The sequence below is a fragment of the Rattus norvegicus genome, chromosome 14, assembly GCF_021556685.1.
Source record: "Rattus norvegicus strain SHRSP/BbbUtx chromosome 14, alternate assembly SHRSP_T2T, whole genome shotgun sequence".
NCBI lineage: Eukaryota > Metazoa > Chordata > Mammalia > Rodentia > Muridae > Rattus > Rattus norvegicus.
Genome location: NC_141547.1, coordinates 42735497 through 42879675, shown reverse-complemented (window position 1 = coordinate 42879675; position 144179 = coordinate 42735497). Strand labels below are relative to the sequence as shown.

The 144179-nt window shown below is 42.6% G+C and overlaps 2 protein-coding genes and 1 long non-coding RNA gene across 4 annotated transcripts in view; 1 reads left to right on the top strand and 2 right to left on the bottom strand.

Annotated features, from left to right (window-relative positions):
• Positions 1 to 31603, bottom strand: part of LOC148001332 (uncharacterized) — a 59438-nt gene extending 27835 nt beyond the window's left edge. Inside the window, exon 1 of the mRNA XM_087584510.1 lies at positions 31532 to 31603. Coding sequence (XP_087440636.1) covers positions 31532 to 31603 — 72 coding nt within the window. The remainder of the gene's footprint in view (positions 1 to 31531) is intronic.
• A 6790-nt stretch (positions 31604 to 38393) lies between these two features.
• LOC148001331 (uncharacterized) lies at positions 38394 to 44988 on the bottom strand. Its single transcript, XR_015637432.1, has 2 exons — positions 44819 to 44988; positions 38394 to 38781 (listed from the first exon to the last, which is right to left on the bottom strand). It is a non-coding gene; the product is annotated as an uncharacterized LOC148001331 (long non-coding RNA).
• A 608-nt stretch (positions 44989 to 45596) lies between these two features.
• On the top strand, positions 45597 to 117305 carry N4bp2 (NEDD4 binding protein 2). 2 transcript variants are annotated; one of them, NM_001446970.1, is given in 20 exon segments: positions 45597 to 45769; positions 52202 to 52255; positions 56370 to 56448; positions 65693 to 65759; positions 67616 to 67966; positions 71404 to 72565; positions 74651 to 74775; positions 77571 to 77659; positions 80597 to 80673; positions 85866 to 86021; positions 88006 to 90341; positions 90974 to 91059; positions 91528 to 91573; positions 93776 to 93963; positions 96861 to 96979; positions 99355 to 99493; positions 106731 to 106919; positions 108323 to 108491; positions 112746 to 112869; positions 113945 to 117305. In NM_001446970.1, coding segments are annotated over 16 exon segments (5280 nt in total). In that variant the 5' UTR covers positions 45597 to 45769; positions 52202 to 52255; positions 56370 to 56448; positions 65693 to 65759; positions 67616 to 67737; the 3' UTR covers positions 113991 to 117305.
• Positions 117306 to 144179: the final 26874 nt, after the last annotated feature.

Sequence of the window (144179 nt, the reverse complement as noted above, 5' to 3'; positions counted from 1 at the left end):
CCTGACCATGCCTGACGTTGGCCAGCACTGGAAAGAAAAAGAGAAAGAGAAAACGGCAGTCCCAGACTTAGCTGAGAAACAGCATAATAGTAAGAATTAAGACTCCGCCACAATGGAACTTTTAGTGAAGGCCTGCTGGTGCCAAGCTGTTATTGCCCCTACAGAGAAGCTGAGGCAGGGGGATCACAAGTCCAAGGCCAGCCTGAGCTACAAAGTGAATTAGTTCAAACCCAGCTTAGGGGAAACTCTATCTCAAAATAGTGAAAAGAGTACACCAGGCCTGTTGTGGCCCTCGCTCAGACCCTGGGATGTAGCGATGGGAGGACCTGGGGATCAGGATCAGCCTCAGCTACATAGAGAGCTGAAGGCCAGGCTGGGCTAAACGAGACCCTATCTCAAGACCTTGGGTCATGCTAACAAGGAGAGTAACTTATACATACACCTAACTTCTGGATGCTTTTCTGCAGGCATGACTAAAACGAAGCAGAGAAAAATAAAAAGGGTGCTGGTCATGTAGCTCAGCAGTTTGGCTCAAGGCGTTCGATTCCACTCAGCCCCCTTTATGACAAGCAAGCACAGGCTACTGTCAGTTGGGCTGCCGCCATGCCAATCAGCCAGGCTCTGCAGCTTACGTTGTACCTACAGCTTATGGAGCCCAAGGCCCTTAATTTTTGTTTGTTCCGTTCTCCTTAGATTCTATAGAAGCTGTTTCCTTCTTTTTTATTTGCTTACTTAACTATTTAGATAAGGTCGCACTGTGGTGCCGTAGTGCTCCTCAAGTTTTCTCCCTTTCAGCCTCTTTTGTAGCTGGGACTGCAGTAAGTACTTCCATGACTAGCCTGAGCTAACAGGTAGAGTCTGATTTTTTTTTTCTCTTTCTTTTTGATCAGTCATGCGTCCTTCCTTGTGTGTCTTGGTTTGAATATGCTTGTCCCAGGGAGTGGCACTATTTAGAGGTGTGGTCTTGTTGGAATAGGTGTGTCACTGTGGGCATGGGCTTTTACACCCTAATCCTAGCTGCCTGGGAGTCACTCTTCCACTACCAGTCTTCTGATGGAGATGTAGAACTCTCAGCTCTGCCTGTATCATGCCTGCCTAGATGCTGCCTTGCTCCCACCTTGATGATAATGGACTGAACCTCAACCTGCAAGCCAGCCCCAATTAAATGTTGCTATTTATAAGACTTGCCTTGGTCATGGTGTCTGTTCATAGCAGTAAAGCCCTAAGACATTGTGTGTTATTTTTTTTTAAGATTAACTAGTTACTTAAGTTTTGTTTATTTTTATGTGTATACCTGTTTTGTCTGCATGTATGTATGTGAACCACTTGTGTATCTGAAGCTCCCGGAAGCCAGAAGAGCACACCCTGGACCAGGAGTTCTAATCAGTAAGTCACACTGACAAGTTCTTCCTCTGCGAGAGCAGGAAGTGTTCTTAACCACCAAGCCACCAAGCCAGCTCTCCAGCCTCCTGTGGGTTTTGGTGTTGTTTTGTTTTGTTTTAAAAGGAAGAGTTTATTTTGACTTGTGAAGTTTCTCATCTTTTTTTTTAATCTATTCAATGTTTTATGTATGTACACACAAATAGTTATGTGAAAAAGTTCACTTTCCTCAGGTCAGAAGACAACTTTGTCGGGTCGGTCTTTTCTAACTCTGTGGGGGTTGTGGAACTCAAACTCATGTCTCTCAGCTAGCCCAGTGTCTTAGTTAGGGTTTGCATTGCCATGAAGAGACATGACCAAGGAAGTTCTTATAAAGGACAACATTTAATTGGGGCTGGCTTACAGGTTCTGAGGTTCAGTCCATTTTCATTATGGCGGGAAGCATGGCAGCGTCCAGGCAGGCATGGTGCAGGAGGAGCTGAGAGTTCTACCTCTTGTTCCAAAAGCAAACAAAAGAAACACTATCTTCCAGGTAGCCTGAAGGAGGGTCTCAAAGCCCACCCCCACAGTGACACATTTCCTCCAACAAGGCCACACCTCCTAATAGTGCCACTCCCTGGGCCAAGCATATAGAAACCACCACACCCAGCAAGCGTCTTCCCCTGCTTTTCCAACTCTCTGGACTTTATTATTATTTTTTTTGAGAGAGGGTCTCATGTAGCTCAGACTGCTCTCACACTTACACAGTTGACAATGGTGATTCGCCAGGAGGTCCACCTGAGCGCTGACATTGCAGGCATACAGCAGCACAAAGCCTCTGCTTTCCAAGGAGGCTTACAGAATACCTAAATCACAGTCTCAGGAAAACAGGAAACAGCGAAACAAAACAAAAATTCAAAAGGTAGACTTATAAATAAACAAACAAACAAACAAACAAACAAACAATAATTTGCCATTAAATGATCATTAGCACAAAGGAAGTACAGAAACAGAACTATTGGTTGGCAGAGAGCCTCCAGCAAAGCTTGGCTCAAAGTACTTGTCAAGTGATGGGCAAAAGTCTAACGTAGGATTTTTAAAGCAATAACAACAAAAGTGGGTGAAATATATGCTGTGGGGCCTGGAGAGATGGCTCAGTGGTTAAGAGCACCGACTCTTCTTCCAGAGATCCTGAGTTCTATTCCAAGCACCCACATGGTGGCTCACAAACATCTGTAATTATAACTCGATGGATCCAATGCCCTCTTCTGGCTTCCAGGCCAGAAGTACACAGTACACAGATGTGGATGCATGCAAAATACCTTTACACATAAAATAATACAGTAGTTTTAACTGTATTGTCTGAGCAGTGGTGGATCCTGCCTTTAATCCCTTAGGAGACAGAAGCAGGAGGATTTCTGAGGCCAAGGCTTCAGAATTCATTTATTGCAGATTTGTCTAGAGGCCAAAGAAATTAAATAGAGCAGGAAACTTGCAAGGACTATTGAGCTTTTTTTTTTTTTTTAAAGATTTATTTATTTATTATATATAAGTACACTGTAGCTGTCTTCAGATACACCAGAAGAGGGCATCAGATCTCTTTACAGATGGTTGTGAGCCACCATGTGGTTGCTGGGAATTGAACTCATGACCTCTGGAAGAGCAGTCGGGTGCTCTTAACCGCTGAGCCATCTCTCCAGCCCGACTATTGAGCTTTTTAATTCTTTTTTTCCCCCTTATTATTTTGATGTGTTGAGTGCTCTGATCTATAAATATTAATTAGAGCATGTTGGCTGATGATGTGGTGGGATTCTTTTGTTTTCAAGACAGGGTCTCTCTGAGTGGCTATGGCTGTCCTGGAACTCTGTGGACCATGCTGGCCTTAGGCTCAGAGTTCTGCTTGCCCCAACCTCTTGAGTACTGGGATTAAAGGTGTAGACCACCACTGTTGATGTGTTTATAAAAAGATAAAAAGAGAGGTTATGTCCTGGCTTTCAGCACCAACGCTGTGTTTACAAAAAGATAAAAAGAGTGGGGTTGTGTTCTATGGAGGTGTGGTGAAGTATGGGGGAGAAGAGAGAGAGAGAGTAGAGGAGTAGAGTAGAGGCCAGCCATGAGCTGTGGAGAGAGGGAATGGGGAGAGAAGGGACAAAGGGCAAAGAGAGCAAAAGGAAGCAAGAGCAAGAGAGGGAGGAGGGGCAAGCAGCCCCTTTTATAATGTCAGACACACCTGGCTGTTGCCAGGTAACTGTGGAGGTGGAGCTTAGATGGAATGCTAACAACCACCACCATCACCACCACTACTATCACTACCAACAACAACAACAACCAACTATTGGTATTGAAGTCTTTAGCATTCTTCTCTTCTTTAATTACATTTAGCAATTGATTGATTGGGGGTGGAGGTGTATCACAGCAGGGATGTGGAGACCAGAGGACAACTTTGGGAAGCTGATTCTTTCCACAACATGGGTCCCAGGGACGGAACTCAGGTTGTCAACCTCAACAGCAATTGTTTTTACTTTCTGATCTTTTTTACTGGCTGTGTAGTGGATTCTAGAATAAATAGGTTCTCCATTTTATTTATTTTTGCATATTATTTTGACAAATGTCCTGTATCCAGCTGGCCCTGAATTTATTATGTAGTGGAAGATAGCCTTGATCTTCTGATCCTTCCACCTCTGCCTCTCCTGTGCTAGATTTTATGCTGTGCGCAGTAGGCAAGCTCTCTGCCAGCTGAGCTACATCCCCAGCCCTCTGTTCTTGTTTTTGATAAAAGATCTTTCTATGTAGCCATGGCTAACCTGAAACACACTCTATCGATCAGTCCGACTTCCAGTCTAAGGCAATCCTGCGTCTGCCTCAGCGCTAAGGGGATTAGAGGTATGTGCATGCTGCCCACCCAAGAGATTTAGGATTATTTTTAAGAAGTGACAGACTAGCTGGGTGGACTCTGATCCCAGCATTCAGGAGGCAGAGCCAAGCAGAGCTCTGTGAAGTTTGAGTTCAGCCTGGACTGGAGTTCTAGGACAGCCAGAGCTATATAGAACTATAGAAAGACACTGTAGGGGGTGAGGGTAGGGGAGGGAGAGGTGACAGAAGCTGGGTGTGGTTGATAAGGCCTGTAATCCCAGTATTAGGAAGGAGGACTGCTTACTGCAAGTTCATGAGGACCCAGGTCTTCATAGGCTGTTTTCAGGCTTGCCTATGAAGTGGGACTCTGTCTTAAAATAAATATACAAAACTAAAATAAAATTAAGAAGGGGTAGGCTGGAGAGATGGCTCAGTGGTCAAGAGCACTGACTGCTCTTTCAGAGGTCCTGAGTTCAATTCCCAGCAACCACATGTGGCTCACAACCATCTGTAATGGGATCTGATGCCGTCTTCTGGTGGGTCTGAAGACAGCTACAGTGTACTCATATATAATAAATAAATACATCTTTAAAAAATAAGAAGTGGCTAGGGAGATGGCACAGTGGTTAAGAGCACTGGATATTCTTCTTCCAAAGGCCCCGGGTTCAATTCCCCATACCCATATAGCAGCTTACAATTTATGTAACTCTAGCTACAAGGATTCGGGCACCCTGATACAGACATACATGCAGGCAAAACACAAATGCACATAAAATAAAAATATAACTTATAAAAATAAAAATAAGTAAATAAAACATAACAGCCAGATGTCACAGAACTGGTCTAAGAAGATAGAAAGATTGTAAGTTAGAGGCCATCTAGCCTGAACTACATAGCAAAATCAGTCAGTCTCTCTCTCTCTCTCTCTCTCTCTGGTTCATTTATCTATATGAGTACACTGTTACTTTCTTCAGACACACCAAAAGAGGGCAGCAGATTCTGTTCTGTTATAGATGGTTGTGAGCCACCATGTGGTTGCTGGGAATTGAACTCAGGGCCTCTGGAAGAGCAGTCAGTGCTTTTAACAGCTGAGCCATCTCATCAGCTTGCAAAACCTCTCTTTAAAAGAGAAAGAAAGAAACAAAGAAAGGAAGAAAGGAAGGAAGGAAGGAAGGAAGGAAGGAAGGAAGGAAGAAAGAAAGAAAGAAGCTGGATAAAAATTAACTGGGTACTGGTAACTCACACTTTTTTTAAAAAAGTTTTTATTTGTTTTGTTTATATGAGTTCACTGTCACTGTCTTCAGACATGCCAGAAGCGGGCATCAGATCCTATTACAGATTGTGAGTCACCATGTGGTTGCTGGGATTTGAACTCAGGACTTCGGGAAGAGCAGTCAGTGTTCTTAACCACTAGATTCATCTCTCCAGCCCCAGTAGCCAACAACTTTAATTCTGGCACTCAAGAGGCAGATACAAGGGAATCTCTGAGTTTGAGGCCCACCTGGTCTACAGAGTGAATTTCAGGTCAGCTAAGGCTACACAGAGAAACCCTGTCTTGAAAACACAGAAAAGTGACAGACAATGGACCAAGGATGTGGCTCAGTGGTAGATGATTTACCTAGCATCTCTGTGGTCCTGAGTTAAATTTCTAACACCACAAAAACAGACTTAAGAAAACTGATAACCAAAATCTACATCTAATGAGATAAAGTACCTCGTCACTAGTGTGTGCACACAGCTGAGATACACGGGTAGACAGCAAAAGAGGCAGACTCCCTGGCACCTCATAGACACCCCCGCCCCCCAGGGTAAAATTATAGCTCAACAGGAAACCAAGAAAGAACTGAGACCATCAGGAAGACAGCCCAGTTCTCCTGAAGCTGCTTCCTCCTTTTTAAAGAGACCTCCAGAAACTCTGTGGTTCCCTCCTCACCTCCACCTCTATCTCCATCCCCAGCCACCCACCCCCTGCACAAAATAGGGATGAGACTGGGTGGGAAGACCCTGGGGATGCTCAGGGCTTAGGTTTTCCCATTCTGCTGAGTCTCCTTTGCCAGTGAGAGACCCCCCATCCTCCATGGAGTTCCCTCCCACCCCCACCCTGCAACACACACAACACACATTCACACAGCCACCTCCCAGCCCCCAGCAGGCCTCAAAAATGAGGTACCAACTGAACCCTGTGAAGAGGTATACTGGCTTGGAAAGAGTCTTTTGAATAGACACATTTATATAATTGGAGATCCAGGGAATGTGTGTGAGAAAGGCTGTTAGCAGTGTTGGATAACGGTGAAAAGAACACAAACCTGAGTCTGGTTAGTTTAAATAAAACCCACTAAGAGATTCTGAGTTGAATGTTGTCACCAAGTTCCAAAAGTCCTTACAGATGGCAAACAGAAGCACATGCCTCTAATTCCTGTCCTCAGGAATCTGAAGTAGAGAATCTGAGAGTTTGAAGCCAGCCTGGGTATTGGGAGTCTGTTACGTTCAAACCATGGACGGCTATGTTTGGGTCTTTCCACAATGTCAGGATTTATTGAGTAACAATCAATCTACAAGCTACAGTGATTTTGCTGCCTGAAAATTTCCAAGTTGTCCCTATTTCCCTTGATAGATGATTAACAAGCAGAAGTTCTTTTATCCCAATCTATTTGTAGTTTTAATTTTGTGTGTGGTATTATATATGTTGGGGTAGAAATCTCGGCTCGTGTCCGGACAGACCACACCAAGCCAACATGGTTCTACATGGAGAGGTTTAGTGAGAGAAGAGTAGAAGAGGAGAGGAATAAAGACTGGCCATGAGCACGTGGAGGGAAGGGGGGGAGGGGAATGGGGAGAGAAGGGACCGAGGGGAAGAGGCCAAGAGCAAGGAGCAAGAGCAAGAGAAGAGAACAAGAGTGAGGAGGGAGCAAGCAGCCCCCTTTATAGTGCCAGGCACAGCTGACTGTTGCCAGGTAACTGTGGGGTGGAGCATACCTGGCTGTTGCCAGGTAACTGTAGGGGTGGAGCTTAGACAGAGTACCAGCAATATATGTTTGTGGTATGCACACATACACACATGTGTAGAGGCCCAAAGTTGATTAGTTACTTTCTACCTTTAAATTTTTGGGGGGTGGGGCTGGATAGATGGTTCAGTGATTAAAAGAACTTGTTGCTCTTGCAGAGGATCTGTGTTCAATTAGAGCACCTACTTGTTGACTCACAGCCATCTGTAACTTCAAATCCAGGGGATCTAATGGCCCCGCTGGGCACCAGACATGCACTTGGTACACATACATATGTTCAGGCAAAACACATACACATGAAATAAATTTTAAAGAATTAAAATATGTATTATTTTTAATTAGGTATATGTTTGTGTATCTATGCATAGGTATGTGCATAAGTGTGGGGGTCAGAGGTATCAGATCTCATATAGATAGAATTACAGGTGATTGTGAGCTGTCTGATGTGGAGGCTGAGAACTGAATTCAGGCCCGCTGATTCGGGTTATAAGCAATATTCCCTTTAGCTACTGAGCCATCTATTCAAATCCTCCTTATTTATTTGTCTACTTCTTTTTGAGACAGGGTCTCATTATATAGCCCTGGCTGGCCTAGAACTTGATATGTAGACCAGACTGGCCTTGAACTCACAGAGATCTGACTGCCTCTGTTTGTCCAGTGTTAGCTTTGAAGGCATATTCTCTCGGGCCTGGCAGCCACATTTATTTTCTGAGATAAGGTCTTAGGGTTTCTATTGCTGTGTTAGAACACGATAGCCAAAATCAACGTGAGGAAATGATTTATGCGGCTTATACTTCCCTCACGGTCCGTTATCTAGGAAAGTCAGGACAGGATTAAACAGGGCAGGAACCTGGAGGCAGGAGCTGATGCAAAGGCATGGAGGATGCTGCTTAATGATCTGCTTCTTGTGGCTCATTTGGCCTGCTTTTTGTATCACCCAGGACCACCAGCCCAGGGTGGCACTATCCATGGTGTGGTAGGCCCTCCCACATCAATAATCAATACGGAAATGTACCACAGATTTGCCCACGTGATAATTTTCTTTTTTCTTTTCTTTCTTACTTTCTTTTTTGAGGGTTTGAGGGAGTTGAGACAGGGTTTCTCTGTACAGTCCTGACTGTCCTAGAACTTGCTCTGTAGATCAAGCTGGCTCTAACTCATAGATCTGTCTCTGCTTTCTAAGTGCTGGATTAAAGGTGTTAGACACTGCCCAGTTTGGTGAGTGCATTTTCTGAATTGAGTTCTCTCTTCTCAAATGACTTTAGCTTGTGTCAAGATAGCATAAAACTAGTCAACACATGGTCCCTGACTAAATCTGAAGCTTAATTTTTCAGCAAGGTGGGTAGGCCGATGAGGTTCTTGTCTCCACACTGGAGGGCTGCGGTTACAGGAACACACTGGGACACTTGTCTTTTTACGTGTGTTCCAGAGACCCAAACTCAGGTCCTTTTGTTTATGTAGCAAGTACTTTTCACACTGAGCCATCTCTCAATCCCTTTTCTCTCACTCTTAACTGCTAATATCAACTCTCATCTCACACATTACATACCACACAGTAATTACATTTGTATGTATTACGTTGGTTACCAGGGTTAAAGAGGCCACAGGAAACTTCAAGGAGTTCAAAGTGGCTTTACTCTAGGCAAAGGCTGATGGAGATGAGAGGCATTTCATGAATAGGAGGCTACTAGATAACAAAGTTCACTGGGGAACTGCAGAAGGTCTCACCACAGAGTACAGGCAGAGTCACAGGTTGAAGCCAAGACTCAATTTTGAGCTGGGTGTGGTAATGCACATCTTTGATCCCAGCACTTAGGAGACAGAGGCAGGCAGATCTCTCAGTTCCAGACCAACTACACAGTAAGTTTCAGGACGGCCAAGACAACATCATGAGACCTCGGAGCTGCTCAAGTGACATGTAGGACTGAGTTCAGGTGAACAAAGAACAGACATAGGTATGTCAGTTTGAATACGCCATGTCCGCAGTGGAGATCGAGCTGAGCTGAAAATATTGGACAGTCAGATCTTGTCCAATAGTCTTCTACCTATTAGTTCCTTGACAAGACATATAAAGCTAAGTAGGAGCTGTCACTATCACAGTGCTAGGTCCCCCCCACCCCCGTGTGTGTGTGTGTGTGTGTGTGTGTGTGTGTGTGTGTGTTCAGGCACATGTGAGTATATAGGATAGAAGTGGATATCAGGTGTTTCCCTCAGTTGCTTTCCTCCTCTTCTCCTCTTCCTTCTCCTCCCCTTCCCTGTCGTGGTCATCATCATCATCTTAAAGCAGGGGCTCTCACTAAACCTGGAGCTGGCCAGTTCAGCTATTGGCCAAAAAGCTCCTGTCTTTGCTTCTCCAGCACTGGGATTACAGCTGTGAAGCACTAGGCCCAGATTTTTTTTACATGTTTGCTAGGAATTGAATTCATGCTTGCATGGCAAACACTTTACCTACTGACTCATCTCCACAGCTCCCTGGTGCCTACTCTATATAGAGTTTAGGTGTTTCTGTGTCTTCAGTCTTGCTGGCTTTGTCTTCCTGATATTTTAATATGCCCATGTGATCCTATGGGTTCAATGCATTTTTATTTATTTACCTATTTTTGGAGAGGGTCTCACTATGTAGCTCTAGCTATCCTGGATCTCACTCTGTAGACCAGGCTGGCCACTATGGCCAGCCAAGGATTTTCTTCTCTTTTCTCTTTTAGGCTTATTTATTTTTATGTGGATAAGCCTATGTGTATGTATGTACATCACATGTGTACCTGGTGCCCAGGGAGTCCAGAAGAGTGTCAGATCCCTTGGAATTGGGGTTACAGACAGTTGTGGGTACCAGGAACCAAACTTGGGTCTTCTACAGGAACAGCAAGTCTTCTTAAATACAGAGCCACCTCTCTAGTCCAAGGAACGAAGATATTCTGAAGAGACACTGTACATTTCCCTTTGGCTAATAGACTGTTAAAAGAACACTCCCCACATAATTGGAATTTCTCCAGGGATCTCACGCTGGGAGAAGGAAAAGTCCCTGAAGCCTGGTAACAGTCATGGAGACATTTGTCTCCAGGAAGATCTCATTCAGTCTGATGACTTGTCAGGTCACTTTGCAGGAGAGACTGGAGCTGGCAGGTGATGATCATTGAGGCCACACCTTGAGGCCACTACTAAATTACACTTCTTGCCCTCCATTTAAACCTAAGCCTGGGCTACAGAGAGATCTCAGTGACTAAGGCCACCTGCCAAGCCTGACAACCTGGGTCAATCACCAGGATGCCAATGGTAGAAGGGATGACCCAGCCCACTAACCAACTCCATATGCACACGTGCTCCCTCTCAAAGTAAACAAATGTAGCAGCAGCAGCTGAAAGGAGGGAATTGGCCTGACACAGGCTGACTCCATGACAGGCTGCAAACTAGCAGTTCAGGAGACCAGGCCTGAGTTTCTACTTCCCAGAGCTAGGCAAGTCAGTTACTGGAACAACCGAAGGCTTATATAAAAGGGACGTGTAAAAGGACAGTTAGCCAAGCTTGCAGCCAAAAGGTCAAGAGCTGCCCCTCCTTGGCATGAAGCAAGAAAAGTTAGTCTGAACCATAGCACCACCCAGACCCCCAGAGACAGAACCCACCAATCCAGATATATATCACTCTCTAATGTCCCTCTTTTTGGCTTTAAAACTGAAACTGTAAATTCAGCCGAAGCACTTCCATCCAGGGGCAGCAGGAATAAACACTCTTTGCTTTTGGATACTACCTGAATCCAGGGGTATCACTCTTCTGCAATTCATGGACCCTAACACAGCAACAACAATAAGAAGCCTGCCACGATTAGACAACAACAGTCACAACAATAGTAAACCTGTCATGATTGACTCAGTGGGTAGGACATTTGCCTTGTAAGTACACGTCACTGGGCTCCATTCCCAGCACTGCATAAACGGGTATGGTGGTGCTTGCTTCTAACACCATCACTGGAATTGGAGAATTGGAAGCCAAAGGTCATTTATAGCCACATATCCAGTTGAGGCCAGCTTATGCTACATGAGATCCTGTCTCCAAAATTATTAATTAAAATAAAACAAACCTAAGTCTCATGTCAGGATCCCAAAGATGGACTTACTATAGTGTTTGTGTGTGCTTGCTTGTGCCGTGTGTGTGCGTGTGTGTGTGTGTGTGTGTGTGTGCGCGCACGCGCACGCATGCAGGTATGTATGAGAAAACCTCTTTGTTGATTTTTTACAGTGTGTTCACATTGAATAGATCTCCTTTCTCTGCTTTTCACTATTTTTTAAAATCCACTTAATTGACCTATTCGGGGTGAACAGCTATCTTAGAATTACCACTGTTATGATCATACAGAATGACCAAAGCCAGGTGTAATGGCACACACCTTTAATGCTAGCACTCGGGACACAGAGGCAGGTGGATCTTTGGGATCTCCGTGAGTTTGAGGTCAGATATTCCAGGTTTGCAAAATAGTTTTAGGATACCCGAAACTATGTAGTGAGACACTGTCTCAAAACAAACAAACAAAACCCAAACCAAAACAGCATGACCAAAAGCAGCTTGTGGAGGAAAGGATTTATTTCTTCTGACATCTTATAGTCTACCTAATCCAAGAAATTTAAGGCAAAAACTCAAGCCAGAAACTGAAAGAGAAGCCACAGAGGAAGTCGGTTTATAGGCCTGTTCCCCAGGGATGCTTAGTCTGCTTTCTTCTACACCTCAGGACAACCAGCCCAGGAATGGCTCCACCCACCGTCGCCAGGGGTAGCTCCACCCACCGCCGGCTGGAGCTTCCCACATCAATCATTTATTAGGAAAATGCACTGCGGGATAATTTGGTGGGGCATTTCCTTAACCGAGGTTCCCTCTTCCCAAATGAATCTAGCTTGTGTCAAGTCGATATAAAAGTAGCCAGCATAGGGGCCAAGCCTAGCTACGCCTAACATTTACTCTGAAAAGACCTAATATGGGTATAAGTTCCAAAATGGCCCCCCCACCCCCATCCCCGTCCCGAGGAATGGAAAAGTACTGAGTTCACCCAGCGACATCTGTCTGCTGAGCCAGATAAGAGACAAAGGAGGGAAATCCTACCACCCTGCAGGCAGCTTCTTGGGACCAGCCCAGCAACTGCACTGCGGATGACTTCTAGGAAGCAGCTACTAACTTCACTCAACCTTATACAGACTCTGGCCCTTAGCAATTGAGAGCCAATGTTTTTCCTTAGCGTCTCTGGTGAGGAAAGTGAACACGTGTCTTTGCTTATGATGATATCTTGGTGCAAATCTTTGTTCCATGTAGTCTCAGCCTAAGTTTCCCCAAAACAATACGTTTTTGAAAAATGAAATTCTTTGAAAATTACATTTGCGTGGGAGGAGCCCCAACATCTGTGACGAGGTCTGTGATCACTCTTCATGCAGGCTAGACCTTATTTCAGGAACGGTGATCACACAATTTAATTAGAAAAACCAAATACAGTGGGAAGGACTGGCTGCTGGGATGCAGGGGCCAAGCAGAGGCATTGGAGCACCAAAGGTGAGATAGGTTGAGCTACTTATATAAACAGGAGCGGCAAATCAGCACTCAAGATAGTTGTCTCCCCACAACCCCAGCAAGATGGCTAGTATCAAAACATAAAAAATAAAAACCCAGAAAAACCAGAAAACACTAAATACTGGTGAGGATATGGATATGTAAGAGCACTATTGGTGGGAATGTAAATTAAATCCGTATAGCCATACGGAAAACAGTATGGGAGCTCTTCGAAAAATTAAAAATGAAATTGCTATCTAATCCAACAACCCCACTACTGAATGTATATAAAATCACTATATTGAGGCATCTGCACACCAGTGTTCAATGCAGCACTATTCAGGATAGCCCTAGCTGATGAATGGAGAGGGGAAAATGCAGTTCTCAGAATAGATTACTATGTAGCTGTAGAAAAGATGCTGTCCAGTTATTTGTAACAATTCAGGTAATAGTGTGGGGTTTTTTGTTTGATTTGATTTGATTTTTTGAGACAGGGTTTCTCTGTGTAACTGTAACCCCGGATGTCCTGGATCTCACTTGTAGACCAGGCTGGCCCAATTTAGAGATCCTTCTGCCTCTGCTTCCTGAGAACTAGGATTAAAGGTGTACATCACCACTTCACAGTTTTCTGCTGCTGCTACTTCTGTTGCTGCTTCTCCTCCTCCTCCTCCTTTTTTAAAAAAAACATTTATTTATTTTATTTATATGAGCACACTGTAGCTGTCTTCAGACACACCAGACTAGGGCATTTCATCCCATTACAGATGGCTGTGAGCCACTATGTGGTTGCTGGGAATTGAACTTAGGACCTCTGAAAGAGTAGTCAGTGCTCTTAACCACTGAGCCATCTCTCCAGCCCCTCCTCCTTCTTTGTATAAGAATTTTTAAAGTTTTTATTTATTTTGTTTCTTGAAACAGAGTCTCATTGTATAGCTCAGGCTACCCCCAAATTGTGATCATCCTGCCTCTGCTTCCCAAGTGCTGGGATTACAAGCATGTGCCACCACTAATGATAACTTCATGTTTTTACTATGAAGAAAGGACAACTGGGCCCATTTATTAAGTGACTTAAAGAACTATACACTTAGAACACCTCCCCAGCCCCTGCAGAGACTCTGCAACAGGATTCTATTTAGCCTTGCCCTCAAGACATGGGCAACACAATAAAGCCCTTAGACATTTGGGAATTTATCTGTACATGAGTGGAATTTAGTGTACTTTTATTTGTGACTTAATGGAGTATATTTCTGTAGCTTACATTTACTTTTATTCACTCTTATGACAATATACTTTATAGCGAAGCATAGGAGGGACTTAGTTATGACAAACTACCTGGCTTAGCATACACAGGACCTTGGATTTGCTCACTCCAGCATCACAAATACAAAACAGTACTTACTATTTAAGCTTTGTTACTACTCAAGAGATTTTAAAACATACACATTTTCCTTTAGGCTTTATTGTCATCATAGTCATCGTTACTATTATTATTATTTTGAGACAGGGTCCCTTGTGGTCCTGGCTGTCTCGGAACTCTATGTAGACCAAGGTGGTCTCAAACCCACAGAGCTCTGAACATGGTAGAGGTGACCAGATTTTTTAAATAGTATAGAAATATACAGTGGTCATGCATGGTGTTCTCGGAATACATGGAAGACCCCTAAGACAAATTCTCTGTGCTAACAGCTACTTTTCTTTTCTTTTCTTTTTTCTTTTTTCTTTTTTTTTTTTTTTTTTTTGGTTCTTTTTTTTCGGAGCTGGGGACCGAACCCAGGGCCTTGCGCTTCCCAGGCAAGCGCTCTACCACTGAGCTAAATCCCCAACCCCAACAGCTACTTTTCTTAATGTGTTTTATAAAATATTGGACAAAAGCAATCAGAAGAAGGAAGGGTTTCTTTTAGCTCTTGCTCCGCAGGTACAATCTACCATGTTGCGGAAATGTGGTGAGGGGAGTGTGAGGCAGCTGGTCACAGCTCTTCTATAGTCAAGAGTTATGGATACTGATGCTTGCTAAGGACCAGCCTCAGCTTGGAGAGGGATTCCAAGGACTGGCAAGAATAACTTGAAGTCAAATCATGGGTACAAGCTGATGGCCTGTGTTCTGCTTGAGACAGCTTTCAGAAGATCAATAGACAGCTCACCCAGATAGCTCAGCTCTCACAGACCAAGTCTTTTATTTACATATCAATCCAGTTTTCCACCCTAGGTTCCTCTTTCATTATCTCATTGATCAGAACTTTTTTCCACTTATCCCTTAACTTCTAGGAAAAGACAGCAAGCACATTTTTCTTAACAATTGCAAATGAATTCAGAGATCTGTCCACTTTTGTAAGCACAGGCAAACTTTGTAAGTTAGCTGGGTGGGATCTGAGATCACTGCTCGCACCACACCTGGTCCTAAATTTGCTCTGCTCCAAGCTGACTGCCTGCCTTTGTTTCTGTCTGCCTTTGTATCTTTCTGACAAGCTGGCTCATAGTGTAGCTGCCTCTGTTCCTTTAGATCTGTAAAAATCCTTATACAATTCATATTGCAGCCTTCTATTTTGCACGTTGAGAAATTAAAGTATTTTTGAACTCATGTTTTCAGTGTTCTTTCCTACAGTCCCAAGGGCTATCCTGGAGGTCTCTGTGTTTACTGTTTGCTGAGACATAGACAGGTTCTTGATTCCTAGACTTGTGCTGTCTCTGATTAACATGGAGTCATTGGCCTTGGCAGAGAGGACATGGAAGGAGGGACATGAAAATATGTACATTATTATACAAACAAGATTGACTCCCACACCAACCATAAACACTTGTGGAGGCCCACACCCTGCTGGCCTTCTGTTCCAGGGGAAGGAAACCATGTCATACTGTCCCTTACATGCCAGACATGGCATTGACTCATGTCTTTTGTTATGTTTGTTGGCCCTTTTTTTGTTGTTTTCTTTTTTTAACAAGGTCTTGCTATATAGCTTCCACTGGCCTCTAACTCAGCAAGATCCATGTGCTTCTGCCTCCTGTGTACTGGAATTAAGGGCTTGTGTCATTATGCCTGACAGTCACATTGTAAGATCTTATAGTAAAGTGGTATTAGTAGAAATGGTAAGTAGAAAGATTACAGATTTATTTAGAAAACAGGATTTCAAGGAGAGAGAGGGCAAGAAGCCATGGCAGGTGCCATTAAGATTCCACTCTGTGTACTTACAGGTTGTTATTAATGTTCTTAAGGCATGGACGGTACTGGGCTTTGTATGTTTAGGTGGGCAATTATATCTTATCAATTGGATCTAAGGTTATTGTGTTGTGTGTTCATTTATGTGATGGTTTGAGTATAGGAAAGTGTGCGACCGCAGGAGACACTGGGCCGCCTTGGAGTTGGGATGTGTTTCTGCCAAAATATCTAGCAGATATCTTGGGGCACTGAGGTGTTGGACCTAGTGGGGATAAAAGACAACCATACTATTTTTATTTTTTTATATTTTACAATAGATGGTGAACCAACCTGTGAGCAAGAATCCACTAGTAATCTTGAGTTGAGAGAAGGTTTTTATTTTCTAAGTAAGAGGAGGCCAGCGCCATGTTAAGTCATGTGATCTCACGGGGGCAGGGGGTGAGAAACAGGGAAGCAGCCTGGGCTGGCAGGCTGTTGGTCCCCTGCTGTATGATAAGTAATGGCAGATCAGAGAGTTAGAGATTAAAAGCTGCTTTTTAAAGAAAGTTGTTTAGAAAGTCTTTTGGGATACTCATATTCCTTCTAAATTCCTTTGGGAATTTTGGGTTGAAATCCTAGTTAGACAAGCTGCTTCTTAATTACAGTTATTATTAAAAGGTGATTAAGTTTGTTTTTAAGGAGAGAGTACAGAGATTACCTGAATCACGTGGGGATTTTCACCCACGGTTCAGAACTTAGATAGGTTCAGAAATTAGTCACTAACTCCAAGTAGAGAGTTGTGATAAATGTCTGTAACACCAGGCAGAGTGAATGCAGACATATATTATAGAAATTATTAAGTTAAATAAAAATCTGTGGCTCCAGGTAGAGAGCTTAACAGATGGATGGACATATTTTGGGCTAAAGTCCTGGTTTGATATGTTGCATATTGACATTGGAATTGATAGAAGGTATTTGGTTTGTTTTATGAATTACATAACCCGCTAAAGGCCATATGGCTCCTTGATGCCAGCTAGCGAGGGTTTGTGATTATTTTTGATATTTACCACAACACGAAGCTCGGATTCTCTTAATGTGGCTCCATGAGTATTTTGGGTTAATTTCCTAATATCAAAGAGTACAAAAGTCTATCAGGCTCATTGTTTAGCTTACTTCCTTTTTTTAAAAAATTGTTTAATCTTGATAATGGGTGTAACTTTGAGTTTTATGGTTATATTATTACTCTGGGAGGGAGTGAAAGATGCAAGCTTTTCTGGTTACAGACTAAGGAACACAGTATTTAGGGAGAAAGATTTTGTCTTTTTTTTTTTTTTGGTTCTTTTTTTCGGAGCTGGGGACCGAACCCAGGTCCTTGCGCTTCCTAGGTAAGCGCTCTACCACTGAGCTAAATCCCCAACCCGTGAGAGTACTTTCAAGATATTATTAAGATATAAAGACGGGGGTTGGATATAAAGGGGGAAATGTTGTGGTTTGCCCTGGAGTTATCTGTATTTTTTTTTTAACATGTATTTATTTATTATGTATACATCATACAGCTTTCTGCCTGCATGTATGCCTGCAGGCCAGAAGAGGGCACCAGACCTGATTATAGATGGTTGTGAGCCACCATGTGGTTGCTGGGAATTGAACTCAGGACCTCTGGAAGAGCAGACAGTGCTCTTAACCTCTGAGCCATCTCTCCAGCCCCAAGTTATCTGTATTTTGATGCTAGGACAGCTGCCTAGTCACTATCAGGACCCAGGTGACTTCACCAGAACCTTCTCTCCATTGAATTTGTAAAACACAGGTGAAGGGCAGGTACAGGATAGAAGGAGGCCTGTCATTGGAGGAGAAGGAAGGATGGGAGGGATAGAAGTTTGAAGGAAGAGGAGGAGACTGGAACGGAAAGAAGGAAGACAGGATAGAGAGGGGAGAAGCCATGGCAGGTGCCATTAAGATTCTGCTCTGTATATTTACAGGTTGTTATTAATGTTCTTAAGGTATGGATGGTACTGGGCTTTGTATGTTTAGGTGGGCAATTATATCTTATCAATTGGGAAAAAGAAAAAGAAAACAGGATTTCAGGTAGGTGAGTCAGCTCAGCAGTCAGTAAAGGGCATTTGCTTCATATCCTAGTGGCCTGAGTTCAATTCCTGGATCCCACCTAAAGATGGAAGGAGAAAACTGACCCGATAAAGTTGTCCAGTAGAATGTTCATACACATGTACACACCATAATACACATACAGTACTAATAAATGAAAAAGATAGAAGTTAATAATAATAATAAGTTAATAAGTTAATAAGCTGATAACATAGCTTAGTTTGTAGAGTATTTACTTAGCACACATGAAAGCCTGGATTGGATTCTAGCACCAGACCAACCAAGCATGATGGCATAAACCTATAATCCAGCGCTCAAGAGATGGAGGCAAGAGTATCAGAAGTCTGAGGCCATTCCCGTCTGCCACTTACCACTCTAAGGCCAGTTGGAGCTACATAAGATGGCCCCATCTCAAAAAGAAGTAAATAACCAAAACCAAGCAAGACTTACAAGATGGACATAGAAGAAAGCATTATGAAGTAAAATCCCAGATTCTAGCACAAACAGTAACGTTGTGAGGTTGTAGGCCAAAGAGCAGAACACAGCACAGAAGGCAGCCTAGTTTTGCAAGGCTCCTCAGTAGTACATGTTTGATAATACTACATTTTGAGATATCCAAATGTGTGGCATTGGAGTGGAGGTGTTGAGATTAGAAGTAAAGATCTGGAAAGCTGAAGACAAATCTTGTATGTAGTACATTTGACACCTGAAGTCGGGCAATGAAGAATAGAAAACTAGGCATACCTGCGATCCAAGCCCAGCACTTGGATGCAAAACCAGGAGGATTAGGAGTTAAAGTCCATCATCAGCTCTCTAGCAAGTTCAAGGCCAAGCTGGGATGTGTGGGACCCTGTCATAGAAACCTAATACAAATAAATCAAAAGCAAATGGAGCAGACCAGCTGCAGGGACTGGAATATGACAATACTGAAAGGCTGGAAAGAAAAGTGCAGGAGAGGAATTCAAAAGAGTGACCAGAAGTATGTGTTGTAATGGAAGTCCATGAGGAAAAAAAGTCCCCCTGGAAACCTGCCCCTGAGTCAAAAGTTCCTGGGTGATCAAGTAATGGAAAAATGAAAAGCAATGATTCAGGTTGATAAGAGCGGGTCAGGGAATGACTTGAGAAGAATGGTGTGCACAAAATGGCATCTCATTAAGTGAAATGAGCAGAGTGGACTATCAAAGCATTGTTTATGGAAATCATCCAGCTATTTCTCTGAGACAGCAAAAGATAAACACACTATGGCCAATCATAGAAGGGGATACTAGCAAGTACCCAGATACCAAGGATTAATTCAAGGTAGATCATATGCGCCCCGTGTCCAAATGAAGATCACATTAGGGGAGGGGGAATATGGGAGCAAATCTTGCTATTTTACTGAAGTCTTTGAGCCCTAAGAAATTGTATTAAACTGAGCATAGTGGATTTTATTTTATCTCATTTTTAAGACTAAGTTTCTTCTTGAGGTCTAAGCTGACCTGGAACCCAATATGTAAACTGGCTTGGAACTCACTGTGTAAGCTGGCTTTGAATGCCTAACAGTTCTCCTGCTTCAGACTCTTGAATGCTTGGGATTACAGGTATGATAGTTTGACATCACGAGTTTGACTTTTTGTTTGCTTGTTTGTTTGTTTGTTTTTTAAATCTAATCATCTAGCCAGTTGTAGAGGTGAATGCCTTTTTTTTTTTTTTTTTTTTGGTTCTTTTTTTTCGGAGCTGGGGACCAAACCCAGGGCCTTGCGCTTCCTAGGCAAGCGCTCTACCACTGAGCTAAATCCCCAGCCCTAGAAGTGAATGCCTTTAATCCTGCCACTTTGGGAGGCAGAGGCAGGCAGATCCCGGAGTTGAAGGCCAACCTGGTCTACAGAGGGAGCTCCAGGACAGTCAGAGTTACACAGAGTAATCCTGTCTTGAAATTCAAAGCAATTCAAAAGAAAACAAACAAACAAACAAACAAACAAAAGAATCCAAGCACTTAGGATTAGAGGCCAAGGATTAGTTCAAGTCATCCTTGACTCCATAGAGAATTTAAAGCCAGCATGGGCTACATAAGACTCTGTCTAAAAAAAGATGAGAGAAAGAAAATTTATATTCACATATTAGCTACATAGAAATGTTTGTAATGATTTTATTTGATTTTTTTTAAATTTTTTTTTATTAACTTGAGTATTTCTTATATACATTTCGAGTGTTATTCCCTTTCCCGGTATCCGGGCAAACATCCCCCCCCCTCCCCTAATGATTTTATTTGAAATAGCTATAATCAGAAAACCACCTGGGTTCGATCCCCAACTCCGAAAAAAAGAATAGAAAAAAAAAAAAAAAGAAAACCATCAAAAATGACCCTAATAGGTGACATGGAAATCCATAATACTAATGCTCAATATTAAACAGAACTGCCCCTATCCCCAAGGTTAAGGCTGGCTGTGAGCTGGCTGTGAACTGACTATTTAGCCTAGGCTAGTCTCAAACTCACATCTATCTTCCTGACTCCGTTTTGAGCCACATCTCCTGGATGGAACAATTATTACTACTTACAATGATTAGCATATATGATTATAACACTGTATTAGTGTATACATATGTGTACACACATAGCCACAATGCGCATGGGAGACAATGAATGTGTGGTGGTTTCTTTCCGTCCACCTTTATGTAACTTGCAGGGACAAACTCACGTCACTAGGCTTGCTCAGAACCTGCAGAGCTGTTTCGCCAGCCCTGGAAGAATTATGGATACATGCAATGCCTTAGAAGCCTCTCAAGATATTGTGTAGAAGGAAAGCCAATTTCAAAAAGATACACACAGAATTCTTTGATTTATAAAACGTCCTCAAAGTGACAGGTTTTCAATTACGTTTTGTTTATTTTGTGTGCTGAGGGAACATGAGCGGGTCAGAGAAGCAGCAGGCAGAATTTGCTTCTCTCCTTTCACAGTGTGGGTCCTGGAGACTGAACTCTCCTAGGCAGAATTGGTGGCAAGCACCTTTATCTGCCGAGTCATCTCTATGTCCCCTCAAAAAACGAATTTTAGGGACGGAGAATGGATCTATTATCTAATTGTTAGGTATATTTACATTAAGTAAATTAAGAACAAGTGGGCTTGTTCTTAGTTCCAGATGATTAAATATTAGAATACAGTATCGTTAAATCTACTAGTAAAGCTGAAATCCATTTGAGGATGGGGTAACAGTTGCTTTCTCCTTGCTGTGATCTGATGCCTGACCAGAAGCAACTCTAGGGAGACAGGGCTTATTGAGACTAGACATTAAGATGTCAGTCTACCGGGGTTGGGAATTTGGCTCAGTGGTAGAGCGCTTGCCTAGCAAGCACAAGACCCTGGGTTTGGTTCCCAGCTCCGGAAAAAAAAAGAACCAAAAAAAAAAAAAAAAAAAAAAGAAAAAGAAAAAGATGTCAGTCTACCACGACAGGAAGGCATGGTGGTGGTCAGACATGAGGTGGCTGCTTACATTGTGTCTATAGACAGAAAACAGATATGAAGGCCCGCACTCCATTTGCTTGCTTTACATATACTCAGCGTAGGACCTCAGCTGGCAAGATGGTGCCGGCCACATGGAAAAAGCTATGCATCGAGTTTAAAACAGTGACTGCCTCCGAGGAGAAAGCGAGAGAGTAATCAGATGTCTGGGACATCCACAACTGAAAATGTGTATAGACAAATCAAGATTTATGAGAAAGGTTACATCCTATTTGCACATTGAAGAAAAAAATCTAATAAAGATGAGGCCTGCTATAGATCTAATGAGGAGAAGGTAAGACTGGACATGGAGAAGTAGAAAAATCATTAAAAGAGATGGGAAGTAGTCTATGGTAAGGAATCACTCAGTGGGAATAATTACACAAGCAAAGTGAAAACACTCACATTCATGGCCAATAAAGAGTAAAACATTGAATATGCATTGGCCAAAGCTAATACAGTGATAGAATACGGAATGAACCATCTCTGTAGCCATTGGTCTGAGTGGGCCAGGGTTTCTGCCAGTAACTTCTAGTCTTCCTCTCTCTATATTCAAATTCAAGACAAGACCAAACTAAATAATCTCTCTGAGGTGGTTTGATAGGAACGGCTCCCATAGACTCATGTGTTTGCATGCTTGGCCATAGGGAGTTGGCACTATTAGGAGGTGTGGCTTGCTGGAGGAAGTGTGTCACTGTGGAGGTGGGCTTCGAGGTCCTCCTTCAGACCAAGATATGCTCAAAGTACTTCCAATGTGGCACGCAGTCTCCTACTGCCTGCATATCAAGATGTAGAATTACAGCTTCTTCTCCAGCACCATGTCCACCTGCATGCCGCCATGTTCCCTACCCTGACAATAATGGACTCAACCTCTGAACTGTAAACCAGCCCCATTTCAATGTTTTCCTTTATGAGAGTAGCCATGGTCATGGTGTCTCTTTGTGGCAATGAAACCCTAACTACGACACTCTCTATGCCAACCATATAAGATGTTGCCCCAACTCCAGCTTCTTCGTGTGTCTCATGTTCTCTGAGTCTGATTTTTACTTTGACCGCATTGATGCCTTCTCATGCTTGCAGTAGATAACTTCCTGCACACCTCTCAGCCTCTCATGCTTGGCAGGCACTGTGTGTAGTAAATGGCTTCTGTTCTCATTCAAACAAGCTTCATTTACTTCCAAATGAGAATGGTTGAGTTCATGGAGATCTGGGGATGACCCTCTGAGGAGATGCAGAGGTGAATTCTGGCGGTCTGTTTGAAGATGGAGAAATCAAGAACCAGGAGCCAGAAGTTGTGGGGTAGGAGGTAAAAAGAATCAGGAGATTATAAAGGAAAGTATCTTTGAAAGGTTTCTGGGTGGTAACTTTGATGCCAGCATCCCAAAGGCCACCCCAACCTTCACAGACTGTACTTTTACAAGGTCATCTGTCCAGCAACTGCTTGTTCAACCTGGGACTACTACCACTTCTAAGAACCATTGTGAAGCTGGGTTTTTGTAGCACACACCTGTAACCCCAGTACTCAGGAAGCTGAAGGGAAGGATCTTAAGTTTGAAGTCAGCCTGGAATATATAGTGAATTCCAGGGCAACGTGGGATACTTAATGGGCTCTGTTTAAAAACAAAATTAAGAAGGTGGCCCTTGGGTTGGGGATTTAGCTCAGTGGTAGAGCACTTGCTTAGCAAGGGCAAGGCCCTGTGTTCGGTCCTCAGCTCCAAAAAAAAAACAAAGAAAAAAAGAAGGTGGCCCTTATTATTCAGATGATGGCTCACAATTCTCCATAACTCCAGCCCAACACCCTCTCCTGACCTCTGTGGAATACATATGGTAAACATATATGCAGGCAAAACACTCATAACATAAAATAAAAATAAACATAAATATTAAAAACAAATAAAATGACCCCCCCCAAATGATGATTACCTCAGGCATTTAAAAATTAACACTTGGATATTTGTGATTTATTTTGCATACTTTTTATTTATTTCTAGATAGGAGGGCCCAAGTGGGGATGACCTGAACTTCTGAACCTCCTACTTGTACCTCTTGTGAGCAGACATCTGGTTTTATACGGTGCTGGGGTTAAACCCAAGGCTAAACCAACTGAGCCACACCACCAGCCCTTACTTACTTATTCAGTGCTGTATGTCATACAGCCCACTCTAGTCTCAAATCTTCATTCTGACCCTCTCTCTTTTACCTCCTAAACAGTAGGGTATTCACCACCATGCCTGGTGTATGTGATATTGGAGATCAAACTCAGGGTTTTCTTCATGTCAGGCAATCATTTTATTGATTAGGTTATATCATCAGCTTCCTTAATTTTTTTTATATCATCTTGATATGTAGCCCTTTCTGGTCCATAATTTCCTAAGTAGTACCAGCATGTCCTCGAATTTGTGGTGATCCTCTTGCCTCTGACTCCTACATAAATATGGGCTGCCATGCTTGATCTTCCTACCCACTTTTACCTTTGAAACCTTTCCCTTGGTGGCTGAGAAGAGGCACACTGAATAAAGGCAGTGGGTCCCAACTCTAAGGATCTGAGTTTGGTCCTTAGGACTCACAAGGTCGAAGGAGAATACTTACTTTCAAAGTTGTTCTCTGATCTCAACACAGGTATACGCTCAACAAACAAACAAATGTAAGTCAGAAGTGGCGGCCCAGCCTTTAATCCCAGCACTAGGCAGAGGCAAGTGGATCTCTGTGAGTTTGAGTCCAATCTGGTTTACATAGTAAGTTCCAGGCCATCCAGGGCTACTTAGTGAATCTGTGTCTCAAAAACAAGCAAAGAAAAACAAAGATGAATGTAATACTATTAGAATAAAAAAAAAAAGTCTGGGCTGGAGAGATGGCTCAGCTGTTAAGAGCACTGACTGTTCTTCCAGAGGTCCTGAGTTCAAATCCCAGCAACCACATGGTGTCTCACAATCATCTGTAATGGGATCTGATGCCCCTTTCTGGTGTGTCTGAAGACAGCTACAGTGTATATAATAAATACATCTTTTTTAAAAAGAAAAGAAAAGCTGTCCTTGCCTTGATCACTTTGAATATGCCTACAGATTACGGTGACATGAATTGTCACAGACATTGTGAGCTCTACTGTTCCAAACGGCGGGTAATATCTCTGGACTTTCTTGGCTGCCAGTAATTTATTTGTCTTTCACTTTACATATATGAGTGTTTTGCCTACATGTATGTATTGCAGGTGATGGAACCCTGGTCCTCTGGGTGCTCTTAACCACTGGGCCATCTTTCCAGCCTCTTGCTGACAGGGCTATCTATACAGGGGAAGTAGGAGTGTATGGAAGCCCTGTAGGAAGAAACGGAGAAGACCCTTGGAGCTGGCTGATGTTTCCTCTCGGCAGTGATAGTCACGCTGTGTGCTGAACAGGGATGAGTGTGTGGGATGAGTGGGATGGAGCTCATCCCACTGCTTTAGGTTGATGTCTGTAGCCGAGAGCACTACTGGCTTGCTGTCCGAGAGAAACGGGGGTGGGGATGAATTTAGCTTGGCTCGGTCCTGGAGCTGCAAGGTTGAGGATGTGCATCTGGTGGTGATCGTCCTGCTGGCGGTCTTGAGCAGAGGACATTGCATGACCAGAGACAGGAGGTGAACATGTGTGCTGTGAGCATATTAGCTAGTGCTGGGGTGTGACTCCGGAGTAGCATGTGTGCCTAGGATACAGGAGGCCTGGGTTTAATTCTCAACACCAAAAATTTTACTATGGTTTTATATAATAGGTCCTTTGTTTGCTTATTTGTTTTTTGTTTTGTTTTTCACCTACACAGGGTTTCTCTGTGTAGGCGTGTAGGCCTGGCTGACCTGGAACTCACTCTGTAGGTAGACCAGGCTGGCCTTGAACTTAGAGATCTGCCTGCCTGCTGCTGCTGCCGCCGCCGCCACCACCACCACCAAGCATTAGATTTTTTTTTTTTTATTAAAGTTCTTTTTTTTCCTTCTGTCTCTCTCTCTGAAAGACAAGGTCTCACTATGTAGCTCTAGCCGGATCTTTGGGCATAGTGGCCATAGGTCCAGGAAAAGGCGAGCAGACCTTTGAGTTCAAGGCCAGCCTAGGGCAGAGCTAGTTCCAGGTAAAGAGCAGCTAAGGTCCTGGCGTCATGGTCCACACCTTTAGTCTGGGCCACACCTTCTGCTGGAGCCCTACATAAGGACAATGGAAGAAGGAAGGCTCACTCTTCTTCGCCTCACTCACCTGCCAGCACATCTGTTGGAACCTACTTCTTCAGGATTCCAGCTTATACAGAAGGTCAGTTGAAACACCCAGCCTTGTGGGACTGAGCAGTTTACAGATTCTGGCTTCCTATTCATGGCTGCCCATTGTTGGGTTAGTTGGACTGCAGACTCTAGGTCCTTCCAATAATTTCCCTTAATATATAGAGACATTCCAGAAGTTCTGTGACTTCAGAGAAGCCTGACTAAGATCCCGAGCCACACAGTGAATTCCAGGTCAGCCTGGGCTACACAGAGAGACCTTGTCTCAGTGCACTGTTGGTCAAAGGGAAATAGGGAAAACCACATAATTTTATTCAGCGGAATTGGAGAAGGGGTTTGCTTTTAAAGAAAGGCCAACTGAACAGCAGATATATATTTTTAGGGCTTACTAATAGTTAAGAGAAGAAAAATGATATTGTCAAAAAGAGTAAGGGAGGGCTGGGGACATGACAGAGGGTTACCTAGTGGTAGCAATCCTGAAAACAACAACCAAGGGTAGCATAGAAAGGGGAGTCTGTGAGGGACAAGGCAGGGAGAGGAAGGGGGATCCACGCTGAAAGGGACTAGTGGGTAGTGTGACAGCTGTCCTCTATAGGGTTGTAGGGTCTTGCATCCACTCCGCACAGGGTTTGGCCGCTTGGGGGCGTGGACACGTGTTGACTGCGCAAATCCTACGTCATGTGTTGTGCCGTAGGGAAGCCCAGAGACTCTGCTCCGGGGATGGGAAAGTAAAGTCTGAGGCGTGAGACAGCTGGAGATGGCTTTGAGGCCTCTGGGCCTGTGAAGAAGCCGGCGGTGGGATTCCCAGGCTCTTGGAAACGCAGGCTGGAAGTCACGGAAGAGCTGAGAACGGAATCTGGGGCCTCGGACTGGATCTAGTTCGGGGCGGGGGAGGGGGTGAAGCGGGGAGCTCTGGCTGGTCCCTGGAGAGAGAGTCCTTGGTTTGACTTCAGGTTTGGCTTGGGCTTGGTGGCGGCCCTGGCAGGGAGCGCAGAGAGGCCTTCCTTCTACGGGAGACTAGGCAGTGGCTCTATAGGTTTGAAGGCCTTCTCCACGGCTCTTCACTGCGGATCCCAATGAAAAGAGACAGTCCATGGTTTAAGACATTTACTATCATGGTGAAATAAATACATAAAACCATTACCCACTACTTCAGGATGGGCTGAGATTAAATACCTTTTGCAGGAAGGAGTGTCTGGGAAGGAAAGTTTACTGGCTAAGCCTCCAGGCCTCTATGTACCTCATTAGCATGAAGATCTGTATTGAGACTACATGACCACAGGTCTCCTTTTCTATCTGTGGGAGGGTTGGGGTGTTGCCTATAAGTGACTGATGGCCACAAGTCTATGTGGGGCTGCAGCTAGTGACAGGGGCCTGGTGCCTGGGAACAGGCAAAGCTCCTACTGTCCCTTCAGAGCTTCTAATCTTTGCTCAACCAGGAGCCAGGCTACCTTTCATGGTCCCACAGTCCTCTGCTGGGATGGAGAATTCCCCTTATCCTTATAGTGATTTCCTGAGAAGGCCAATGGGAATTGGAGCTGCTTGTGTGTGTGTGTGTGTGTGTGTGTGTGTGTGTGTGTGTGTGTGTGTGTGTGTTTTCTTTTGGAGCTGAGGACCAAACCCAGGGCCTTGTGCTTGCTAGGCAAGTGCTCTACCACTGAGCTAAATCCCCAACCCCTTGTGTTTCTAATAGTTGTAACTAAGGACAGGAAATTAGATATGGGGGCTAGGGCTATGGTTTGGTTCCTAGAGTACTTGACTAGCACACACAAAACCCTGGTTTCAATTCCCTGCATAGCATAAACCAGGTGAGATGATACCCACCTGTAATCCCAGCACTCAGGAGGTACAGGGAGTAGGATTAGAAGTGAAGGCTATTCTCATCTACAGAGCAAAGGCCAGCCTGGGCTACAGGAGACCCTGTCTCAAGAATTAAAAAAAAAAAAAAAAAAAAAAGCAAAACAAACAAAAAAACCGCTGGGCATGGTGACACACACCTTTAATCTCAGCTATGGGGAGGTAAAGGCAGGCAGATCTCTGTGAGTTCGAGGGGCCAGCCTGATTTACATATTGAGTTTCAGGGCAGCCAGGGCTACATAATGAGACCCTAACACACACACACACACACACACACACACACACACACACACACACGAGAGAGAGAGAGAGAGAGAGAGAGAGAGAGAGAGAGAGAGAGAGAGAGAGAGAGAGAGGGAGAGGAAAGAAGTGAGGATGTTGGCTTTTATGTTTGTCTTGTGTTTGGTTTGTCTTCTTTGGGATGGGGTAAGTTAGACCCAAAGTTGACCATTTCTTTTAGCACTGAGACACAGTTATGCAAGCATCTGACAGACCTGTTGATCAGGTTTAACTTGTTGGCTTATGGCTTTAGAGCCTCTGGGCTCAGGGGCTATTAGCAGTCCTCCCCTGGGTTCCTGCCTCTCACCTCACTGGCTTCAGAAGCCTTCAGGGCTTCATGCTTGCAGCTGCTGGGAATAGCAAGGTACTGTCGCTGATTGGCTGATGCTCCTGGGCTATGAAAGGTGTTACCTTGAATACTGCCTACGTGACAGCTGAATTTTTACCCTACCCGACTGTTATCTTTGGGGCCAGGATGCCTGTAGGCCAGAAGTTGCTATTCAGGTGAGCAGCCAAAGAGGGTGGGAGCCAAGATGGCTGCCAGAGTATCTGCCAAGCAATCTCGAGCTTCACCATTTCACCTACAGGCTAATGACGCATCATCTAGTGCTAGGCCAGTTGCCATAGTTACCACCAGGGTCATAAAGACAGGGGAAGGATACAAAGTTCAAATTCCCAGAGAATTCCCCACTCTTTCCCACAGCAGAGGTGACTATTCCTTTCGGTAATTGGCACATTCCTCCCCAAATTACTGTAGTCTGCATTTGTTACCTCAAAGCATTAAGAGCTGAGAAGTTGATTTGTGAGCGGGAAAGACTCTGGTTGCTCTGGAGGCTTGTCACCATGGACTGTCCTAGTCACCCTGTTTCCAGGCTAGACCAGTTATGCTTCCAACTCACAGGCTCACGGATGAAAACAATTTAGGCTATAGATTGTTCTCGACTTTCTTTGTCATTGTAGAATAAGGTGACACAAGATGAGTGAGTGAGGTCTGCTGTTGTAGGCCTGTAATAATCACAGCCTCTGCAGAAGGCTAGGTGAAAAGTTCAAGGCTGCCCAGACTAGGGCGGTAAACTGAGCTGGAGACACAAATACTAAGGATGGGAAGAAAGAGGCTCCCTATTGTTTTGTAGACAAAGATTTAAAGAGAAACACCACGTAGATCATCATTTCAAAGTTCACAATGGTTTGTGTCTTGCCAGTGATAACTGGCCTGTTTGGAAAACATGACCATTACCTCTCCAATCTAGACTTCTCAGAGGGCCTAATGAATGGCGGTTTTGATTAATAATCCAGGTTAATGGATTTCTTCCTCCTTTCTTTTCCTTGAGATAGGATCTTGTTATATAGCTCAGGCTGCTATGAACTCACTATGCAACCCAGGCTGGCCTAAAACTGGAGGCAGTCTTCCTGCTTTAGGCTCCCCAGAAGTAAGCAAGGGAATTTGCGTTTTGGTTTTGTTTGTTTGTTTTTGTCTGGTCTGTCAAGAAGTTTGCTCTAAAATAATAACCTTCCCACCAGCCAGGTCTCAGTACCCCTCCTCAGGCCTCCTCGCCTTCCTGCCAGCACCTCCATAGTACTGAGATTGTTAGCACCTTAACATTTCTTCTAGGCTCTGCCCAACAGTCAGATAAAGAGAGCTTGGCTTACTGTAAAAGGACTGTTTTGCCTCTCATGCTCTCTGATCTCTCTCTCTCTCTCCCTCTCCCCTCTCCCTCTTTTTACCACCCCTCCCCATGTTCCTGGCCAGCCTCCTCTCTCTCTCTCTCTCTCTCTCTCTCTCTCTCTCTCTCTCTCTCTCTCTCTCTCTCCTGGCCACCAGCCTCTTTTCTTCTCTCTCTCTCTCTCTCTCTCTCTCTCTCTCTCTCTCTCTTTTCTTTCTCTTTCTCTGCCTCTACTTCCTTCTCAACTCCCCTTCCCATGCCTCAGATAAACTTCATTTTATCCTAGATTTGTCGTATGGCTGATGCCTGGGGCGGGGTGGGGGGTTGGATTCCTCAGCATGGGCTGGCTAAGGCACGCCTCCCACCACACCATACTGCATTTTATAAAACAGGGATGGCAGGTGTGAGTCACCATATGTGGGGTTTAAATGAAATTGGCCCCAAAGGCCCACAGAAAGTGGCACTATTAGGAGGGGTGGCCTTATTGGAGGAGGTGTGGTCTTGTTAGAGAAAGTGTGTCACTGGGGATGGATTTTGAGGTCTCAGAAGCTCAAACCAGACCCAGCGTGTCACTTCACTTTCTCCCTCCACGACCATACTGGAGTAAACCTCTGCAACTGTAAAGCAGCCCCCATTAAATGTTAGCCTTGATTAGAGACGCAGCTATGGTGTCTCTTCACAGCAGTAGAAACCCTAACAAAATGACGCACCTGGCTCTTCTGACTTAATTTAAAAACATTATTTCTGGTCTTGAGTTGTTCTTCATAAAGTCATCAGACACTGACTTTCTGAACACCAGCCTCTCACGGACGCCACTCGCTAGAGAGGTAGAGCTTGGAGGTTGTCTGTTTTAGAGTGTCTTAATGGACATTTCTATAAAGCATCCAGTTTGTTTCCAAAACAGTAGGTAAGTGTAACTTTCATTCTCCCTTCTGACGTCCAGTTGATTTTACAAGTTGCTTTGAAGGTGGGACCTAAAATGCATCCTTGGTGTACACGGATCTACTGTATGTTATTCATTTAAATCTAGAGTCATAACTTCTAGTGATTCCAGCTATGGAAGACTGAGGTAGAATAATGTGAGCTAGAGGTCGGCCTGGATTACCCAGGAAGAAGCTGTCTCAGGGGGCTTACAACTACCTGTAACTCCAGCTCTGGAACATGCTACCCCCTCTGCGGGCCTTTGTAAATCACCTATGCACATGTATGCAAACACACAGGCACATGTAAAAGTAAACTAAATAAACAACAACAAAAAAAACTATTTCACAAAATTGGGGAGAGTGGCGTTACCTTTGACCTGCCCATTCCACTCCAAGACTTCGCCCCAGATAGATGCAGAAACTACACATAACATATATATAAATAAGAAAGAGGGAGGAAGCTGGGCACGGTATCCCAGCACTTAGAAAGTAGACACACGAGGATCAGGAGTGTATGGTCATCCTCTGGTACACAGTGAGTTCTAGGACATTCTGGGCTACATGAGACTGATTTTTTTTTTTTAAGATTTATTTATTTTATTTATATGAGTACACTGTAACTGTCTTCAAACATACCAGAAGAGGGCATCGGGTCCCATTACAGGTGGTTGTGAGCCACCATGTGGTTGCTGGGATTTGAACTCAGGTCCTCTGGAAGAACAGTCAGTGCTCTTAACCACTAAGCCATCTCTCCAGCCCGAGACACTGATTTTTATAATTCAGTATAAGATATTTTAATCTATAGATCCCCCCCCCCCAATTTGAAAAATGGGCTACCTACCTCTTTGAACTTCAGGAGCATAAACCAATTTAAAAAAAAAAATCCTAACTATTGTTTGTCCCCGAGTCTCAAATTATAGAATGATAGCAGCCGTCTCCCTTGTTTGCACTGACCTGTTGACCAGATTTAGATGTCTTCTCCATCTCGTAATACCTAAGATCTCCATTTTCTTTTCTTCCCCGAGCTGGGGACCGAACCCAGGGCCTTGCGCTTCCTAGGCAAGCACTCTACCACTGAGCTAAATCCCCAACCTCAAGATCTCCATTTTCACACCGTTCGGTACACTTTCACGTGGCTCAGCTCTCGGAGGCTCCCGTCCCACCCGGCTTGTTGACGGTTTTGCATGTTTATGCGTCTACATTTTTGTGTCTTGTTTTGCGTGCAAGCATGGAGGTTGGAGCCTGCAGGAGTCAGGCCTCTCCTTTTACCCACATAAGCTGGTTTGCTGGCCCTTAGCTTCAGCTAGGACTGGTGCATGGATGGCCTTCGGCTCTCCTGTCCTGGTTTGATGACCTTCCTCTTCCTCTCTTACTTTGCTCCGTTGTATCCTTCAGTATCATCTTGAAAGTGGGACACAGAAGTGAGACCTCGGGATGTTACCTATCCTAATTTTAAATTATTGTTATTGTTATAGTTGTTGTTGTTGTTATTATTATTATTATTATTATTATTATTATTATTATTATTATTTTGGCAGGGTTTCTCTGTGTAGCCTTAGCTGTCCTGGGACTCATTCCGTAGACCAGGCTGGCCTCAAACTCAGACATCTGACTGCCTCTGCCTCCCAAGTGCTGCGTTTAAAAGCACACACCACCACTGCTTAGTGTTAAAAATCATCCTTACTTCTGAAGTTTATGCGCAATAAACCATTCATTATCCTTCGTCATGGGAAACTCAATTGTGTTCTAGTTGAACATGCACAATCTTCTGTATGAGGTCGCTCCCCTCTCCCCCTTTGAAAGATTTAAAATTGTCTCTCCCCCTACACCTCTCCTTTTACCCAGTGTCTAGAAAGTTTGAACTGGGTAATACCAGGAAGGGAGAATCAGGATTACTTGAGAGTTTAAGACCACCTTGGCCTACATAGTGACTTTATGTCAATCTGGCCTATAGAGTGAGACCCTGCTTAAAACTGAGAGGAGCAAGAAGAGTAAGAGGAGGAGGGGAGAAAGAGGAAGAAGAAATAACCTCTACTCTTCAAGTAAAATTTCAAGATATCTTTTGCTTTTGTTTTTGTTTTTGTTTTGTTTTTTTCTCTAAGACTATTTTCTTCCTGACATAGGGTTTCATGTAGCCTAGGCTGGCCTCCATCTCTGAGGATGACCCGAGTAGTACTTCTGACCCTCCTCCCTGAACTTCCCTGAAAGCTGGGAATGCCAGTGTGCACCTCCAATCCTAGTTTATGTTGCTGGGCTCTGCTCAGTCCCCCACCTACCAACGGATCTACCAATCCCAGCCCACTCCCTCCTTCTCCCCCTTTCCTCATCCGCTCTCTCGCTCTCTCTTCGTCCTTGTCCTTCGTCCCCAGGGCATTCCCCCTCCTTACAGGGTTTGGGCCCTCTGCTATACAATCTTACCTCCCGGAGGATGTGTACTTTTCAAAATTTCCTCCTCTGCCGGGATTTTCTTTGTTATCTCTACGATTTTTTCCTCCTCCTCCAGTTTGTTTCTTTTGGTGCCAGTCTTTACTCTCGGAAGCCTTTTTCTAAGCCCTAGAGCTCTGCTGATCTGAATGTTTGTTCTGGTTAGTAGTGGAAGCTGGGTGTGAATAGCCGGTCCTGTTGCTCTTGGGTGTAAATTTAGATTGACGAGCTTGGGTGGAGGTGTTTTCCCAAGTGCCTGTTTATATAGGTATTTCCTCTGTAGCAATTTAGATTCTGGAGAGAGAGTCTCTAATTTCCTGCCAGAAAGAATAAACCTGACTTCTGGTGCTGTAGTCCAGGGAATGAAAAGGAGGATTTAGTGATCTGCCCACTGCCTCAGGCCACACATTTGGTTCTCCATGGATTTGTGGGGAGGAGAGATTGTTTAACTGATGTAGGTCTACAGCATTTTCTCACCTACCCTCTCACCTTCGATTCTTATCTCTCTCTCCTTCTCCCTTCTCCCTGCACCCTCTCTCCCAGACTTCCTTTTTTCCCTTTCCCCCTTAGTGGCCAGTACTGGAATTTACTATACATCCCAGGCTCAATCTCTCAGTCCTTGTGCCTCAGTCTCCCCAGTGTTGGTTTACAGATGTACCCACCATGCTCAGCTCACCCCTTAATGTTTGCAGGGTCCCAGTGTTTGTGTCCTGGCTCTACTTCCCAGCCATCTCTATGCTTTTTTTTTTCCTTCCTGAGACAGGGTTTCTCTGTGTAGCTCTTGATCTCACTCTGTAGACCACGATGGCCTCACTGAGACCACTCGCTGAGACCTACTTGCCTCTGCCTCCCAAGTGCTGGGATTAAAAGCGTGTGCCTACCTCCCCTTCCCACACCAAGCTAAAGAGAAGTTTTTAGCCTAAAATGAAGCAAGGTGTGCTAGCAAAGGCCTTTAATGCCAGTACTTCAGAGGCAGAGGTCATGGGACCTCTGAGTGGAGGCCAGTCTGGTGTACAGAGCATATCCCAGTACACACACACACACAGTTCTACAGTTTTCCTTTTGTTATTGCTGTGTTGTTGACTGGCTTTAGTGCTAGGGTATTGCTGCCTTGATAGTCTTATTTCCCAGTCTACTTTGTGGAACAGTTTGAGACGCATTGGTATGAACTCTTCTTTAGAGTCTGGTAGGTTGGCCTGGAACTCACTGCAGATCAAACTGCTCTTGAGTTTGGGGCAGTGTTCTTATCTCAGTCTTACCAGTGTTGGTATTAAAGTGTGAGCCACAACATCCAACATGACTGAAATATAAATGTATGTGTGGGACATACAGGCATATAACTCACCATTTCTGTTCACTAGGAGGGCGTAGGAATGGTGAACCCTTGAAGCAATGAGCACAGGATCCTGGAGCTTGGCTCCTCAGTACTAGTTTTTGATAAAAGGAACCAGGAGTGCCTTAGAGAAGTACTTGACTCTAAGGCTGGGACATGTTGAACCTAGAACGTCCTGAGGTACAGACAGGAAAGAAAGAAGTGTTTAAAAGAGAAGTAGAAATATCATAAGGACTTGTGAACTAATGAACTACCAAACCTGGAAGGATTTGAGAGAGTAGAATAATTAAAATGTGCAGACTAAAATCAATGCCCATGAACCCGTACTGACATCAATATAATTAAATGGATAAATGGCAGTAAGGAAAAACTATTTATCACCGAAGATTCCAGTTAATAGATGCAAAATGAATGAGGGATGCAGAGATTATCAGTGTTCTGCCTTAGACAAGCACAGCAGGAGTTATACTCGCAGGCAAGAGCTGGTGATACATGCTAACATCAGGGGCTGCGACACTGGAGAAAAATAACATGTTTGCTATCAAGGCATCCCATAGCCTGCCACAATGAAATGTACTATTAAATGAAATATAAATTTACAAATTAATATGTGCTAATAAAAGAAACAATATGCCTTACCCAAGATACTATCAATGCAAATGAGAAAACAGTAACTTTATTGTCTGGCATATACCAGTTTAATGCTTCTATCAAGGTCAATACCACCAATAGGAAGATATTGATAGCATGAATTGAGAAGACAGGATCTCTTAGACGGTATTTTTGCCAAAGATCCATGACTCTAGTCAAACGATGAGAAAAATATAAGAGCAACTAAATTCAGAGACATTCTACAAAGTGACTATAGATGACCTTCAACTTATAAGGGATTACATTTGAATTAAAGTCATCTGTGATGGTTCATTTAGGGTGTCATGTTTCCAGAGAACACTGGTACATGGGTTAGCCCTCTGGCCAGACCCTCAATGTGAGAGGCATGATCCAGTCGGCTAGGGCCCACATGGAAGAAATGAGTACATGGTCTCTGACTCTTCTAGGTAGAGTGGGCCAAGCCTTCTGAGCACCATTGCTCCCAGACATCAGACTTCAAACTTTAGTTTGCACTAGCTTTTCCCTTAGGTCCCTTTGGCCTTTGGTCTCAAGAGTCAGGGCTCCAGGACTTGCCTTACTGGTTCTGAGACATCCTGTTTTCTGGGCTAATCAATTTCTCTGACATTCCACCTTGCAGATGGCCATTGTGAAAAATATTCAACTTCTCTGTGTGAACCAGTCTCCCAATAAACCACACATACACACACACACACACACACACACCACCACCACCACCACCACATCACACACACACTGGAGATAGAGAACCTTAGAACCTTATATACATCATTATAAGTTGAAAATATAATAACATAGAACACTTATTATTTTTTGGTATGTATGTTGTATATTTGTTATGTGGAGATAAGAATGTGACTTGTGGGAGTTGATTCTGTTTTTCTTTCCTTCCACCATGTCCAGTGACTCAGGTCAGGTGTGGTAACAAGCACCTTTACCTGCTAAACCATCCTGTCTGCCCTGGAAAAACAAACAAACAAACAAAAAAACCCCAAACAAACAAACAAACAAAAAAACCACTGTATCTACGCTCACTGTTTTGTGTGACTTTGTTACCCCCTGGCTGTCCAGAGCTGCAGTTTCTGCTGCTGCTTTGCTGCTTAGCATCACAGAAGGGATTCTCACACTCACCACCACTCCAAGTTCAACATTCCCAGTAAAATGTCTTCTGAATGCTTGCTTTTATATCTTCTTAAACACTGGATATTAAGCTCTTATAAGTTGGGCACTATTCAAATTCTGATCAAATGTACCAAGGTCAGAGGATGGGAGGGAGACCAAGGGCACAGGGCCAGTCTTAATGTGGAATTCTGGATTGGATCCTAGGACAGAAAAAGTACATTAGGAGAGAAGGTGGTTAAGCATGGGTAAAGTGTAGTTGTTTTGCCAGATATGAAATTTCTCCCTCAAGTTCATGTGCTGAAGATGGGGTCACCAGCTGTGGCACTATTTTGGGAAGGGTGTTTTGGAACAGGGGTGGGGTAGGGTGGAAGTGAGGTGAGGAGTGGGAGGAGAGGAGGGATGGGTGATGAGATTGAGATGTAAAGTGAATTAATAAATTAATGAAAAAAACTTTTGAAGGTAGGCCTAGTTGGAGCAAGTAGCCACCTGAGACATGACCTTGACATTTCCCCTCCCGGACCTCTCTCTGTGTCTCTTCTCAACTTCTTGGCTGCCATGAGGTACATAGTCTCTTCCCCACACCCCCAACGTCCTGATGTCTTTACCTCAGGTGCCAAGTGAAGGATCTGTGTACCTTGAAACTTGTGAAAGAAGGCTAGAGAGATGGCTCAGCAGTTAAGAGCACTGGCTGCTCATCCAAAGGACCTGGGTTCAATTCCCGCACCAAAATGGCAGCTTACAACTTGTGTAACTCTAGTCCCATGAGATCTGATACCCTCTTCTGGGGTACAGGCAAAACACCCATACACATAAGATAAATAATTAAAAAAGAAGAAGAAACTGAAAGAAATCATAAGACAAGAAAACCTTCAGTTCTTTAAACAGTTTCAGGCTTCTGTTACAGTGCCGAGAGACACAGAGCCATAGTCTCTATACTGTTAACAAGCTGGTTCTGAAGACTGGTTATTCGAGTTAAAACTATGTAAAGCTGAGTGGGTGGGAGAAGAGTGTATTCAAACTCTGACTTTTTTCTAAGTTTTCTATGTGAAATTATCTCAAAATAAAAAGTGAAGGTTGTGGATGAGGTTCAGGCTCAGTTTGTAGAGTGCTTATATAGGATGCACAAAACCTTGGGTTTTGGATGGGCAGTGGTGGTACACGACTTTAATCCTGGCACTTGATCCTGGGAGGCAGAGGCAAACTAGTTCCTGGCCAGCCTGGTCTACAGAGCAAGTTCCAGGGCAGCCAAGCTACACAGAAAAATCCTGTCTAGAAAAACAAACAAACAAAAAACCCCAACCAAACAAAAAAGAAGTCTTATTGAGCGATACAGGTGGTTAAGATCAATGAAAAGTTCCCATCAGACAAATTGTCAGGGAGGATGGGTTGAGAGGCTGACTTGTGAGGCTTGCCCTAGTTTCTTCTGTTCTTTGGTCAAGAATAAAGGCCATGACTTGTTTTATGTAGAACTAACTGCTAATGACTAAGCCTTTCCCAATTAGGAGCCACGAGGAAAAAAAAAAAAACCATGTATTTTTAATTCCCTCTCATTGGATCGAACTGTAGGAAAATAATGGCTGTGGAAAAACTTTGTTGGCGTGTTTCTTTTTCCACCCCTTGGCTAGTCTGAAGACAGGAGATTATGAGAAGCAGCGTAGGGATAACGGCTGTGCTTAGAAAATGGGAAAACCCCAGCTAATAAAAACTTGCTACAAGACTGAATCTTGTAGGGGTGTAGAAACTTGGATCAACCCATCAGGGCTCAGATGCCAAACATGAACTTCTCTGACTCAATAATATAGAAGAAAAAAATCAGTTAAAAAATTTGTTGCAAGGGGTTGGGGATTTAGCTCAGTGGTAGAGCGCTTGCCTAGGAAGCGCAAGGCCCTGGGTTTGGTCCCCAGCTCCGAAAAAAAGAACAAAAAAAAAAAATTTGTTGCATGAATCCATATGTTTTTCTGATATTGTCTCATAGAATGACTTGTAAACTAGACTGTTGATTTGTTATAAGAATATAAAGCAGATTGCTTATTTTACTACCTACTGGAGACACTCTTTTTTTTTTTTTTCCTTTTCTTTTTTTCGGGGCTGGGCACCGAACCCAGGACCTTGGACTTCCTAGGCAAGCGCTCTACCACTGAGCCAAATCTCCAACCCCGAGACACTCTTGTCTTGTAGGGAAATCTTCAAGGAAGGCTTAGTCATAGACTATGGTCTGGTTAGCGGGAAGCTGGAGCAGGATAGCAAGACTAGGTCGAGCAAATTATGAATACTGAGCACAGTAATCTCAGCAATAAGGATAGAATTTCCAAGAAATGCTATTTCTTTTTTTCCTCTTTCTTTCTTTTTGAGACATACTCTCTCTTTTTTTTTTTTTTTCGGAGCTGAGGACTGTACCCAGGGCCTTGCGCTTGCTAGGCAAGCGCTCTACCACTGACCTAAATCCCCAACCCCTTGAGACATACTCTTTTTTTTTTTTTTAAAGATTTATTTATTCATTTATTATATATAAGTACACCGTAGCTGTCTTCAGATACACCAGAAGAGGGCATCGGATCTCATTACAGATGGTTGTGAGCCACCATGTGGTTGCTGGGAATTGAACTCAGGACCTCTGGAAGAGCAGTCAGTGCTCTTAACCGCTGAGCCATCTCTCCAGCCCGAGATATACTCTTATAGCTTGCTGGTCTCAAATTTGATGTGTAGGCTAGCCCTGAACTTTTGATCCTCCTGCCTCTGCCTCTCAAGCACCAGGATTACACATGCTGAGCTGATTCGTTTCTGTTGATACTATCTCTCCTGGGGGTTGAGCTGAAGTGGTGTACATTTTCTTTTTTCTACCTCTTCAGAGATTCCTGTTAAAGGGAAAGAGAAAGAGAAAGAGGCTTAGCAAACCGACCAGATCTGGAAGAGCATCTTATTTCTCCAGTCAGACATTTCCTCCAGGGTCCAGGCCAACTTCTCCATCACCCAAAGAGATCTTCGTATTTAGAGTTTATGGTATTTTCAGGAATCCATAATTTTTATATTTCCTTTAAAATCAAAAGGAAAAAAAAGTTGTGCTTGCACAACCCTGTAATCCTAGGATTTGGAAGTCTGAGACAAGAGGTTTGCTGAGAATCCCAGGCCATCCCAGATTGCACATTGAGTATCTTCTGGCCAGGACTAGACAGCAAAACCTTGTCTTGAGAAGACAAAAAGCAAAAAATGAATAGGCTGGGGGAAGTGGCTCAGCGGTTAGGAACACCTGTTGCTCTTGCAGGAGACCTTGGTTCACCTACCAACATCTACCGGGTGGCTCACTACCACCTGCATGTAACTCCAGTTCCAGGGAATTCGGTACCCTTTTCTGACATCCCAAGGTAGCATGTGATGCACATACATATATATGCAGACCACACTCATACAGATAAAACAAGTTGCCAAGGATCAGGCTTGATTTGGAGAGGGGTTCTGAGGAAGGAATGTTTGAGGGTAGCAAAACAAACCACTCAAAAGTCAAATCTTGGATTACAAGCTGACAGAAGATGTTCTGCCCGAGACAACTTTCTCTTGCTGTTTTAAAATCTCTCAGAATAGCTCATTTATTCCAGATCAAAAGCCCAGTCTTTTATTTAGATATCAATTGAGTTATTACCCCAGGTTCCCCTTTGCTAATCCCGTGAATCAGCATACCTTGGCACTGGCCGCTTGATTCTTAGAGACAGCAAGCACATTTTTCTTTTAAACATTGCAAAAGAATTTAGATATCTGTTGCCTGCCTTTGTTAAGCACAGACAATAAGCTAGCTGGGTGGGACCCTGCCCTGGGACCACTATTCCCTCTTCCTCCTCTTTATCTCTTTCCTTAGTAGCTTTCTGACAAGCTGGAGTCTTAGTGCAGCTGCCTCTGTTCTTTTAGGTCTGTGAAGCTCTTTATACAATTCATATTGCATCCTTATATTTTATGTAGTTGGGAAATTATATTCTTTTGAACTCATGTTTTCAGAATTCTTTTTTACAGCCTTAAGGGCTGTCCTCAAGGTCTCAACATTCACCATTTTGCTGAGACATAGACATATCCTTGCCTCCCTGACTTATGCTGTCTCTGATTATCATGGAGTCATTGACCTTGGCAGAGAGAACATTTGTTGGAGGAACTTGAAAAATATGCACACTTTACAAACAAGTCTTATACCCACAGCAACCATCAACATGCTGCTGGCTCTGTTCCAGGGGTGGGAACCATGTCTTGCCATCCCTTACATGGCCAAGCCAGACTCAGCAGTAAAAATTAAAAGCCATAGGGTTGGGGATTTAGCTCAGTGGTAGAGTGCTTGCCTAGGAAGCGCAAGGCCCTGGGTTCGGTCCCCATCTCTGAAAAAAAAGAACCAAAAAAAAAAAAAAATTAAAAGCCATGTATAGTGGCACATGCCTTAATCTCAGGACTCAGGAGGCAGGTGGATCTCAGTGAGTTCAAGGCCACTCTGTTTTACATAGAGACAGTCAGAGCTATGAGAGAGATCCTGTCTATAAATACATACTTTATATACATACATACATACATACATACACATGTAGAAACAAAGTAAGAGCTGAAGAGGTAGAATGCTTCCCTAGTATGCATGAAACCCTGGCTTCCATGCTTAGGGCATAAGACAGGCTTGATAGTGCATACTCCAACCCAGAATTTGGGATGTGGGGATTGGAAGATCAAAAACACAAGGATAGTCTCAGTTAAAAAGAGTTGGTAGTGTAATGGTTTGGTGCGTAAAGGATGCTAAACAAACATCAGGACCTAAGCTGAATGCCTGGAATCTACACGGTGGAAGAGGGCTGACAGCTCTGTGAATGCAAACACTCACCATGCCACACACGTATCCACACAGCCATCTCACACTCATCATACATATCACATACAGTCATTGCACACAAATACATGCACCCAATAAATCTTTAAAAAGTGAATATATTCTTAAAGCTTTATTTTAGTTATTGAATATATCTGTGCTCTATTTGGATGTATGCCTGCATGACAGAAACAGGGCACCAGATTTTATGATAGATGTTTGTGAGCTCCATGTGGTTGCTGGGAATTGAACTCAGGACCTTTGGAAGAGCAGCTGGTGCTCTTCAATGCTGAGCCATCTCCCCAGGTCTAAACTGTAAATCTTAATTCAAAAATTTAAATTGGGAGGAAGCAGCAGACTTCAGTGAGCCTAAGGGAAAGTGTTGCTGCCCTGTGGTACCTGCCAGTTTTCCTCAAATTTGGAGGCTGAGAGTGGCTGCAAGGTTGAGGTCAGCCATGGTTACATGGTGAGATCCTATCTTTTTTTTTTTTTTTTTTTCTTGTTTTCGGAGCTGGGGACTGAACCCAGGACCTTGCGCTTGCTAGGCAAGCACTCTACCACTGAGCCAAATCCCCAACCCCATGAGATCCTATCTTAACCACTTCACTTCTCACAGTGGGTTTTTTTTGTAAACACATTAATTTAAGAAAACAAATATGTGCTGCTTTTTTTTTTTTTTTTTTTTTTTGCCTGCAGAGGTCAGAAGGGATGTCAGGTTCTATGGAATTGGAGATCCCCAGTCCTGTGGAAAAACAGTAGGTACTCTTACCCACTGAGCCATCTCTCCAGCCCCACCTGCCCAAATTAACACATAATTCAATGTATTTCCTTAGTATCAGGAGAGCTTTGCATTTTTTATTACATTTATTTGTATGTGGATACATGTGGGTGTATGCATGCCACATGTATGTAGTGGTCAGGGAACTTGTGGAAATAGATTCTTTCCTCCCACTGCATGAGTCTTGGGTTTACACTCAGGTCATTAGGCTTGGCTTCACTGAATTCTGTCCCCAAATTCAAGTGGCAGAAACCCAGGGCTGGAAGCTTCGTGGTAGAGCACTTTCCTGGGATGTGGAAGATCATGGAGCCCATGTCCACAACTACACACTTCAGTGATGAGTACCCAATTAGAGGTTTCCAACTTTCCTGACGCTGCAGCTCCTCATTCTGTGGTGATCTCTGTGATGGCCACTCCTGGCTAATAAGCTGACTACATCTGAATGAACTACAACCCAGAAATTGGAGCACACACTTGTGATGGTGATTTTGAGGCTGGAAGACAATAGGCTTTTGATCTGGATCTTGAAGCACAGTGGCCATGAAAAGCTTAGGCCCAGGCAAGGTAGTGCAGACCTTTAATCCCAGGAGATAGAGACAAGCAGATCTCTGAGTTCAAGGCCAGCCTGAGACAGAGGAAGCTCCAAGTCCAGGAAAGGAGGTGGCCATTATCTTCTGCTGGAGGCCTTCAAAAGGACAATAGAAGAAGAAAGGCTTTTTCGCCTGCACATCTGTTGGAACCTACTTCTTCAGGATCCCGGCTTCTTACAGAAGACCAGCTCAAACACCTAGCCTCATGGAACTGAGCAACTACTACTCTTGAACTTCTCATTCATAGTTGGTCCATTGTTGGGTGCATTGGACTGCAGACACACACCTCTTGGGGATCTGAAATCTGGCCCTCTCATGGCAAACACTTTACCTGATGAATCGTATGTATCTGCGACCTTGAAAATGTTGTGTTAATACTTGCTTTTTACAGATGAGTAATTGTAGGAAATTACATTTTCTTCATGACTAAACCCACTCATATGTATAATTTATTAAGCTTCTAATAATTTCTAACACGTGTTCATAATTTATCACAGAGTAGATACTCTGAGTGTCACCTGAAACATGCAACTGAGTTTGGAGTACTGAAGCAATTCTGAGGGCACAGAGCACTGTGTCTGTGTGGTAAGGACACCTGACAGACACAAGCCACTGAAACTTGTTTACTTTAGATGACAGCAGTAGCAACTACTACCCGATCTCCACGGGACTCGATTACTTGTTAGAGTCCAAGGCTCCATACACTAGGCCAGAACAGTGCAGTGTTACATTCCCAGACCTTACGAGGGGAATCGGAAGACACACAACTAAAACGAGTGATGTACTATTATGTAACTGGGGAGAGAAGCAGACACTTTCTCTTGGTTTGGTGTCCCTGTCAGAGAGCTTGCTTATTGCACCTTTAACATAGCACACTGCCCATTTTGTACAAGTTTCTGGCTTTGGCAGTGGGAAACACAAGGCTGAGCAGGAAACAATCTATCTTGCAGGAATTGGGAATCCAGTAAGAAAGATCATAACCTGTGTAGAAACTAGAATTAGGCAGAATAAGGCAGAGGAATCTAAACGTACTACAGATTACTTTCTGTTGCAGTGAAATTGTACTTTGGCTCCAAAAGCAAATATAAGCAAGCAGGTTTAGAACCTATACATTAAATATGTTCCAGACATTCCAAACACGTTTCCTTAAGGGCCAGTTTCTGAAATAAAATTTGAGTAGTTGTTATTAGAGGTATTAGCTGGTAGCATCTCGTCATGCTTCACATTCATCCGGTATTTTGGAGAAATGTTACTTTCACATAGTTAATTATAACCCATTATACTACAGTCGACTCCAAGGCTGCAGAGGCGGATCTGCACCCACCCACGATAAGTAGCACCCATGTCCGGATATTCAGAAACTCAAAGATTCCTACATGTCTTCTTTGAAATTACAGGACCTGTGAGCTCCAAAGAGAATGAATGTGGTAAACAATCCATTTATTCCAATGCTGTCTCCTTTGAAAGATGTGTTGTACTTTTCCTATTGGCTTAGAATGTGAGCCAATAAGGGAAGAGGAGCCCTTGTAACTATTCATAAACCAGGCCTGGCACTGTGAACGCTGGGAAAGATGGCTTTGTTCTTTACATCTGGCTATGAACATTTTGTGGGGTGGATACTTTTCTTTTGATATAGTAAGCAAAACTAATTCAGATTGGGCAGTATTGTGCCTTGAGATATATTCTCTAATGTTAAGAATCCCTCTTTTATTATTCGGATTTAAGATGTGATAAATCCTTAGATGTTCAAAAGAAATTTAAGAACTTAAATATGAGTTCTTATTATCATGCTGAATATATTTCAGGTGAACAAAATTAACATAAGTTTGCTAGGTTTGTTTGAAGTTATAATTACTAAGTTTCTTTCATTTCGAAAGTGGCATATATTACAGTTATTAGTCTCCTAATAGCTGCTCAGAAGCAGATTAATGTCAGGTTCTCAGCAGTAGCTGCTTACACTTGGGATTCTGGGTTATTACATTTCTTTTGTTTACAATATTTAGAATAAGCCTTCATAAAGTTTGTATAGTATTTTTTTTTTTTTTAAAACAAGGGAACTCAAGAGATCTCTAAAAGACAAAGAAAATGAAAAAAAAAAAAAAAAAACCAAAAAACCCAAATCCGTTTGTATTCTTTTCTGTGTGGGACATTTCATCAAAAAATTTATCATCCTAAGATCTTTGCTTAAATATACTAATTTCTAGAAAAAGCCCACTAGACCATTTTCTCACTGAGTGTGAGAGTGTTCAAACCAGATCTAAAGGGAATGTTTTTTCACTTGTATTCTTTCCAAATCTACATTCAATTTAAGAAATTGCCATTGCAATTGAAAGATAATCTGTCTCTGATGTAGAGGGATACGTTATCAAGAGGTTATTTTACTATGGCAAGGGTGTGTGTGTGTGGGGGGGGGTTTAGTAAAAAACGCAGGGAGGAAACTCCGGGAGAAAACACACAAAAACAAAAAACAAACAAAAAACCCCACACAAGACTAAAAACCTGAAACGACCAGTAGCATCATTAATTAGAAGGCTAGAGTGAGACACTTTTGTACTCTGCTCTTTTCATGTCAGGACAGAACAAATTAAACAGGAAAGTCAGAGTCCAGCCGGAAAAACATGGAGCGGGCTTAGGGGACGGGCTAATAATCCAGGATCGTTAACAGGGAAGGGAACACTGTTGCTTTTTCTTGGCACCTGAAACTCCAGCTCCACACTGGCAAAGGCCGCAGCTCTTTTGGGCTCAGGCCAGCGGGTTCCGACCGCACGTTGGCGGCGCGGGCTGGGTCCCGGCAGCCTCCGTCCGGGTTGCTGGGGCCGCGGGGCCCTTTGTTCCCGCGGGGCGCCGCCGCCCGTCCGCCCCGAGTGAGCGGCCCCCGTGGGGGACAGCGCGGGGCCCATCGCCTCGCCCCTCGGACCTCGCAGCTGCAGACCCGCCCGCCCCAGCTCCTAGTTCCTCCCTCGCTGCCCCGGGCCAGAACGACCTTGTTTTGCTTTTCGGGCTCGGGAGAGAGGTGAGGGCTTGACCCGGCCGCGGCTCACCGGGTCGCTTACACGGGGAGCAGTAGCGGGCCCCGCCGTCACCGAGAAAGGACCCGCGCCTGCCTTTCCCCGAGACCCTCGGGGGCGAGCGACGGGCCGCAAGCTTCCGGGAGAGCCTCGGGGGCCGCGGGTCCCAGGCTGCGCCTCCCGCCAGGCCCGGGACTCACTTCTCTTAACGGAGCCGGCGAGACGCCAGCACCGGTGGGCTCGGGTCTCCGGGCTGGCGCCGTGGCGCGGGCCGACGCATCCTGGAGGGCCCGGGGTGGGGGTGCGGAGCGGCAGAGGTCGCGGCCCCGGGGCGGGGGCGGAGATCCACCTGGCTACGTGGCAGCCATTGCGGCGGCCGCGAGACCCCTCCCCACGCGGCCGCCCACCCGCCCTCTCGCGGCGGGCTCCTGCGCGGCTGCTCTTCCCCGGTCGGACGGAGAGCGGCAGTGTGTCCTCGCTCCGCACGCTCGCTGCGTCTCTCCCCGCGGACACAGCTGCTTGCCAGCCCCGCGCCGTGCCGCGCCAGAGAGCGTAGTGGCGGCGGCGGGAAAGGGTTGCGGACCCGCGGCGCTCACTCGACGACACGGCCCGGGCCTCGACGCCCCGGTCCCGCAGCAGGTAAAGGCGGAGGGAGGAGAGGCAGGCGACGGGACCCGGGGAGAAGGGGGCCGGCGAGGAAAAGAGCGGGGGCGGGGGGATCCTGGGAGCGCAGAGTCCCAGAGGAGGAGGGCCCGAGGCGGGCGGCGAGAGACGCGGCAACCCGGGCAGGCGCGGGCCGGGCGCTGGGCGGAAGGGGAGTGAGGCGTCGCGGGAGGCGGGCCCTGGCGCGGGGCCCGAGGCCGAGCGAAGGCGGGCGCCGCGGCAGCTTCCCCGGCCTTCAGCGCCTGGCGGGCCTCCAGGCCCCGACACACCCCTCCCGCCCCCGGACTCTCCGGGTGCCTTCCCGCCCCGACATGACCTCGCGCCCCTGTGAGTGCCCCGCCGTTTCCCAGGCCGAGCCTTGTGGGAACTTGGGCCGCCTGCCCGGGCTCGTAGTGCTAGTAGAGCTGTTTATTTACTCACTTCCAAACCATACGCACGTTCGCACGCTCACTCGGCCCGGCCAGGCTTGCTTCCCTCCGGGGGTGTGCGCCTGCGACCCTCGCCCTTTCCGATCCGTAACTTTCCCTCTCGCTCTCCGAAAACCGGGCTTCGAGAGAGTGAGTCAGACCGAGGGCAGAGTTTACCCCTCTTGCGCTTTTGGTTACAACACTTTCTTTATTCCCACCAAAAGAGAGCGGGAAGACTTTTTTTTTTTAAGTCGATGCCAGGTTGGAGGCAGGTCCCGCTGGCTTTAAAGTGAATTTACTACTCCGGCAAGTGAATTTAGGAGTAGGAGGGGATATTGCTGCACGGACAGGTTTGTACACAATCTGGCCATGCAGTGGTTGTAATGTCTCCATAGCACAGCACAGGTCTGACTTGAGAAGGATTGGCTGTTTTTTCTACTCGGTATCTCCGAGCCAATCAGGAAGCGCGGCTTGCCTGGAGACTGGTTAACTCAGAAAAGGTGGGGATTGGTTGAGCCCGGAGGGGGGGAAAAATCCTGGAAATAACCTGGTCTTTTAGAAAACAATGACTGATTTGCAGCTGCCTCTGAGCTCCCAGTTTATTTCTTTTAATACATTACCCATTGATAGCAAGATTCTCCTTTTCATTCCTTAAAAAAAAGAATCACTTCCACTGTTGACTTTCAAATTAGCTCTCAGATGCAACTCATTTGAACTCCTATGGTTCAGTTTTTCACAAATAATTTTTACGTTTTTTTTTTTTAAAAAGAAGCATTAACATGCGTATTTGTGTGTGTTAAATGTGTTTCAGTTTTCTTTCAGCCGATTTTTTTTTTTTTGTTAAAGGTCAGTCAATTTTTCAGTTACTATGCCAACGTATGATTTAAATGTTCTGCGGAGATGGGAGGGGGTACAGTGGTGGAGAGAGATGTTGGGGAAGAATTAGAAAGAAATGGCTGCTGCTCTTCTGCAGAGAGACAATATAGTTAACGAGGAAAAAACAAACAACAGCAACAGCAGCAGCAGCAACAAAAAGCTCAACCTGGAAAGCAGTAACAAACCTCCCTCCCCTGCAGATCATTGTACTGTACTCAGAGCTTCCTGTTCACCTGTTGGCTTTAGTCTCTGTGAAGGGGACACAGTGACAATATTGAACTTAATAGGAAAACTGTCTTAAGTCATGGTAAAGGCATTTATCTTATATGCTAACTCCTTTCAACATAGGTGTGTTTAAAATTTTTTTCTTTTAAGACTTAATGATTTAATACAGTTTACCCGTGCCTTTTGATATACAAAGGAAACTTTATTTTATTTTGAGTTATGATCTTCTTGGTTGATCTCAATTCAAACATCCACCTGCCTCTGCTTCTCAAGTGCTTTAAAGGTTTGGTCACTATACCCAACAGAACAATGTATTAATCAGCTTGAATTTTAGAAACTAAGTGCCGGCCTTCCCTTCAGCTTTTCATACACAGAATCGTGTAAATGTGAGGCAGAGCCAACTGTTAGGCTGCGTGATGAGTCCAACACATAGCTGCTCCCTTTGGGGTAGTTTTTGTAGGTGTTGAGATTGAAGTTCTTTTGATACACCCTATGCAGATTAATACATTATTTTTATTGTCTTCATTTCATGGTAATAAAATCTTACACTTACTGATGTCTAAGGACTTTAGTATTCCTTGTGTTTAATTTGTCTCACTCTGAAATTCGAACTCACTGTTTTCAGCCTTGTTTTACAGATAAGAAGAGACTGAGGAATATTCAAATTGCTAGAAAAGTCACTCAATCGAGGTATACATGAGGGTTCAGGGAACCCTTTCTCTTTTTTAAAAGATTTATTTATTTATTTATTTATTTATTTATTTATTTATTATATGTATGTGAGTACACCATCAGACACACCAGAAGAGGGCATCAGATTTCATTATAGATGGTTATGAGCCACCATGTGGTTGCTGGGAATTGAACTCAGGACCTCTGGAAGACCAGTCAGTGCTCTTAACCACTGAGCCATCTCTCCAGCCCCAAACCTCTCTTAATACATTTCCATAGCCCTTTGAAACTAGAACTGCTTTTTTTGGTTTTGTTTTTGAGATAGGATCTCATTATGTGCTTCCCTGAACTCTATGTAGACCATGCTGGTCTCAAACTCATATAGAAGTCCACCTGCTTGTACCTCCCAAACTGGCCTAAATTTTTTGATACTGAGAGAATGACTACATTTTCAAAAACTTGTTCCTCCCATCATTTATAAGATATTCTCCTTATTTTATGTGCCTGTATAAAAAATTACTCTAAGTAAACTGCCTTGTCACTGATTGCAGGGTCAAGCACCAGCATGTACACATGGGTGGAATGAGACCGCTGGATCCTCACCTGGACAGTTTTCCTAGCAGTTCGGTTTCCTTATATATAAGGATAGATAACTTTTAAAATGGTGAAGGGTTTTGGTTATTAGATTTGCTTGTGTCTTCCTGCCTGTCCTCAATGAGGTCTCCAGCCTATCGTAGGTTTTGAGACTTGAGAAGGAAGGCCTCACAAGTGCTGGGAGTGCTTTAACTTTGTATCCCACAGTTCAGAGCTCATTGCCTTCCAGTGGCTGTTGGTGCTTCCTACACAGCAGTTAATCGGCTCTTGGAACACACATAACTTAACATCATAAAAGAGTGCTTCATTGATTCCTATGGGTTATTACACTGATAAGTCAGTCAGTGGGATTCTTATGATTACTGATCACTGGAATTGCCAGTCAGAAGTCCCACATTGTTCTGATTCCTGTGTTCACTAAGAAGCCAGGTTCATTAAAAATCCCTAGACTGTCGACCATCAGTTTTTGTTCTAAGTAGGGATTGTCAGCTCCTAGTCTATTTGGGCTTTTTTGGACATGGTATCAAGGGCCACATTGACCTTGAGTTCATGATGTGGCAGAGCACGGTTCTGGACTTTGCTCCTGATAAGGACGACAGAGTATTATGTGTACCTGCCAAAGTCCAGTGGACGATGGACTACAATGAGAAGTCTGAAGCCCAGAAATTCTGGTTCGGAACCTAAATGGTGGCAGCTCCTGCTTGTGATCTCAGGACGTGGGAAGCTGAGGCAGGAGGACTGTTACAAATAAGGTCAGGGTAGATCTGGGCTGTGAACTCCATAATGACTTCCAGCCAATCAGCGCTAGAAATCCTACCTCAGAAAGTCAGAAAAGAAGGCTGGAGAGCTACCTCAGCAGTTAGGAGCACTGACTCTTTCCAGAGGACCTGGATTCGTTTTCCGACACCCACATGGTTACTAACAGCTGTCTGTGACTCTGGTCTCAGGCTCTCCAACATCCTCTTCTCATCTCCATAGGTACCAAGTGTACATGTGGTACATACACTAGGTGCAGGAAAAGCATCCATACACAGTTTTTAAAAAGTGGGTAGAAGAATGGGTGGAGGGAGAAAGGCAATAAACAGATTATCAAAAAATTAATATAGTTGCCCTCTACAGTGCCCTGGCTGCCCAGCTGGACCCAAGCTCACAAATAACCCCCTGCCGCTGCCTCTTGGGTGCTGGCATTAAAGGCGTGTACCACCATCCTTAATCCATACATTTTAAGAAGGATATTTAGTGTTTCTGTTATTAAATTTAAGAATTAATTTGGGGGACTAGAAAGATGGCTCAGTGGTTAAGAGCATTGAGTGCTCTTCCAGAGGTCTTGAGTTCAATTCCTAGCACCCACATGATGGCTCACAACCATCTGTAATGAGATCTGATGCCCTTTTCTGGTGTGTCTGAAGACAGTGACACTGTACTCATATATAAAATAGATAAGCCTTAAAAAATTGTTTTAAAAAAGAATTAGTTTGGGAGATTGATGTGAATAGAACTTTTTTGTTTCAAAGTGGGCACTATTCCTCTGTTCTAGGTGGGCTTGGTATCTCTTTCCTGTAATCCTAGTACTGGGGAGGCAGAGGGGGGCGATGTTACTGCACACTCAAGGCCAGTCTAGTCTGTAGTGATTTCCAGGCTAGCTAGGGTTCTATAGTGAGATCCTGTCTTAAAAACAAATCAACCCCCCACCACCAAAAAACAAAAAACAAAAAAGCCCAAACCCAAAAAACAACAAAAACCCCACCAAGAATCCTTTCTGTCTTGAATTTCTGAGTCGGTCTGGAATCCCTTCACTTGGCCCTCTTTCCCCTGGACTTTGGAATGTAGGTGGTACTTGCTGTTGGTCTTCCTTCTTTCCTGTGCACTTACTACTTACCGAGTAACAGTGTCTCCGAGACTGGGAATCTCTGCAAGGCCAGCATTGAGTCTTAGCATTTTGGCTTAATATCATTTCCAACACTCTAGAACAGTGGTTTTCAACCTTCCTAAGACTGTGACCCTTTAATACAGTTCCTCACGTTGTGGCGACACCAACCATAGATGATGTTTGTTGCTACTTCATAACTGTAATTTTGTTATTGTTATGAATCACAATGTAAATATCTGATTTATGCAGCATGTCTGATATGTGGCTTCTATGAAAGGTCATTCAACTCCAGAGGGGTTACCACCCACAGGTTGAGAAGGACTGTCCTAGAAGAATGGGGATATTAAATATCTTTTGGTGTGAATGACAGATACTTGATTTAAAAAGTATTTTCTGCTGTCATCATGTATGTGCTGATAATTCTGTAAAATTGTTAACCCAAAGATCTTTTCTGGTAACTGGTTATCTGTCTTAATGACATGCCCATTTGGATATTCTTTCTGGTAATTCAGACGACATATTCCAAAACTAGTCATCATCAACTGCAATCTCCACCCAAAAAGTGGCATCTCTTTCTCTCTGGAAAGATTAAACTGGGTATGCAGTGCGTATACATAAGCCATCCCTTGTGTTCCTTTCCCTTGTAGTGGATCGCTGAGCCTCGTTGGGTTACTTCTAGAACAGTGTCTTGGATGTCTTTGTTGTCCTTGATCCTGTCACTGTACTCCATGCCAGTGTCATCTCCGCGCCTGCTGTCACAGCTTCCTCACTGCTCACCCAGTGCGTTTGCCTTTCTAACAGAATCGAGCAAGTTTCTTGCTTGTGGAGTTCCCCCCCTTTTCATTGCTTTCATGTGCTAGATTTGGCTTTCGGGATCAGATTTACTTCATCCTCCCTTGCCTTTCCCCTTCTGCTCAGTGAGCTAGTCTTAGTTATTTGCATCTTTTTCTTTCACACACCAACTTCTTTAAATCTAGGCAGTCTTACAGAAACCTTTGTCTGTCCTGAATGCCTCTTTACTTCCATGGTTACCTGCACTTTTGTTTGCTAAGTCATACTTGTTTGCCGTGTCTCAAGTGTGGGTGGCGCTCTACTAAAAATCTCTGACATAAAACTTGATTGCAGAAGCCGTGTGTTTCCTTAGTACTCTGTGTTCTCATAATCACACTAATTGCTTGCTTATTTGTCATTTTACCATGTACTGTTTAAGGTATAACAAAGTGGCTGAAAAATATGGTCTGATTTGCATTGAAGCATAATAAAAAAGCAATTAAATAGTGATTTGGGAGTTTACTTAGAGAAAGAACAGAGATATTGGATCTGATAGATGAAAATTTTCTAAGGCTGAGTGAGAAATACTCTGACATCTAATTTCCATCTTTTCGGTTTTCTTGTTATTGGGGCATTTTGGTGTTGAAGTGTTGGAAGCAGCCTGCGGGGGTGGGTGGGGTATTGGTGGGTGGGGTATTGGTGGCTCAGACGACAATGTAATAGAAATTGTGTGCTGGAGGTGGTCTTGAGGGTGGAATTTGACCATAGCAAGCTGGGCCTTTCCTGTACATGACGCTTCTGGGCCTCATTCCTCTCCGCTAAGGGTGGGCCTGGCTCCTGTCAGCACAGGCTGGTCTATCCAAGTTTCCCGTTAGTGCCTCTGTTATTTCATGACCCCTGATGGAGAAGGGATGGGGAAGGAGACCTGGGCAGAGGTAAAGTATGGGCATTGCTCTTCCTCACCCCTTGTCTGACTATGTACTGGTTTTGTAGGTACTTCATCTGTGGGAAGACATTACAGGCCTCAGTATGGTGGGTGCTGAGATGGTAAGTTGACTGTTTAAAAACCAGCACTAGCATAGGATAGTCATTGAGTTTTTGTTTGCTAAATAACATACATACCAGCTTTCTTTTTTCTTTTCTTTTTTTTAAAAAGATTTATTTATTTATCTCATGTATGTGGGTACACTGTCTCTGTCTTCAGACACACCAGAAGAGGGCATCGGATCCCATTACAGATGGCTGTGAGCCACCATGTGGTTGCTGGGAATTGAACTCAGGACCTCTGGAAGAGCAGTCAGTGCTCTTAACCACTGAGCCATCTCTCCAGCCCACATACCAGCTTTCACAATAATAGTCTAAAGTGAACTCAAAGATGCTAAGATAAAGCTATGCCTGGGATGCAGTGGGAGTTGAGTTGAGATCAGACTTGAGGGGAGTGGGTGACATTTCTAAGAGTTACTGGAGCTAGGCAGCCTTGGTGTGATGTAGAGCACGTGGGCTGAGTGTGATACAGATACATTAGACTGACTTACCTGCTGACAGAAGACCCTGAGAGATCAGCCGGAGCAGAGAGGGTGTGACGTATAGGAAGAAGAGTTGTGAAGCTGAGAGACCAGGTCATGAAAGACCTTGAATGCATTACCAAGGAAGTGGACCATGATTCTGAAAGCCATAGAGTCAGGAAAGATTTGTTTTTAAGGTGCTGGACTAGCCATGTGGTGGCGTGTTGGGTAGTTAACTATTTATTTTGGAGAGAATTCCTTAATAGAATCAGTTATAGCTGTTGAAACCATGAGCTGGGATGAACCTAGAAGAAGGGTAGAACAAAGGCTGGTTGTGACAGAACCAGGAGGAACAATGACGTGAAGGCAGTGAGCAGAAGGCCATCTGTTAGTGCGCCTGAGTGTCGGCTGGGAAACTCAGTGGGAGTCCTCGGTGTCCACTGATGCATTCTGGGATCCTAACCGGAGGCTGGCCTGCATAGTAGAAACCTTACATGTGTTATGTTTATCTCTCTTCTCCACTCCATATTGATTAAAGTCTCCATGTACAGAGCACTCTACTGGTGCTTTCATGTGTATAAAATATGCTTTGCCTTCATGATCTCTAAGTCTAACTAAGAAATAACGGGTGAATAAGAGGAAAGGGGCGGTAAGATGGTTTACGGGATAAAGGCACTTTGTGCCAAAGCTGATGGCCTGAGTTTAGTACCAGATCTCATGTGATGGAAAGGAAGACTAGATTGCTGTAAGTTGTCTTCTGACCCCACACGTACAGCATAGCATGCACATGCTCACATACATGCATCACACATCACATGAAATAAATAAATAGAAAAATCTTAAGGAGGAGAAGAAAAGAAGTTGGAGATATGGTTTGAAGGTGATGGCAGAAGAAATAAGGATTCGATATGAGAGAAGACAAAGTTAAATGATGCCGTCAGAGAGGATCACAGTCAATGAAAGTAAGAATCAGGATTCTGTTTGCTAAATACATGGTTCAAGCCACTGTATTTATGGGGCGGAGGAACTTTCTGAGACTGAGAATACTGTTGAGTGCAGAGTTGTAAAGTATGCATTGTGAAACAGACGTTGAGATGGATTTCGATATGTAGCACGTCGGGAAGCTAACTGGAGGCGGGTGTGTGGCATGCAGGTAGAATCCTTTCTTGCACTTGGGCTGTGGGTGCAGAAAGATCATCTTTGCTACAAAGCAAGTTTTAGGCCAGCCTGAACTATGTAAAATGTTGTCGGGGAGAAGCGAGAGAATGAGGGTAGATATCTGACTGTAAATATGTTGAATAGTGCATAGAAAATTCTGGGTTCAGTCCTTAGTACCACTAAAAATAAAAACAAATAAAAACCCAAGTTGAAGTATAAATATAGATACCCAGGATGAAATACTGTTTAAGAAAAGAAGATTTGGATTGCGTCTAGCTCTAAGGTAGAGTGCTTCCTAGCATGTTCTCTCTGTCTGTATAATCCTGTGATAAAGTGTAACTCGGGAGCATAGTAGGTGATAAGCTACAGTAATGAATAGGAAAATAAGAAGTGGTGGACAGTTCCACAATACACTGTCACAAGAGTTAGATGAATGTGGTCTCTCAGATTGCACTGTTGGGGCTGGAGAGATGGCTCAATGGTTTTGCTCTTCTGGAGAACCTAGGTTCAATTCCCAGCACTCAAAGGGCAGGTCCCAACCATCTATAACTCCAGTCCCGGGAGATCCAGTGTCCTCTTTGGGCCTTTGTGGGCACCAGATGTGCATGTGCTACACAAACATACATGTAGGCAAGACATTCACATTTAGTAAAACTATTGAAGGATCATACTCATACTCATTTTGTGATATGAGGTCACATAGTCACAGGGCCTTATGTGATGAGATGAATTGAGGAAGTTGGAGCTCTTGATGAAGCAGCAGACTGCTTTGTTCACTGAATGTGGAAGAGTTGGTCGTATGCATATATGAGTACATATGTATATATATTTTGAGACAGAGTCTTGCTATGTAGCCCTGGCTTGTCTTGGATTCTGTTTCGAGCAGTTTGGCTTTAAACTCGCAGTAATCTGCTGAGTGCTGGGATTACAGATGTACAGAGTCATCCGTCTCTGGCTTCCTGAGGACTGTTCAGGGTAGGGAGTTTGACTCAGTTCTAAGGTTGGTCTGGCCCAGTTGCTGTGGGCCTATGGTGAAGCATGGCATCATTGCCTGGAGTGGGATAGAGCATGGTTGCTCATTTCATTTCAGTAGGAGGCAGAAAGAGAGAGGGGCTAGAGACACGGTACCCTTCATATGACATGCTTCCAGTGAATTGCTTTCTAAAGTGTCTATCTACCAAAGTAGCCCTAGCTGGGGACCAGACCTTCAACATATAAACCCTTGGCGTGGGGATGGGGTGGGTATTTTCTATTCAGAGTCCAACAGCACTCCTTGTAACCTTTTGAGCTTACTGGGGATCAAATTTAGGCCTTGTCCATGCTAGGTGAGTGCTACTGATAAACCATTTGAAATAAGGTTATGGTAAATAGCACCTGAAATGAAACCTATCACTCTCCCACCTTGTCTTTGATGAAGATTTGAGGTAGTGTCTCCATGTAGCTCATTCTGGGGTCAAACTTTCTGCGAAACCCAAGCTGGTTAGACTTTTGCCACTCACAGGCATGGACTGTATACTTGGTTATATGAGGCCAGTTTTTATTATTTTTTTCACCTAATAATGATTTTTAGTATCAATTAGTGATTTTAGTTTTAATTTTTTAAATCATTTATTTGCAAAATAAAAAAAAAATGAGATTCGAAAGTAAAAATCGGCTGGAGAGATGGCTCAGTTCTTAAGAGTACAGAGGACCAGGGCTCTATTTACAGTATCAACATAGCGACTGCCATCTGGAACTCTAGTTTTAGGGGGTCTGATGCCCTCTTCTGGCATCTGTGGGCACACAGGCATGCATGTGGTGGACAGACATACATGTAGGAAAAACATACATGCATACAGAAAAAAGAAAAGCAAGTTTAATTTTTTAAAGGTTAAAAACTGGAACACATTAAAACATTGATTTGTTCTCATTTTGCTTTCAGTTTCTAGACTAATGTAAAGACAATAGCTGAAAAGTCATGGATAAGCTTAGGGGCAGGTTGGACTGTGGACTAGGGTCAAAGGAGTGTCAGATAAGGAAACTCATGGTCTTGGATGGAGCATGTGGACCATTATCTGGTCTAAGGAATAGTCCAAATCAAACTCAAACAAGCAAAAACTGCGTCTTCGTTCCCGATTCTCTCTGATAGTGTCCTACATAGAATAAACAAATGCTTAGTGTTTGTTCTTTGTAAAAATACTTTTAAACTGTAGTGGTTAGGAATGTCAAATGAACTCTTTCTTTTCAGTAGCTTTCTATTAACAATATCATGTATTCCTAAATGTTTAATCTAATTTAGATTTTTACTTGTTTAAAATTATAATTTGAATGCTGGGCATGGTTGCACACATCACGCCTTTAATCCTAGCACTTGGGAGGCAGAGGCAGTTGGATCTCTGTGAGTTCCAGGCTAGCATAATCAACAGAGTAAGTATGGAGGTGACATAGTGAGACCCCATATCCCCAAAAGATTCTAATTTAACAGTGCCTTATATTTAACATTGCATTTTATTTTCTAGTAAGAAGACCACTTTAGAGTTGCAGACATCAATCTGTGGCCTTCCTAAGCACATGAGTATTGTCAGTGCCAGCCAGCCCGTAAGTACTACTAAAATTGTAGCAGGTGATTATTACACAGAGGTTTTCAAACTTTGATTTACATATTTGAGTGATTAAAAGAAAAATCATGAGAAAGCAAGTATCCATATTTGTTACTAGGTTTTGGAAGAGCTGGTGTTGTGAAATGGTGTGAAATAGTTAAGCTATGACAACTTGACTATTAGTGCCTTAGGTTTTCCATTTGGTGACTGTTTTAGTCTCTCCTTAAGACCCCCCCTCCCAACCTCAACACACACACACACACACACACACACACACACACACACACACACACACACACACACTCACTCGCTCACTCACACCCGTTATTTAAGGCAAGAGTTTGTTTGTCTAGCTCTAGCTGTCCTGGACCTCTCTTTGTACACCAGAGATCTGCCTGCCTGCCTCTGCCTCCTGAGTGCTGGGATTAAAGGTGTGTGCCACCATGCCCTTTGATAGATTACTTCTTTATCTTTTTTTTTTTTTTTTTTTTTTATTGTTCTTTTTTTCGGAGCTGGGGACCGAACCCGGGGCCTTTCGCTTCCTAGGCAAGCGCTCTACCACTGAGCTAAATCCCCAACCCCACTTCTTTATCTTTTATATTTTATATAATGTTAGCCATTTATATATTTTTCATGTTTTTTTTTTTTTTTTTTTTTTTTATGTGTGGAACTATGTTAACAGTTTCAGGTCATGATCCAAGTTCTCCAAAAAACATTGTTACTTTTAGTTAGGATTTCATGGCTGTGAAGAGACACCATGGCCTAGAAAGGGTAACATTTAACTAGGGGCTGGCTTACAGTCTCCGAGACCCAGTCCATTGTGATCATAGCATGGTGCGGGAGACCGAACTGAGAGTTCTGTATTTTGAAGACAGCAGAGGGGGATTGAATTCCACACTGGGCAGAGCTTGAGCATAAGTGACCTCACTGCTTGCCCCCACAGTGACACACTTCTTTCAACAAGGCCATACCTACTCCAGTAAGGCCTCCTAATAGTCACTCCCCATTGGCCAAACATTCAATCAAACACGAGTTTATAGGGGGGTGTTTCTAGTCAAACCACCACAAACACGTTGGTCAAGGAGATGAACATCTACAGATGAAAGTGAAAGTTACTTTTTGAGTGGATACCCATAGGTGTATTTTTTTCCTGCTATTTTACTTAGTTCTTTTATCTTTACCTCCCTTCCAACCGTTATTCACCCTAATCCTTCTCACCCCTCCCCCCCCGTGACACACACACACACACACACACACACACACACACACACACACACACACTAGTTACTAGGTAGGAGAGAAAGAAGATTAGAGAGGAAGGGGGTGTAGGTCTCTTTAAACTACTTCTTGCTGAATAAGGGTATATTGACTTCCTTGGGACAAGTCCAAGCTTCTTAGTCAGAATTTCTCCAGCTGTAACAACAGAGGCCAGCAGGGGCTGCTTCCTCCTCCTCCCCCCTCCCCTTCCTCTTCTTCCTCTTCTTCTTCTTCCTCCTCTTCCTCTTCCTCCTCTTCCTCTTCCAGAGCTCCTCAGGATTAAACTCTCTGTTGAATCACACCCCTGCCCAAGTGCGAAAATAGTTAGCTGCTGTGGAAAATCTGAAGCAGCCTCATATCCCACACGTGGGATTAAAGCAAAAACATGTTTACATGGGTTTTTAAAGAAACCAAAACTCTCTACAGATACCCTGGCCAGTCACTTTCTCCATGTTCTGTCATGCTCAGGGATCGTGGTGCTCTGTGCCACTCCGTACACTGCCCCTTTCCTGTGCTCAAGATGAGTGTGTCAGCATTGGGTATATTGCTCTAGCTACTCTGTGTTCTATGGGACAGTGACCGGGAAGAGTAATCATGGATAAATCATGTCAAAATATGTTACAGAGAATACAGGTCAGTAAACTAACAGTGGCAGGGCCTAAAATAAGCAAGGTAATTGTTGCAGTCAGTAGGGAAGGACAGTGAAGATGCAGACACGTACGTGCCTTCATCTGTACTTGGGACAAGGCTACACGGTGCTCAGGACTGGCTTTACCTTGACAGGGTGTCTCAGCTCTCTGGTCTCCAGAACACCTTACTGCTTTTCTTAATGGCTGCACAATACTTAAAGGGTACTATTGCCATAATATAACTTTTCTGTTTTCTACTGATATTCAGGGTGTCCTCACTTATCAATTATTATAGTTTTTAATGATGTATAGATACATGTTAAAGGCATTTGGTTTCTTTGCTATAAATCATGTCTGTTTTGTGACTTAGTCTTGGTGTCTCCACGAGACTTTAGTATCTGCCTTATCTCTATCATATGGTACATGTGATTTTTTGGGGGGGAAAGGATTTGCCAGGTAACCCTGGGTTGGATTTGAGTTCACAACCCTGCCTTAGCTTCTTTGAGTCCTGGGATTCTGAGATTGCAGGTTTCTGCCATATGGTATGCTTGAAATTATCTTTTACTTGACTTAGTCTTAAAGATCAGGCTGCAGAGATGGCTCAACCATTAAAGGCTAGGCTCACAACCAAAAATATATAGAAAAAATTTGTATTTTTTTTTTTTTTCCTTTCTAAGACAGGATCTCACTATGTAGCTCTGGCTGTCCTGGAACTTAACTATGGTCTATGAAGCTGGCCTCAAACCCTCAAAGATCTTCCTGCTTTTACCTCCTGAGTACTGGGGTTACAGGCCTGTGCCACCATGCCAGTGAACTTCTGATCCTCCTCCCTCCATCTCCTGAGTGCTGCTAGGATTAAAGGTATGTGCCACAATGCCTGGTGAGTTTCTGGTCCTCCTGCCTCTACCTCCCTAGAACGTTGATTACAGGCATGTGTCACCACACCCAGTTTTATATAGTGCTAGTCCAGTATTGTGCATGTTAGGTGATCTGTCAACTGAGCTACATCAGGAATCCCAGTACCTTAGCTCTTTAAAACCATTAAAAAAGGGATGTTTGGGAATATCATATAGGATGATGCAAGTTCAAGTTCAGCTTTGTCTACAAAGCAAGTTTAAAGTTAGCCAAAGGTAGAAGTTTTGGGGATGTACATATAAAATTTATGTTTATAGTATTATTGTTTATTTGATCCAATCTTTTCACATTTCCTCATGGTATATAAACTGTATCTGTCCTTATTTTCTGTATCTTTTTAGAGTATATTCTCTTATTTAACATAGGTCTGTATGTGACGAAAGTACAACTTGCTTACAACTCATGGATTTACAAGGTTCTTATGGAGAAAGGATGACGTAAGATTAGATGGATTGAATATAAATAACTTTAGTACAAAAATGAGACTGTAACTGAGATTTTAACTGTGCTTTTATGCATTAGAATTTCCCAACTGTATTAAATATTGTTTGGACACTTCTTACATGATGTCTTTCATGTCACCATATTATCTGGACATAAAGAAGGAAAAGAGAGTTTGTAAGCTGGGAAGGTATAGAAGGAAGATGAGATTTGCTTTTGTGTGCTGGGTGTGGTGGCATATGCCTTTAATTCCAGCACTAAGGAGGCAGAGGCAGCCAGACCTCTGAGAGTTCAAGGCTAGCTTGGTCTTTTTTCTTTTTTTTTTTTTTTCAGAGCTGGGGACCAAACCCAGGGCCTTGCGCTTGCTAGGCAAGCGCTCCACCACTGAGCTAAATCCCCAACCCCTTAGCCTGGTCTTCATAGGGAGTCCAGGCCATCAATGTTTGTTACACGAGAAACCCTGTCTAACAAGACAAACAAACAAGAAGGTTTGCTTTTGTATGAGATAATGGTAACTTCCCCCCAGTTCTGAAAACTGCAGATAACTGGAAATATATTTGAAAATATAAAAGTGTCCATAACAAAGTAATATATAAAACATAGTCAATCAACTGCCCCTTATATTCCATTTGAATCTGTGTGGGCGGATCCAAGTAAGTAAAAGAAGCCTGAAGTGTAGCTCAGTAGCAGAGCACCTGCTTAGTGTGTGCAAGGGGCTGGGCTCAGTTCTGCTCACACTTGCTCTCCCTCTCCTTTCCTCTCTCCCTCCCCCCCCCACCCCCAAGCATTTAAAAAGATTTACTTTAGATGTTTTCTTGCTGTGTTGCTAATGCTGGTCTTGAGCTTCTTTCTGTACTTGAGTAGTCTTTGTGCTTTGTGTCCACAGTAACCTGAACTATAGCTACATGCTCACACATTCAGCTCAAAACATAGTTTTAGTGACTGCCTTTCTTAGTCACCTGCCTTCTGTGGTGAAGAAATACTGTGGCCAGAACAACTCCTATCAAAGAAACCGTTTAATTGGAGAGCATGACATTAGGGAGCGTGGCAGGTGGCAGGCAGGCTTGGTTATGGAGAAGTAAGTGTGAGTTAAACCCTGATTCATGAACAGAGACTGGGACAGGGACAGAGACAGACTGGGCTGGGGCCACACCTCCTAACCCTCTCATATAGTGCCACTCGGTGGTGACTGAGCATTCAATTACATGAGCCTCCGGGGACCATCTCATTCAGACCACCACACTGCTTAAAGTTCTGTCTTACTGAGTAGAGTGAGTGGCCTCGTTTCTACTTAGCAATAAAAACAAATCAAATTTAAAATGAGTAAGTAATAAAGATAGATATTTATTTCTTCAGAGGAGACACACAAGTGGTAAAGTACATGTGATCTTGGCCACCTTAAACCTCAGGGAAGTGCAAATGTTAAAAAAGACTAGATACATTTTAATAAAATCTCCACAATTAAAATGAAGGGCAGTAATAGGTCCTGGAGAATGCAGTGAATTCAGAGCCCTTGTATGTAGCTAGTGGGATTCATAGTGATGTACCTCCTGAAAAATAGTCTGGTGGTTCCTCCCTCAAAGGGTTAAATGTTATATGACTTAGAGTTCTATCTGAGAAATATGAAAATGTGTGTCTACGTAAAGTTCATTCAGGAGTGTTTAGCGTAGGCCTGGACAGATGGCTCAGAGGTTAAGAGCACTCACTGGCCGATCTTGCAGAGGCCTCAGGTTCAGTTTCAAACACCCACATGATGGCTCACAACTGTCTAGCTCCAATTCCAGGGCATCCATGTTCTCTTCTGGCCTTCTTGGGCATTGTGCACATGTGGTCCCCTTACATTCAAGCAGGCCAAATACTTATGCACATAAGATAGAGTAAATATTTAAAAAAGAATGGTTAGAGAAAGATTATAATGAAAGTAAATATTAAAATTTCCATCATTTGGAAAGTTTTTAAATATAATGTATTTGTACCATAGCCTTATGCTCAGTAACAGAGTGAATGAAGTGTTGTCAAAGGCTACATCTTAAACATCTTGAAAATGTTTAGTGAAACAAAGCAAACAGTAGTGATAAAAGCCTTATTGCAAGGTTCCGTTTATACAGTGGCCCTGTATGGGCAGCCTACAGAAACAAGGGCTTTGTGGTTGCCAGGGGTGAGGAGGCGATGGGGTAAGTACTTATTTTACATAAGAGGATATGTCAGGAACTGGAATTAGATTGTGGTGATAGTTTTTCTACTTTGTGGGTTCTTTTCCCACCATTTATCTCCCTTCCTCCACCCATTTCACCAGATAGGAGAGAAAGGATGGGGGGGGCGGGGCGGATAGAGAGATCCTTGAATCTAATTTCTTCTTGTTTCTTCTCTGAGCATGACTCTTTTTTTTTTTTTTTTGGTTCTTTTTTTCAGAGCTGGGGACCGAACCCAGGGCCTTGCGCTTCCTAGGCAAGCGCTCTACCACTGAGCTAAATCCCCAACCCCTGAGCATGACTCTTAACATACTACAACCTACCTCCCTGAACCCACCAACAGTCACCAACCCTGCCTCTCGGGGCCCTAGCATTTATATATCCTCTGAAAATTTCCCAGCATTCCGAACGTTACATAGTCACAGAAACTATCTGTACCTGGTAAAACCACACCTCTGCAGAGCTAATCATGATTAACTGCTTTGGACAGTCCGAAGCAGCCCTACATACATACCCATATCTGAGATTAAAACAAAAACACATTCTTATAATATTTGTGTTTTTCTAAGAAAACCAAAATTCCAGAATTGCAATACAGTACAGCTCTGTAAATATACTGAAAAATCCCTGAATTATGTACTTTAAAATGGTGAATTTTGGACTTGGAGAGTGTCACACTTCTTAGCGTATATGAGGCCCCAGGTTTAATCCAAACACCAAACAAACACCAAGTAAATAAAAAATGGAAAAAGAAAAGGGGCTGTCCTGGAATTCTCTGTGTAAACTGGACTGCCTGTTTCTGCCTCCCAGAGTTCTGGGATTAACAGCATGAGCCATTATGCTCGGCTAACAAATGTATTTTGAATTTAGAACCTACTAAGGTTTTGTAAAGTGTCTCAGAGGTGTAAGGGAAAAGGAGTCAAAAGTTCTGGTTCTGAGATAGGGCTTCCAGCCCAGCACTGCAGGTGAGGCTAACACCAGTGAAAGCCAGCTTGGCCTGCAAGTGAGACGTTGTCTCAAAACAGTGACAGCAAAATGACTCTTGTGGTTTGGTTTCAACAACTGGAAATTGCCTATGGGCGAGATTTTTTTTTTTTAAAGATTTATTTATTTATTATATATAAGTACACTGTAGCTGTCTTCAGACACACCAGAAGAGGGCATCGGATCTCATTACAGATGGTTGTGAGCCACCATGTGGTTGCTGGGAATTCTGGAAGAGCAGTCGGGTGCTCTTAACCTCTGAGCCATCTCTCCAGCCCCCTATGGGCGAGATTTTATACAGGCCAGCTTGCATGTTTATTGGCTACAGTGTATCTCTGAATAAGCACTGGAGAAAAAAATTATTTAGCTCCTTGTTTCAGAGGTTTTTGTCTGGGCCCTTTTGCTTCTGGGCACTTCAGTGGTGAGGCAGAACATCCTGGTAGGAGCCCTGTAGGTCTCCTTGTTATGCAGGCTGGAAGACTGAATTCAGTCCGGGAAACTCATGTGAAGGTGGTTGGAGATCAACAGGAGCGCCACAAAGTTTGTCTGACCTGCACACAAGTACTGTGGCCCGCCCTACCCTACTCCTACCTCTCAGGCACACATGATAGTAGCCACAACAATAAACTTATTCAGTATGACGTCACCCTTCCCTTGCTAAGCTACTTGATGATTTCAGTACTCTATAGGTTCTTTTGGATTTTTGTATGCACACAAAATTATGTAAATGGTACTTCTGTATGTGAATTTCTTTCTTTCTTAGAACCCTACCCCCAGCCCCTACAGCTTTTGGAGATATCACCTGGCTGTCTTGGAACCCAAAGAAATCTGTCCTGTTACACTGGACCTTTTCTCTTAGACCTTTTATTTCCTTTTTCAGCCTTATATGCTGCCTGCGACCTCTGGCACAGTGTCATAGGGGAGTGGTTGTAGCAAAATTCTGCTTCTCTGTTTGTGGAGGGAAAGTTTTCAGCAGCTTACAGCTCAGTGAGGCTTCACTGTGCCTCCATGACCTCCTCTCTGTCTCCAGTTTGGGAGAGTCCCATGAGCACCTGCGGGTGCTCCTCAGCCCTGTGTTCTGTGGACACTGAGTTGATTGTGTTGTTTCTCTCCTTTGTTTTGTAAACACCTGGAATTGTATTGACTTTTCAAATATTAAAAAGACTTCATATTTTTAATAAACTGATGCATTGGATTCTTTTATGGCACTTAAGTGGTTAAAGCTTAGATATGCGGGCTGGAGATGGCTCGGTGGTTAGAGCACTGAGTGCTCTTCCAGAGGTTAGAAGTTCAATTCCCAGCACCCACATGGTGACTCACAACCATCTGTAGTGGGATTTGATACCCTCTTCTGGTGTGTCTGAAGATAGTGACAATGTATTCACATATATAAATAAATAATTTTTTTAAAATAAAAAAAGCTTAGGTATGAAGTGTCCAGAGGGCTCTAGTCTTTGGCTGGTGGATATGGACTTTGAGAGGTGATTGGATCACAGGGCTTTGGTATAATCAATGGATTGATTCATTGATCAGTTCACAATTTAGCATTAATTAAAAGGTTGGAAACCAGGAAGTAGGGCCTGGTTGGATGGAGTAGGCGGGCAGCACTCTTGCCAAGGCATCCGCAGTGTTTCTTTCTCCTCAGCTCTCCTGCCAGGTAGAAGCAGCCTCTTCTGTCACTGTTGCTTCTGTCGGATGTGCCTCATCTTAGGTCCATTGCAATGGGGTCATGTGACCAAACTAAGACTGGAAACCATGACCAAATAATTACTCTTCTGTAGTTTATTGCAAGGATTTTACCACAGTGATGAAAAGTGAAATAGGGGCTGTGGGAGAACATACCTTAAGCTTGGGAGGCAGAGGCAGGTGGATCTCTTGAGTTAGAGACCAGCCTGGTCTACAGAGGTTTACAAAGAGAAACCCTGTCTTTGAAAAACCAGAAAGGAAAAAAGGAAAAGTATAGCTTATGTTATTGTTTTAATATGCTTTCATTAGTGTCTTTGCAGGTCTCATGGCTGGCTGGCTGGCTGGTGACCCCACCCCAGGGTCCTGTCTCTTTCCTTCCCTGCTGTGGGGTCATAGGCAGCTGCTCTCTGCCGAGCTCTTTATGGGCTCTCAGGCCCAAAGGCAGGCTGATTTACAGGCTGATCTGTCTCCCCAGCCAAGTTTCGCTCTTTCCAACCTAGGGATCAGTCATTGCTCAGGCTCCAAGTGTTGGAGGACTTCCTCTGTCCATCTGTTTCTGGTTTCTGGTTGTCTCTCTTGGGCTGCAGTTCTTTGAAGCTCCGTAAGATTTGGCACGTCATGGGGGTTATGGTTTGTTAATGGCAAACTTCTTTGTGCATTTGAAAGAGTGTTTTCTGCCACTGTGGAGAGGAATGGTCCATAAATATTGACTAGATCCTTAATTGGTGGTGGTGTTAGTTCTGTATTCTTGGGATTTTGTATACTTGTTCTACAAGTTGCTGATAGTATAGTCTTGAGATTTTGACAAAAGTAGAATTTGTTTACTTTTTCTTTTAGTTTTGCTTTTTTCTGTTTATACTTATGTTTTTTTTTTTTTTTTTTGGTTCTTTTTTTCGGAGCCGGGGACTGAACCCAGGGCCTTGCACTTCCTAGGCAAGTGCTCTACCACTGAGCTAAATCCTCAACCCCTATACTTATGTTTTTAATGCATAGACATTTAGTATTGTTATTTTTTTTCTGGTGGATTGGTCCTTATTATGAACCCCCTTCACCCTCCATAATCTTTGTTCTAAATTCTACTTATATATGATATAATATATAAAAATATTTTTTTTAATTTTAATTAATTTAAATTTAGGCACATATGGCTGGTGGATGTCATTACTGGAAGGTGGAGGGAGCTATGACACAAATTTAATTAAAAGGTAAACTTTATAGTATGTTAAGAGATGTTAAGGACAATCCGTGATTAGCCTAGAAGCAGAGATTGGGCAGAGGGAGTGGGGTATTTGACTTTGAATTGGGTCGTTGGGGAAGCAATTCTTGAAAAGAGAACAAAATCTTAGAGTAAGAATTATCTGTGCTATTATCTTGTGGAAAGAATCCATCAGGGCTGGCGGAGGGCCAGCTAGTGTGTGGGCTTTAGCGTTTACTCCGATGACCTGCAAAACTGCTTGAAAGGGTAGAGCAGGCCCTGGTCCAGTGAGACTTGGTCTGTTGAAAATAGACTATAGGGACTCTGGTGCAGTGGAAATGAGTTAGGGGTAGGAATATAGGAGCATGACTCACAGTTATCACGTCAAGTAGTAAAGGTAGATTTGGGGGAATATAAAGATGTTTTCAGAGATTTTTAAGAAATTGTTAATTTTAGATCCAAATAGAGAAAGCAAGCAGACTGTGATCTTCTCCAGATCCATGAGCCTGCCCTTGTGGAGTTTACATCCTACTGCATATGGGTCGTAGACACTTAGCTAAACAAACGCAGTGAGTGAGTAAACATGCTAGAAGGTAGCATTCACGAGAAAATCCAGGCAGGACCTGAGGTTGGTTGTGAGGAGCATGAGGATCCAGCTCAGTAGAGCGCTTGCCTAACATACATGAAGCCTGGCTTTGATCCCAGCACCACGTAAAGCTGGAGGTGGAAGCAGGAGGGTCAGAAGTTCAAAGTCATTCTTGGATACCTAGGGAGTTCAAGGTCAATTGGGCAACATGAGACCCTGTCTAAGGAAAAAAAGAAAGGTTCAGTTGTGCTGGATTAACAGTGTGGTCATGGGGTTGGGGATTTAGCTCAGCGGTAGAGCGCTTGCCTAGCAAGCGCAAGGCCCTGGGTTCGGTCCCCAGCTCTGAAAAAAAGAAAAAAGAAAGAAAAAAAAAAACCAAACAGTGTGGTGGTCATATTTGAGTAATAGAGATGGTGAGAAAATCAATCTCATAGATTCCAGCTAGAGAAGTAGGTAGAGGGACCAAAGCGTAAAGGGCCCCCGGTGGGGGCATGGCTGACACATTGAGGAGGAGCAGAAGAGCCAGGAGGCTGGCAAGTGTGCTTCAGGTGGCAAGAGCAAGGGAGTGATTAGGGGAAGACAGTGCCAAGATGGCAGTGGTTTGGGTGACAGGCTATTTTAAAGCTCACTTTATCCTGAGTGAGAAGGGAAGGGAGGTATCATCCGACCTATGGATTTGCTCTCACTGCCTGTTTGCCTAAGTACATTGTAGGAGCAAGAGTGGAATTCCGCAGGTGATTGGTTGGTTAGTGCAAAGGCTGTGATAATTAAGTCTGGGGTGATAGCCATGCGGGGATGCAGAGCGTTCTGGGTCTGCCTGTATTTTAGGAATTGCATCCCCAAACTCTCTTACTACTCAGACTAGAGGAGGCCAGGGTTATTACATTAGTTGAGGTAAAAATACCCAGGAGAGCAGGTTTGAAGGGAGTGGCTAGGAGCTCAGTCTTGGACATGTTAAGTTTATGATGCCTATTAGATATCTGGATATAGGTGTTCAATAGGCATTCTGATAATGTTTATGGGTCCTTTTATATTAAAAAATGAGTAGTGGTATTAAAACAGTATATTTACTATTTTGAAATGTGTTGTTTTATCCTAATTTTTAACATGTTCAATCCTGACAAAACTGGAGTGTATTGGATATAAATTGACTGATTTGTTTTGGCCCTGCTGCTCAAGTTGATGGTACGCTTAGAGTTACACAGACATGTCATTCCACTTTAGAAGTGTAAATGTAATTATGTAGTCTGAGTTTTTTTTTTACTTGCTTTCTATTTTAGGTTCTATTACTACTGGATTTTCAAGAATTTTTAATATAATTTTTCCTTTGAATTATGATTTAAATATCAAAAATCTTTAAATTTTTTTAAAAAAGGGAAATATTTTAGTTTTGGAAGTCAGAATGCCAAGGAAAAGGAAAAATGTTGGGGGAAATCCTTTGCGGAAGACTGCAAACTCTAAGAAAAGTGTCGTGTCCCGTGTTGCTAGTCGTGAGGAGCCAACCACTACTCTTCCTTCCATGTGTGAGACAAAAATTGATCAGGAAGAACTCTTCACCAGTATCTCAGAGATGTTTTCTGCTCTGGATCCTGATGTAGTTTATTTGATGCTTTCTGAATGTGATTTTAAAGGTGAGAAAAGTTTAGTTTGACTCTTTGCATCTTGTAAGAAGACCTCATATTCTGTGCCACAGTGAAATGTAGGAAAATGATACTCTTATTATTATTTTGTTTATCACGTTAAGTATCTCCTAGGGACAAAGGTGCTGTTTGTATCACTAGGGCTATGAAAGATAAAGATGGTTTCACTTGTAGGTGCATGTCATACAGGACACATTTTATCCTCTCAGCTCCTCTAAGACACGTTGGGCTGTTGACATCTTTCAGTCGTTAACTTGTTAATGAAAAATAATAGGTATCTTACAGGGTATGACTTTTTGGGGGAGGATTGTTGTTTTGTGGTTTGATTTTGGTAAAGACTTCAGTGTAGTATGCTATAAATAACCTGTAATAAATTGTTTAGAACTGTGTTTACAGGCAAAAAGAACTCTTAAGGTACCTGGGTGGATTATCACCTGGTTAGTATAGCTTTTGGCCATGGTTATTATAAGATAAAGTCATCCTAGATTTGAATGTCTCCTTTTCTTTTTTTTTTTTTTTCGGAGCTAGGGACCGAACCCAGGGCCTTGCGCTTGCTAGGCAAGTGCTCTACCACTGAGCCACATCCCCAACCCCTTGAATGTCTTCTTAATGCTGGATACGCTTATGCTCGCAGTCATTGTGTGAGCTGTGATGTGAGCATTTCCATCCTGTCCTGATATATACCCAGGCTTCACTGCTGTATTTGGTGCTCAGAAACGATAGTGATTTGTTGAACATGTGTATAAAGCAGTGTGGGAGCTAGAACCATATCATCTTGTGTCCTAACAGACTTATTTCTGTTTTTCAGGATCTTCTGTACAGCTTCTTTGTAAATATTGATGTAATGAACAGTTTGAATAGTAGCATTGACGGCACTGAAGCATGCACTCTGCCGTTTAACTTAACCCAGTGAAGCGGCTGCCAGTGCTCTTAAACACTTCTCTTTGTAACGAGCTGCCTCTCTCTTTGGGTGCTTTCCTAGTGTTCCAGTGAGTTGTAGTCTAATGTATTTATTTCTGTCTAAGTCTCTCACGAGTACAGAGAGAGAACATTTCAGTGAAAGTTGCCATTTCTGGCTTTCTTCTTAGTCCCAAAGTTTTACTCTGTGCAGCTAGCTCAGGTTAAGGATGGTTTTCTCGCCTAGAAAATAAACTGCAATACCCACCAGGGAGGTGTGCCAGTTTGTGATACCCACAGCCTCTCAGCATTGTGAATGATTGTTTTAAGATTGTAAAAGGAATAAATTGTGCCTTTTCTTTTTAAAATAGAGAATAATGTTGAACATGTTTATATTTGAGTTTTTCTTATATTTTATAAAATAATCATTTGGTTTTTAAGGTCGGTTTTAGGTCATAGTTTTAATTTTTTCCCACACTCTGTTTAAGACTTCCTTTGAGTGACACTTACCTTTGTATTTTGGCTTTTTACTTAGACTGCTTTTCATTATATATATGCTAGTTCTTTAGTTGAGCACTTCCGGTTTTTCTGCTTCGTAGGTTTTTTCCCCCTTCTGTTTGCATTTTTCCCTTTACCTTGTTTCAGTGTTCAGAGCTTCCTGCCTCTGCCGTTCTGCTCTGCTTTCCTGACTGACCTCTGCCAGGCTTGCCTCTCCAACTCCTCTTTATTTTTCTCTTAAGGGAACGTTAACTGGGTCTTACTAGGTGCCAGTCCTTGTGCACGGCACTTGTCATGGATTATCTCATTTACCCCACAACAACCTCTGAGGTAGGTACGTTTAGTGTCCCCATATTTCGAACAAGAAGATCTGCTTAGGGAAGTTAGCACACTTGTTTGAATCATGTCAGGCAGGTAGATACTGAGATGGTGTTTTGACTCCAGAACAGAGCTATGTCCTACAGTGCTGTGCTTTTTCCATGTTTATCTTCCTTAAGATAAAAACAGTATAAAACAGAAACAAAACAAAAAAAGGCGTCAAAGTTTCAAATGTTTAAAAATTACTTCCTTTTCTTGTGGGGCCCTGAGCATGCTGGCCCAGGAACCATGCCACCGAGTAGCATCCTAGCCGTTCCATGCTGGAAGACCTGATGGCTCTGTTTGGGTTGCAGCCAGAGTGCAGCACTGGAGTCAGACACACCGGCCCTGTTACTGTGTGACTTGGGTCCAGTTCCTATACTTTTTTGAGCTTCATTTTCTTTTATGTTTTCTAGGATGATCGATCTCATGGTATTACTTGAGGATTCAGTGAGGTTGTCTGTGTAGTGCTCCAGGCCCAAATGCTGTGGCTGTCAGTCTTCCTTCACACTTCTTTAGAAAGCCAGTGTGACATATTGGACCCTCTGAGTTTCACCCAGTCTCCTCTAGTGGTTTCTTCCTATTCATCACACAGAACCCTATGAGCTGACTCTCCAACCAACTTCTCTGAATACTTTTTTTTAAAAAAAGATTTATTTATTTATTTATTTATTTATTTATTTATTTATTTATTTATTATATACAAGTACACTCTAGCTGTCTTCAGACACACCAGAAGAGGACATCAGATCCTATTACAGATGGTTGTGAGCCACCATGTGGTTGCTGGGAATTGAACTCAGGACCACTGGAAGAGCAGTCAGTGCTCTTAACCAATGAGCCATTTCTCCAGCTCCCTTCTCTGAATACTTTAAACAGGTTTCACATTTCCCTTTCCCTTTCCCTTTCCCTGTCTTTTTTCTTTTCAGACAGGGTCTCACTGTGTAGCTCTGGCTGTCCTGGATTTCACTGTGTAGACCAGGCTGGCTTTGAACTCACTGAGATCCACCTGCTTCTGTCTCCCATGTGCTGGAATTAAAGGCAGTTTTGTATTTTCAAGCTTGGCTTTATTTTTTGTCCTGTTTGGCAACTTGATTTTTAATCTTTTAAGTGCCAGATCATATGTTGCTTTATGTGGAGTCTTTTCTTATTCTCCTTCCCATCACTGCAGCATTCACACATTATAAAAAGTATACACTGTTTAATTTATATCATGATGGAATTATATTTTAATGTACATGCCTTTATATTTGATTTAAACTTTACAAAATCCTATAAAGTATTTCTGATGCATATATTTTTCATACTGTGAAATACGTGGTGTGAACTGTGTAAATGAACATGTTTAATACAAGAATACCTACTTAAAATACTTAATCCTTAAAAGGACATCCAATAGATAAATAATTGTGGAATGTATCAACTGACTTTAGGCTCTTTATACATGGCCCTAACATCATTCAGTCTATGTGCATATTCATTAAGCTGTTAAATCTGTTCTTGACAGTAGTTTGGTACAATTTAAAAGAACACAATTCCACGGCTCTATCATTAATACTTCTCTAATGTAGAATTTGATGTATTAGAGCAGTGTTAATTTTTAAACGATGGCTTGGATGCTGATACATTTCCATTGTGTGTATTTTGTTGTTGTTCCTGTTACTGTTCTCGTGCAGTTGAAAGCGCCATGGATTGTCTGTTAGAATTATCTGCCGCCAATGCCAAGATGGAGGCATCGTCTTCACAAACTTCCGCTGCTCGTGAGCGTAGGCTACGTGCATCAGGAGGCACAGTAACGGGGACGCGCCGTCCCGAAGACGAGACTGAAGATTCAAAACTGGATTCATTTTTGGATATGCAGCTAACTGAAGACTTGGATTCCTTAATACAGAATGCTTTTGAGAAATTGAACTCTCCTCCTGATGACCAAGTATACCCATTCTCCCCTCTGCAAGATGCTAATAGTTTTAATGACCCTTCCACCTTTGTGAATTCAGATTCAAGTGGTATGACTTCTCTTCCTTCTGTACAAAACACGGGCTCAAACAGTGAAATTGTCAAGAGTTCTGCTGCTTTACTAGGCTCAAACCCACTGACTTCACACTCAGTTTTGAATGAGCCTGAAAGTTGTGCACAGAGTAGTACGTTGGCATTGGAAGAGGGCTACCTAGAAGACTCTCCTCTTGGTAGCTCTTCAAATCCAGCAAATGACTCTGTTATGGGTTGTGGCAATTTTAGCCAAAGACAGAAAGATCATTTAGAATCTGAGTGTCCTAGTGTGCAGCATTCTCAAGCCCTTGTAAGTGTGGGCAACAGTGAACCTCAGGTTCCTTCAAATCGCTCTCTGCACAATTCAGGGTCTGATTTACCAAGTACAGATGGGGATCAGAAGTCTACTTCTGCGCCAGATGTTTTTGTGCCCTCTGAAGGGTTCAGTTTCAAGCCACACAAGCATCCTGAACTGCCACCAAAGGGGAAGGATATGAATTACTGCCCGGTGCTCACCCCCCTCCCGTTACTCCTTCCGCCCCCACCCCCGCCACCAATCTGGAACCCGATGATCCCTGCTTTTGATCTCTTTCAAGGAAACCATGGCTTTGTAGCCCCTGTTGTTACCACTGCAGCACATTGGAGACCTGTCAACTACACGTTCCCACCCCCCATCATCTCTCACACCTCCCCAACCAAAGTGTGGAGAGGCAGTGAGGGAGCAAGTGCTTACCAGGTGCAGGAGGCCCCAGTGTCACAGCCTGCGAGGAAGAAGACCACGTCCTATGTAGGCTTAGTTCTCGTCCTTCTCAGAGGGCTGCCGGGCTCAGGGAAATCCTTTCTGGCAAGGTAGGATGTTTTATTGACATTTGTTAGGAAGAATAGTGCATGGATTTGTACAGCTAATGTGAGTATGCAGAACACACAGTTAATAACTGCTTAACACACGGTTAATAACTCAGATATTTTTTGCAATCTTTTAAAAGATTTATTGAATTCTTTTTTTCTCATACAGTTTTGACTGACAGAAGTTAAAAAAAATTAGAGATAGTTTCAAGATATCTGAGACTGTGAAATACTTCTGTGGACGAGAGCTAATTTGATTAGGAGAAAGATGAGGTTAACTTTATTTATGGAGTGTAAAAACCAGACTTGAAAATAAGAAAAATCAGAACATAAGATCCACAGCTGATTTTGAATTCAGGAAAAGAAAATGGTGAATACATGAATTTTACTGATGACTAGAAGTTGAGAACTATCGTATGTTGTTAAATAGTGCTTTTAGAAACACGATTTTAAACTGGGCATGGTGGTACATGCTTGTAATATCAGCCTTGGGAAGGAGACAGACAGTCAAGTCTTTGGGAAACTCTGTCTCAAACCACAGAAAACAAATGAGCAAAAGTAATATAAGTACAGGGAGTAATTATAGAATACGATTTCAAACTATTTATTTTTGATGTTTTGAGACAGGGTCTCACAGCATAGCCTGGCTATCCTGGACCCTTAATCTATAGGTTGGCCATTCTCTTTGCCTGCAGAGGGCTGGGATTAAAGGTGTATGTTACCACTCATGGCCCAAAGCTTTATCTTGTTGAAAATACAGTTCCTTTGTTTATGTTTTTATGCCAAGTCAGTTGTTAGTGCTGTGATGTGGGAGACCAGAATCAGGGTTAGAACACCCCTGCAATGACCGCTTCAAGGGTGCTCTGGGAAGAGCAGTTGCTTTCTTAGTTTTTCTCTAGAGCTCCTGGCCATTACATTTTAAGATGTATTTATTTGCTTTTTTCCCCCTCCTGAATTAGAATTTATTTTTGTAGCCATATCTGTGTATGTGTGTTTTGAGATAGAAGACTTTGTATCCCAGTTTGTTCTTAGGCTCACAATGTAGCCGATTCATGCATTTTTTTTTCTACCTCCTGCCTCTAAACCCCCAAGTGCTGGGATTACAAGTGTGTGCCATCATCACTGATTTATGTGGTAATAGTGATCAAACCCTGGACCCTGTGCATGGTAGAAACATGTTCTACCAACTTAACTATATCCCTAGCCCCAGTATTGCAAGCAATATAAAGTCATTTAAGTTACAGTGAGTTGCGTTTGTAAAATTAGTGGGAATGAAAGCAATACTTGAGAAGATAATAGATGTATAGGACTAGGTTTCAAGGCCTTAGAGTCAAATGCAGGTTTTGCCACAAAGTACTCTTATTTTTGATAGAAATATGGGATTATATAGACAGGAGCTGAGAATGGTCCATAACATTAAATTAGTGTGTGACATGAGGGAAACCTGATGTGTAAACAAGGCCTTCGGGTTTATTGGAAAGATCATGGATGGATATCTTTTTTAGAAAAGGTAGATTTGTAATCTCTTGCTCCTGCTCCACTTTCCGCTAGGATGGCTGGGGGCTGCTATGCCCACGCAGCAGCTTTACACGAGTCCTGGAGATCTGAGCATTCTCCATGCCGTGACGAGTGACTTAGCTACACTTGTGCATTAACCATGTCTCTGGCCTGTGCTTATTACCTTATTTAAAGATAGTTCAGAAATATGCATATTTAAAAGGAAAAGTGCACCAGGTATGGCAGTCATGCCTGCAGTCTCAGCCCTTGAGATGTGAAGGCTGAAAGATCAGGAGTTCGAGGTCATCCTGGGTTAGAGAGTAAGTTTGAAGCCAGCTTGGGCTGTATGAGACTGTTTCATAAAACAAAACAAAACTATTTCAGAATAATTTGTATAAAGCAAAATAGACCTATCTTGGATTAGTTCTTTTGAAGAGTTGAACTTTTTGCCTAGAGAATTTTCAGTGTAATCTGTTTGAATTTTATCCTCTTTTTAATATTACCACTTGAATTTTTATTTGAATTATGACTGCAAAAGAAGAGGATTTTGGAAAGAAAATTAATGGAAGTAATTCTTTTTGTCATTCATAGGACTTTGCAAGAGGATAACCCAGGGGGTGTCATTCTCAGCACAGATGATTACTTTTATATAAACGGACAGTACCAGTTTGATGTAAAGTACTTAGGGGAAGCCCACGAGTGGAACCAGAACCGAGGTGAGAGCAGCTGCTGGGCTTGGACGATGTTCTCAGTGGTGTGAAGAGGAAAGTTTCTCTAGTACTTGTGGTCTCTGAGAGACACAGAACTTTGTTTACTTATGTTTGTGGGACCTGAACACACAAATACACAGATGTGCTGCCCCTGAACTAGGACTGGCCCCAGCCGCAAAGAATTGTCCTGAATAATCCCAGCAAGCCAGGAGGGAGAGACAGGTGGATTGAGCCTGTTTAGCCTGATCTACAGAGTGAGTCTCAGGACAGCCAGGGCTACACAGAGATTTTTTTTTTTTTTATTAACTTGAGTATTTCTTATATACATTTTGAGTGTTATTCCCTTTCCCGGTTTCCGGCCAAACATCCCCCTCCCCCCTCCCCTTCCTTATGGGTGTTCCCCTCCCCATCCTCCCCCCATTGCCCCCTCCCCCCAACAGTCTAGTTCACTGGGGGTTCAGTCTTAGCAGGACCCAGGGCTTCCCCTTCCACTGGTGCTCTTACTAGGATATTCATTGCTACCTATGAGGTCAGAGTCCAGGGTCAGTCCATGTATAGTCTTTAGGTAGTGACTTAGTCCCTAGAAGCTCTGGTTGCTTGGCATTGTTGTACATATGGGGTTTCGAGCCCCTTCAAGCTCTTCCAGTTCTTTCTCTGATTCCTTCAACGGGGGTCCTATTCTCAGTTCAGTGGTTTGCTGCTGGCATACGCCTCTGTGTTTGCTGTATTCTGGCTGTGTCTCTCAGGAGCGATCTACATCCGGCTCCTGTCGGGCTGCACTTCTTTGCTTCATCCATCTTGTCTAATTGGGTGGCTGTATATGTATGGGCCACATGTGGGGCAGGCTCTGAATGGGTGTTCCTTCTGTGTCTGTTTTAATCTTTGCCTCTCTATTCCCTGCCAAGGGTATTCTTGTTCCCCTTTTAAAGAAGGAGTGAAGCATTCACATTTTGATCATCCGTCTTGAGTTTCATTTGTTCTAGGCATCTAGGGTAATTCAAGCATTTGGGCTAATAGCCACTTATCAATGAGTGCATACCATGTGTGTTTTTCTGTAATTGTAACCTCACTCAGGATGATATTTTCCAGTTCCAACCATTTTCCTATGAATTTCATAAAGTCATTGTTTTTGATAGCTGAGTAATATTCCATTGTGTAGATGTACCACATTTTCTGTATCCATTCCTCTGTTGAAGGGCATCTGGGTTCTTTCCAGCTTCTGGCTATTATAAATAAGGCTGCTATGAACATAGTGGAGCACGTGTCTTTTTTATATGTTGGGGCATCTTTTGGGTATATACCCAAGAGAGGTATAGCTGGATCCTCAGGCAGTTCAATGTCCAATTTTCTGAGGAACCTCCAGACTGATTTCCAGAATGGTTGTACCAGTCTGCAATCCCACCAACAATGGAGGAGTGTTCCTCTTTCTCCACATCCTCGCCAGCATCTGCTGTCACCTGAGTTTTTGATCTTAGCCATTCTCACTGGTGTGAGGTGAAATCTCAGGGTTGTTTTGATTTGCATTTCCCTTATGACTAAAGATGTTGAACATTTCTTTAGGTATTTCTCAGCCATTCAGCATTCCTCAGCTGTGAATTCTTTGTTTAGCTCTGAACCCCATTTTTTAATAGGGTTATTTGTCTCCCTGCGGTCTAACTTCTTGAGTTCTTTGTATATTTTGGATATAAGGCCTCTATCTGTTGTAGGATTGGTAAAGATCTTTTCCCAATCTGTTGGTTGCCGTTTTGTCCTAACCACAGTGTCCTTTGCCTTACAGAAGCTTTGCAGTTTTATGAGATCCCATTTGTCGATTCTTGATCTTAGAGCATAAGCCAAATTCTTACCCTACTCAGTAAGCAGTCAGAATTAAAAGTAAAGTTTGAGGAACAGGGAAATGTGTCCAATTCCCAGCACCCACCTAAAAATCAGACATGGCAGTGTGTGCTTGTGATCTTAGTGCCGGAGAGGCAGAGACAGGAGGGTCTCTGTGCGTTTCAGGCCATTTTGATCTGCATAGAGAGTTCCAGCCACTCTACACAGTGAGACCCTAGCTCAAAAAAAACAAAAAAAAAACAAAACAAAAAACCCCTGATTTTAACCACACACTCCCTGGCCATGGGCACACACACGCACGCATGCACATACACATGCACAGGATGGGGAGAGACATCCATAAAGAAAACATTTTTTTAAAGTTAATTTTTGTAAGAGGATTAGAGTATATGACAGTATTTAATCAGCAGGGATCCTGTAAGAAGTAAATCTTTTCTACTAGTGTCTCAATAGCTAAAGACAGTTACAGTTGTCTGGTAAGCTCTAGTTTTTTGTTTTCTTCTCCCTTCCCTTCACTCTCCTTTCTTCCCCTCCCCTCCCTTCCCCTCCCCTCCCCTCCTCTCCCCTCCATCTCCTCCCTACCTTTCCATCTTCTTCTTCTCCCCTCCCCTCCTCTGTCAGGTGTCCTTCTTTCCCCTTCCCTCCCATCCTACAAGGCCTTTGTTTTAAGGTGGAGGGTAAAGAAGAAGCTGGCCGTGTTGGAAATTTGCCCCCTTTATTACCTAGCCACAGTCCTCTGTCTTTTTTTTTTTTTTTTTTTTTTTTTTTGGTTCTTTTTTTTCCGGAGCTGGGGACCAAACCCAGGGCCTTGCGCTTCCTAGGTAAGCGCTCTACCACTGAGCTAAATCCCCAGCCCCTCCTCTCTCTGTCTTATTGGCCTCCAGGGAGGCTTAACTCCTACTGTTTTGCCACTGCTGCCCTGTATTTAATGTTATTAAAATTATGTCCTTTTGTGTTGTGTTTTTCAGCAAAAGAAGCCTTTGAGAAGAAGGTCTCTCCAGTGATCATAGATAACACAAACCTCCAAGCGTGGGAAATGAAGCCATATGTTGCTTTGGTTTGTACCACAAGTTTATAATACTGTTTGGGGTCACTGAGGGGATGTCTATTTCACCAGTGAATCTTAAGCACTTGAGAGTATCTTGGTTTGCCTTGAACTGAGTTTCCTCTGGTCTTGTGTGAAATTAGAAGAGTAAGACAACAGCAGGCCTGAGTAAAATGAGGAAGCTCAAATGCAACCTTCCTTCCCCTGCCCTCCCCTCAGCCCACCCTCCCCTCTCTCTCCTCTTTACATAAAGACGATTTTTAGTTCCCAGGCTGAATGGCTGGATTTGGCCTTAAGCCAAGTATCTATTCTTGAGTGCAGGACTCCTGTTTTATCTACCATTGAATCTTCTGGGTGTATCCCTGTGCGTGCATGCATGAGGCGGCATCTTCCATTACCAGCACACGCTGTGCACATGAAAGCAGGATCTATGCTTCCTTAGTTGGATGCACATTGGATTCCTTATGCCCAGCACATCCTAGCTGCTCATCTCATTTGTTACTAATGTATGGGTCTAGGGTCAGTCAGACGTTTTAACAGATGGAGGTTTTATTAAATAGTGCCCAGGACCATGGACACTGGCCAGATCCATACCTGAGACTCATGCTCAGAGCATAGCTCCAAATTACATTAGATGGGCTTACAGAACTCAAAAGGCTATGTACTTCCTGCCTTCATGCAGTCAGAGGCAAGCATACATACATCCTGCAGGGACCCTGTGCACTTGGGGAAACCAAGCTTGTTTAGAGGAGCATGGAAAAGCTCCCAGCATCCCATGAAGTGATCTGTCCTTAGGCAAGTAGGGCTTACAGGTTAGAAGCGTTTTGTTTATAGATCACTTCAGCACAGTAAACTTAAAGCATAACATCACATCACGTTTACTGCACTTGAGCTATCTTTTAAGTCTAATTCTTTACCTTTTGAAAGTTGTGCGTGGTGCTGCACATTTTTAATTCCAGAGCTAGGAAGGCAGAGGCAGGTTGATCTCTGTGGGTTCAGGGTTATAGGTTGTTCCAGGAGATCTAGGGCTGTATAGAGAGAGACACCCCCCCCCCCAAGTATTTTCTACAGAAGCAATAGATTTTATTTTAGTTTTTTGGAACTTGGAATATGATTTGCTTTCCAGCCATCAACTCAAATACTCAGCACTGGGGCAGGCCATCTGGGGCTTACATTGTAGACTGCTCTGTGCATCTTTACATGTTTCTCCTTCTCTTAGAGAGTTTTGTGATGTTGTCTTCTCTTATTTATTTGTGTGTGTGTGTGTGTGTGTGTGTGTGTGTGCTTGCGCAAGTTCATGTGCATCATCTGCTTGCAGCAGTTACAGAGGCCAGAAGTGGGCATTGGAGTTGGAAGTGGTTGTGAGCTGCCCCGTGGGTATTGAACTGAGCCCTAGTCCTCTGTAAGACAGCCAGTCTCTTTCTTTTTTTTTTTTTTTTCTCGGAGCTGGGGACCGAACCCAGGGCCTTGTGCTTGCTAGGCAAGCGCTCTACCACTGAGCCAAATCCCCAACCCCGACAGCCAGTCTCTTAACCACCGAGCTATCCCCCCTCAACACTTTCCTAAGTAGAAAATAAAGTGTTCCAATTGTTTCTGATGTGCCAACTCTTTTGTTGTCTGTAATTGTTTTCTTTCTTTTCTTTTTTTCCCCCAAAGCTAGGATATCACTTCACAACCCAGGCTGACTTTGAACTCTTGATCTCATTTGTCTATTTTAACCTCTTGAGTGCTGGAGTTACAGACATTCTCTGTTATATCCAACTTTCCTTTTTTAAAATACGATTTAAAATATAAAAATACTTTTCTAGTATTGATTTCTTGACTTTTCTTAACTTTATTCAGAAATAAATAGGAGACTCTTGCTTCTCACAGTGTGTCAGACTCATTATTTCTTCATACAGACTTGGATAACAGGAGGAGGCTAGGTCAGAAGTGTTAAGTTAGATCAAAGACCACATTTCAGGCACTGCATTTTGAGCAGCAGTGTGGATGAAAAGGAAGGTCTAGCTAGCATTGCAAAACAACCCGCAGAGACTGCCTGCTTGCTGGACAGGAACAAACGCAAGCATGCAGCATGGAGAAAGTAGGGAAGGGAATCAGGGCTGTGTCAGGTGCTCTGAGGTGAGGGGTGGTGAGAGTGTGCCTCTGCCTCCTGAGGGCTGCTGCACCACCACCGCCTGAGGGTAAGCAAAGGGAGAGCTGGTAAATAGCTGGTGTGTGGAGAGGAGTATACAGTGGGGCAAATACGTGTATAGCATTATGTAGTATGGAGTTAATTGAAGAGGAAGATCACGATGCCTGCGGAGGGGTTCCCGAGGAAGGATGTGTGTAAAAGTGCAGTGGTTGATGGCTGGAGTAGTCATGCTAAAGCTCTGAAACATGGCATAAGCAGTTGTTGGCAATGGGCTTTAAATTATACCAATATTGAACGGAAAGGAGGACTTGGCTACGGATGGTCGAGGAGGTGGTTTTCTAGTGGATATGAGGGAGAGAGCAGCCAGAGGCATGGAATTTAGCCGTGACTCCTCTAGGTTGAGTCTTCTGGCTTTTTCCCTTGCTTTTGTGTTTGTGTTCCGGATGCTCAGACCGCAGCCTGCCCATCCTCCCGCTCTTTCTTTGACTTGGGTGTTTCTCACAGGAGACAGACCTCTCAGTAAGACCCAGGTGTGGTGGTGCATGCTTGTAATTCCAGTTCTTCTACAAAGCAAGTTCAAGGCCAGTCTAGCTACTTGAGACTTTATCTCAAACAAACGGAGCAGCAGCAGCGGCCCCTTGCAGTAACATTTGCCGTTTGTTTAAAAGAAAGCTGAGAGCAGAAGGTTGATCAGTTCAGCCTGCTGACCAGATCATCCGGGAGGCTGTTTCATTTTTAATGTGATAGTCTATAAAATTGCATTCAATTTTATGGAAAATCATTTGCACCTTTTTTTTTTTTTGTCTTTTCTGTAGTCTCAAAAGCATAAATATAAAGTCCTTTTCCGGGAACCGGACACATGGTGGAAGTTCAAACCGAAGGAGCTTGCAAGGTAAAACCTGCCTGGAGGTTTTCTGATTACTCTACAGCAGTGACCCAAAGTTTAGCCAGATTTTTCCCTTTATAAATGATGAATGAAACAGAACTGATTAGATTTTTGCTTGTCCACTTAAAAGTTGATTACATGTACTGTTAATGTTTTTGACCAGTTTTAAATAATTATTTCAAAATGCTTATGTATTGTTTGTGTGCTTATGTGCATATGAGTGTGTGCACCCACATATGTCATGTCACTATGTGAAGGTCAGAGATGATCTCTCTGGAATAAGTTCTCTCCTGCTCCAGGGACTAAACTCAGAATCAGGCAAGCAAGCCTAGTCAGCCATCTTTATGGCCCTTATCCTTGGTTTTATGAAGAGTTGAAGATTTATATTTTATAATTAATAGCCAAGGAATTTTTAGTTGTCTTATGTTGTCAATTGTATACTTCCTTGTAATAATATGCTAATGTTTATAACTAGAAAAGACCCTGGGAGTTGGTACTCTTGAGCTGTGTGTCTGTTGACGGCAGGGACTTGTAGTTTCTAGAGTGCTAGAGAGTGGGAGGGACAGTGACGGGAAAAGTGGCAGGCATTTCAGTCTCTTACCCTACTCTTTATTTGGTTGCTTGTCTCGAATTTAAAAATGTTTTTTTTTTTTTTTTTTTTTTTGTTTCTTTTTTTTCCGGAGCTGGGGACCAAACCCAGGGCCTTGCGCTTCCTAGGCAAGCACTCTACCACTGAGCTAAATCCCCAACCCCAAAATGTTATTTTTAAGAGATCAACATACGTTGTCTTTTCTTTTGTGCTCTGAAGATTTAATTTAATTTTAGGGTAGTTTCTTTGTAATGATTTGAATTAATTCAATACAAAGTAAAGGGCAGTCTGACGTTAATTTCTTCACAGTGTGGTAGGACTGTGTCCACTGTCTAATTCGGAAACATTTTCATCCTTTCACAAGGAAGTCACACCACAGCAGTTCCTTGCTCTTCGGCAACCTCTCCTGCGTTTCCTCTCTAGGGTTTCCTATTCTGGACAGTATATATATACATACACAATGAATTCATGGAGTCTTTTTCTCTACCATCTTGCATTGAAAATGTTTTCAAGGTTTATCTATGTTGTGGCATGTCATATCCCGTGTCTCTTAATTGTCTTTCATACGTTACTGGATTTGCTTTCCTATATTGTGTTTGGAGTTTTCGCATTTGTGTAGATGAGTAGGGTTAACAAGCAGCACCCCACCCAGCCCCACCCCCAACACACATACACCTACCTACCTTGCCCGCTTTTAGTATCATAAACTAACAGAGAAGTATTTCCTCTCAATTGGAATTTCGCCCCTCACACCAAAGTTAAGACTTTAACAAACTTGCATTCCTCTGGCATTTGCTTGTGTACAGTGTAAGCAGTCAAGGTCTCTGTTCAGGCTTGATGCGGTCACACACTTGGTGTGTGTTCCTCCCCATTACTCTGAGTAGTGATACGGTTTGGTTTTGCTTTTATTTTTTTCAACAAAGTGGTCCTCATACATCAATAGCTCTTTGCTTGGTTGGTCTTCTTTTCTGTTGTGTGCTGCTTTGCTTAATTTAGGATTTTCTTTATTCTACCTTCTTTGTTTTAAAAAAATATACTTAGCTTATTTCTCTTGTCTTAAAGATGTAGAACATTTTTAAAATAAGAGCATTTGATGCTCAAACTCTCCCGCTATTTTATTTACTTCCTTTTGCGTGTTTACTTGTAAAGCCGCATTATAAGTACATAGATATGGCTTTGGGTTATCGAGAAATAGGTTTTACAGTCTCCAAGACAGTGGATGTTTTTCTTGTGGATTTTCAGTTCTCTTGCAGTAGGGCTACATCGTGTGACCCGTGTGACCCATGTGATAGCTCCATTCTCTTCTTCTCTCCAATGTCTCACCGTGCTGCCCTGGAGGCCCTGGAACTATAGCAATCTGCCTACCATTGCCTCCTGAGTGCTGGGGTTTGAGACCTGTGTCATCGCAACCAGCCCCAATAGTCACTTTTTAAATGCTCCACACCTGCTTAGTGAGTATGTGCACTGAGGGCTTGAGAGCTCAGTAGGCAGAGTCAAGCTTTGAGAACTTGAGTCTGATCCCCAGGGTTCACATGGTAGGAAGAGAACCAGCTCCTGTAAGTTGTCTTCTGACCTCCACATGCATGCTGTGGCATGTACACACTCCTACCATACATACATCCACACAGAAGCCCTCCCTGCAGTGGTTATGTTGTGTTAGTGTGCTCTCTAGTAAATCTTAGCAATTCTGCTGTCTGGTGTGTTCTGGAGCTTTCTGTGCTTGCTTTTCTTTTGGTTGGTCTTGTGGGTTAATTTTTGGACATGGATGGTGAACTCTTCCAATGTGAGACAGTGTGTGAATCCCTCTGCTATAATGCCTGTCAGTCTGTCATCCCACCTGTGTCTACGTTATATATTTGGAGGGTAGTTAGTGAAATTCCTGAGTATTGTTTGTTTGACGTTACCCTAATTAACTGCACTTTATCCCTTCCCAGTGATTTTTCTTTTGTCTTTAAGACTGGTTTGTTTAATTAATAGAACTGTACCAGCATCCTTTTAGTTAACATTGGGGAGTTTTTCTCTTTTCATACTTTTACTGTCAACCTTTTAATATCCTTAATGTTTATTTATTGTGCCTAGTATGGCTTGTTTCTCTGTCTGCCTTGGCTTTTTCCTCTGTGTGTGTGTGTGTGTGTGTGTGTGTGTGTGCAGAAGTAGCCCAGGATAGCCTTGAACTCCTGATCCTTCTGCCTCCACTCTAGGGTATTAGGATATCAGGCAAATACCATAGTTCTCAGTCCCATCTTTCTACATATGCTGCATCAGCTCTCTCTATGGGTGTTTTGCTGCTCACATAGCTGGCCACCTTCTCAGCGTTCACTGTGCCTGATGCTTGTTTTTCCTCTTTATGATTAGTGCTTTGTTTTTGTTTTTTTGAGACAAGGTCTCACTGTGTAGCCCTGGCTGACCTGGAACTCACTATGTAGACCAGGCTGACCTGGAACTCACTATGTAGACCAGGCTGACCTGGAACTCACTATGTAGACCAGGCTTTCCTGGAACTTACTATGTAGACCAGGCTGTCCTTAAACTCAAACTCACAGAGATCCGCCTGCCTCTGTCTTCCAAGTGATGGGATTAAAGTCATGTGCCACCAGGCCTGACTTCTATGATTGTTGTTATTAGAAAAAAATATGTATGTGAAGTTTTTCTCTCATCATATTTTAGACAATTTAGGTGAAGTTTGAGTGTTTCCTTGTGTAATGATTTCTAAAGTATATATGTTTTGTTCATATTTTTTAGTGGCCACTTCCATGTTTCACATGCAAAGCTTTACCTCTACAGTTAAACCATTTTCTTTGCCTTCCTACTCACAAATACTAGGACTTTATAACACTCACGTGTGGTTGGTTCTCATGAGTGTACATGATATCATTATGTGATTTATACACAACTGTTTGTTTTGCTCAAGTGTTTTCTTTTTTTTTTTTGGTTCTTTTTTGGTTCTTTTTTTCGGAGCTGGGGACTGAACCCAGGGCCTTGCGCTTGCTAGGCAAGCGCTCTACCACTGAGCTAACTCCCCAGCCCCTCAAGTGTTTTCTTTATGCTTCATTTTCCCATTGTAGCATAGACCTTTCTTTAATCTGAGAGTTTGTCTGCCTGGTATTTACCTTTAAACTTTTCTTTACAGTAAGAGTCTGTTTTTGTGAAACTATTTCTTTTTAAGTTCTCCTTTGAAAATATTTTTAACATCTTCATTCTTATAAGAAGACACTTACTGTATATATTCTGAGTTGTCAGCTAGTTTCTGTTGCCGAAAGTAACATTTATGTTTTATTTCTATTGCTGTTGCTAAGTCTTCTCATTCTAATCATTTTTTTATCTATATGACTAGCCATATTTTTTAATTTCTTGCTTAATGTCATCTCCTTTTTCTGAGTGACAATTTTAGCGTATGTTTTTAGTTATGGATTTCTTTACCTTGTTTGATTCCTGAAATCAGGACATGTGTGTCACTCATCAGTTCTAGAAAATTCTCAGCGTTTGTCTTTAAACTGCTTTTGTTCCATCTCTCTCTTTTCTTCTTCAGACTTGGATCAGTGGTATACTAGACCTTTTTTTGCTTTGGCCTCTATGTCTATGTTTCTTAACCTCTCTCATATTTTCTATCTCTTTGCTTCTCTGTGATATGAAACCAGACAAGATCGAGGTAGGTAAATATGAAAGCCATATTTACCCAAGAGGCAAACACTAGCATTAGCCCTGGTATTCAGATATAAAGGCTTGAATCCCGACTAAGTTAAGAGAGTTACAGCTGAGAGGCTTTCATTAAGAAGCAAACCCAAGGGGGACTAAAGCATATTATCTTACCTCCTGGCACTGCAAATCCAGAAACACTCTCAGTCCGAGACCTAAAGATCTCCATGTTCGGGTTAACCAACTGCGAGTTCATTAACAGAGTCCGATGAACGAGCAAGACTGAATGCAAATGCAAATGACTGACTTCATATTTGGACATCCAGAGACTTAATATGCTGGGAATCCAAAAATATTGTTTGAACCTAAAATGTAATAAAATGTGTTTGTTTTAATTTAGTTGGGATCTGGTTTTATTATAACAGGAAGGCACTGTGGGATATTTACTTAGAGTCTCTCTAGTGGGATACTTACTGTTCATAGTTAATACTTAATTAAAACCCTTTAAATGACAGTCATTGTTTTATGAATTTTTTTCCAGAGACATCTTTTAAGATGATTGAAACCTTTCTCCTGAGTTAATAAAGGATATCTGAAAAAAAAAATGTATAGAATGACAGTTTAAAAGAGCCCGGCTAGGTTGGGTGTAGTGGTGTAATCCCAGCACTCAAAAATCTGAGGCAGGAGGATCCCAAGTTTCAGGTCATCAGCCTAGGCTTCATAGCAAGACCACATCTTAAAACAAATGAAAACAAACCTTCTAAAACAAAGTGAGCTGGAAATGAAATCGGTCCTCTAGTCTTCCCATCTCACATGAGAAGTGCCATTGGTGTCAGGGGTGCGGCTCAGTGGTCATGCGTTACCGTCCCAGCACCGCAGAAAAGGACTTCTGGACTGTGTATGGTTTTTTTTCTTTTTTTTTCCTTTTGGTTGCCAACCTTCTTCCCACTTTTCTCTTCCCTGGACTTTTCAGACGCAATATTCATGGAGTAAGCAAAGAGAAAATATCAAGAATGCTGGAGCACTATCAGCGTTTTGTTTCTGTGCCAATAATTATGAGTTCTTCAGATCCAGAGAAAACCGAGCGGATTGAGTTGTGTGCATATGCTTGTGAGGACAGAAATTCTAGGTGGGTTAAAGTATATTTCATGCAAAAATTGCAGTGTGAAGCTATGGTTTCTTTTTTAATGATAGCTTTGAAGACTTAAAATCACTGCTGATCAACTAAAAATAAAGAGGTTTTGTTTTCTATTTAAACAGTTTCACCTGAAGTCAGCTGAGGACACTAGCAAGAGACATAAAAGTTCATGTGAAAGATGATTTTTTTTCCCCTTTAAGCTGATAAGGGTTTGTGAGTCTGTGGTTATACAGTGAATACACTTGCCTTTTTTTGAGTATTTTCCTTTTAATTGCTTTTTGTGTACATCATTTTTGAATTGTTTTTAAGGTTTCGGTGAATGTACTCTGAGTTTTCACATAGAGAATTCAGTTAGTGTTAAATGTGATTTTACTTGGAAAAGTTTGTGGGAGAGTTGGGCCTGAGAATTCCGAAGATGAAGGAAGATGAAGGAAGATGAAGGAAGATGAAGGAAGATGAAGGAAGATGACTTGTCAAACCGAATGAGGGAAAGTCGTTGGCGTTCAAAGTATAACGCTAGCATTCGGGAGGATTGTAGAACATTTAGTAAATGATGTTCAAAGTATAACGCTAGCATTCGGGAGGATTGTAGAACATCTAATAAATGATGTTCAAAGTATAACGCTAGCATTCAGGAGGATTGTAGAACATCTAGTAAATGACGTTCAAAGTATAACGCTAGCATTCGGGAGGATTGTAGAACATTTAGTAAATGACACATTAGATGAGAGCTCCCTAACCTCAGAGGAAAATTTCCTTCCTTCCTTCCTTTTTTCTTTCCCCCAAGACAGTGTTTCATACTCTGTCGTTCTGGCTGTTCTAGAACTTGCTTTGTAGACCAGGTGGCTCTGAATTCACAGAGACCTGCCTGCCTCTGCCTCCAAGTTCTGAGATTAAAGGCCTGTGCCACCACTGCCTGGCTTCAGTTTTTCTTAATCATGCAAAAAGTATGTTGTGTTACTGCTCTAGTTAGTAACTAGACCCTGGGAATGCAGAACTTAAACGTGAGGCAGACTGGAGACCCGTGCAGTAGCCAGCTTCTATTCAGGGCATCAGGGGATTTATATTCTGAGGATATTCTGGGGTTTAAGCAAGGTCTTGTGAGCAACAATAATAGAATCCCACTCCTATTTACCTCAGTGGGAGTCACAGAAGTGCATTCCAAACACACCCATGTGTGGAGGAAGAGAGCTCACAGACTGTTGTTAACTTGTTCTCACAAGCTCTCAGATCTCACATAGCTTGACTCGTGGATTATACCTGACAATATTGGTTTTGAGCTCCTGTAAATCGGTGGTTCTCAACCTACCTAGAGCTTCTACCTTTTAGTACATCTCACGTGGTTACCCCCAACCATAAAATTATTTTTGTTGCTACTTCAAAACAGTAATTTTGCTTCTGTTGTGAATTGTAATGTAAATATGTTTCCCAATGGTCTTAGACCCTGTGAAAGGGTTGACAGAGATCATGACCTACAGCTTGAAAGATAAAACTCTCTTTGTAGGAAATGTAGACCCATTGTAACATATGCTAAGCTATGGAGGTGAAGGAAGCCAGCAGTGAACTGTCTTCCCCTGTGAGCACATGAGAACCTTCATTGAGATAGTCAACATGTCTCACTGTGACTGCCAACTGAAGGTTGGCTAGTGTCTGCTTCACATGGTGCACCATGTTGGTAAAGAATTGTGTTTGTGCAATTTTAGGGAAGAGTTAAGATTAGTTCTTACATTATTTCTTCTACCAGTCTGGGGATCGAACTCAAGGCCCCATGTCTGTTGGGCTAGTGTTCTGTCTCTGAGCTCTACTATTGAGATATATATATATCTCCATCTCAGCTTTTATAATATTTGTGTAATCTAATTGTAAATATTTAGAATAAATGCTAAGTGTTGGCTGGCTGCATGATTCTTTAATTTAAATCAGTATTAATTGCACTGTGAGGAAACTTTCTTACCACACTTGAAATGTTTTGTAGCCCAAGAGACAGTGAAGCTGTTACCTCTACAAAAGAAGAAAATGTCTCATCTGCATCTCCAAAGCACTTGGACTTAACGGAAGAGAAAACACTTGAAGTAGCCACACAAGCAGTGTTACCTTCGAGTGAACCCCCGTTACCTCCTACCAGTTTAAACAGAGGAAGAAAGGAGCTGGGTGACGGGAGTCACAGTGTTCATGGCCACTTCATTCAGGAAGACCCAAGCACCTATTTCCCTAATGCTGAAGGCAGCGTTCAAGCCCCAGATAGAAGTGAGAAAGAACAAGAGGTGGTGTCTGCAAAGGAGCGTTCTGAAGCCGATGCATGGAGTCCTGCAGAGGGCGCATCCTCAAATGGTCACTGTGTTGAAGGTGATCAAGAAGCCAGTGAGTTTGCAAGTGCAGCTACCCTTCCAAGGGAAAACCCTTCACCTCCTGAAATACTGGAAGAAAGAACAGCAGGAAAGAAAAAGACCATTGGGAAACAAAAAAGCAAATCCTCTTTGGAGAAACCCAAACCTGAGCTATCCAATTTTGTTGGTGACTGGCCAGTCGATAAGACAATTAGCCAGAGAACCAAAAGGAACCGGAAAACTGAAAAAGGATCATCTGTACAAAATGACAAAAAATGTAATCGCCCACAGTCCCACAAAGTATTAGATACTCGGGTCTCTGTGAATACAGATCCTATCCAGCCCCAAGGATCTCCACACGGAAATGATGATCCTTCAGAAGTACCCAGTAACTATCACTATGATCCTTACAAAAGTACTGAGCAAACCTCATTCAGCACTGTGAGCGACTGGCCCTCATCTGCTTCGTTAGCTCAGAGAGAGCACAGATCGAGAATGCCAAAAGCTGGCTTAAGTGAACCCAACGTAGAATTTGGAACCAATGACAAGTTGGGTGAAATACCCTTATATCCAGCACATGAGGCCTACTGGGGGACTAGCCCTGAAGAACTGAAGACCCTGAGTTCCAACCTTCGAAGTTCTGAAGTGCTGCCCAGTAAGACAGCTCATGAGCATCATCAGACTCCACTGAGTCAAATGGTTCCTGGCCAGCACACACTGCCCCTTCCCTTTCCCAGCAGTGCCGCAACTCTTCCTGGAGTGGTGGGGCCCCGAGCTCTAACAGAATTCCCCGTGGGGGTGTCTGGAATTGTCTCTGGAGTAGATACAGGCACTTGTACCCAGACTGAGCCCCAAGATTTTGCTCTCTTGTGGAAAATAGAAAAAAATAAAATCAGTGTTTCAGATTCTGTCAGAGTGTTGACAGGAAGAGTAGATGGGTTTAAGCCAAAAGACTTCACTCTTAATAGAAAATTGAATGTTCAGGAAACTATTCCTTATAGAGTAATGCATGATAAAAGTACATTCGTTGAAGAAAGTGAGCTTACCAATGCTGATGAATCTGAAAATCTTAACATCCTTTGCAAGCTGTTCGGGTCCTTTTCCTTAGAAGCCCTGAAAGATTTATATGAGAGATGTAATAAAGATATTATTTGGGCCACAAGCCTCTTGCTGGATTCCGAGACTAAATTGTGTGAGGACGCTGAGGTTGTGAATCCCCCCGAATCATACAGTGAGTCACAAGTTGGACCATTTTCAATGGGGTTGGATTTGAAGGAAATTATTAGCCACAGAGGAACTTCAGAAGGTTCCAATTCTTGTGTATCAGAATTTAGTCCTGGAATTGGTATCAGGAATACCAGTGCACAGTCTGACGGTGACCCAGAAAAGGGGAACTCCGAGCAGGAAGGGATAAGAGCTATAAACCCTGAAAACCCTGAATCAGTAGCCAGAATATTCCCTAATGCCACTGTAAATGTAAAGAATAGTAATGGGATGGCGCCTGACTTGTCAGGTGCGTACACCTTTAAGCAGCCCCTTTCACTTACTCCACGGTCTTATGTCCCTAAGGATGTTAGTGATATAGAAAAAAGTCTAGTGACAGAGACTAGAGACAATATTCATTCTTTTCTAAATTTATCTGACATTATTAACTCGGCAACGAGTACTTCAAATCCCGAATTAAATGAAGATGTTTATCTTACTGGCTCTTTGGAAGTAAAGAAAAATGAAAATCTTCCTAAGGATTATGTGAAATTTGCAAACATGGAAGAATTTATTAATGAAGATAAACAGGAAATGGAGAAAAGTCTAATGCCAGGAACTGGGTGGTCAGCAGGAGTTAGTGAAGAGAGTAAACCTGAGGTATCAACTCCTGCACCAGTGGCAGCCAAGTCTCTGACCATAGACTGTCTGGAGCTGACCTTACCCCCTGAGCTGGCCTTCCAGCTTAACGAGCTGTTTGGCCCTGTTGGTGTTGACTCAGGTAAGGAAAAAGTAAATTGTGTTCACGTGTGAGTGTGTGTGTGTGTGTGTGTGTGTGTGTGTGTGTGTGTGTGAGAGAGAGAGAGAGAGAGAGAGAGAGAGAGAGAGTCTCTGTGTAAACAGCATATCGTTTCTATTTCAGTTGTAATTTTTGTTGGCTGAATATATCTAATTTATGTCGTATAATTTTACATAGTGCCTAATTTTTGACACAACATGTTTTTAAAGGATTTAAAACAATTAATTTGAAGTAGAGTTATAGAATTTTAAATTTCAATGTATCCATGTTGTAAGTTTTCCTGGTACTTACCTTACAAGTGAACTTTGCAAAAGTGAACTTTTGGGAATAGAGTACTTGGTGCTGTTTCTGATGGATTAAGGCAGGAATTAACTTCCTGGCTTCCTGTTATGGGAAGTTCAGCTAGAGGAATGTATTAAGTTACCGAGGCGTGGGGTAACATAAGTAGATTTGTTGTGAAGTTTTGTATGTTGTACCAATTAAGTATGAAAACAATGGCCTAGAACATAACAATATCCCAAGTAAATAGAAATGTGGTAGTAATTAATGACAAAATTTAATTTTATGCATGAGTGATGATTCTATTTTTTCTTTTTCTCCCTTTCCTTCACAAGGGTCTCTAACAGTTGAGGATTGTGTGGTTCACATAGACCTGAATCTGGCTAAAGTGATTCATGAGAAGTGGAGAGAATCTGTAATGGTTGGTAACTTCCTTGGATGAAGGCCCCTATCCACCCATGTCATTTTACTCAGATACACATGCGTGTAATTTTTAAAAATCTTATAAAACAGAGCTCTGTAAATAGGGATTTTATAACCTATAATATCTCATATATATATTCTTTTACTCTTTATTTTATGTACAATAGTATTTTGCCTGCATATTTGTGAGGGTGTCAGATCCCCTGGAACTAGAGGTACAGACAGTTTGCCATTTGGGTGCTGGGAGTTGAACCAGGGTCTCCTGGAAGAGCAGCTAATGCTCTTAACCACCGAACTGTCTCTCTAGCTGACATAGCTATTCTTAGTAATTTTACTTATATAGTTTTGTTATTTCACTTAGTTTTACTAGTGACTCAGAGTTCACAAGAAGAACTAATGCAGCCTGTAGCCTTGCTTCCCATTGCACCCTCCTTTGCCAACCCTTGCTCTTTGCCTTTGTGTTCAGGAGCGACAGAGACAGGAGGAGGTTTCTCTCGGAAAGCGCATGCAGGGTAAAGTACAGCTGACTTACACTTGGCCTTGATGTTGGAATGTTGACTGCGTACTCTTTAATTCATTCTGAATGTACTCCATAAAATAAGTTACCCAAAGATTTAAAAAGTCTGTGCACACACACACATGTATGTATGGAGAATGTATGTCATGGTGTATGTGTAGAGGTCAGAGGGAAGTTTGCAGGTATGTCCTTCCACCATGTGGATTCTGGGGATTGAACTCAGGTAGTCAGGTTTGGCATCAGGTGCCTTTACTCACTATGTCCTCAAGAATTTTGATTTACAAATGAAAAAAAAACTTTTTTTTTTTTTGTTTTTTTGTTTTTTTTTTTTGGAGCTTGGGACCGAACCTAGGGCCTTGCGCTTGCTAGGCAAGCGCTCTACCACTGAGCTAAATCCCCAACCCCAGAAAACTTTTTTTTGGTGTGTGTATGTATGTGTTTTTTTGCGATTGTGTGTGTGTGTGTGTGTGTGTGTGTGTGTGTGTGTGTGTGTGTGTGTAGCCCTGGCTGTTCTAGAACTTGCTTTATAGACCAGGCTGGCCTTGATCTCACAGAGATTGCCCTGTTTCTGCCTCCGAAGAGCTAGAATTAAAGGTGTGTGCCACCACTGTGCAGCAAGAAATCTTTCTTAGATTTTTTATTTATTTTATGTACACTGTAGCTGTCTTCAGACACACCAGGAGAGGGCATCGGATCTCATTACAGATGGTTGTGAGCCACCATGTGGTTGCTGGGATTTGAACTCAGGACCTCTGGAAGAGCAGTCGGTGCTCTTAACCACGAGCCATCTCTCCAGCCCAAGAAATCTTTTGTGTATTTATTGAGACAGTTTGAAGCCATGGCTGGTCTCAAATTTGCAATACTTTTTTTTTTTTTTAAAGCTTTTTGAGTGCTGGGATCATACTATGCCCAGCTATGAATAAATGTTCTCTCTTTCTCTGTCTGTGTCTGTCTGTCTGTCTGTCTGTGTCTCTCTCTCAAAAAAAAAAATCGATACTGAATCTTGGTGCAGAATAGAAACTTAGAGAGAAGTAGGACCGTACTGTGCTTGTCATGATTGCTGCGGTGTCTTAAGTGTGCGAGGATACATGTCAAAGTGCCTCTTGGTAAGGAGGTCAGAAAAAGCCTTGGGCCTGTCTTCTTGGTAGCGTTATAGAATTATTACTTGGCTATTCACATCTTTTTTTTTTTTTCGGAGCTGGGGACCGAACCCAGGGGGCTATTCACATCTTTATTGATATCAATATCTGAGATTACAAAGGTAGACCTGAATCTCGAAGGCCCTTGATTCCAGATGACTTCTACCCAGTCCTGTCCGCAGTGACCTCAGTCACGGCAGGCCTGGTGAGAAGGGCCTCCTTTGTAAAGGAGCACCTTGAGTACTTCTGTGCACGTGCACACTGCAGCCTCACAAGGCACTGTAGGTTGAAGGTTCTTGGGCTCTACTTTGGTTCAGACTTGTACTTCAGGAAAGAAGCTGGTCACACCAATAGGGACTCCCGGGCTTGAGAACCAGAGACATACATCCAGTCAGCCTTGGGAGAGAGGTGGGGAATATGACCAAAATCAACATGTGAAATTTTTAGGAATTAATAAAAGAGAGAGAGAAAGCTGGCTAAGGTTAGAAGTGACTGGGCTATATCGTAGTTATGTGACTGCCTGTGGCTGCAGCAGCCGCCTCTTTACTTTTCCACCGAGACAGTGCTCTCTCTGAATGTACCTGTCCCCCTTAGAGATGCTGTGTTACCCGGTAACTCCCGTCACTGCCAACCTCATGCTTTGTTCTTTATTTTGAATGTAACTTGCTATTTATGGTATCCTCTGGTCTGTTAATATTTGTCAGCATGTTGCTCTCCTCAGTTCTAGGAGTAGAACAGTGTGGCTAAGTGCAGCTCTCCCTGTTGCTCACCACCCAGCATTAACGGTTTTGTTGGGGAGGGAGTAAAAGTGACATGGAAAAGATCGGGAAGCATTGAGCTGATTTATGGTTACCTAGGTCATTGCTCACGTGAAATATTTGCTTGTAGTTATATGAAGGTTTATTCTGAAATTTCAAAGTCATATAAGCTGAAAAGGACTTTAAAATCCCATGTTTCTCTTGTCTTGTGTTTGTTTTGTGTTGTCTTGTGTCTTGTGTTTTGCTTACTTTGTATATTGATTGCCGAATCCATGACTCTGCTTTATATTACTCTTGTAGATCCTTCCCTGGCTGGACATACTGTTCTTGATAATTCTGAACAAAAATCATCCCAGAAAACAGGCAAAAGGTTATTGAAGACTTTAGCAGCACCTGAGACCCTGGATCACTGGAACACTCAAACGAAGAAAGTCTCACTCCGGGAAATAATGTCAGAGGAGATTGCCTTACAGGAGAAACATGACTTGGTATGGTTGTCCCAGACACTAGCCTCAGTCTCGGACTGCAGTGTGGTTACATGTGATTTTCATTTAATTCTGTCTCTCATATTTAACCTGGTTAAAGGCGGTCTTTAAACAGGAGGTTATAAATAGAATCTGAAGGCAAGGCTTTGCTTCTAGTTGACACTGATACATGTAGACTGTCCCATTAAGTATGTGTTAGTTTTAGATTTAATTATTTCAGGCTGTTGAGCTGTGTCATTGGTAGTTTTGTTTGTTTTGTTTTATTTTTGACACAGGGTTTCCTGTGTAACCCTGGTTTTCCTGGAACTCACTTTATAGATCAGGCTGGCCTTGAACCCAGAGATCTGACTCTGTCTGCCTCTTGTGTGCTAGGATTAATGAAGCCACCGCCAACTGGCTTCATTGGTAATTTTTTTTTTTTTTTTCGGTTCTTTTTTTCAGAGCTGGGGACCGAACCCAGGGCCTTGTGCTTCCTAGGCAAGCGCTCTACCACTGAGCTAAATCCCCAACCCCTCATTGATAATTTTTAACATTTACTTCAGTTATCTTTTACTTAAAGAAAAATATGAAATCTTTCATTTGAAGATAGTATTGCACATTATTTAGTCACAGTAATTGTATTGCTTTTTAAGGTGTGTTGTCCACAGGATGATAAGATCCTGAGTTCATAGTGTAGCCATGTTAGAGTTTGTGATTTAGAAACATGACCCGTTAGATCACTAGGACTCTTGGCATTTAGGATTATTTGTGGGGGAGTTGATTTAGGTTATATGGGAAATATTTGGTTTGTTTGTTTGGAGACAGGGCCTCATACAACTCAGGTGTGCCTGCTCTGCTTGGTTCCATTACTGTGTGACGTGGGCAGAGCTTTACAGTTCCCTTCCTACTGCTGCTTGGTGCTACAAATGAGTTCGACAAAACTGAACTTTTGAGTCTTAATGACAAGTAGAAATTATTTAGCTATGTTGTCAATACTAGAAAGCATTAAAGTTACTTTAAAAAGTCTTTCTCTCTCCCTCCCTCCCTCCCTCCCTCCCTCCCTCCCTCTCTCCCTCCCTCCTTCTCAGATTTTGAGACAGGGTTTCTCTGTATAGTCCTAGCTATCCTGAAATTCCCCCTGTAGACCAGGCTGGCAGGGTGATTTACCTGCCTCTACCTTCCAAGTGCTGGGATTAAAGGGATATGTCCAGCTACTGAGTGATCTTTTTCATGATTTAGTTTAGAGTTTAAAAGAAGACACTCTAGGATCTCCAGGGAGATGGCTCAGTAAGAATACCTCCTGTCAAGCATGTGGCCTTGAGTTCAGACTGCTCAACGCCATCATAAATGCTTTTAAAAAACAGGTGTGCTTGCGCCTGAGCTGTTGGGCGTATATAGGAAAACCACTGTGGAGACGCCATCTAAAGGAAGGAAGGTAGAATGTGACGGAGCCTCCAAAGGGAGCATGCAGTGCATGACGCTTTGTGCCACACAGACAGGGACAGAGAGAACTATTTTAGGAAACTATTTAGGAAAGTGTTGACAGTTTTACTTCATTTACTTATTTAAAAATTTTACCTTTTTGTACTTGGGTTTCAATACATAGCCCTGACTGGCCTTGAACTCACTACCTTTCTATCTTAGATGTCAAGCACTATACACATTTGGAACTCTGCTTGGCTGGAGTAGCAGTTCTAGATAGGCAGCTTTATGGAGTGTGAAAAGTAATAATACTCACATAGTTACTTTTTAGTAAATATATTTGTGAGAAAATTTTAAACAATTAAAAGTACTAAGGGTTTCTGTCAACCTGAATTTGTAACTTAGATACATTGTAGCTTCTGCCCATTTAGGAAAATAAGGTTTTGAGTATGGTCCTAGCATCACACACGGTGTCTCTTAATGAGGACTCATGGGAGACGTTTCTTTTGGATTTCAGTGCCAGAAACCTCCTGAGCAGCTGGTTTGTTTTTATTTTATGGACACTGAGACTGTTTCTTTCCCCTTTGCTTTTGCTACTTAGGTAGCTCAGAACTAAATTTGTAGCAATTTATAGGATTGGTATGGACTTATATATTAATTATATTTGCTAGCTAATCTTTGACTTTATTTATATCCTGTCTTTTTAATAGTTACATTGATGATTTTTTTTAAATCTCTTTCTACTCTATTTTTTATTTTTAGAGATTTTTATTTATTTCATGTATATGAGAACACTGTCACTGTCTTCAAACACACCAGCAGAGGGCATCAGATCCTATTAAAAATGGTTGTGAACCACCATGTGGTTGCTGGGAATTGAACTCAGGACCTCTGGAAGAGCAGTTAGTGCTCTTAACCACTAAGCCATCTCTCCAGCCCCAGAATGAGACCATTTTGCTCACTTCATTTGTGCAATAACTTCTGAACCATCTCTCCAGCCCCTGATTAATGATTGATAATGTCCCAAGTAAAGCATCATTATGTGATTTTTTTTTGCATGAATATCATAGCATTTATACCAGCCTGGTATGGTCCACTGAATACTTAGGCTACAGCATACACCAGTATATATTATGACTATACGTGTAGCTTCATCCTTGCTGTCCTGTATAATAGACTGTTGGGTGTATGTATGTATGTATGTATATATATATATATATGTGTGTGTGTGTGTGTGTGTGTGTGTGTGTGTGATTATATGTATTTGCTAACATCTTCAATGCTTGTCAAAAATGGGATCTAAATAAGTAATGTAAGAGTACCTATATACCTATATTACTCTCTTCATCTTATGATCAGTTAAGAAAGTTGGTGATTGCATATAAATCATTGGTCTTTTTGCAACAAAATAATTAGGCTTTTGTTCAGTATTGTGTGGCTTATAAATTTCATCTTACAGATTTTCATCTCATGGGTGATTGTTTTCTGTTCTGTTTTAGAAAAGGGAGACACTTATGTTTGAAAAAGACTGTGCCACAAAACTAAAGGAGAAGCAGCTCTTTAAAATATTTCCAGCTATTAATCAAAATTTCCTGGCGGACATTTTCAAAGATCACAAGTGAGTGAGTGCTAAAAGGACTGGCTAGTGTCCCTGGACATATTTGCCAAATTATCTCTAGTGTTCATGTAATAAGTTGTTAAATTTGAAATATATATCCAGAAAGTGAAAATTTCTAACAACTTGTCTTGTATTACTTGTTAATTTTTTCTTCAAGTTTTTTTTTTTTTGTTGTCGTTACTTTTTTACCATGGGAAACACGCCCAGATAACACGTAGCTGAGAGGTAGACAGTGTTTTATTTAAACTTTTAAATTAGAATCTCATGGTATTTACGTGGAGTTTGTTACAAAACATATATCAGCCTGGAATTGTATTATCTGTGTTTGATTTTGGAAGGAATCTGAAATTATGTATAGCTCCCCAAAAGATTCATGGAATATAGATATTGCAATTGAAAGAAACATTTTAATTTTAGCTAATGTTCCCAAAATAGGCAGGAACTCAGCTTGGTATTTAAACAAGCAAGGGCTGCATATCCTATCTCTAAATAATTAAAAAAATTAGAAATCCAGTTATCAGTGTTACCTCCTACTATTATTTTGTGTTTATACACAGTAAAAATTAACATAACTGGGCTGGAGAGGTGGCCTAGTTGGTAGAATACCCGGCTAACATGTCCAGGGTTTGATCCTCATAACTACATAAAATTGACCATGACAGCAGATACTGCTAAGCCTAGGACTTGAGAGGTCCAGGCAGCAAGGTCAGAAGTTCAAGGTCATCCTTAGCTACATAGCAAGTTTAAGGACAGTCTGGATACATGAGACCATTAAATGCTTTTAACAAATCAAAGATGTAAGGACCTGGGCTCAATCCCTAACACCAATGAGTGATAGAATGTTTTGACCAATGTGTTAGGTTAACATATTTTTTTCTTAAGTCCTGGCTATCCTGAACTCTTTGTAGAGCAGGCTGCCCTCAAACTCACAAAGATCCTCCTGCCTCTGCCTCCTGAGTGTTAAAGGCAGGCACCACCATGCATGGTAACATGGTTTTTTAACACCTGAGTTTTTTTCTTCTTCATTCATTTGCTTATTTATCGTATGTGAAGCAGCAAGGTGAGTGTGGAGGTCAGAGGACAACTCTGAGGACTTGGCTCTCTCCTTTCAATATGTGGATTCTGGGGATCAAACTCAGATCATCAGGTGTGGGAGCAAGACTACGTGTTGAGCTATTGCCCCTGCCCATTTACTACTATTGCTACTACTGCTGCTATTACCACCACTGCCACCACTGCCACCACTGCCGCCTTTCAAAGTATGGGACTGAGAGATGGCTCAGTGTTTCAGAGGACCAGAGTTTGATTACTAATACCATGGTGGCTCACAACAGTCAGTAACTCCAGTTCCCAGGAAACTGATGCCCTCTTCTGGACTTGTCGGGCACCAGGCATGCCTATGGTACACAGACATACATGCAGGTGAAACAGTCATACACATAAAATAAAATAATAAATAAAAATGCTAACACACCTTTCAGGACACTGTTCTAGCTTCTTGAAATGTACAGCATATAATTATTTTCTATAATCCCCTACACATAACAATGCATTACTCATATTTAATTGTAACTTAGTACCTCATTCTTCCTTCTCCCAGTGTTTTTCACTATGGATAATTAAACCAGAGATAGGTATAAGCTAGGCAGGTGCCCTATTATGAGCTGTATTCCCAACCTGTTTATATTTTTATTTTAAGACAGGATTTTGCTCTATAGCCCAGGCTGGCCTTAAACTTGTGATCCTCCTGCCACAGCTACCTAGTAGCTAGAATTGTGGTATGTGCCAGTGTGCCTTGCTTGGTAGCACTTTTGAAAATTAGATTTTGAGGCTGGGGATAAAATACTTGACTGGAATGAACAGGCCTTGTGGTTGATCCTCATCACGAGAAAGCATTAAGGAGGCAGAGGCAGGCAGGTCTCTGTGAGTTTACACCAACTTGATCTCTGTAGCAAGTTCTCGAGCACCCAAGGCTGCACTGAGACCTGTCTTTAAAAAAGAAGTTGAGACCTGATTACTTTTTATTTTCTCTGAGATCATTCTTGAGTCTTTGAGCGTGTTATGTTTCAGTATTAAAAACTTAAAAAACTAAGCCAATTTCTTACACTTTTTAAAATAAAAAATATTTACTACTTTATGCATATGTGTTTGCCCACATGTATGTATGTATGTATGTATGTATGTATGTATGTATGTATGTGTACCCCATGCATGCCTAGTGTTCACAGAACTGAAGTTGGAGTTACACACAGTTGTGAGCAGTTATGTGGATGCTGGGAACCAAACCTGAGTTCTCTTAGGCAGTGCTTGAGGCTGCTTTATGGTGGTTATGCCACAGAACTTTCATTTTCTTTTATTTAAATATATTCAAACAGCTATTCACTGGAAAACACCGTGCAGTTTCTAAACTGTGTCCTTGAAGGAGACCCTGTGAAGACAGTTATAGCTCAAGAGTGTGCCCACCAAAATGAGAGTAACACTTCTCATTCTGCTCAGAAGTCAAAAGAGAAGAAGGTATGGAGTGTTTGATCTCTACCCTGTTGGCAAATAAGTGTACATAAAAGTAGGGTTTGTTTATTGAGTATAATAATTTAATGATTATTTTTCACTATTTTGAGTAGTCTGAAAGTTTAATGATCAATAACACACTTTTAAAGAATATCTGTGTACTCAGAGAATGAATTTATACTTAAGTACGTTCTTGGTTAATATTGGTACAATGAAAATCATCTAAATTTAAATTCCTGTAGATTCTGTGTAGACTTTTCTTTCTTTTTTCCCCCCTTAGGCAGAGTTTCTCTGTTTAGCCCTGGCTGTCCTGGAACTTGCTATTTAGACCAGACTGGACTCAAACTCAGAGATCCACCTGCCTCTGCCTTTGTGTAGACATAGTAGCTTATGAAGCATAATTGAACAGCAATGGTTTTTATTATATCATAGGTCTTAGAATCTAAATATGTGGGCAGAAAAAATTTAACTTCTTTCCTAAGTGGTTTTTCTTTTTACCTTGAAAATGCCTTTTCTATGTTTGGATAACTCATTATAAATCCATAAAATTGTAGTTGATTTTTACTTGTAATGCTGTATCAGCATCATTGTTACTTTAAGTATTGGAGTGTTTTACCTACATGTAGGTATGCATATAAGCGCAATGTGTGTGCAGGGCTGATGGAGACCAGAAAAAGGTATCAGATCCCTTAAAAATTCCAGTTACGGGGGCTGGGGATTTAGCTCAGTGGTAGAGCGCTTACCTAGGAAGCGCAAGGCCCTGGGTTCGGTCCCCAGCTCCGAAAAAAAAAAAAAAATTCCAGTTATGAGAAGTTGTGAGACTCCGTGTAGGTGCTGGGAACCCTCCCCCCCCCCCCCCCCCCCCGGGTCCTCTGCAAGAGCAGCAGTGCTTTGACAGAACCATCTATCTCTACAGCCCCTGCTTTGTTCTGTGTGCTTTTGAGACAGGGTTTCAGGATGTAGTCCTGGCTGGCCTACAACTCTGTGTAGACCAGAGTGGCCTTGAACTCAAGGCCTCTGGCTCTCAACTACTGTGATTGAAGTTCTGGGTCACCATGCCTGACTCATAATTAAGTTTTTTGTAGAGCACAATGATGTCTGTTATTGTAAACCTACAGTTTCAGGGTCTAAGCAAAATGTTAATGAGGAAAGTATATAACTCTTATTATATATTAAGATAGTTTTTCTTAATATTTTTGTCAGTTAAAAATGATATGTAACATAATATATACAATGTTTTTATAGTACTTACTATAAATTAAATGATAGTTTATAAAACTTTAAACATCTGCCATTAAAGATTTTTATAGAATACATTATAAATTGATAATATTTCTAAGCAAAATGGTAATTTGTAGCTTTTTAAAATCTAGTAAGTAACTACTTGATCAAATAATTCTATCAATAAAAGCATGGTTTTCTTTTTTTTATTGGATATTTTCTTTACATTTCAAAAGTTATCCCCTTCCCGATTTTCCCTTTGAAATGCCCTTATCCCATTCCCCCCTCTCCCTGCCTCTATGAGAGTGTTCCCCCACCCACCTACCCACTCCCTCCCATCTCCCAGCCCTGGCATTCCCCTACATGGGGGCATTGAGCCTCCACAGGGCCAAGGGCCTCTCCTCTCATTAATACCCAATAAGGCCATCCTCTGCTACATATGTGGCTGGAGCCATGGGTCCCTCCATGTGTACTCTTTGATTGGTGGTTTAGTCTCTGGCAGCTCTGGAGGGTCCGGTTGGTTGATACTGTTGTTCTTCCTATGGAGCTGCAGGCCCCTTCATTTCCTTCAGATCTTTCTCTAACTCCTCCATTGGGGTCCATTCTCAGTCCAATGGTTGGCTGTGAGTATCCATCTCTGTATTTGTCAGGCTCTGGCAGAGCCTCTCAGGAGACAGCTATATCAGGCTCCTGTCAGCAGGCACTTGTTGGCATCGACAATATTGTCTGGGTTTGGTGACAGTATTTGGGATGGATCCCCATGTGGGGCTGTCTCTGGATGACCTTTCCCTCGGTCTCTGCTCCATACTTTGTCTCTGTATTTCCTCCTGTGAATATTTTGTTCTTCCTTCCAAGAAGGACTGAAGTAGCCACTCTTTTGTCTTCTAACTTCTTGAGCTTCATGTGGTCTGTGGATTGTATCTTTGGTATTCCCAGCTTTTGGGCTAATATTCACTTATCAGTGTGCATATCATGTGTGTTCTTCTGTGATTGGGTTACCTCACTTAGGATGATATTTTCCAGTTCCATCCATTTGCCTATGAATTTCATAAAGTCATTGTTTTTAATAGCTGGGTAGTACTCCATTCTGTAGATGTACTACATTTTCTGTATCTATTCTCTGTTGAAGGGCATCTGGGTTCTTTCCAGCTTCTGGCTATTATAAATAAGGCTGCTATGAACAGAGTGGAGCATGTGGCTTTGCTGTATGTTGGAGCATCATTTGAATATATGCCCAGGAGTGGTATAGCTGGGTCCTCAGGTAGTACTATGTCCAATTTCCTGAGGAACCTTCAGACTGATTTCCAAAGTGGTTGTACCAGCTTTCAATCCCACCAACAATGGAGGAGTGTTCCTCTTTCTTCCCATCCACGCCAGCATCTGTTGTCACCTGAGTTTTCGATCTTAGCCATTCTGACTGGTGTGAGGTGGAATCTCAGGGTAGTTTTGATTTGCATTTCCCAAGAATATACCTTCTTCTCAGTACCTCATGGTACTTTCTCCCAAAATTGACCATATAATCAGTCACAAAGCATGCCTCAACAGATATAAGAAGATTGAAATAATCCCATGCATCCTATCAGATCACCATGGACTATAGCAGAAAGGCCATGTACACATGGGAGTTGAACAATGCTCTAATCAATGATAACTTGGTCAAGGAAGAAATAAAGAAAGAAATTAAAGACTTTTTAGAATTTAATGAAAATGAAGGCACAACATACTCAAACTTGTGGGACACAATGAAAGCTGTGCTAAGAGGAAAACTCATAGCTCTGAGTGCCTGCAGAAAGAAACTGGAGAGAGTATACACTAGCAGCTTGACAGCATACCTAAAAGCTATAGAACAAAACGAAGCAAATATACCCAAGAGGAGTGGAAGGCAGGAAATAATCAAACTGAGAGCTGAAAGCAACCAAGTAGAAACAAAAAGAACTATACAAAGAATCAACAAAAAAATCAATAAGATAGAAAACCCTGGGCTGGGGATTTAGCTCAGTGGTAGAGCGCTTACCTAGGAAGCGCAAGGCCCTGGGTTCGGTCCTCAGCTCCGAAAAAAAGAATCAAAAAAAAAAAAAAAATCAACAAGATAGAAAACCCTTAGCGAGACTAACCAGAGGGTACAGAGAGAGTATCCAAATTAACAAAACCAGGAATGAAAAGGGAGACAGAATCTAAGGAAATTAAAAAAATCATCAGATCCTACTATAAAAGCCTATATTAAACAAAACTGGAAAATCTGGAGGAAATGGACAATTTTCTAGACAGATACCAGGTACCAAAGTCAAATCAGGATCAGAGAAACCATCTAAATAGTCCCATAACTCCTAAAGAAATAGAAGCAGTCATTAAAAGTCTCCCAACTAACAAAAGCCCAGGACCAGATGGATTTAGTGCAGAATTCTATCAGACCTTCAAAGAAGACCTAATACTTCAAACTATTCCACAAAATAGAAACAGAAGGAGCATTACCCAATTCCTTCTATGAAGCCACAATTACACTTATACCTAAACTACACAAAGACCCAACAAAGAAAGAGAACTTCAGATCAGTCACCTTTATGAACATTGATGCAAAAATACTCAATAAAACTCTTGCAAATGAATCCAAGAACACATCAAAACGATCATCCACCATGATCAAGTAGACTTCATCCCAGGGAAGCAGGGGTGGTTCAATATACAGAAATCCATCAACACAATCCACTATGTAAACAGACTCAAAAGAAAAAAGCCACATGATCATTTCATTAGATGCTGAGAAAGCATTTGACAAACATCCACACCCCTTCATGAAAAAGTCTTGGAAAGTTCAGGAATTCAAGGCCCATACCTAAACATAGTAAAAGCCATATACAGCAAATCAGTAGCCAACATCAAACTAAATGGAGAGAAACTTGAAACAGTCCCACTAAAATCAGGGACTAGACAAGGCTGCCTACTCTCTGCCTACTTATTCAATATAATACTTGAAGTCCTAGCCAGAGCAATGAGACAACAAACAGTCAATGGGATAAAATTAGAAAGGAAGAAGTCAAAATACCACTATTTGCAGATGATATGATAGTATACTTAAGTGATCCCAAAAGTTCCACCAGAGAACTACTAAAGCTGATAAACAACTTCAGCAAAGTGGCTGGGTATAAAATTAACTCAAATTAGTAGCCTTCCTCTACTCAAAGGATAAACAGGCTGAGCAGGAAATTAGGGAAATGACATCCTTCACAATAGTCACAAACAATATAAAAATACCTTGGTGTGAATCTAACCAAGCAAGTGAGAGATCTGTATGACAAGAAATTCCAAGTCTTGAAGAAAGAAATTGAAGAAAATCTCAGAAAATGGAAAGACCTTCCATGCTCATGGATTGGCAGGATTAATATAGTAAAGATGGCCACTTTGCCAAAAGCAATCTACAGATTCACTACAGTCCCCATCAAAATTCCAACTCACTGCTTCATAGAGTTAGAAAGCAATTTGCAAATTCACTTGAAATAACAAAAAACCCAGGATAGCGAAAACTATTCTCAACAATAAAAGTACTGCTGGGGGAATCGTGATCCCCAACCTCAAGCAGTATTACAGAGCAATAGTCATAAAAACTGTATGGTATTGGTACAGAGACAGGCAGGTAGATCAGTGGACTAGAATGAAGACCCAGAAGTGAGCCCACACACCTATAGTCACTTGATCTTTGATAAAGGAGCTAAAACCATCCAGTGGAAGAAAGATAGTATTTCAACAAATGGTGCTGGTTCAATTGGAGGTCAGCATGTAGAAGAATGTAAATTGATCCATTCTTGTCACCTTGTACAAAGCTCAAGTCTAAGTGGGTCAAGGACCTCCACATCAAACCAGATACCCTGAAACCAATAGAAGAGAAAGTGGGGAATAAACACCAATGATTTATGCAAGAACAAGAATCGACAAATGGGACCTTATAAAATTGCAAAGCTTCTGTAAGGCAAAGGACACTGTCAGTAGGACAAAAGGGCAACCAACAGATTGGGGAGAGCATGGTTTTCTAAGGTATTGAAAATTATAATTTTATTTGGTTTTGGTTTTGGATATATAATGTAGCATATGACTTATACTGTTAAGGTTTCCATTAGTCATTTGAAACCATACATCTCTTAAGACAGATGCTGTTGGTAAGTAGTTCTCTGCAAAAAATAACTTTGAAGAAAAGGATTAATAAAAAGACAGTTTGACTTAGAGATAACTGTATTTCAATTTTTAAACATTAGCTTTTGATATTCTAAAGCAGTGGTTCTTAACCTTCCTAATTCTGTGACCCTTTAAGAAGTTTGTCATGTTGTGGTGAGCCCCCAACCATAAGATTATTTTGTTGCTACTTCATAACTGTAATTATGTGATTGCTGTAAATCATGATGTATATATCTGATATGTGAATGCGACTGGTATAAATCATAATGTATATATCTGATATGTGACCCACAAATGGTTTGTGACCCACAGGTTGAGAACCACTGTTCAAAAAGTATTTGGATTATACTGTCTGAAAATATTACCCAAACTGCAGCTTTCTTACTTGATGGAAAGCATAGGGACAGTTTGTATAATTACTATTTTCACCATTGTATGTTTTACATAGAGTGACTTGCTTCTTTAAGGACCTGTTCTGGATAACAAGCGCGCGCGTGCGCGCGCGCGCGCGCGCGCACGCACACACACACACACACACACACACACACACACACACACACACACACACACACACTTACTTGGTTGCTGTGCTTGGTTTCTGAGAGAGGATCTTGATATGTAGCTTATACTGTTCTCACCCAACTGCTTGGCCTCTGTGATACTGGGAGTGTGAGGGTCCAGGCTGTATTGTAAAAGGCTCCTGAAGCTCTCTTCCTGACCACAGTGACTAATGGTACATAGCAGGTTGAAATCTGCCCATATTATCAGCCATGCTAACTACATGAGGTATTCTGGTTTTTCTAATTATTTGTTTTTAATTGGCTTTTTAAAAACCATAAGTTGAAATTTCTCATTGCTACTTGGAAACTTTTTGTCTGTTTAAAGCAAGATATCACATACCTTGGGCTGGCTTCATATTCCCTATGTAGTCAAGAATGACATGAATCCTGCCTGCCCCTGAGTGCTGGGAAGATAGATGTGTAATCCTCGCCAAGCTTGAAACTTTGAATAGGCTTAAACACAAGCCAAAACTGGGATTTCTGTGCTGTATACATTTGTATTGCTTTCTATTTTACCTTCTGTCTTTTGGGTTGATTTTATGGCCTAACTATAATAATTTTGAAGAAGAGCTGGTGGTGACTGTCCTGGCACACTTCTTTAACCCTAGTACTCAGAGGGAGCAGAGGCAGGTGGAATTTGAGGCCAACCTGGTCTACAGAGTGAGTTCCAGGATAGCCAGGGCTACACAGAGAAACCCTATCTCATTCCCTCTCCTCCACCAAAAAAGGAAGTCATAATTTTGAAGAACATTTTTACGTCTCCTACAAGTGGTTAATGAAGGGGTAGTGTTAGCGGCATGGAAGAGCTGACAGTAGGACGTCCTGACGTACAGTGCGAGCCCTGAGGGAAAGAGGAGTCTAACTGGTCGTTCGCTTTTCTTCCTTGGCTGCTTTCTCCCAATCCCCAAGGTAGGGTTTTCTCTGTGTAGTCCTGGCTTCCTGGAACTCCCTCTATAAACCAGGCTTGATCAGCCTGGCTTTGCACTCAGAGATCCACCTATCTCTGCCTCCCAATTGCTGGGATTAAATAGTCTCATGTAGTCCAGAGTAGCCTCTAATTTCTGTGTAGTCAGGCTGTTAGGATTTTCCTGTCTGTTTATGACCATATCATGCTGAACGCATCCAATTGCCTGATCTTCCTGCTTTTGTGTGATAGATAAATACTAGGGTTACAGACATGTACTACTACTCCTGGCTCAGGCCTGGTTTGTGTATACATTTTCTGACAAGAAGACATTCATTCAGAGTAAGACATCCATTCCAAACTCTGTGTAATATGCATTGTGTTCTTCTAGGCAAAGAAACCAAAAGAGGCTGATGACACCGCAGGTGACCCATCTTTCCAGGATTTTGAGTACCCTGAGTATGATGACTATAGGGCAGAAGCTTTCTTGCACCAGCAGAAGAGGATGGAGTGCTACAGCAAGGCCAAGGAAGCCTATCGCATGGGCAAAAAGAATGTGGCCACCTTTTATGCTCAGCAGGTGAAGTAGAAAACTGGTTATAGTTTGTTCATCAATTATTAAGTACTTGAAGTTTGGCTTAACAATTTGGGGAAGAATTTGGAGATTATCTAAGTGACATCTAATGTTAAAGAATGCCACAATTGTGACACTTTTGTTTCCTCTGTTGAATTTGTTCTTCACCTCAGTGTGAACTTGCTCCACACATGCAAGAACAGGTGTTCTACCACTGAGCTGCACTTCCTCCTCAACTCCTCCCCTCCTCTCCTCCTCCACCTTCCCTCCCCTCCCCTCTTCCCCGCTTCCCCTCCCCTCGTCTCCTCTCTTCCTCCCCTCCCCCTCTTCCTTTCCCCTCCCCTTCCCTCCCTCTCCTTCTCCCCTCCTCTTCTCATTTATTTTTATATAGAGACTGACTCTCACTAAATTATGCAGGCTGCCCTTAAACTTGTGACAGTTTCAAGCTTTCCAGGTTACTGGGAGCACTGGGAGCATGTCTGCACACTGGGCCTAGGGAATTGTGGTTTGTTTTCCTGGACTTTCCCTTAGGTTAAATTGAATCATCTGATGGTCTCATGGCAGTTTACCATCCACTAGTGTGTGTGCACAGATAGAATTTCCTGGAGGAGAGAAAGCAGGAAAGGTTGTGTTAGACTGGAGTCCCATGGGTCTTACATTGTCAATGACATGTCGATTTTTAGTAAAGCATTTATTTGTGTGTGTATATGTATATTTGGTACATGCACAGTAGTGTATAAATGCGAGTTCCTGTGGATACAGAGGCCATCCCACCATCACATTCCCATTTACTGCCTTAAGGCAGGCAGTAGGTAGTACTAAGCTGGAAATTCAGCCTTTCAGCTAGGCTGGCTTGCCAGTGAGCTCCCAGGATCTGCCCGTCTCTTCCCCTGATGCTGGGGTTAGCACACATACAGATATTCCCAGCTTTTTACATTGACTTGAACTCAGGCTGCCATGAAAAGAAGTTGTCAAACTAGGATAGCCTTTTTTTTTTTTTTTTTTTTTTTTTTTAGGATAGCCTTTTGAGCCCTAATAATAGTCCTTGGGGCAGGGAATAACTAGAAGCTGTTTTAAAGGGACCATCAAGCTGAGAGACCTGTAATTATCAAAGAATATACTTTATTAATCAAATCAAACATTAAACTTACTGGTTCTTGTGCTAAATATTGTATTCTTTTATGTATTTTGTTTAAGGATTTTTTTTTAATTTTATTACTATGAGTAGCTTAAAAACCATATTATTCACTTACTAAATTTCTCCAAAGTTTGGTTCATCATCTTTTAGCCTGTTACATCAAGATACTAAATTTAGTGTTCTTAATTTTGTTTAGGGCACTTCTACTTCTTTGCCTGTCTTAAGTGGTAATTATCAAAAGTTTCTGTTGGTGATGTGTTTATGATTAAAGGGTAGTCTTCATGAGCAGAAGATGAGAGAAGCTAATCACCTCGCTGCTGTGGAGATCTTTGAGAAAGTCAATGCCTCCCTGCTACCACAGAACGTCTTAGACCTCCATGGGCTGCATGTGGATGAAGCTATAGAACACTTGACAGCAGTTCTACAGCAGAAAACGGAAGGTGGGGCGTGCTGATGGCATTGGTAGTGACAGACTTGCCTACAGTGAATCTGCTTCTTTTGTAGACATTTGTATTAGTCATTCCTCAGAGAATTGTCACTGGTGTGACCACTAAGATTTCCTTCTTGGAATTATTTCTATTCCTTTATTATGTCTATTAAAGGAGGGGTCAGTGTAATGTGGGACTCTGTACTTATAATTGGGACCTGCCTTGAATATTGTCTTGAATAGATGTTTGCTCAGGTACAAAAGCAAGTAAGGACTTTCATAGGATTGCCCCAGAGGCAGGCTTTCTAGACACCTGCAGAGCGGCAGTGCCCCTTTCTTTCTGCTGGCATTTAGTCACACAGGTAACAGGGAAGGCCACACCTGACATTCCCTAAATTGTGTATTTTTCCAAGACCTTTACTAGATCTTTTTCAAGACCTAACTCGGTGCTTTACAGTGTCTGATTGTGTAGCTTCTTCTCTTCGGTGGTGGCACTCCATAGAAAGTGAAGTCTGTCTTGCTTATCTCCCACAGATAATATATAGATAGTGGGAGTGGTATATAAATTCATCTGCTTATTCTGAAACTTTGCAACTGTGTTGAAGAGGCTATAGAATAATAAAGTGTCATAGGCCAGTTAACCTGTACCAAGGGCAGCAGACACTGATGTTTCTCATGTTTAAAATGCTTCCTTTCATACTTCTCTCCAGTCTCCTCCTTTTTCCTGTTGGTTTTATTCTGTTTTTCCAAGACAAGCTTTCTCCATATAGCTCTGTTGTTCTGGAATTCTCTGTAGATCAGGCTGTTTGGGAACTTTGAGATCTGCCTGCCTCTGCCTCTCAAGGGCTAGGATTAAAGGCATGTGCCACCATACCTGTCATACACACACACACACACACACACACACACACACACACACACACCCCTACCTACATATTTTTTTTTTTAATTCTGTATTTAGCTGAAGTTGTTTTCTGTGTTCCTAGCCCACTACTTAAATTTTTTTTAGATTTATTTTATGTATATGAGTATTTGCTTGCATGAATATTTGCATTACTTATATGTCTGGTCAGAAGAGGACATTGGGTCATCTTGAATTGGAGATATGGGTAGTTGTACGCCTCTGTGTGTGTGTGCTGGGAGCTGAACCTGGGACATGTAGAAGAGTAGCAAGTGCTTTTATGGTGAACCGTCTTTCCAGTTCAGTTCCCCAATACTTCTAAGAGCAAGAATTTTGGTGTGGGAAAAGGTGTTGTGACATTGGGGAGATAGAAACAAATGTCTGCTCAGCCCAGATAGAGAGTCCATGGCAGAAAGGCTAAAGGTGATCCTGAAGTCTGACTCCAGATTATTGCGTTGTTGCCCTTACTTACAGGGGTATGCATGTCATGGTTTGGGTGAGAATGGTTCCCTATAAGCTCCTGTTTGAGTCTCCAGTTGGTGGGACTGCTTGGAAAGGATTAGAGGTGTGGCCTTTATTGGAGGAGGTGTGTCACTGGGGATGGGCTTTGGGGTTTCAAAAGCCCAGCCCATTCCAAGTTAGCCTCGCCTCATACTATTGAGTAATGATGAAAACTCTCGGCTACCGCTCAGCACCGTGTGTCTGTTGCTGTGCTCCTCGTCATGATGGCCGTGGGCTGTAAACTCCCAATAAACTTTCCTGCAGCAGTAGAAAAGTGACTAGGACAACAGGTGAGAGGTTACTTTTAGGAGCATAGCAGACTGTAGTGTAGTGTAGTGACCAGTTACACAGTGCAGTGCTACTGATGGTTGCCATACTGTACTTCAGACCGCAGACCTTACTCCTACAGTAGAAAATGCTTGTCTTTGATCACAGTGTTGATCTTCTGTCCTAGCCACTCTACTTTCTATGAGTTTCAACTTTGAGATTCCATATGTTAGTAACATCATACAATCTTTTCTTTCAGTCTGGCTAATTTCACTTAGTATAATGCCTTCTAGGCTCAACCATGTTTCTGCTCCCTCCCTTTCTCCCTCCCTCCCTCCCTCCCTCCCTCCCTTCCTTCCTTCCTTCCTTCCCTCCTTCCTTCGTGTGTATGTGTGAATGTATGTGTGTATGTATGCATGTATGTATGTATGTGTGTGTACGTGTGTATATATGTGTGTGTGAATGTGTGTGTGTATGTGTGTGTATGCATGTGTGTGTGTGTGTGTGTGTGTGTGTGTGTGTGTATACAATGATCTATTTAATGGAGTTGTCCATGAAGATGAAGTTCTCATACATGAATGGATTTGTAGGAATGCTACTTAAAAGAAGGCCAATACAAAAGGTGACATTTATGTGAAATGTCCTTAGAGAGTAGATTAGTGATTGCTTGGGCTAGAACTGTTAACTACTGAATGGTTTCTTTTTTGAAAGGAGGGAGTATTGGAAGCAAGTGTCGATTGTGTGGTTGAAGCGGTTAATATGCTTAAAACCCCAACACTGTTCAGTTATAAGGGAGTTGTTTGTTTGGAGACAATATATCACTAAAGTTGCCCAGGCTGGTGTAGCACAGGTTGGCTTTGAACCTAACTCTTTCTGTATGTAACACAGGTTGACCTTGAACTTATGATTCTGCCTTAGCCTCCAAAATGGCTATGATTAAGGCTTTCAGCATATGGCTCAGCAGTCACTTGCCCAGGGTAGTATTTGGCCAAGACCTCAGGTGCAAAAAGCCGTCTTGTGCGCGTTTGTCCACCACTTACCACCAGATGGCGGAATTGTTGAGTAGAAGTGTTTGGGGTAGTGGGTAGAAATCTATGGGGTATCCTGCATTATGTTTTAGTCAGGATATAAAAGAGTTTTCAAAATTGAGGATAAATAGAGACATCTGGGTGGGTAAAGATAAACACAAACTCAAGAGTTTGGATGTGATTAATTACAGGGATTCACAGGGGACAGAGGAGCAAGCAACATCACCACAAAACGCAATCAGAAAATAAAGATACAATTGGAGGAGAAATAGCTCTATTTCTAAAAAGTAAACAAAGAAAAGTAAGGGGAAAGAAAACCTTTGATTTATAGCTCCCTAAAAAATACATCAGATTGGGCACAGTGGCACACACCTTTAGTCCCAACACTTAGAAGTCAGAGGCAGGTGGTTCTCTGTGAATCTGAGGAGAATCTGGTCTACAGTGCGAACTCCAAGTCAGCCAGAGCTGTATAGTGAAATGTTTTATATATGTGTGTGTGTGCGTGTGTGCGCGCGCGCTATTTATGAATAAGAACATAATTTTTTTACATTAAGTACTTTATTATTAATAGGACTTCTTTGTTTTTATTGTTGTTGTTACTATATTAGAGCTATTGTTGATCTCAGAATTTGTATATCTACCTTCTTGGAAGCTGCCATGTGGGTGCTGGGAATTGAACCTGGGTCCTCAGGAAGATCAGCCAGTGCTCTTAACCCCATGCCATCCCTCAGGCTACATCTACTTTCATTTTTTTTTTTTTTTTTGGAGCTGGGGACCGAACCCAGGGCCTTGTGCTTGCTAGGCAAGCGCTCTACCACTGAGCTATGAAGAGGCAGCTGTATATTTTCAAGAGATGAGTGTCATTCAGTATTTTAAAAAATTTTCTCCTGGGAAGAATTTGACAGTGAATTATCTTTGATAGGCCATGTTAAAAGTGGATTTGCTAATAGCTAGCTGTTTCTGTAAGTGATTTATAAAGTGGGGGCTGTTATTATCTCCTTTCTTAGGTGAAGAAGCTAATACCAAGAAGCCAATGAATTTGCCCGTGGACACACACAGTTGATTTGTGGTAGCATTGTGATTCATACTAAAGCTGATTGGCTTTACAGTGTTTCATTAGTAGGATTGATTCTAATTCACAAAAGTAGGTCATGTAAAGCAATGTCTGAGTCCAGTCGTGTAGCAATTTTTAGATATAATTAATATTGCTGTTATTCAGAAAGACTTGTAGAGATTGGAAATCTCTCTTCTCACTTAAGCCTTATTGATACAGAGTCTCACTATGTCCCTCAGACTGACTTTCAACTCACTTGTAACCCTGGCTGCCTTACTTGACATCCTCTTCCTTGGCCTCTTGCTACCGAGTGTGTGTTTCAGGCCTTGTTCCACTCAAGTCTTTACATGGATAAACTGCTTCAAGGCTCTAATGGACAAGGGAAACATAATTCTCCCTTGAGTTTTAAATCTCTAGAACATCATTAAAATAATTTCATATGCTTTTGAATAGTTAGATTTTCTGTCAAGAATGTAAAAAAAATGATTTTAATTGTTCTAATTCCCATTTTAACAGAATTTAAGCAGAGTGGCGGTAAGCCCTATCTTTCAGTGATTACTGGGAGAGGAAACCACAGCCAGGGAGGAGTTGCTCGAATCAAACCAGCTGTCATTAAATACCTCACAAGCCACAGCTTCAGGTGAGTGTGGACTTCTGCTACTAGTATGTTCAAAACCATTCAAGTAACCACCTCAGTTCAGCTCTCTGATTTCAGTCACACATTAGTTCAAGCACAGCTTCCTAGGTTTGCTAGTTGATATTGTCTGGTAACGAGAAGCCAGAGGAAAAGATGGCTTTGTCAGTGACAATCTGCTAAGACTTTCTATTGCAAATTTAAAATTAAATATATATATATATATAATATATATATGTATATATGTGTGTGTGTGTATATATATGTGTGTATATATATACACACATCTTTTCGAATCCTCTGTTACTGCACTACCTAGCAGAGGTAGAGGACATACGAGGGTTTGAGCCTTTCTGGTTTTGAAGGACAAAGTGCATTTGTGGGACTTTGACTGATTTGGATATGTTTAAACTGTAGCCGAAGTTCTAACTGAATTTGTATATTCTCTAAGTTAAATGCACAATTGACTTTTATTGACAGGTAGGAAGTGTCCTTTTCCAATTTGGTCATTAGCCAGCAGTAGAAACAGAAGGAGAACCTCCCCCGGGGGGGAGCTTTGCTGCTCAGTAGATTCTCTGAGCATACTAGTCATTAAAGCTCTCTCTTCTCCTTGGAATCTTCCAATTGCAGTTAGTGTAAGACTTTTTATGCCGTGCGATATTATTTGTACCTTTAGAAATCAGTAGTATTAATTTTGTACATAGAGGTTAGAAACCTTTCGGGGCTAGTTTTGCAATTGGCTTGGTTGGATTAGAACTTTGTCGAGCTGCGGTAATACCACCACTTATCTTTCATACAGCAGACTCTTCTTCATGAAGGTCAAATTCAGGCTTAAGACGTTCTGAAAAATCACGTTATGTTGATTAGTGGTCTAGGACTAACCTGCAGCTTTAGGGCTGTATTTGCTTGGATAGTAAACCAGGGGATTGCAAACAGAGATCCTGGATGTCCTGGATGTTAATAAAGGAGGCAATGCTGGTAACACATATTAAGTAGAGACAGTTCAAACTGATTACAAGATAGGTTTTTTTTAAGTAGTTTAAAATTTTATATTTAAATAACTCCTCTTTCATTTCCACAGGTTCTCTGAAATTAAACCAGGGTGCTTGAAAGTCATGCTGAAGTGAAACTTAAAGCCCTGGACTTAGAAGTGTGAGGTTTGTGGGCTGACGTTGGTTTTACTTGTAGTAATTCAGTCAGTTCTATTTTCAAATGTATTTATTAGGAATGTAAAACAAGAAAAATGCTTTTCAGAATTCAAGGAAAATTTTTTTTTTACTTGATCAAATGCCAATCTGTTACTTTTCAAAACATTGAAAGGAATTTTTATTGATTACAAAGTGTCTAAAAAATGTATCACCTGCAGTTTAAAGTTTTAAGTGCTATATCATTGTTAGGAAAACAAACCAACCAACAAACACTGCCTTTGTGCTACGGTTCATGTTTAGAAAAGTCCTAAAGGGGACTGAGTGTGAGGGCGGCACGCCTCAGCCTCTCCAGAGTTGCGTTAAATAGTGAAGGAGAAAGGTGAGCAGCAAAACACAAGGTGGTTTTGTTTTTTGTTTTTTTTCTGGTTTCAAAGCTTAACACAAAATCACTTGATTTTGCTGTTCATACAGACAGGGGGATATGTGATTGTATTTTCCTCTGTATCTCTCGTCCTTTCCCTTCTGTACTGGTGTGTGTGTTTTTCCGGGATGAACGTTGGGTGTGAAAGTAACTTGTAGTCTCATAGGTACAATAGGTAGCTTTCAGAGGAGAAGCGGTGCTTGGTGTCTCCTGTGTGTCCTGGACTCCCTGCAGTGGCATGGAGGCTAAATGGCTGTTTCAGACTCCAGACATCATTTCTAAGCTACAGGGAGTCAGTCCTACTGACTTAAGTGCAAAACCATTTTTGGTACAACTGTAAAAGAAACCCTTGTAATTAGAAAGACTTTTTTTACCTTTATTTTGAAAAGAAGCCAACTTTCTGGAAGAAAAGTCTCATCGACTTTTTTGAGCTAGTTCCCTGTTTGTGTGTAAATTCTGGTTTCCTTTCTACAGACTTAGTGTGGCAAAGTGTAATTTTTCTAGAACAACACAGTAGTTAAGTAAATCTAACTTTGGACATACAGAGTATTTTCAACATATGCGCTGTTCACAAGCAATTGTGTTGCATTTAGACCTTCATAAGGAATGAGGCAGTGCCCTCCTCCGAAAGATCTGACAGCGTGAGCTCCCAAAGAGCATTTTAATGGGAATCAAAAGTAGAATCATGTTTTAGTCTTGTGAATCATGCTTTTAAAAAAGAGCCTTACCATTCAATTTTATTTCCATAAAAACAAAAATCTATGTTTGTTACCTATAGTTAGTGATTACTGATACTCAAGTATTTATATTTTTAGACTTGTAATAATTTGTTTTAAAAATTGCAGTAGTGTAGCATACCATTTTTGGTAATGCTTGGAAGTGTTTTTTATATATATATATTACAAATAAAGCAGTTCCCTTTTATAACTTAGTACAAAAACCATAATCAGTAGTTAATAAAGTAAGCATATTCCTGTGTTCAAGTTAAGATGATAGAAAAATGAGACAATTTAACACCTGGAATTATTGGAGTGTGTGCAGCTGCATACTCATTTTCTGTGTTTTATATTTTCTCATGTTTTAATATTTGAATATTTGAATATTTCAGACAATTTATATTATTACTGTGATTCTAATTAAGAGAGCAGTGAGAAGTACTAGTGTGCGTATAGCTGGAGGCGGTGGCTAGAAGCCTCCAGAAAGCAGCTCTTTTCACTGCTGCGCCCGGCCTGATTTTCAGAAGTCCGCTAGCGGTTCTTTATGATGGAGTAAACCTAATGCAGACCTCAAGATTGCTATGAAGACCCGTTGGCCTAAACTCACAATCCTTCTGCCTCGCCTTCCTAAACATTGAGACTATAGATATGTTTTGCCATGCTTGGCTTCATAGTCTTTAATCATTATCTATAAATAACAAAGTTTGAACATTATATATATTTATAGTCCCAAATTCCCTTCCCTGCCCTCCTATCTGGTATCTTTGAAGCAGTTACAATTATAAAAGATCATTTTCTAAACTTTCATTTGCTGACCTCTAAATCTTGTGTCCCAGCCAGAGGTAGAGGACTCTGGGGATCAAAGATTTTTCTTTTGCTCCCTTCTGAATTTTGTATGTCCCAGGTAAAGATGGTTTAGAGATGATCCAGGTGAGAAGAGCTCTTTGTAAACCTAGTATTTTAAAACATTTTAAAAGTATAGCATTTTTCCCCAAAACTTGGAAGATCTTAGTAGCAGTTATATACATTTAAAATCTGTTACTGGTGTCCACCCAGTGAGATACAGAATTGATAGGAATCACATGACAGTCAGTGTGAGGGCCAGGCCCTCACAACCATTTTCAGTCTCTTTCCTTATCCTGTGAGACAATTGGCTTATGTTTTCTGACATCTATTAGCTGTTGATACATTGGTGTTATTTTTGAGTTGAAGTTTTCTTCTGTTTATGAGTATTTCCATACTACTTGTATACTGTGACATTTACATATCATCCATATCATATAGTGGGAACTGTGACTGAAATGACAGGTATTATAACAGATTTTGAGAACAAACAGCTTCCAGTTCTTTGGGGGATGTTTCCTGTCCTTTGTTTTGGTCTTCTTTATAAATTCAAGTGTTCTGTTCGCTTTAGAAGGATGTGTGTAAGGGCAAGGTTAGTTAGTTTCAGCTGGCAATTGGAAACTTTTGAAACTCAAATTGCTCTGACAATGTTTTAACTGCTCTCAATTAAGAAAATGTAAGAAATGGACAAACTAACGTGTGCTGTTTTTTCTGAGTGCTTTTCTATTGTGCAATGAGGTGACACTGATAATGTTCTGTGCCGTGCTTAAGTGTTGCTTATTTTTAATACTTGTAAAGAAAACAGACATAAATGTCTGCGTGGCCAAAACCAAGTGCCATTTAAAAGGAAAAGTAAGTTGATGTAGAATGTATGTTAATGGTGCTTATTTTTAAAGTGTGATTTAAGTTTACAGTATTACTTGATGCCTCTTTACAGAAGTGACTAGAGAAACGAGGCTAGAACACACCTGTGTCCTGAAGCCTTCGTAACCTCAGTTAGATGATGCCGGAGTTCATTCACTGTCCTCACATTTGAGCGCTTGACTTCCGTGGTCAGGTGATGAACCTGCTTTGTTGAGTTACCCCTCTCCGCCTCATTAAAGTGCCCCATTGCAGCTAGCAGCTGAAGAATAGACTGTAAGCTTTTCAGATGGTGTATCAGAAACAAAATGTTTTTATGTGTACTATAAAAATGTGATTTTTGCTGTCAACCTGTACTTTTTTTATTGAAAATGTTTATAACTTTGCTTTTAAAATTTCTTATGAAACCATTTACAAATTACATACTTAATTTAATAAAATGCTTTCATCACAGTCCAGGGCGAAGGAATCCTTTGTTTCATGTGGGTATTAAAGATGTGTCTTTGAGTCTCTGGGAACCACTTCTGTACAACTGTGCCAGCTTGTGTTGCTTTTGCAAGTGGGTTCACTTTTGGACCAGAGAAGTGGTCAAAATTAGGAGTTGTTATTTGTTCCCATTAGGAACATAACTAATACTCTAACATCAGCTTCACTCAACTCAAAAAAAAAAAAAAGAATTTATCAATTATTCAAAGATGTCAAAGGGTTGGGGATTTAGCTCAGTGGTAGAGCGCTTGCCTAGCAAATGCAAGGCCCTGGGTTCGGTCCCCAGCTCCGAAAAATAGAAAAAAGGAAAAAAAAAAGATGTCAAAATATTTATTCAACAAATATTTCCTGAGCACTTGTTACTGAAGATACAGTGTAATGTAGTTTCTACCCACAGGTGTCTTTAGTCTCACCAATTACTGTGTCTAATGATTCCTTTGCATACATTTTCATATATGTTTACCTGTGGTTATGTAAGATCTCTTTACATAACGGTGCTACTCCAGTTCAGTGGATAGAGACAGACAGGACTACAGACGCTAACTGGCTTGCCCAACACTGACCTAGACTATCTGATGCCCAGTGTGTAACAGCTACATACATCCTTAAGAGGGTGTGAGCTGGGTGTGGTGCTGCAGAGACAGGAGGATCTCTGTGAGTTTGAGGCTGCATGTGAGACCTTTATGGTCAGACCCTGTCTCAAATAAGAATAATTTAATTTGGTCCCAGCTCTGAAAAAAACATTTAAAAAGAAAAAAGAAAAGAGGGGAGGGGTAGCTGGTTAACATGTCTGGAAAACTTCTCATTTATGGAGTCGCCTTTGTCCTGTATCCAGAGAAAGCCAGTATTTTGGGGAGATGGAGGGCGACCAAATATTTTGGATAAGACATAATGACTTATTTCCCTCTTGATATTAAATGCCAGAGATAAAGGTCTAGGACTGGTGTGAGCTCTCTAATCCATGAACCGTTTTGTAGGATTTAAGATCCTTTCAGTTTTCTGCCATCTCGTTGGAAGGACAGGAGGGTGGCAGTGGGTGGGTGCCAGCACTTTGAAAGGTGCTTTTTGGAATCTCTGTAGTACATTTCATTTTGTAGTTTATTACCCAGAGTACAGTTATGTTTTTACATGGCACCTCCAAGCATGTCTGGGAAGTTACCTGTTTCAGATTGCCTATATGTAGCTAAGTTTTGAGCATTCTTGTGAAAGAAAGAGAATATGAGGGAATGAATTCAGTCTCTGCCTTGTCATTTTTACCATGATATATATACAAATAAGTAGAAATTAGTTCTTGATACATTCCTTTAGTAGGTAATTAATAACTTCCAAATACTAACGAGTAATAAGGAAGACCCACAATGTCATGTATTTTGATCTTAAATATTCAAGTAATCTTAGTAATGGCTGAGGAAATGGATTTTGGGTTCATCTTTTGACTGCAAACAGGATCACTTTTGAATTGACCACCTTAGTGGTAGCAACTGGGTGTAGCCTGTAGGTTATTCCTGGTGATGATGCTTAGTTAATCCACTTGCATATTACTTTATCCTCCTCTTTTAATTACTTCATGTTCAAAAGCTCACTATTGGGTGCATGTTATTTGCAACAAGTAAAACGGAGCTTGGCTTCCGTCTGCGTCTGAGGACCCGGAGCCTGCTTATAAAGAAGGAACTGGGGAGAGGAGGCCACCATTTTGCAGATGGCAGTGAGCTTCACCACAGCTCTCCTGCTTCAAATGTATAATTGAATGTCTTTCTGTAAGAAAAAGATTGAAGCATTTGGAAGTCTTTGCTTGCCTTTGCTGGGTTCTGGAGCTGTCTTTGTGGTCACAACTTCTTTCATTAGTTTTAATAGCTGAAGAAATATTAGCTCTTCAATATGGCTGAAGTTTCACAATAGAAGCATATTCATTATGTAAAGGTGGAGAAATGGTAGTGGGTGTAACCCGTCAGTAGCCTGTCTCTCTTCGGATGCAGGAAGCTGCAGGCTGTGGCAGTGAGATGAAGTGGGTTGTTAGGCCACTTATTTAAAGGGTATGGTACCGAAGATACTTTCTTTCCCATGTCATCAGATGGATACTCTTTGAAACAAGCTGTGAAACATGTCTAAGGAACCCATGTTTGTTTGAACCTTGTCTTCAGGCCTGTAGCCTGCATTCTCATTGTATCAATGGTATGACCAGTGAAGTTGTACTAGGATTGACGTTCTACAGTGGAGACAGTTTTCAAAAGCTGAGAAGTTTAGGGTGTCCTTTATAGAAAATGAAAGTATCACTGTGGCAACCAGCCCTACTCACAGCAGGCGGGCAGCCTGTGGTCTTCATTAGGAAAGGAGCAACATGGCCAGCAGAGCTCAGTCAGTCTCCTTGGGGGATGCTAGCTGATCTAGTCATGCTCCTGGTAGCGTTACATCAACAGCCTTTTCTGTTTAATATGAGATAAGAGCATGTTCTGTACATACCTGGACTGACGCACTGGGGGGATTTGGAAAACTACAAATTCTGAACGAAAGTATTAATGCTCTAAAAACATGGCACAATTGGCAATCAGGGAGAGGGCTCTTCCAAAACCAGGCAGAAACCTCTTGCCAAAGGTACCTCAGAAAACAACTCAAAGCCCAGAGAACTTGGTACTAATAAGACACAACCCATAAATAAGCACACTTCATCCTCGAAGGCATGAGAATAAATCAGATAACGTAGTTTCCCACCCCAGGCTGCTGCAGGGAACATTGCCACTGTTTAATCTTCGGTTTCCACAGAGTAACAGCTGAAAGTCACACACCCCATGGTAATCAAAAAGCAGCACCCACCCCAGCCCACCCCGCCTGTCTTAAGCAGAGGAACTGTGCTTAAATAGTCCCAGACTAGTCATGCCATTGCTAGCTGCCCGCAGAGGCTACTGCAGAGCTCAGAAAACACCTGCATCTGGAAGAACGAAGCTTTCTACCCGGAAATTTATAGGAATTACGGAAGTACTCACTCTGTCGAGCAAACCACTGGGCTCACTCACCAAAATACAGAGAGCCAGAATCGAACAAGATGGTTTCTTCAAAACCAGTTGCAGAGAACACTGATGAAGGGAGGACTTAGACATCAAGACTTGAAATGTGTCCTCCAGTTGCACTCTGCGAACTTTTATGTGGGTACTGGCTCAGCAAGACAAAGTGTATCACAGTAAAAGTGATCAACTGTGTGAGCACCGAGTGGGTAGTAGTCATGCCGGACTCTTCAGAGTGTACTGCTTTTGGAAGTGCATGCTGGTGGGGATTTATGTGAAAATAGGTGTGTATGTGGGGTGTGTGTGTGCTGGGGAGGAACTAATGCTACAGCCCAGGGTCGGCATGGATTCAAGGGTGGTGGGGGGAAGGAACTAATGCTACAGTCCAGGGTCGGCATGGATTCAACCACAAAATGGGTTTGATCCCCAGCCAGAGGTGAGGGAGTGGAGAAGGGAGTGGGGTTCTTATGAATCAAGATTGAACACAGACTGGTGTGTACACTGACTCTAGCACTCGAGAGGAAGAGCCAGGTGGGTTGTGAATTTGTAGTTCTCTGGACTGTAAGGGGAGAGCTTGCCTCAAAAAAACCAAAATCAGTTTGGATGTAAGTTAGTAACTACTGAAGATGGGATGAATATTGATTATACCATAATGTCTACCTTAAAACTACAGACTTTTTTTGGTTGTGGTGGGATTTTTGGTTTGTTCTGTCTTATGAGACATGGTCTCATGAAGTAGCATAGTTCCTCTCATTCCTGCCTTCCACATGTGCCACTGTGTCCAACTGAAACTTTTCTAGTCAGTGGGTTATTTAAAGAAGTGATGGTAGGTAGGTTCGTCTCTGGACCTGCCTAATAGTTATCACCTCTGCCAGATTTAAAGGTGAGGCACCAGGAAGGGAGCCACCAAGGCTCCACCACCACAGCTGTTTCTAGCCTACCCTGAGTGCATATCAGAGAAGCTTTGCAGAAAACTGAGAAGTCTCTGCTACGTGATTCCTCTACGGAGTGAGCAGTAGCAACAGAGCAGAGCCCCATACCTTACTCTTCCAGACCTCAGCAAGGCCTGTTCTCCGAGAGAACTGCATCTTCAGGCACCATCTGAGAGGCAAGCTTTGCAGCCCTACAACACAGCAAGCACAGATGTGGGGCAGGGGAAGGGGATGTCCATGTTGGCTACATTGGGGACACTAGACAGATGGACAGGGGCAGTTGTAGGTCTCATCCTAGCTACTTGGGGATCTTAGGGCCACTTGTCCACAAGCTTAAGAGAAGTCTCTGCAGCATGACATGATCCTGAAAAAACAGACTTTAGGCATGTAGTCACTACTTTTCTTTCTGCCTGATCAAAGCAAGCTAAGGGAGGAAGGACTTATTTTGGTTCACAGTCTGAAGGTGCAGGCCATCCTGGTGGAAAGATGTGGTGCTGGGGTTGGTCACTGTATCCATATGAAGAAGCAGAAGGAGATGAATGCTAGCGCTCAGAGCCTTCTGATTTAATTACAGGGAGGGGTCACCCACAGTTAAGGGGAATCTTTAGTCCTCAGTTGAGCCTCAGTGCCCTCACAGACATTCCCAGAAGTAGCGTCTCCATGGCAATTGCAATCAAGTTGACAATGAAGATTAATCGTGGCTTGGGCTGTATAGAAGTGTGCCAGGAATTGGGTGAGGTAGTGATGCTGCAATTCCAGCATTCAGGGGACAGGTGGAAGCAGGAGAACAGGGAACTCAAGCTCATCTTTACCTTCATGAGTCCATGGTCTCAAGTGAAAACATTGAAGGAAGGTCCAGCTCCAGGATATAGTTAAAGCTCCTCCCACTGTTTTACCCAGCAGCAAGTGCAATACATTATTATCTGATGTAACTTTATCTTTTTGTACATGAAAACAAAAATGGGTATGTTAGGAAGAACTGTGGTGGACATATTTTTTTTTTTTTTTTCTGAGCTGGGGACCGAACCCAGGGCCTTGCGGTTGCTAGGCAAGCGCTCTACAGCTGAGCCAAATCCCCAACAGGAAGAACTGTAAAACTTACTTCTTTTTAAGTGTAAACGAGTAGGACTCGAGTTTTAAAAATTTTTAATTTTTATTTCTTAGAGCAGTAGTTTTCAAGCTGTATACACAAAGAAATGTCCATAAAATATTAGTTAAAATGCATATTTCTACCCTCAAGATTGGACCCTGAATTTTAAGTGAACTTGCTAGATCCTTAAGATGAACAGTCCCCACTGAAGACTTCCTCCTTGGCTCCTACCTCACTCCTGGTCTCTACCCTTTATGCTTACATATGCTACCTTGCTTAGTCCTCAGAACAGTTGGGTGCAGGGAAACAGGGAGGAGCTGAAGCACCTTGTCCAAGACTGTTCATGAATCAGTAGAATGAGGATTCAGACTGAATCTGCCAGGCTCACAGCCTGTGCCCTGGGCCTGCATGGTGCATTCCCTTCATGCATGGGGCTTGAGTTGTTCACACTTGCAATTAGTTAAGGGGAAACAGGACTCCTCGTGACTGCATGCTGTTAACAAGACTTACCGGCCTTGTGCGTTTCCCTAGTCTTAGGGCTGTTACTCATTTCTTTTTTTTTTTTTTTTTTTTTTTTTTTTTTTTTTTTTTTTTTTTTCCAGGGCTGGGGACTGAACCCAGGGCCTTGCGCTCGCTAGGCAAGCGCTCTACCGCTGAGCTAAATCCCCAACCCCCTGTTACTCATTTCTTAACACTTTCCAGCAACGTCCACTTCCAGCTTCCAAGCTCCCATCCTTGCGTGCATGCACACAGGCATGCAAAAGCCAGAAGACATCACCTTTCTTTGTTGCTGCTACCTCGTTGAGACGGTCTCTGACTCTCAGTGCCTGGGTTATAGGCATTGTTAGAGCAGGATTGATAGTGACATGGAAGTAAAGGGAGATGACCTCTTTAGAAGCAGATTGTCCTTTAATCAGAGCAATGAAAGGGAGCAGGATCCTTGCAGGCTGTATAGGGCAGAAAGGGGACTCTGGGGACGGTTCCCCTGCAAGTGCAGAGGCTGGCACATTTATTTTAGCAGAACCTTCCTGAGTCCCAAAAGCTTGAAGGTGTGGCCAATCAAGTCAAGTTTCTCAGCCCAGCAGGGGATTTTAGGTCACTAACTTCATGCATGCACACCCATGCTGGTCTTACATGGGTGCTGGGGATTCACTCTTAGGCCTTCATGCTTGTACAACAAACGCTCTTACCTGAGCCATCTCCAACTCCTCCCACATTCGGTTTTATTAATGACAACGATGTCCCTATACACGGTGTAAACCGTGTATAGTCACCACTACAACCAAGCTAATAGCATGTCCATCACTCCTCAGGTTATCTCCTGACCTGAGACAGAAGCCTGGGATTTGAAAACAAAGGCATGATACAGGGTAATGGAGTCTTGAAGACAAACAACTTCAGAAAGTCAGAGTCTGAAGGAAAGTGAGAGGAGGTGGGAAGGGAGCGAATTTCAGAGTTTGAAGTATTAGCGATGAGGATCCTTGTTCCCCAGCTTGATTTGTGGCATATCAGAGATGGTTGTCATCAGAGTAGAGAAGGTCAGAGAACTAATACCAGATTTGTGGGTCATCCACTCTACACATTGTCCAGAAAGGTTACAGCCAGTGTGGTAGAGTGCAAGATTGAAAGCCAGCCTGCTGGAAGACGGGTGAACTAGAAAAAATGTTTCTTTTATTTGGACAGTCCCTATCTTTCACCCTGGCTGGATATGACTCAGTCCAGTGACGCTTGGAGGGAGGTTTTGTTAGGGTCATTCTTTACTCTGCTGTTTTGTATTCACTGGAGGGAGGAGATGGATAGGTGACAGGAGAAGCTCAGGAAGGGATCACGAGGAACGGATGTGGTCTGGGCCTTTCTGAATCACTTTGCGGTGGGAATTCAGTTTGACGTTCCTTCTTGTCTGTTTTTCCGTCTTTTAGAAAGCTGATGGGATGGCTCAGTGCATAAAGATACTTGCTGCCCCGTAATGCAAACCTAGTGTCTTAGTTAGGGTTTCCATTTCTGTGAAGAGACACCATGACCAAGGCAACTCTTACAAAGGACAGCATTTAATTGGGGCTGGCTTACAGATTCAGAGGTTCAATCCATTATCAGAGACAGGGAGCATGGCAGCGTCCAGGCAGACATGGGGCAGGAGTCGCTTAGCGTTCTACATCTTGATCTGAAGGCAGCCACGAGGGGACTCTCTTCCATGCTGGGTAGAGCTTGAGTCTAGGACCTCAAAGCCCACCCTTACAGTGACACATTTCCTCCAACGAGGCCACACCTCCTAATAGTGCCATGTCTCATGGGCCAACCATATTCAAACCACCACACCTGGTGACTTGAGCTTGATTTCTGGAACCCACTTAAAGATGGGAGGAAAGAACCAACTCCACAAAGTTGTCCTCTGACCTCCACACATAATCCATGTCCACCCACCCACATCATACACACACACACACACACACACACACACACACACACACACACACACACACGATTTAAAAGATGATACATTATTTCACAATGCTGCCATTTTACTACAGATAGGAAAACTGAGGATTCATGGCCACTCCCCTTAGCCTCTTTGCTAAGACTTCAAAGTAAATGAGTGCACAGTTAGCTTTGGAGGCTCAAGGACAATTTTGTTCTGTATTTCCTTTGACGTATTAGTGTGGGAGGCAGAGGACGACTTTTGGGTGAGTTTCTCTCCTGCCTTGTTGAGTCAGGCAGGGGATGTTGTTTCTGCTACTGTGGTGTGTACTCCCACTAGTTAGCACGCTGTCTTTGAGCTGCTGTGTAATTCTCCCATCTCCGTTTCCCATCTCAGGAAAGGGTGCTGGGATTACAGATGTGAGCCACCACAAATGGTTCTGTGGGTTCCAGGCATTGAACTTAGGCCATCAGATTTAGGCAGCAAGCATTTTTACCGACTCAGCCTTGATCTGTACCCCTCCCTTCTTCGGGAAAATTAATTTCTCCTCAAAAAATAATTCCCAGCAGTTAGCACTTAGGAATCTGTCTTTTAAAGTACCTTATTAATCTTGTACTATACTCCTGGAATTCTTAGCTAGAATTTCTGAATATAGCTTTTCCCTTGGCTTTTATATGTCTTGGTTCCTGTCCTTGGAGTCTGAAGTCACAAGCCTTTGATTTTATTTGAGCCAACTCAGATCTCTTTTCGGAAGTGTTTTTAAGGGGAATAGAACCGAGGTTGGGAAGATGGCTTGGTGTGTAAAGCCTTTGGCACAGAGTCAAGTAAAGACCAAGTTCAGATCTCCAGAGCGCATATAAGTGCTGGGCAGCCTCCTGCAGCTCGAGAACTTGGGGAGGGCGGCAGGGACAGAGAATCTCTAGGCAAACTGGCTACCTCTGGGTTCACCAGGAGACCTCATTTCAGTAAATAAAGTGGGGGGCAATCAAAAGGCACCCCACATCAGCTTTGGACTCCTGTGTGTGTAAGTGCACACACATACTAGCACACTCATGCATATGCAAAAAAGTAAGCAAGATACACAAAGCTATTCATTCTATGACCCCATTTTTAAAGCAGGAAATATGGGAGGCTGGGTCTGGAGAGATGGCTCAGGGGTTAAGAACATTTGCTGTTTTTCCAGAGGATAGAGTTCAATTCCCAGCACTCACATCAGGCCGGCAGCTCACAGCTGTTATTAACTCCAGGCAAAGGAAATCCAGTGCCTCTAGCTTCTACAAGCACCTACAATAATATGTACACACCCACATGCATATATACAAATCTACACATATTTAAAAATAAAATGTTAGGAACAGAAAATGTGTAGCTATGTCTCTCTCTCACCTCTCTCTCTCTCTCTCTCTCTGCCCCTCTTTGTGTGTGTGTGTGTGTGTGTGTGTGTGTGTGTGTGTGTACAGTACAAACACATAAAATGAGATGAATAAATTCTGGGGTGTCTTAGGGTTTCAATTGCTGTGACAAAACACCAGGACCAAAAAGCAAGTTGGGGAGAAAGGTTTTATTTGGCTTACACTTCTACATTGCTGTTCACCACCAAAGAAAGTCAGGACAGGATCCTGGAGGTGGGAGTGGATGCAGAGGCAGTGGAGGGATGCTGCTTACTGCCTTATTCCCCCTGGCTTGGGCAGCCCGCTTTCCTATAGGACCCAGTGCCGAGGTCCTGCCTTGGTGATGAGAGTCTTGAGAAAGGCTGGAATGGGAATGGTGCTGATTGGACAAGGACTCGAGTCAGTAGTGCAAGCTGCTGGTTCAGGTCCTCACTCTGCTCCCTGACGATTCTCAGTGTTCTTTGTTCTTCAGCTTAATTCTTAATTCCATGATTTCTCTGGAGAGAGCCTGAACCCAGTCTTTTATTTACTAAAGCTCCATCAGCAGGGCTTTGATCATTGTTAATAATTATCAAGAATTCTTAGAGTTACGTAAACTCTGAGTCCTGGATCAATGGTCCCAGACCCCATTTCCTTTGAGCAGAACCAAGCACAAAGCAAAAGCACATTTCCTTATAGGTCCCCACAGCCTGTTCTGTATGGGCACAGCTCCTCCAGTCTTCTGGTACAGCAGACAGCAGTCTTTAGTAACCCCTTCCATGGAAGAATCGAAACGTGACAAAACTACTAAAACTAATGTGATTCCTTATAGAGTTTTGGGTTCATGTAAGTAAAACAGTAAAGCAGTTCTCTCTCTACTATCTTCCCAGGCACTGTTACCGCCAATGCTTCAGTCAGCTAGGAAAACAGAATTAATTTTTTATTGGATTTTTTTTATTTACATCTCAAATGTTATCCCCTTTCCCAGTTTTCCATCCATAAACCCCCTATTCCAACCCCCTCCCCCATCCACCCACCCACCCCTTCCCGGTTCCCCGCCCTGATGTTCCACTACACTGGGGGCGGGGGGGGGGTCCAGCCTTGGCAGGACCAAGGGCTTCTCCTCCCATTGGTGCCCAACGAGGCCATCCTCTGCTACATATGCAGCTGGAGCCCTGGGTCTGTCCATGTGTTCTCTTTGGATGGTGGTTTAGTCCCTGGCAGCTCTGGTTGGTTGGTATTGTTGTTCTTAGGGGTTGCAAGCCCCTTCAGCTCCTTCAATCCTTTCTCTAATTCCTCCATTGGGGACCCCGTACTCACTTTAATGGTTGGCTGTGAGCATCCGCCTCTGATTTGTCATGCTCTGGTAGAGCCTCTCAGGAGACAGCGAGCATTAACTTTTTATATGCTTCTACATCACTTTTAATTCTCTAATCTTTATTTCCTTATCCTAGCAATTCTATAGCCTCATGTTTCCAATACTAATTATTCCTAAATCATACATAAATTCTTATTTTTCTGTCCATGCCCTTTCTTCCTGAAACTACTCTAACTCTCTACCCTTAATATCTCTAAATTCATCCTGGCTAATCAATGCAGCAGTCATGGGACCAGAGGGTACATGTGCTTCCTCATGATCTCAAGTTCAAGGCCACGTAGGCTTTTATAGCCCTTGTGATTAAATTGCCTAGATCCTTTCCCATGACCCTGAAGGCCATTTGGAGGGCCTGTTCCTCTTCCTCCACAGCCTCATGACCATCTCCATTCCTCATTGCTGAAAACTGCATCTATTTCAGTTACTATGGTGTGATTAGCTCTGAGTACTGGGGGAAGTAGATTCCCCAGAAAGAAAGATTGAAAGTAGATTAGTAAGGACAGCAGATCAACTTCGGGGCAAGAGCAACCATCAGCACACATGGAGGGCATGGGATGAACTGTCCGGCATGCTCTAGGGGCAGGAACTATGTCACACCTCCCTTTACACAGCTATGCCCGGCAACCCAGGACCAACGGAGAGATGGTACCACCACAGTGGGCTGGGCCCTCCCCACACTGATCACTAACTGAGAAAATGCCTTACAGCTGGATCTCATGGGCCATTTCTTCAAAGGAGGCTCCTTCCTTCCTGATGGCTCTGGCTTGTGTCAAGGTGACAAAACCAGCTGGTATAGTGATCCTAACGACTCAGTTCTAGAAGTGTCATGTTAAGAAGGAGGAAAGGACTGGAGAGGTGGCTCAGTGGTTAGAGCACTGACTGCTCTTCCCGAGGTCCTGAGTTCAAATCTCAGCAACCACATGGTGGCTCACAACCATCTGTAAAGAGGATCCAATGCCCTCTTCTGGTGTGTCTGAAGACAGCTACAGTGTACTCATATAGATAAAATAAATCTTTAACAAAAAGAAGGAGGAGGAGGAAAAGGAGGAAGAAGAAGAAGAGGAGGAAGAAGAAGAGGAGGAGGAGGAGGAGGAGGAGGAGGCGGCGGCAGTAAAAGAGTTGCTGCAGAGACGGCTGATTGGCAAGAAGTCATACCGCTTTTGCTAGGATCAGAGTTTGGTTGTCAGCAACCAAAGCAGACAGCTCCCAACTTCCGGTAAGTCCAGCTCCAGCGAGATCTGACACCCCTGGGCTCTGCAGACTCCTGCCTGCACTCACTTGCTGTGCACACAGAAGCGGGCACTTACACGTAATCCTTTGCTAACCTTTACTTGTGCTCCTTGGTGACCTGACATGAAACACGTGTGCTCTGTGTAAGGGCCTCAGGCAGAAGGGCCAGCGCTTCCTTCAACCTGCGCTCCCCGCAGCCTTTCTGTCTCACCCTGCTCATGTATTGTAGATACCCCAAAGTTTCTGTCTCCGTGTTCCTTACTTTGCCCTTTCACATCTCTGTGTTTCTCTTTGTGTGTTTTTTCCCTCCATAGCGAACACCCCCAGATCTTTTGGTTACAAACCTTCTCAGTGGTTCTCAACCTGTGAGTTGAGGGGTTGTATATCAGATATCCTGCATATCAGATGTTAATGATTCATGCCAGTAGAGAAATTACAGTTATGAGAGAGCAACAAAAATAATTTTATGGTAGGGGTACCATGACATGAGGGACTGTATTAAAGGGTTGCAGCAGTAGGAGGGTTGAGAACCACTGTTCTGTACTGAGGTCTTCAACTCTGCCTCTCACTCTCCTTGGTTTGCATTTATCCTGTCTGATAAGCCAATGGGGAGGTGGGAGCTGTAGATAGAAAGTGATCAGGGTACAAATGTCAGAGGAGGAAGGAAACTGTGAATACTCCCACACTGATAATTTTCGTTTCTGTTGCATACGAAAGAATTCTGAAGACTTTAAGAAGCAGACCCTCAGAGGTTGGGGATTTAGCTCAGTGGTAGAGCGCTTGCCTAGCAAGCGCAAGGCCCTGGGTTCGGTCCTCAGCTCCAAAAAAAAAAAAAAAAAAAAAAAAAAAAAAAAAAAAAAAAGAAGCAGACCCTCAGAGTTGGTGGGTCATCTAGCTTTCATTGCCTGAACAGTTATTTTGTAACCTGTGTATATTGGTTTTTAAAGATAGATACATTTTAAAATGGGTTACAATTAATAGATGTATATTTTTACATATAATGAAAATTACACTTATTGTCTATGTACAAATGGTATTTTTTCTTAAATATATTTTATCATTTTATTTTTAATGGGTATATGGTAATTGTACACATTTATAGAGTGCAAAGTGAGACATCTCAATATACACATGATAGACCAGGGTAAATTATTTATATTTTATTTCACTCCAGACTGTACATATCAAATATTGACTAATCAGGCTAGTGTCTAAAAAGGTGCAGGATTTTCAGGCAATGAATCATCTCCATTTCAGTCTTCATTTGAGACTGTAGCTGCTGCTAGCCAAGGGAGGGAAGCAGGCCCTGATGGTCTAAGATGTACTAGCCATTCCCGAGGGAATAAAGGGAAAGCCAGACTTGAGGGAAGTGTGTTTTCTGAGGGAATGAAGTCTTGCATTAGCAGGCTGTAGGTGTTCATTCAATTCCAGGCAGGAAAAATACACACCTAAACATTTGGCAGAATTCCCGAATATCAGAAAATCTCATGTTTTTCAATAGGAGAAAAGCAGGTCATAGCTGCACAACTGAGAGAGCCAGGAAGAAACTCAAAAAGTCTTGTCCAGTGAGGCATCATTCAGCTGCCAATGTGAATGACAGAATGTAAAGATGTCAACAACAGTCACACATGCAAACGCATATGTGTGCGTGCGCGCGCGCACACACACACACACACACACACACACCAGATTAAAGGTCTCTGACCAAACAGCAAATTATGAGAAAAGACATTTAAAGAAAGGAGAGAAGCACAAAAGTAAAGGATGAATAAGCAGTGGGCCAGGCTTTACTGTGTGTGTGCACATATATACATGTGTGTATACACATAAAAACATGTACTTACATATAAAGGTAAAGGCTAAGTAAGCAACGTGCCATGACTTACTATGTGGGTGCACATACATACATGCACATGTGCACATACATGTGTGAATGCATATAAACACATACATACAATGTATTATACATGGATGATGATCATGGAATGAATAAAAATATGCAGTCTACATGTTATATAAAAACTCTTAAGATAGTTGAGATCTAGGGAGAACCTGGCAGTAGAAGTTACAGAATTCCTCAGCAGAACCCAAGATGTGGAGTTAACGGGAAAGGTTTAAGAAAAAACATTCTATCCTGGAGTAGTGGTGCATGCCTTTAATCCCAGTGATCAGGGGGCAGATTTCTCATGGCGGGTGGATCTCTGTGAATTCAAAGCCAGCCTGGTCTACATAGTGAGTTCCAGGCTAGCCATGGCAACATAGTAAGAACCTATCTCAAAAATATAAAGTAAAGCGGGCAAACCACTAAAACCAGAAAGAAAGAAGGAAAAAGAAAACAAAAACAAAACCCATTCTAGGTGGCTGGCTGAAAGAGCCTGCTATGTAACTGTTAAGGCCTGGGTTTAGATCCCACTACCCAGAATTGGGCCATCTCTCTGGCCCCTCAAGTAATATCTCTTCAGGGATAGGCAATTAGTGTTGACAGTAAGAAGAACCGGAGACAAGGAAGGGCCTTGACTGAGCCATGTTGTAGTCATGCTATGGAATATTGTGCCCTCACCTGAAAGCATGGACTGGTCCTATTCCAGTTATCTATTGCCATGTAATACACCCCCTATAGCATGCTGTCATAAAATACATTTTTATTATGTTCATGGATTCTGTGTGTCTGGAATTTGGATAATACAGAGCAAGACTGTGGGAGCAATTTGTCTGTTTCTATGGTGACTAAGGCCTGTGAACATGATGTTTATATGCACTGTGTGAAAGATGTGTCTGTCCTTCCTTGCCTGCCGAAGGCACCTCTTGATTGATTAAAATAAAAACTGATGGCCAATAAGCTGAGGCAGGATTAGAAGGTGGGGCATCTGGAAGAGAGAGAGGAACTCTGGGAAATAGGCATGGGAGATTTGCCACGGAGACTCGAGACATGGAGGAAGTTGGACGTATGAAACTGAGGAGAGGTAACCAACCACGTAGCAGAACTTAGATTAGTATAAATGAGATAATTGAGTCCCACAAGCCTAGCTTAACGTTTGGGCATTCACCAATAATCTCCATGTTCTTATTCAGGAACTAGGGCTGACATAGAAAAGACATAATGGTTACAGAGGCCTCATGGGAAGTTGAAAACTAACGACTCAAGGCAGGTTCTCGAATCACCGGAAGAGTCACACATCAGAACGTCCAGCCGTTGTCCTAAGATGTTAGCCCAAGCCATCTTCCAGAACTCTCACACCTGGGTGCCCAGTGTAGCCTGCGGTCCCTCACAACACGGTAGCAGGAAGAAGGTGAGAAGATGACAGAAATGTTCCTTCTAACATGGTCTCACGGTTTCTGTCACAGCCTCTCTACATGATTGGGACTGACACCCCCAGGTTCCAGGACAGCAGAGCTGGGTCCCACATGTTTATTGGAATGAGACAGCTTCTTTAAGAATGTGGGACAGGACACACTGTGGTTGTTCCGGATCCAGGAACAATGGACCGGATCCCACTGTAGGTCTGGATCAGGTCACTTGAGGACATTGCCTGATGCATTAGTGTTAAGTAAACAAGCACACAAAAGCCCTAAACATGTGCCCAGTGCTATTTTTGGAAAAGAGTCAGTGCCACAAATAATTGTGTGTATCCATGACTTTAAAGAGGCCAAATCGGTCCCCAGCTCCGAAAAAAAGAACCAAAAAAAAAAAAAAAGAGGCCAAAAGGTCTGTAGAGGTAAATGCTGTCATTTACCTACAGGTAACATGGGCTAAGGGTAGTGTCTAGGGGAGAGAACTGCATGGAGAAGTGGGCAGTGCTGTAGTTACAGAGGTGCTGAAGGGCCATATCTAGAGTTGTAGGAAGGCGGAGGGAGAGAGGAAGGAAGAGGGAGGAGGGGGAGGGGGAGAAGCAAAAGTTATAAGAAGTCTTTTCAAACTTCATGATGAATATCTGTGTGAGAGTGTATAAGGTGTGTGTACCTGGGCATGTGTCCACAGACCAGAGGACACTGTTAGGTATGGAGGTCAGAGGTCAGAGGTCAGAGGTCAGAGGTCAGGAGTTCCTCCTTTCTTTCCACCAGGGGATCCCAGGTTGTTAGGCTTTCATTGAGTTGTCTCCTTGCCCCCTTCTTTATTTCGTGAGATAGGGTCTCATGTAGCCCAGGGTTGTCTCAAACTCGTTGCGTAGCCAAGGATTGCCTTGGATTTTTAGTCCTCCTGCCTTTACCTCCTGAGGGCTGGATTCCAGGCATGCATCAACACATTCGCCTTATGAAGGACTAGGGACCAAACCCAGGCCTCCATGCCTGCGAGGCAAGCACTCTGCCAGCTGCACTCCCAGTCCCTAGGCTTTATTTAGCTCTTCTTAGGCTGTCTCAGAACCTTGGCCAATCCCTTCAAGCCACAGGGGTAGGTAGGGCATGCTGTCAATGCTGAGGGACAGTCTGCAGGTAAGCTAGCCAGAAGAGGGCTTGGCTTCAGATTCTCTCTGAAATATAGATGGATTTTAGGGGCAGAATTCTGCACCTCCCCAGGTTCAGCTGTGGAAATCACGGCAGCAATTTAGAATGTTATTTGAGCTAAGGCCAGCTTACAGCTTAGCCTGGTGCCTCGGGCGCTCGCTGGGGGAGCTTGGACTGCCCAGCTGCCAAATACCTTGCCCATCACCACACACACGTCTCAGGAGTAACTGTCTCCCCTCCCGTGCTTTTTCCTTTGATCTTTTCTCATTTCTTCTTTCCCAGAAGAGAGGACAAGAAATACCAAGCCCAGATTTGAGGTTTGGACCATCAGCTTTTCTTCACTTACTAATAACTACAAAAGCAACAGACGTGTGTGTGTGTGTTTGTGTGTGTGTGTGTGTGTGTGTGTGTGTGTGTGTGTCACCAGTAGACTGCATGTGTGGTGCACACTGAGAAGCTGAGGCGGGAGGACCTGCAGTCCAAGGCAGCACAAGCTACACAGTGAGAACCTGTCCCTCAAGCCAAACTGAATAATGCCTGCCCTGCTGCCCCCAAAAGACGGTGAGCGGTCATGTTGGAGAGGATGAGGGAAAAGGAAGTCCTTGTCCAGCATCAGTGGGACTGCACATCTGTCCAGTCACTGTGGATAGAAGTTGTAGGCACCTAAGGAAGATTAAAGTCTCACTTAGTCCCCTCTACTTTAATTCCATTACTAAGATTTCCATGGGACTCAGCCGTCCCTCTTTCTTCTGGGCATTTCCCCAAAGCTAATGAGATCGCTGCTCTGTGGAGGCATCCTCTCTCTCATGCTCACTGCAGCGCTGGATAACACACGGAAACGATCTAAATGTTGGTCAGCAAGGGAAATGGGCAGAATAAATTGTAAATGTACAATGGCGTACTATTCAGGGTTCTGAAAGGAGGAGCCTGTGCTGTAACATGGGTGAGCCTGGGGGCCATTAGGCGAAGTGAAGCAGGCCAGACATGGGAAGACAAACGTGGTACCCTCTCAACTATGTGTGGAATTAGAGTAGAGGGGACTAAGTGAGATTTACAGAGATAGGGAATAAAACATTGTTAGCATGGATGGGGTGGTGGAGGAAAAGGAGAAACATAAGCCAAAGGGTACAAACCATGGCAATCCGGACGAGCCTTACCAGCTAATGGGTAGCACACATGTGGTTAATAGCAGTGTACTGTGAACAGAACAGTTCCCACTCCCAGTCAGTGGTTAATGTTTTGCTTCATCATATTCCTGTGCATATTAAATAGTTAAAATTGTTAATATTAACTGATTAAATGTGCAATTGTCTTTACTTTTGCAATGAGGATTAAATAGTTTATTTAAATTGTGTGTGTGTTTGTGTGTGTGTGTGTGTGTGTGTGTGTGTGATGTATATGTGGGTGAGTGCACTCAGAAGACAACTTTGTGGCATCAGTTCTCTCTTTCCATTTTTATGATTTCTGGGTACCAAATTCAGGTTATCAGGCTTGTGTGGGGAAGGCTTCACTTGCAGAACCACCCTACATCTCTCTAGCCCTAAATGGTCTTTCCTGATGTGTGTAACAGTGATTATACCGGTTACAAATATCCTCTTTTGAGGGTGGGGTTAAGGGGTAGGATTGCTCTGTGTAGCCCTGGATGTCCTGGAACTCACTCTGAAGACTGGGCTGACCTAGAGCTCAGTAATCAGCTTGCCTCTGCCTCCTGAGTGCTGGGATTAAAGGCGTAGGCTACCACCTCCCAGCACAAACCTTCTCTTTAATATCTAGAAATATAATATATTTATATTTATATCATAGCATCATCTGTTTGTTGCTGGAAAATCATGCTGGCTCAAGTTCTCATCATTGATAACGTGATGAAAATCTGTCATTATTTCCAGAACTGATTCTTAGTTTCCTTTTTAATATTTCTCTCTCCCTTTCTTTGTTTGGATCACTGTTCAGCACCTGAGCAATGAGAAAGTGCCATTCTGGAAAACAGCATTCCCCAGGTGAATCTAAAAAGCACGACTTTCTCTCCTCCAGCTCAGGTTAAGGACGGAAGGATTCATCAATGAATCACTGCGGTGACGTAGGAGACACAGGAGGGGAACCATCTAATGGCTTAAGCAATTAAGACTGCTACTTTTTTTTCCCCATGGAGTGAGATTTTCTGAGCTCCCAGTGCTGGGTTTGCATCTAAAATTGTCAGTCAATGTAGATGCTACGTGGTGCAGGCCACAGAGCAGGCTACAGGGCAGGCTGGTCCTCTCCTCTGCCTCCCAGAACTTTTCTTCTGTCTAGGGAGGAAGAGGCTGGTACTAGCTAGTGCTCAGAGCCTTACTTCTTAGGGAGGTTGGTTATGGAAGGAGACAAACCAGTGTGGGCTTTGAGAAGATGGGGGAGAAGGCTGGGCAGAGCAAAGGAGAGGAAGGAAGAAGGGGCGGGTGGTCCTTTGTTGCTTTGCTTTTTAAGACTTCAATGTGAGCAAGGTTCATTATGGGAATATTCTCTCTCTCTCTCTCTCTCTCTCTCTCTCTCTCTCTCCCTCCCTCCCTCCCTCTCTCCCTCCCTCCCTCCCCCTCTCTCTCTCTGTCATAGAGAACAACCTCCAATATCTTCCCTCCGATGCTGTCCACCTTGGATTCTGTTGTGTTGAGATAGGGTTACTCACGGCTGAGCTTGCTAAGTAGGCTAGGCTGGCTGGCAGTGATCCCAGCACTGGGACTACAAGCAAACACCACAACACCTGGCTTTTGCTGTTCTTTGTTTAATTTTTGAGACAGGGTCTGATCCTTCCATCTGCCCGTGCCTTCTGAGTACTGGGATTAAAGGTGTGTGACACCGTGACAGGCACTGCTTGGCTTTTGTACATAGGTTCTGAATATCAAACCCAGGTCTTGAGCTTGCATGGTAGGTAGTTTACTGACGGGACGATCTCCCCAGCTTTATGTGCTGAGCAAGTGCTTACAGTCTCTAGCATTGAGTTCTCATTACAAAGGTGGGGCAGGGTTCTCTAAGGATGCTCTTGGCTCTGCCTCTCGTTTCTTCCAGCATCCCATGCAAGACGTTTATGATGAGAGGACAGCTCTACTGAAAAAGCCTCATGTGGCCATTGGTGTTTTTGAGGATCAATTTGTCTCTTGAAATTCAAATTAAATTGCTTCAAACAAACATGTTTACAATGAAATAGGAGGAAAGGAAAAGAAAAGAATTAAGTATTTAACTTATAAAAATGTTTTAACTAATAAATAATTTATAATATAATACAAAACATAGAACAAAGTAACGTGGATGTGAATTCTTTGTTCAGAAATATGTACAAGTGTTGGACCTGGTAGGAGGCCTGTAATCCCAGCTACTCAGGAGACTGAGACAGGAGGACCACTGTTCTGAGGCCTGGGCTGTGTAATGAATTTAGGCCTGGCCTGGATAAACTTTGAGAGACTCTGATGAAAAGATAAAAAACAAACAAACAAGCAAACAAACAAAAGCTGAAAAAAAAGTGTATTTCAAAGCAAAACAAAACAAACCCTAAAAGCACAAACCTTCCAGCTTTTGTACTAGAAAGGTCCAACCCTCCGGAAGAGCTTGAGGAACTATGAGAAGAATTTGTGGGTCTGAGGACAGCACGTGTTTTTTGATGAGTTGCAATGATGGTTAGTTACCACATTTTCTCAGTGTGGAAACCATGAGTCTGTGCTAGTGTGCTCCACAAGGATCAAGCTCTTAGGATAACAGCATAAAGTCACCCAAGACTAACCGGCAGAGGCCTACCAGGGATCCCTGAGACCCGGCTCCAGAGCTGAGCCCGCTGCCTTCTAACGGGATAGCACATTTGTGTGGGGTGGGACCAGATGGGTTTGCCCAGTAGCTGCTTGGGAGCTGCAATCCTGGGGAGGTTCCTGATGAAAACCCAGAATCCTTTGCGTGTGATCTTCTATTGGCTGAGTGTCTGCAGCTAGCGCTTCGGTTTGATTTCCTGTACTGTGCTCTGCCCTTCTTGTTTGCGGCCCACAGTCTGTCTTCAATTGGGAAGTTTCATTTCTATCAGGATGTGCAGGTGATAGAAAGCTTAAGGTCATTTGTAAGGGCTAAGTACATGAGTGAGGGACTCATTTATGGCTTATTTAAATACAAAGGCATCTTGGAAAATTGTCCTTAAAATCACCAAAGTAGTGGCCAAAACAGTAGCTACCATTTATTGAAATGTTGAGTTGCACAGAGGGTGGCTGGTATACACTAATCATTGATCCTCTAAATAACATGTCAGGTACCCCATTTACCAGTTAAGGACACCAAAGGCATACAAATAAAAACAGCTTCTTTGAGGTTTCCTCAGAAATATTCCTCATGCTCAATTCTACTCAAATGTTTCACTGCTTTTGTAAGTGTAATGCTTCACAAAGCTACAACAGGAGTTGACATCAAGGGAGACCAGGTAAACGACTCACCTTTCCCACCACGGGGTACCATGCAGCTCAAAAGATGTGGCTATTCAGTTTTCCAGAACTAGGCAGATATCGGCACTGTGGCAATTGGTTAAAATAAAATAAAACTAAACTGCAAAGCAATGTGTGTTGTATCACTCTCTGGAATAAAGAAAACACGGTATGCAAAAACAGACGGGGCACGAGCTGTAGGAGCCGAGTGTGATTGTGGCTTTCACTTCATGATCCAAGGCCCTTGTTCAAACTTGACCACCAAAGGGGGATGGTAGGAAAAGGAGAACACTTTTTCTCATTGGAGACACTCCTGGCAGTCGCTTGGTGGAGGGTTGCTAGGGTGGAGAAGGTGGGTGGGGATGGGGGTGAGAGTGGGGCGGGGCATAGCCCTTACTGCTCTAATTCCAGACCTGTGCCGAGTCACAGTTCCATCCTGAGCTTTGAGCACGTGCGTGGTTAAAAATGATGTTCTGTGGCTCAGGAAAGGGAGTTAAACATGTGTACAAGAGGTGGATACTTTCTTCTGTTTTAGACAGGATCTCATTCTGTGGCCCAGACTGGCCAAGAATTCACTAGAGAGCCTAGAATGGTCATGGACTAGTGGTGATTCTCCTGCCTCAGCCTCCTAAGTGCTGGAATTATAGACAGGAGCCATCATGCCCAGTTATTTGATACTTTTTAATGTAAAAAAATGTAGCCTATTTAGAAAATGGGGGGATGGGGAGATAGGTAATCGGCAGTCAATCCTATCTCCTTAAATAGTTTCCTTAGTGATTTCTCGAACATTCTGAACGCTCTTTTGTTGCAGGGAAACTCAGTCTCCATCCTGCCTCCTTCACTGCTGTCTCTCCCATGTCATCTAATAAGGCTCGTGGTTTTCTTAACTACTGTGATAGATATTATTATTTATCATTGTTATCTGTGGTGCTGAGGCCAAACCCAGGGGTCTTGCACATGTTAGGCAAGCTCTGTACTTCTGAGCTAGGCTAACAGTACCACTTAGTTTCTGAAAATTATTAAATGCTCATACTTGGGCTGGGGATGTAGTTGGTAGAGGGCTTGCCTAATATGCACAAAGTTCTGGGGTTGGTCTTCAGCACTGAATAAAACTGGATGGATGGCACATGAATGTAATCCCAGTACCAAGTGGGTACAAGGAGGAGATTCAGAAATTTAGTCCATCCTTGGCTATGTATGAGCTCAAGGCTAGCCTGGGCTACATGAGAACTTGACTCAAAACAAAACAGCAACAACCAAACTTACCTGTAAGACAACCCAGTATCTTTATATATTTTTTTAAAGATTTAGTAATTTATTTATTTTATGTATGTGAGTACACTGTAGCTGTCTTCAGACACACCAGAAGAAGACACCAGATCTCATTACAGATGGTTGTGAGCCACCATGTGGTGTCTGGGAATTGAACTCAGGACCTCTGGAAGAGCAGTCTTAACCACTGAGTCATCTCTCCAGCCCTGGTTCTTCATATTTTATAAGATATTAGTAGCATCAACTTCAAATCTTTCTTATTTGATTTTTTTTTCTATTTTAACTACATCATTAACAGGCCTTCAGTTCCAGCTTCAGGCTTACATAATTGAGCCGTTTCATCCTCACAAACAAAGAGCATAAGAGGTGGTGCGAGGGTCAGCAGGGCCAGCCTTCTGCTTGGTCTCTGAAGTACACTTGTCTTTCCAGTCCTTGGTCCACATCTAATTTAGCCCTGAACTCAAGAAAAAAAAAGGCAGGGCCCACTGCCCATATCTCCTGTTCTGCTGCTTGGGAGGAAAGCAACGTTTTCCTCCACGTTTCTTTGACTCGAACCGGGTGACATGGACACTTGTAGCTGCAAGGAAAGCGGGGAAGCCAAGAAGAAGAAGATTCTTTTTTATCATCTTTGATCGGACAGCATGAGTCACATCCTGGCATGGGACATTTTACACTTTTCTTTTCCAAATAGAGTTTATTTTAGAAAGAAAAGAAATAAATGGCTCCTGGGCATAGCAAGGAAAATTAGAAATAAGTTAAGGACAGGTGTTATTCTGTGTTAAGCATCAAGACAACACAGAGATAATGAGAACTATAGAAGTGGGGCTTTTTTGTTTGTTTGTTTATTTATTTATTTATTTATTTATTTTTTAAAGATTTATTTATTTATTTTGTATATGAGTACACTGTAGCTGTCTTCAGACACACCAGAAGAGGGCATCGGATCTCATTACAGATGGCTGTGAGCCACCATGTGGCTGCTGGGATTTGAACCCAGGACCTCTGGAAGAGCAGTCGGTGCTCTTAACCGCTGAGCCATCTCTCCAGCCCTATTTTTTAAAAAAATTTTTTTTTTGCATCAAGTTCTCAAAAACAACTCTCTATGCTACTTGAACCAGAATGGAAAAACACACTTTAAATACTACACTGTACTTATTGGACAGTATATATATTGAAACCACACCTGCCTTAAAAAAATTCCCACGTTGTGGGGGGCAGGAGATACCTCAGAAAGAAAAAAAAAAGAAGTGAAATCAAACACACTAGATAATCTACTCACAGAAGAGACTGAAGTAGACAAAGAATGTACAGAGACCGAAAAAGTAAAGAAAAGAATGAGAGGAATTATTTCTAGTATCACACATTCGGTTACCTATTACTGTTCTACAGAATTATTCTTAGCCTTCAGACGTATGGGTGCATTTTTTTTTCATATAGAACTGAGATCGGGGGGCTGGAGAGATGGCTCAACAGTTAAGAGCATGAGCTGTTTTTCCAAGACTGCAGATGATTCCACTTGAGTGGGTTCTGATGCCTCTTCTGGCCCCTGTGGGCACACACATGCAAGTGGCATATAGTCTCACACATGCATGCACACACATATCAAAACAATTCTTTAAACGTTTGTATTTTATTGAACATATACCTTCATAACTTACCTTTATTCTAGTATGTCTGTGACCTCTGTTGAATAGGTCAAAGGTCAGTCTCTTGTCCATTCAGTATGACCTCTCCTATTATAAACAGCTAATTTGGAAAAGTTGTTTGGTTTGGGGGGGGGTAACTTGTTAGGAGTCAAGTGATCCGGGTGTTTCTCTCTCTGGCTGTGTGATCTTGGGTAAGTTGCTCAGCCTCTCTGAGTTTCTGATTTTTCATTTACGAAATAAAATACAGATACTGCTAATGGTTTTTGATGTTTTATGGTAATCTTGTGAGGGAGTCAGTTCTGTGAACTATAATTGAAAAATAAAGATTTTTAATCAAGCTAAAATAAAGCTTAGAAATTTAAAGAAGCTTAAAATTTTATAATTAAAGGTAAAAAGACAGGAATTAGCAAAAAAAAAAAACCCTATATTTTGGATGATGAATGTCATCATGATGTATGTTCAAATGGTAAAAACTGCTTTGCTTTTTATACACATTTAAGAAATGAAAAGTCTTATTTGGAAAAAGTATTTTAATAAAAAGATGTATGCAGTTAAAAGGAGTAAAATGAACAGATATTTATGACTAGTCTTGACATTTTTTTCTTTTTCTTTTTTTTTTTCCGGAGCTGAGGACTGAACCCAGGGCCTTGTGCTTGCTAGGCAAGTGCTCTACCACTGAGCTAAATCCCCAACCCCTTAATCTTGAAATTTTAAATGCAATTTAAACAGAAAGTGCCCATTTATGAGAGTTACAAGAAGACTTCTTTTTCTTTTAAATGATAAAATATGCATGGTCACATAGGTAATAAAAATAACAATAATACTAGTAATAATAATGATAATAATACATGGGTTTGGTTTGAAGCCCTATCTCGCCATCGTTGGCTGCACCTGTCACAAACATGTTTTCCTTTAATGAGCATCAAGCATTTCCCACTACCGCTTTCTTTCTGAGCTCAGACACTGAATTAATTCTCCGGAAACCCCACTCTCTTGTTTCTGAACACTTCTTCATCTTCCCTGAAGAAGATAAAGTTGGTAGATGGCCCAGATTTGTCCAGCTGGGACTCCCATGTTAAGGGAAAGCTGAGACAGGATTTCTAATAGGTTTAATCCCCACCTCTGGAGTTCCCCACCGGGGGAGGGTCTGCCTGAGTGCTGCAATGCACATCTGGTTGGAATCATGTAACCCTGACTCTAGAGAGGCTCAGTGACGGGAAGATGACTTTGCTGAGCTCCGCTATGGTTCGGTGGTTTTCCTCTGAGACTTGATGGCTATAAAATCACTAGCTGTTACACAAAACAGGTTGGGGATAAAGCTAAGGGTTTGTAGAAGAAACTTAGGTAGACTTGCTCAATGCAGTTACAGAGTTTAGCTGGCATTTGTTCACTGAGCAGGAAGGACATGGTGTGCACACTGTCTCTAAAGATTCTGTGATTTACTGACTTGGGAGTGAGGCAATACAATAAGAAGAAAGACTGGAGAGCAATACCTCCTAGAAGGAAGTAAAGGCCACTGTGCTAAGGGACTCTCTCACTGGGCCCTTGACTGTCCCCAGAAATGAGGTCAGTTGGATGACGTGCAACTTTGCTCTGCCTGTTTTATGCATTTTTACAGGCAGTTTATATATAATTACAGATATTCTGCTGTGTATTTCTCTCCTCAAAGGTTCTATCAGCAAGAAGGAGAATAGGATATACACTCTTACCAAATGGTTCAACTTACATCATTTCCATTGGACGGGCTGGGGTCTCTAGGATGTGGAGTTAGGACGTGGAGTTAGACAGGAGTGAAGGAAGGTAGCTCAGTGGGTGAGTGTCTGCCCTAGGAGCACAAGGCCTTGGTTTAGACACCCAGTGTCAATTTTAAAAAGCAAATTGATTTTGAGAAAAAAAAAGCATGTAGGTTGATCTGAATTCAGTTTTCTGAAGCTCTGGACAAACTGTTCCAGATTTACCAGAGGACCAGTTTCAGTCAGACAGACACTTTTCCCTGAAGCAAACAGAGCTGGAAGGAGCCAGCTGCTTGCACAGGCAAAGACTTTATCAACCATTTTAATTCAGTGAGTGGAGTCTACAAAGAAAAACAAAGCCTACGTTTATGCAAGGCCTAAAACCTAAACATGTTCTGGATATGTGTCTAAAAGTATTTTTTGAGCTGGTACATGTAATTAGAATACTGTGTTTTGGTCAGGTGTAGCAGTTCACTCCTTTAATCTCGGCTTAGGAGGTGGAGGCAGGAGGGTCTCTGAGTTGAGCAGAAATTTCATCTCCATATCAAGGTCCAGGATAACCAGAACTCCACAATAGAGAGATCCTGTCTCAAACAAACAAGAGCAAAACAAAAAAACTACTACTGGTCATTACATTCTCAACTCGGGATGTATTGTGATTTCCTTGTCTGTTAGTTTATAAATACGCACAGACATTTACACAGACATTTACACAGACAGTCCTCTTCTTGAAGGTTACTTGTGTAAGAAAGGGAATTCACAGTTTTTACTTCAGTGATACAGTATTTATCATTTAAATGATACTTGGGCATTTCTCTTATTTAAGACTTATTTGTCTATATTTTATTTGTGTGTGTGTGTGTGTGTGTGTGTGTGTGTGTGTGTGTGTGTGTGTTTGTACATGCCTGAAGAGGCCAGAGGAGGGTGTCATATCCCCTGGAGCTGTAGTTATAGGTGGTCGTTAGCTGCCTGATACCCACCTGGTGCTGGGAACTGAACTTGTGACCTCTGGAAGACCAGAGAGTGCTCTTAACCACTGAGCCATCTCTGTAGTTTCTAAGACAAGAAGTTAACTGGGGCCAAGAGATTCACATAAAACACATTTCTTCACTTAAGAGCTTTCTCTGTACTTGGTCAGATCATGAGCTGTCAGTCCTTTGTAGAAAAAGTCGTTCAAAGTAGAAAAAAAATCTTTTGTGTGGCATTTATAAGGCAGTGACATGCCTTATGTATGAATGAAGGCACATTTGCAAGCTTCCAGAACTTTTTCATGAAAGCCATTTTCACACATGGTTCACACTGAAACAAAACTCCTCTTGTTTTATTGTACGGTGACAATAGCTTGTAAAAATAGCACCTAAAAATGAGTGTGATTGCAAGCTATGTCTCCTGTGTGCTCATGCAGGAAGTCAGAGGAAGAAGAAGAGGGTAGAGAGGGGAAAAGGGACAGAGATGGGGGTGAGAGGGGGGAGAGAGAGGGAGAGAAAGGGAGAAAGAGAGGGACAGAGGGAGAGAGGGAGAGAAGGAGAGAGAGAGGAAGGGAGAAGAGAGAGAGGGAGAGAGGAGAGAAAGGAGGAGAGAGAAGAGAGAGAGGGAGAGAAAGAGAGAGGGAGATAGGGAGAGAGGGACAGAGGGAGAGGGAGAGAGAAGAGAGAGAAAGAGGGAGAGGTGACAGAGAGAGAGGGGGAGGGAGAGAGATAGAAAGAGGGAGAGAAAGAGAGAGAAAGAGAAAGAAGGAAAGAGAGAAAGAGAGGGGGAAGAGAAAACTATTTAAAGGGGCAAGGAAAGGAGAGAGAAAATGAAACTCTCTTTCAGTGATGAGAATAGAGGTTCCTTATTATTAACACAGGACCTTGTTGCACGGACCATGTTGGCTTCAAACTCTCCATCCTCCTGCCTCAGCATCTG

Excerpts from the sequence above, each read along its gene's own strand:
- N4bp2 (XM_087583077.1), top strand. The coding sequence starts at position 67,738 with ATGCCAAGGAAAAGGAAAAATGTTGGGGGAAATCCTTTGCGGAAGACT. Across the intron at positions 91,060-91,527 it reads AGTGGAGAGAATCTGTAATG|GAGCGACAGAGACAGGAGGA; the intron begins GTTGGTAACTTC and ends CTTTGTGTTCAG. Across the intron at positions 99,494-106,730 it reads AGAAGTCAAAAGAGAAGAAG|GCAAAGAAACCAAAAGAGGC; the intron begins GTATGGAGTGTT and ends GTGTTCTTCTAG.